The sequence below is a fragment of the Chiloscyllium punctatum genome, chromosome 19 (genome assembly GCF_047496795.1).
Source record: "Chiloscyllium punctatum isolate Juve2018m chromosome 19, sChiPun1.3, whole genome shotgun sequence".
NCBI lineage: Eukaryota > Metazoa > Chordata > Chondrichthyes > Orectolobiformes > Hemiscylliidae > Chiloscyllium > Chiloscyllium punctatum.
Window position 1 is genome coordinate 52,249,131 of NC_092757.1, and position 144,179 is coordinate 52,393,309.

The 144,179-nt window shown below is 43.2% G+C and overlaps 2 protein-coding genes across 4 annotated transcripts in view; both read left to right on the top strand.

Annotated features, from left to right (window-relative positions):
* alkbh4 (alkB homolog 4, lysine demthylase) overlaps positions 1-1,673 on the top strand; it is a 7,611-nt gene extending 5,938 nt beyond the window's left edge. For both annotated transcript variants that reach the window (XM_072589397.1, XM_072589399.1), the window contains one exon: positions 339-1,673. In XM_072589397.1, the coding sequence (XP_072445498.1) occupies positions 339-1,010 (672 nt within the window). In that variant the 3' untranslated portion in view covers positions 1,011-1,673. The remainder of the gene's footprint in view (positions 1-338) is intronic.
* A 16,541-nt stretch (positions 1,674-18,214) lies between these two features.
* Positions 18,215-101,527, top strand: dtx2 (deltex 2, E3 ubiquitin ligase). Of its 2 annotated transcripts, XM_072589400.1 has the most exons (9): positions 18,215-18,694; positions 45,923-46,505; positions 67,920-67,978; positions 76,319-76,474; positions 88,699-88,766; positions 92,271-92,429; positions 93,441-93,602; positions 95,484-95,573; positions 97,265-101,527. In XM_072589400.1, exons 1-9 carry the CDS (start codon positions 18,355-18,357, stop codon positions 97,487-97,489), a joined length of 1,842 nt encoding a protein of 613 aa, XP_072445501.1. In that variant the 5' UTR covers positions 18,215-18,354; the 3' UTR covers positions 97,490-101,527. The 2 variants fall into 2 exon arrangements, with proteins under 2 accessions (XP_072445501.1, XP_072445502.1); XM_072589401.1 differs by lacking the exon at positions 76,319-76,474.
* Positions 101,528-144,179: the final 42,652 nt, after the last annotated feature.

Genomic DNA, 144,179 nt, shown 5'->3' on the forward strand with positions numbered 1-144,179 from the left:
CTGAGAGAACAAATAGCAGTTTCCTGTCTCAACCGAAAGATTGTTTTTCCAACACTGCAGCACACCCTCTACATCAATTATTTACTCTACAATACTTTGTATATCCCCAAGTGGAAGATACAGTGCCTTATCTCAGAAAGTTAAGTAAACCTGCTTTGTATTGTTTCCTGTGATATTAAAACTTTCAAAATTGGCTTTGCTATTTTCTTTGCTCTTTCAAAACGTTTTCTAAAAAAAGTTTTCACATTTAGAAATACTTAGTAATTGCTAACAATGCATAGATAATTTTCTTAGGTCTTAGTATATTATTACGTATTTTTTCCTTTGTCAATATGCAGGACTATGGTCCAAAGGTGAATTTTAAAAAGCACAAGTTGAAAGTGGGAAGCTTCAGTGGCCTACCATGCTTCAGCCATTTCCTCCTAAACCGAATGATACAGTATCCTGTGTTGAAAAGCTTTCTGCCTGTGGAGCAATGTAACCTGGATTATAGACCGGAACGTGGCTCTTCCATTGACTCACACTTTGATGACTGGTGGTTATGGGGTGAGCGTTTGGTCAGCCTTAACCTGTTGTCTGAAACTATATTATCAATGTCTTGTGACTCAGAGGATCTCATCCAGCTACATCATAATATGGTGTGCAATGCACAGTCCTGTGATCCAGTAACTGATCATTCAGAGAGCCTTTGTAATTTCCATGATGATAATACTCAAGTTCTTCGCACGGATAACTGTAGTGTGAAAATCACTAGTGACACCTGTCAAAGCCATGTCCCTTACAAAGACGTAGAGGTAGCCATACATTTGCCAAGGAGATCTTTAATTGCTTTATATGGAGAAGCACGATATACATGGAAACATGGCATAAACAGGCAAGATATTAAATCAAGGCGGATCTGCAGTACCTTCAGAGAGCTATCCAAAGAGTTCAGCCATGGAGGGAATCAAGAGGCATTGGGAAGAGAACTCCTGGACCTTGCACTGAGCTTTCAAGGTGTTCCTGTATGAAATTACTGTTATAAAACATCAAGTACAAGCATTCTTCATTACAAACTCAGCTTTGGGATAGCTACAAAACAAAAAAGTCCCACCTTCCTAATGCTGTGGTCTGGATCACGTGTCCGAACCTTTGCAGCATTGTAAAGGTTTCATTAGGGTTATACAAGAGTAAAAAGAGATTTTTTGCATCGGATTTCGTTTTTTTCTGCTATTTCATTGAAAAACAGCTGTCCATTACTGATCTTGTCCCTTTTAAGCAAACAGCCTTTTGTCAGAAATTATGGCATCAGCGTCATGCTTTGGCACAGTTATCCACTAATGTACTGTGCACACTAGCCAAAACAAGGCTTTTATTAGTGAGGGAGATGATACATGAAGCATATGTAGAGAATCTATAATCTATTCAATCCACATTTAGTGGAAATAGTTGATGGTTTGAGTGTTGACTTGTTATGAAATTACTGTCTGTTTTTAATTAATGAACTAGGTATGCAGTTCAAATTATGCCAACCTGTCAAATGTTTCCTCAGAAACCACTCAAAACAGAGAGGTAGTGATCAATTTTACATTCAAATGTTTAGATTTTAATTTGAATAAATGCTAATATTGTAAATTAATTTTGTGCTCTAATTAAACTTTGTCATTAGTGTAATTAAAGTTAATATTTTAGAATTCTGTCCAAGCTTACATTAAGTAATTTTGAATTGAGAATTAGTTTGTTGATTAGATAATAGTTTCTAAAATATCAGTTCTTTTAGAATGGTTCAATTTGCTGTCATTTACATTTTTTGTGTTAACACCCTACCTAGCTAGCCAAGATCGGCAACGTCTTTGATTACCTATCCCTTCTGTGTCTCTTTCTGTGTGTCTGGGCCCCACTCTTTCTACTCTTGTCATTAGCACAAATGCCACCCTTTCCCAGCTATTTTCAATTCTGACTCAAAAATGTTAAATCTGTTTTTCTCCCTTTGAGTTTCTCCAACACCAGTTTTGTTTAAGCTTCACCTGCCTTCCTGATGTTAACCTCTAGTCTTCCACATATACATTTTCAATATCGATTCTGTCCACTGAGATGCACTATTGCATATAGCAAGTAAGATACATCTTAATTATGGGAGTAGGTGACACTCCATTAACTATGAGTAACTATGACTCTTCAGGATGGGTCTCTCATGGAAGCCTCACCTCACTGATTACCTGTGGTAGTTTTGCTGTGATTTTATCTACCACAATGACAGTCATGCATCCCCATTGGGGTTGCCAGAAACAGCAGTGAAACTAGCCGACCAAGAGACCTAGAAAAATCATGAGGCAATTGTGTGCACGTGGAGGAGGACACCAAGCAGTGTGAGTTGTCACTGTCAAAAGCACAGCATATGAAGGGTTTGAATAGCCCACGCATCCTGGTGGGATGTATCTGATTTTAAAAAAACCTTCCCATGGGTGTGAATGTGGTAGCGTGGTGTGAAAAATGCTGATGCCATACAAGTTCCAACAAGACTCAGTGCTGGCAAGAGGTCTGCCTCTACACAGACAGAAGAAATGGAATTGAGACCCATAAGACTGTGGTGCATTCCTATGCAGGCCTGATCCGGGAGTCAGGTCAGGAGGATCAGGAGTTCCAGTAGATACAGCCAAACACATGATGGTAAAATATGTTTAGGCAGCCCACAACAGAGATTAACAACACCATCAAAACACACATCTTCTATTTCAAGGAATTGGGAAGGGTAACTTCAATTGAAAGGGGTTGGCAATATTCTCAGCAATGAAACAGCCAATATGACCACCTACATGGAACCAGTCCTCATTGAACTGATATGAAAAAACTGCTATTAATAAAGCTAAGATACACTACGCTACTGATGGATTATTTTGACATTAGGCACTTCTCATGTCCATATGGATGAAAAACATCAGCTTAAGAACATTCAACAAAGTACTCCAAGTTATAGAGTCTAATCCTGTTTGCCAACATTTAGTCCATATCGTTGTCAATCCTTCCTATTAATATACGACTCGGGATGCCTTTTATATATCATAATTGTGGAGAAAGTGAGGACTGCAGATGCTGGAGATCAGAGCTGAAAATGTGTTGCTGGAAAAGCACAGCAGGTCAGGCACCATCCAAGGAACAGGAGAATCGACGTTTCGGGAATAAGCCCTTCTTCAGGAATTCTTGAAGAAGAGCTTATGCCTGAAACGTCGATTCTCCTGTTCCTTGGATGCTGCCTGACCTGCTGCGCTTTTCCAGCAACACATTTTCAACATATATCATAATTGTACCAGCCTCCATCACTTCCTGTAGTAACTAATACCATGCACGAACTGCATGAAAAGTCCCTTTTAGATCTTTCCCCTCTTATGTTAAACCTATGTTGTCTAGTTTTGGACACCCCTATGCTGGGTTAACGACCTTGGCTATTCACCCTATCAATATCCCTTATGACTTTATAAACTTACATAAGGTCACCCTTCAGCCTTCATTGCTGCAGGGAAAATAGCAACAGCCTATTCAGCCTCTTCCCCATAGCTCAAACCCTCCAAACCTGGCAACATCCTTGTAAATCTTCTCTGAATCCTTCCAAGGTTAACAACATCTTTCCTGTAGAAGGGATACCAGAATTGAACATTATTTCAAAAGAGGGCGAACCAATGTCTCGTACAGCCGGAACATGACCTTCCAACTCCAATACTCAATGCATTCACCGATAAAAGCAAGAGTATCAAACGCCACCTTCACCACCAAGTCAAGAGGGTGGTATTCTAAAAGCAAAGCAGGTCAGGCTGTATCCGATGAGCAGGAGAATCAACGTTTCGGGCAAGAGGCCTTCTTCAGGAATGAGGCTTGTGAGCAGAGGGGGTGAAGAGAAATGGAAGGGGGAGGGAGGTGGGGCTGGGGAAGGTAGTTGAAAATGTGATAGGTAGATGGAGGTGGGGTAATGGTGATGGGTCGGAGAGAAGGGTAGAGCAGACACATGGGAAAGAAGATGGACAGGTAGGACAGGTCATGAGGGCGGTGCCGAGTTGAAAGGTTGGATGTGGGATAAGGTGGGGGGAGGGGAAATGAGGAAACTGGTAAAGTCCTCATTGATGCTGCGTGGTTGGAGGGTCCCAAAAAGTGGAACCTTCACTGTATTCACTACCTTGTCTACTTGTGACTCCTCTTCCAAGGAAGTATCAACCTGCACCCCAAGGTCTCTGTTCAGCAACACTCCCCAATACCTCCTGATGAAGGGCTCCTGCCCGAAACATCGATTTTCCTGCACCTTGGATGCTGCCTGACCTGATGTGCATTTCCAGCACTACTCTAATCTTGACAATACTCCCTAGCACCCTACCGTTACCATCTGGAGGAATACCTAGCACAGCAGGAGGAATGTCAAGTGACAAATAGCCCATGTCACTAAGATGTGGTGACAAGAGTAGAAAATACCACATGCTAAGTGCAAAGATGGAGGACCTGCCAAACAAGTCAGGGCCTTCTCATGCTCCAAATGAGAGTTAATATTCTCGTTGAGAAACACATCTTCTCCATCAACTGGAACAGCAATATGCTGGATGCTCATTTATAAATAAAGAGATCGCCAGCTTCCTTACCACAAAAACACCCAAGCAAATTTCTGACAAATGCAGCGTGTTGCAGGGAATCAGCGTGGTAGCACAACTACCAACCCCCGACAAGACTGAAGACAACGCTATGGACATCGGTCCATTTGACTAAGCTGGAGAAGGTCACCCAATAAACGAAAAAGGATCATATGACATCTGGCCTGTAATCCCAAAAATTGTGATGATGACAATCAAACAATCCAGCATGAAGAAATATTAAATAAGCAGGGTGATCCCAAAGTCAGAGTGCAGGGGTTAAGTCTTATGGACCAGTCATTGACTTTCTAATGACTTAACACCAGGTTATAATCCAACAGGCATATTATGAGAGGGGGAAGGAATACCAACAAATTTATTAGCAGAATGGTAGCTCCCTAAAACTGGCTGCCCCCTATTGAATCTTTATTCCATTAGAAAAGAGACATCAGTTTCTATTGATTAAAATGCGAAGTCCAGATTTCTTTCAAGTCATTCATAAAACCTTCATCTTGGGACAATGTATTGTATACATTGTACTGGAATCAGGCTGGTTTTACTTTTTGAACAAGATTGAATATATCTGCAACTACACAATAAGTTTTATTGTTTTAAAAAAAACCTGTTTCCAGTTTAAAACACAGATGGAGTCTAAGCATGGCCTCACACCTAAGATGTATTGTCTGACCTGAGATATCAGCTTTGTATACACTGATAAAACTTTTAATTATCTCAGGACAGTGATTTGAAAAAAATTTGGATTTTGCATTTTAAATAATAGAAACTGGTGTCTCTTTTCTAACTGCTTCAAGATTCAACAGAAGGTTATCAGTTTTAGGGTAGCTACCTTTGCTGCTTATAAATTCTGTGTCAGTATTCCTTCTCTCTCTCATACTACGCCTGAGGAAGGAGCAGAGTTTTGAAAGCTCGTGTTTTCATAGAAGCCTGTCAGACTATAACCTGGTATGTGATTTCTTTTTGGACATTGTCCAACCCTGTCCACCACCAACATTTCCACAACATTTCTAGTGAATGGAGGTGAACAGCACAAAACTACTCCCAGGCCAATAGAACGTATCTCAAGATAGATTAAAACTATATGGACACAAAAAGAATATGGGTGTGAAGAAAGGATGGGCAAGTAAAAGGCACAGCTCAGAGAAGCTCAATTGCTTTATAAACATAATAGGCATCGACTAGCCCGCTAGACTATGGGGATGGCAGCCATAACATTATGTCCCCTTTCGAAGGAGGAGCTCAAGCACAATTTAAGTACAATCTGGTCAGTGGTGAACAACAAGGGAAATCTTGATAAATTTACAAAATACTCCAGTCAAAGGGATGACATCCAGTTGGTGTGTCCCATAGAGAACAAGAGGTCAACTCAGCCATCATGGAGATAGACCCAGAGTGCAACTGGTCCAGATGGATTGAAATTAGGGGATATTCAAAAATATTCACAATGGGAATGCCAGATGTTTGCCCCAACACTTTGCCCTGTGGTTAAAAACCAGCACCATCCTGAACTCCCTAAAAAAAGATTCAGGCTGGTCTGATTCAAAAAGCAGAAGATGCAAAAGGTCTGAGAAACATTGATAACTGGAGGAACATCACTGGTAACCCCAGGATGTAGTGACAACATCACAACACTGGAGAACATTGTTAAAGATACCAAACAGAATAGAAAGAACCTTGTATTTTTGTTGACCTTGTAAAGGCATTTGACTCAGAAGGACATAGACTCATTAGTGCCTTATTAGTAATTTGTCTCCCTAAAACATTCATACAATTAATGAATGACCTAGAAACACACATTGATTGTGACTGTAATTGAGGAAAACCAAAATCAAAACCAATAAAAATTGGGCATTTAAGCAGGGGGCCCTCCAGTTTCCAATATTCTTTAACATTGCCTTGAATCTGTTATTGTGCATCTTGGAGGAAGCCAATTCAGGAGTATCTATTGATATTGAACAGCAAAAGAGTGAATTGCTCCACCCTAGCTTTCAGACAATTTTGCAGTTTTTAATGACTTGCATGCTGGTATGATGAAGAACATTAAAACAGTCCAGGCATATTGTGATAACACGGTCTTACAATTAATACATTGAAGACCCAAAGTTGTCACTTCTGAAGAGAAGATCTTTCTATACAATTGTGAAAAAAAACTTGGATCACTGAAAAGAAATGTTATAGAAATTACTGCCCTGGGGTGATGCAGAGGTACCTTAGTGTCTGAATCGATTCATGGGCAGTGTTGCGGATGTAGATTGGGTGGAAAAAGTTTAAGAACTGAATAGCTAACTTGGAGTTAGCTGCTCTCTGACCAATTCAAAAGACTGAATGCATAAGAACTCATAACATCCTTAGGATGTATTATCGCTTGATCCTCAGGAAACGTCCCAGAATACACTTTACAAACTCAACTTAATTGTCCATAATGCAACCAAGAATTCCATCCATTGCCCGCCACATATGTCTGATGGCTTCTTATATATGAAAAGTAGATATGGTGGACAAGGAATGCCTAGGCTAGAGTTACAAATCCCAGCTGCTGCAATTCTGAAACAGGAGTGTCATTGGACGACAGCATAGTGGTTCAGTGGTTAGCACTGCTACCTCACAGTGCCATGAACCTGGGATCACCTCCAGCCTTGGACACCTGTCTGTGTGGAGTTTGCACATTTTCCACATGTCTGTATGGGTTTCCTCTGGGTGCTCCTGTTTCTTCCCACTGTCCAAAAATGTGCAGGTTAGGTGGATTAGAGGCAAAAAGTGTGCAATTGGAAAGGGTTGGAGAGCAAGAGAGCTGACATTTCAGGCATGAGCCCTTCATCAGGAATTCCTGACTCCTGATGAAGGGCTTATGCCTGAAATGTTGCCAGACTTGCTGTGCTTTTCCAGCACCGCACTTTTCGACTCTGAGGTCTGCAGATGCTGGAGATCACTTTCTCCTAGGTTAGGTGGATTGGCCATGCTATATTGCCCACAGTGTCTGGGGATGTGTAAGTTAGGTGGATTAGCCAGAGGGGTTGCAGGGATATGGTAAGGGGATGAGTCTGGGTGGGATGCTCTTCAGCGAGTTGATATGGACCTGTTGAGCCAAATGGTCTGTTTCAACACTATGGGGATTCTATTCTATTCTAACCAGGGGTTCTTAGATAGTGGGGAATTAGTCCTTCAGCCTTCTGATGTGACATTTCATCCCTGTTCTTAGTCAGCACCAGAGGTTCCTCCCCCTCCAAGAGATTCAACACATCGATGAGCAACATTAAGACTTATACTGGCACTCTTATGAGTGACCCCCCAAAATATTACATGGCATTCCATCGGGTAGCAAGTACAAAATAAAGCTATATCTGCTTGTAGTTGTGAACTATCACCTCCAGGTGTCTCTGGTGATTTTTATTTAGAACCAAAATGTCATAGAGATGTACAGTGTGGAAACAGACCCTTCAGTCCAACTAGTCTATACTGACCAGATATCCTAAACTAATCTAGTCCCATTTGCCAGTATTTGGCCCATATCCCTCTAAACCCTTCCTATTCATTGACCTGTCCAGCTGCTTTTAAAATGTAGTAATTGTACCAGTCTCCACCACTTCCTCTGTCAGCTCATTCCATACACACACCACCCATTGTGTGAAACAGCTGCCCCTCAGGTCCCTATTATATCTTTCCCCTCTCACCCTAAACCTATGCCCTCTCGTTCTGGACTCCCTCACCCCAGAGAAAGTACCTTGTTTATTTACCCTATCCATGTCCCTCATTTTTATAAACCTCTGGAAGGTCACCCCTCAGCCTCCGACACTCCAGGGAAAACAGCCCCAGCATATTCAGCCCTTCCCCATAGCTCAAATCCTCCAACCTTGGCCACATCCTTGCAAATCTTTTCTGAACCCTTTCAAGTTTCACAATATCTTTCCAATAGGAAGGAGACCAAAACTGCACGCAATATTCCAAATGTGGCCTAACCAATGTCCTGTACAGCTGCAACATGACCTCCCAACTCCTATACGCAATACTCTGACCAATAAAGGAAAGCATACCAAACGCCGCCTTCACTATTCTATCTACCTGCGACTCCACTTTCAAGGAGCTGTGAACCTGCAACACTCCCCAGGAGCATGTAAGTCCTGCTAAGATTTGATTTTCCAAAATGCACCAGCTTGCATTTATCCAAAATAAATTCTCTCTACCCTCCTCAGCCCATTTGCTCATCTGATCAAGATCCCTTTGTACAGTAACCTTCTTCACTGTCCACTAGACCTCCAATTTTGGTATCATCTGCAAACTTACTAACTATACATTTTATGTTCACTTCCAAATCATTTATATAAAGTGACAAAATGTAATGGATTCAGCGCTGATCCTAGTGGCACACCACTGGTCACAGGCCTCAAGTCTGAAAAGCAACCCACCACCACCACCTTGACTTCTACCTTTGGTCAGTTCTGTATCTAAATGGCTAGATATCCATGAATTCCATGAGATCTAACCAGTCTCCCATGAGGAACCTTGTCAAATGCCTTACTGAAGTCTATATCGATCAAGTCTACCACTCTGCACTCAATCCTCTTTGTTATTTCTTCAATCACGTTCGAGAGACATGATTTTTCCATGCACAAAGCCATGCTGACTATCCCTAATCAGTCCTTGCCTTTCCAAATAGGAGAGAATCCGGAGGGACAGGATTTACACAAACAACTTGCCACGCACCAATGTCAGGTTCATTGGTCTATAGTTCCCTGGCTTGTCCTTACCACCTTTCTGAAATAGTGGCACCACGTTAGCCAACCTCCAGTCTTCCAGCACCTCACCTGTGACAACAATGATACAAAAGGGCCCCAGCAATCACTTCCCTCGTTTCCCCTCAGAGTTCTAGGGTATACCTGATCAGATCCTGGGGATTTATCCACCTTTACGTGTTTCAAGACATCTAGCACCTTCTCCTTGGTAGTATGGTCGTTTTTCAAGATATCACCATCTTTTTCCCCACATTCCATATCTTCCATGTCCTTCTTCACATGAAACACTGGTGCAAAAATACTCGTTTAATATCGCCCCCATCACCTGCAGTTCCACACATTGTCTGCCTTGCCGATCTTTGAGGGGTCTTATTTTCTCTCTCTAGTTACCCTTCTGTCCTCAGGTGTATTTATAAAATCCTTTTGGATTCTTCTTAATCCTATTTTCCAAAATTCTCTCATGTCCCCTTTCTGCCCTCCTGGTTTCTCTTAAGTATACTCCTACTGCCTTCATAACTAAGCATTCAGTCAATCTCTGCTGTCGATACCGGACATATGTTTCCTTCTTTTCTTAACCAAAACCTCAAATTTCTCTAGTCATCCAGCATTCCCTACACCTACCAGACTTTTCCTTTCACCCTAACAGGAATATACTTTCTCTGGACTCTCGTTATCCCATTTCTGAAGACTTCCCATTTTCCAGCCATCCCTTTACCTGCCCCCAATCAGCTTTTGAAAGTTCTTGCCTAATACCATCAAAATTAGCCTTTCTCCAATTTAGAAGTTCAACTTTTAGATCTGGTCTATCCTTTTCCATCACTATTTTAAAACATAGAATTATGGTGGCTGGCCCCAAAGTGCTCCTTCACTAACACTTCAGTCACCTGCCCTGCCTTATTTCCCAAGAGTAGGTCAAGTTTAGCACCTTCTCTAGTAGGTACATACTGAATCAAAACATTTTCTTGTACACACTTAACACGATGACAGTTTCAGTCTATGTTTGGAAAGTTAAAATCCCCTACTATAACCTTGGTATTATTCTTACAGATAATCAAAATTTCCTTACAAGTTTGTTTCTCAATTTCCCACTGACTATTCGGGGGTCTATAATATAATCTCAGTAAGGTGATCACCCCTTTCTTATTCCTCAGTTCCACCCAAATAACTTGCTTGGATGTATTCCCAAGAATATCATCCCTAAGTACAGTAGTATCCCTTATCAAAAAGGCCACTCTCCCTCCTCTCTTGCCCCCTTTTCTATCCTTCCTATAGGATTTGTATCCTAGAACACTAAGCTGCCAGTCAGAGATGTACAGCACAGAAACAGTTCCTTCAGTCCAACCCATCTATGCTGACCAGATATCCCAACCCAATCTAGTCCCACCTACCAGCACTCGGCCCATATCCCTCCAAACCCTTCCTATTCATATACCCAGATAAATGCCTCTTAAATGTTGCAATTGTACCAGCATCCACCACATTCTCTGGCAGCTCATTCCATACACGTACCACCCTCTGCGTGAAAAAGTTGCCCCTTAGGTCTCTTTTATATCTTTCCCCTCTCACCCTAAACCTATGCCCTCTAGTTCTGGACTCCCCGACCCCAGGGAAAAGACTGTCTATTTATCCTATCCATGCCTCTCATTATTTTGTAAACCTCTTTAAGGTCACCCCTCAGCCTCCGACACTCCAGGGAAAACAGCCCCAGCCTGTTTTCAGCCTCTCCCTATAGCTCAAATCCTCCAACCCTGGCAACCTGTCCATCCCTGTGCTATGTTTCTATAATTACAGTAGTCTGGATGTCAGATGTAAGTTGAATCAGGAGCTGAAATTGGCCTGTCGCAAAGATGTTACTACAGTTGTTATGGGGGATTTCAACATGCAGGTAGACTGGGAGAATCAGGATGGTATTGGACCTCAAGAAAGAGACTTTGTGGAGTGCCCCAGAGATGGATTCTTAGAACAGCTGGTGCTGGAGCCTACCAGGGAGAAAGCAATTCTGGATCTGGTATTGTGCAATGAACCATAATTGATCAGGGACCTCGAAGTGAAGAAGCCATTAGGAGGTAGTGACCATAATACAATAAGCTTCAATCTGCAATTTGAGGGGGAGAGGGTACAATCGGAAGTGTCAATATTTCTGTTGAATAAAGGGAACTATGGAGCTATGAGGGAGGAGCTGGCCAAAGTACAATGATGCAATACCTTAGCAGGGATGACAGTGGAGGAACAATGGCAGATATTTCTGTGTATATTGAAGAAGATACAGGATCAGTTCATTCCAAAAAGGAAGAAAAATCCTAGGAGGAGGCATGGGTGGCCGTGGCTGACGAGGGAAGTTAAGAAACATATAAAGTTAAAAGAGAAAAAGTATAACATAGCAAAGATAAGTGGAAAAACGGAGGACTGGGAAGCTTTTAAAGAACAACAGAGGATTACTAAGAAGGAAATACGCAGAGAAAAAATGAGGTACGAAGGTAAACTGTCCAATAATATAAAGGAGGATAGTAAAAGCTTTTTTAGGTATGTGAAAGGCAAAAAAAAGGTTAAGACTAAAATTGGGCCCTTGAAGACAGAAACAGGAGAATATATTATGGGGAACAAAGAAATGGCAGAATAATTGAATTGGTACTTCAGATCTTTGTTCACTGGGGAAGACACAAGCAATCTCCCTGAGGTAACAGTGGCTGAAGGACCTGAACTGAAGGGAATTTGTATTTGCCAGGAATTGGTGTTGGAGAGACTGTTAGGTCTGAAGGTTGATAAGTCCCCAGGGCCTGATGGTCTACATCCCAGGGTACTGAAGGAGGTGGCTCGAGAAATCGTGGATGCGTTGGTGATTATTTTCCAGAGTTCAATAGATTTGGGATCAGTTCCTGCGGATTGGAGGGTGGCTAATGTTGTACCACTTTTTAAGAAAGGTGGGAGAGAGAAAGCAGGAAATTATAGACCAGTTAGTCCGACCTCAGTGGTGGGAAAGATGCTGGAGTCTATTATAAAGGATGAAATTACGGCACATCTGGATAGTAGTAACAGGATAGGTCAGAGTCAGCATTGAGTTATGAAGGGGAAATCATGCTTGACTAATCTTCTGGAATTTTTTGTGGATGTAACTCTGAAGATGGATGAGGGAGATCCAGTAGATGTAGTGTACCTGGACTTTCAGAAAGCTTTTGATAAAGTCCCACATAGGAGGTTAGTGAGCAAAATTAGGGCGCATGGTATTGGGGGCAAAGTACTAACTCGGAATGAAAGTTGGTTGGCTGACAGGAAACAAAGAGTAATGATAAATGGCTCCATTTCAGAATAGCAGGCAGTGACCAGTGGGGTACCGCAGGGATCAGTGCTGGGACTGCAGCTTTTTACAATATATATTAATGATATAGAAGATGGTATTAGTAATAACATTAGCAAATTTGCTGATGATACGAAGCTGGTTGGCAGAGTGAAATGTGAGGAGGATGTTAGGAGATTACAGGGTGACCTGGACAAGTTAGGTGAGTGGGCAGATGCATGGCAGATGCAGTTTAATGTGGATAAATGTATGGTTATCCATTTTGGTGGCAAGAACAGGAAGGCAGATTACTACTTAAATGGAATCAAGTTAGGTAAAAGGGGCAGTACAAAGAAATCTGGGTGTTCTTGTACACCACTCAATGAAGGCCAGCATGCAGGTACAGCAGGTAGTGAAGACTAATAGCATGCTGGTCTTCATAACAAGAGGGATTGAGTATAGAAGCAAAGAGGTTCTTCTGCAGCTGTACAGGGCCCTGGTGAGATCACACCTGGAATATTGTGTGCAGCTCTGGTCTCCAAATTTGAGGAAAGACATTCTGGCTATTGAGGGAGTGCAGCGTAGGTTCACGAGGTCAATTCCTGGAATGGCGGGACTACCTTACACTGAAAGACTGGAGCAACTGGGCTTGTATACCCTGGAGTTTAGAAGACTGAGAGGGGATCTGATTGAGACATATAAGATTATCAAAGGTTTGGACACTCTGGCGGCAGGAAACATGTTTCTGCTGATGGGTGAGTCCCAAACAAGAGGACACAGCTTAAAAATACGGGGTAGACCATTTAGGACAGAGATGAGGAGAAACTTCTTCACCCAGAAAGTGGTGGCTGTGTGGAATGCTCTGCCCCAGAGGGCAGTGGAGGCCCAGTCTCTGGATTCATTTAAGAAAGAGTTGGATAGAGTTCTCAAGGATAGTGGAATCAAGGGTTATGGAGATAAGGCAGGAACAGGATACAGATTAAGGATGATCAGCCATGATCATATTGAATGGTGGTACAGGCTCGAAGGGCAGAATGGCCTACTCCTGCACCTATTGTCTATTGTCTACTATGATATCCCAGTCCCATGTTTCTAACCTGAATTCATCTGCCTTCCCTGTTTGGCCTCTTGCATTGAAGTAAATGTGATTTAATTTATCAGTCCTACCTGGTCCTCGGTTCCTGCCTGCCCTGACCTGCTCCCTTTCCTGTTATATCTTGAAGCTCTATTAATTTAACTTTAAGTCAAGTCATTAATTTCCAGGTATTCTTTCTGCATTATTTTTGAAGTGGTTCTCGGTCTTTCCCCTTCATCTAACTTTACTACTGTACATTTCTTTGATCTCATCAGGTAGCTCAGCCGCGTCTCTGCCAGATCATTGCCAAAGCCATTACTTCCCAGTTCAGCACTCTTGCAGCCATTTCCTGGCCACCACAGCAAAACTACTGGAGTATAGTAAGATAGATACTGAAATATTTAGAGTGGAAAGGTTTATTTGCTTTCTGTTACATAAATCATCTCAACATGAAACTCAAACAGAATGTTACCTTGGCGAGGGGGGTGGGGGGGGGGGGGTGGTGGGAGCGGGTGGTGGGAGCGGGGAAGCATAGAAAAGGTCATTCTAGAATTTTTATCCACTTGTGGGACACTGATATCACTGGCTGGCCAGTTATGTATTGGCCTTCCCTCACTGCCCTTGAACTGAGTGGCTTGCTCAGCATTTTAGAGGGCAGTTAAGAGTCAACCACATTGTTGTGGGTTTGGAGTCATGTATAGTCCAGACCAGGTGACGATGACAGATTTCCTTCCTTAGAGGTCATTGGTGAGCCAGGTGCGTTTTTCCAACAATTGGCAATGGCTTCATCGTCATCAGTAGATCCTTAATTCCAGTTTTTTAAAAAAAATTGAATTCACATTCTTCCATCAGCTGTGGTGGGATTTGAACCCAGGTCCCCAGAACATTACCTGAGTTTCTGGAATAATAGTCTAGCATAATTACACCAGGCCATCATTTCCTTGCTTAGGCCTGTTCCCTTCCCTGTAACAGTATTTTTACACTCTGGCTTTTAAAAAAAATAATTATACTAATAAGAGAAGTACACCTGTCCAGTTATTAAATTCCACATGACATGTCAAAGTACTTTATAGCCAAATTATGCTGTGATACATCTTCAGGGCAGGTGGAATTTGAACCCAATCCAGCTGATGCACAGGTAGTAACACTACCTCTGCAATACAAGACCCTCACACTTTTGTAGGTAAATATGACACCAAAATGCACATAGCAAGATCTCAAATTGTACAATGAGATGAATAAAAATTCAATCTTTTTGAGGTGGATGGTGCTGCTATTTGAGAAGTAGATGTTGCAGACAATATTAAAACTTCCTTATGTACATATCATGCTGTGGAATCTCAATCTGCCTGTACGGGCTAAAAAGATTTAAGGTTAAATTTGCCTTGACTCAAACTAACGATTTCCTCATTAACTCAGAAGTTGTGGGCCTAAAGTCCACTCTAGATGATGTAATCTAAAATGACACATCAAGAATAGTACTGGAAGGCTTTTATTCCCCCCCCCAATCAGACTTTAAATTGAGGCCCTATCATCGTAAGTAAAAGTTCCCATTGTACCATACAAAGAACAGGAATGTTCTGTGTTTTGACTTTTTTTCTTTCAACATCTTTAACAATAGAGATCATCATTATGACATTTCTGTTTGTGGGAACCTCGTGTGTGGAAATGGCTGTTCATTTCCTACATTACTAAAATGACTATGCTTTTAAAAATACCTCATTAACTGTAAAGCATTTGGAATGCTGTGGTCATGAAAAGTTTACAAATGTAAATCTTATGTTATCCACCTACAAGACCACATTAGTTCTAAAGTATGGTACCAAACTGATAAGGAGGAGCACAGACATAAGTATTTTTTAAAAGACAACTTGGGAACTAGTGTAAGATTTTGAAATATATGTGTCAAACTCATTAATCAATTATTCCAGCATATGCTGCAACCTTGAATGTTTCTTCTGCCGCCTCCATGCCTACTTTTTTAACCAAGACACCCGCTCACACACTGAGGACCCCTTCTCTCACCTCCAACACACCCCATCCAGCTGAACACCCAGTGCTGGCCTGCTACCTGCCCTTGACCTCTTCATTTCAAATTGCCGCCGTGACATCGACCGCCTCAACCTGTCCAACCACCTCACCCACTCCAACCTCTCATCCTCAATGCTCAGCCCATCACTCCGTCTGCTCCAATCCCAATCTCACCATCAAACACACAGACAAAGGGGGGTGCAGTAGTAGTGTGGCTAACAGACCTCTACACCGCTGAAGCCAGACGCTAACTTGCAGACACCTCCTCCTCCTGCCCCCTTGATCACGACCTCACCTCCCATCACCAAAACATCATCTTCCCAGATCATCCACAACCTCATCACCTCTGGGGATCTCAGATCCACAGCCTCCAACCTCATTGTCCATGAGCCCCGCACTGCCTGATTCTACCTTCTTCCCAAGATTCACAAACCTGACTGCCCCGATCAACCCATTGTCTCAGCCTGCGCCTGTCCAACTGAACTCATCTCCTCCTACTTCGACACTGTCCTGTCCCCCTTAGTCCAGAAACTGCCCAACTACGTTTGTTACACCACCCATGCCCTTCACCTCCTTCAAGATTAGTTTCCCTGGCCCCCAACACCTCATCTTCACCATGGACATCCAGTCTCTGTACACATCGATCCACCATGATGAAGGTCTCCAAGCCCTCCGTTTCTTGGTCCTCACCTTCCACCCCACCAAACTCCATCATCCTCCACCACCTCCAAACGGACCCCACCAGAGATATATTTCCCTCCCCACACCTATCAGCATTCCGAAAAAGACCATTCCCTCTGCGACTCCCTTGTCAGGTCCACACACCCCACCAGCCCAAACCTGGCACCTTTCCTTGCCACCACAGAAAGTGCAAAACTGCACCCACACTACTCCCCTCACCTCCATCCAAGGCCCCAAGGGATCCTTCCACATCCATCAGAAAGTCACCTGCACCTCTCCCAATGTCATCTATTGTTTCTGTTGCACCCAGTGTGGTCTCCTCTAAATCGGGGAGACAGGACACCTTCTTGCAGATCATTTCAGAGAACATCTCTGGGGCACCTGCACCCACCAACCCCACCACCCAGTGGATGAATACTTCAACTCCTCCTCCCACTCTGTCAAGGACATGCAGGTCCTGGGCCTCCTCCACCGCCAAACCATTACCATCCGATGCCTGGAGGAAGAATGCCTCATATTCCACCTTGGGACCCTACAATCACACTGTGGATTTCAACAGCTTCCTCCTTTCCCCTCCCCCCACATTATCCCAGCCCCAAGCCTCCAACTCAGCACCGCCCTCCAGACCCTCATCCACCTATTGCTTTCCCAGCTACCTCCCCCCAACCCCACCCACTCCCATTTATCTCTCAGCCCCGACCCATAAACCTCATTCGGGCTTATGCCCGAAATATCATTCTCCTACTCCTTAGATGCTGCTGTGCTTTTCCAGCACCACACTCTCGTCTCTGATCTCCAGCATCTGCAGTCTTCACTTTCTCCTAGCTGGAATAATTGTGTAAATAATATAGCTGCTTAAGTGAACATTGTACCACTTCAGAAAAATAAGGTGGTGATTTACAAAACTGCAACGGAATACAATTAGATGAAACACTGGCACATTTCCAAGATAGGTTTACTTTTTTAAAATCCCAGCTGTCTCTTTGTGCCAGAATAGTGCTGTAGTGATTTCATCTCAGATTAAAAAATTTCTACCCCTACAGATTTATAACTCGCCTAATCCTTTTCACTGTCATAATCGTTTTGAAGAGAAATGTATTTGCACCTATTGATTGGATTTACCAGGATCCTACTGCTAACACTTGTACCAGTCTGTGCTGTATTCGTAAACGCAGCATTCATTCCAAGTGATAATTTGCATTAAAAATAATCTTCCGGACACGAATGTTCCCATCAGCCTTGCACAATTATTCGATTGTGCTATAGCATGACCCCGAACTGAGAGTGCATCTGCGAAACCAACATTGACAAGAGCATGAAATAAAGTAGACAAATGGGAACAGCGGCTCGCTTCATCATTCCTAAACGTGCCAAGTTGATTATGCACTCGAATAAAAATAGAAATACTGCGGATTCTGGAGATTTCGAAATAAAAAAATAGTGCTGGAGAGTTAATGTTTTCGAGTTTAGTATGAGTCTTGGGAGTTGCTGCCAGACTCTCGAATTTCTCCAGCACTGTTTTATAACTGATTATGCATTTTGTTTTTGTATGTGGTTACTGCTGAAACCTTGATATCTTTATAACTGCAGAGTTCACTTCACGTGGCCTGTGTAATTAAGTCTCCCCTGTTAGACTTACACAATAATTTCGATAAAGTTTATTACCAAGTTTCGTTTCTGGGCTCGCACCTGACACCAGTCGTCAAGAGAGGGTGCTAACGGCAGCGGGGCCTCATGGGATTTGGAGTTCACAGCGGGCGAAACAGCAGCTAGACTTCCGGTGACTGTGACCGGAAAGGACTGCAGTTCCCAGAAGGCGGTGCGGTCGTTGACACCCTGGAGACGAGGAAAACAGTGGGAGGGAGGAGTTTGGATCGGAAAGTTCTCGGTGTTTGTTGTCGCAGCCGATACGAAACTCTCGGACCCACACGGACATTGACTTCGGGGAGGACGAGGATGGCGACTCCGGGCTTCGGAAACGGAGGAGCTGCTGGAGGAGGCGGCGGCGGCGGCCTCGGTGCCAGTGGCTCGGCGTTCTCCGTCAGCCCCTTCCCTGTGTCGGGCTCCGGAGTTGGCCTGGCTCCGCTGGTCGCCGTGTGGGAGTGGGAAGACGAGGCGGGCCGTTGGAGGCCCTACAGCAGCCGTGTGAGCGAGCACATCGAGCGCAGCCTCCAGCATTTACAAGGAGCGGCTACGGCGAAAGGGATCAGCAGCATCTCCCTGGGCCAGGCCGAGCCGAGGCTGGCCCCCTACATCATCGATATCCCCACACTCACCCAGTTCCGACAGGACACAGGTAAGACCAGCCCCTCGCTCCCAAAACTCTCAGCAAGATCCGATCAGTAAAGCCTTCACTGCTGTCCAGAAACGTGCTGATCGTCGCCAGTCCTCAGCTTCACTTTTGGTTCATTCTATGGACCTAAATGTTCATTTAAAAAAAGGTGTAATGTCTGTATTTCTTCAGTAAATTGCATTCGATTTAAGTCTGAGGTGTTTTGACTGAAACGAGGTTCTGTTTTCGAACAACATGTATGTATTTGGAGCTCATTTCTCCCAAAATTATGAAGAAATCAAACATTAGTCATCTTAAAGATTAAAACTTTTCCATCGCACCATAGTTTGTCTGCACTATCAAAACTAGCGAATAGGTATGTTAATATTTAATTGCGAGACTAATTATTTCAATTAGTTTCCCTGGTAATAGTTACCATTGTGATTAGGCTATATATTTCAGCTTTTCCCCCTCCCGGTTTCAAAGAGATATTGAGGTCGTGGTAAATATCACTGGACTGTTTCACAGAAGCGCTTCACAGGAGGCTCCCAAGCACTGAGGATGTCACCTAGACAGGGGACGAAACGTTTGCAAGACAAATTCCCAGCTCGGCGAACACAACCACAACAACGAGCACCCGAGCTACAAATCTTCTCCCAAACTTTGATCACTGGACTGTTGGTCCAGAAGCGCTGACTGTTGCCCCAGAGAAATGGATTCTAATCCCAGGATTGGAAGTTTCAATTTAAATTCAGTTAAATAATTCAAAAGGGGATTGTGCCACAACACAACAAGATTATTTTAAAAACCTATCTGGTTTGTTAATGGCTTTTGATAAAGAAAATCTGCCACCTTAACCTGGCCTGCGTGTGACTCCATACTCTCAGCAGTGTGGTTTACTTTGAACTGTCCTGTGAAATGGCATAGCAAGCCACTCAATTAAAGGGTGATTAGGGATGGGCAACAAATACTAATTGTCATCGATACCGACAGCTCATGAAATTAAAAAAAGGGAACTTTCTTTGGTATCTTTCCATAGTTGCAACTAAGTTTGGAGAAATTGGGTTCTTAGCACTCTGACCTTAAGTTGACATTCTGCGATTCTGCAGTGCTATGGAAATCTATTAACTTGCAATAGTACATTATGATTCATTTTTCAGGGATTAAGTCTGAAATGAAGCAAGACAAATGTATACTTTCTCAAGTCAAACATAAGATTCCTTATTTGCATTTGTGATTTTAGATCTAGACTTAAACTGATATGAGTAATGATTCAAACACTGAATGTAAAGATGTGCATTCACAAAGCTGAATAGGTTGAGGCATGTTGTCAAGTACCTCCTCCACAAGGGAACTATTGCTTGTATATGACCAGAAAACTGAAGGTGTTTGCAACCTTAAAGCTGGCTGTCAAGAAAGTTAAATGCTCCCTACAGCGAACAGTCCCTACAGAAATCTTAATTCTCATGTCAAAACTACAGTTTTCACTGTTCAAATTTAGAATCTTTCTACACCTTCATCTTAATATTGAAATCTGGCCTGAGGGAATTTATTTGGCTTGACTATTCAACCACGAGACAAAAGGCACCTTCAGCCTTGCACAGCACAACACAAACAGGCTTTCTCTGGATGGATGAGAAGAGAACAAATAAAGCTGCCTTAGGTTTTTGACTTCCATTTTAAATTGAAATGCAATCTGTAGCTTAAAAATTGTTTTGATTTTTTAACATGAGTTGCCATGTACTTTATTAAATTCTAGTTGTTTGAGAGTTTTTCATAAGCTTGATTTAACAAAGACCAGTAATTTGACAGAAACAATCCCTACAGAATCCCTATAAGTGTGGAAACAGGCCCTTCATAGATGTTAAAGCATTGCTTTAACATTTGAGACCTGTTTTGCTGAGGCATTAGATTGCAAGAATGTTCATTTTTATAGTAACTTTCATATCATGTACATCCCAAAGTTGGCTGCATTACCTTTTGCTTGTAGGTGTTCTTACCAAACAGGCGAATGTGGGTACTGCAGGTGCTGGAGATTAGCGTCAAGGTTAGAGTGGTGCTGGAAAAGCACAGCAGGTCAGGCAGCATCCAAAGAACAGGAAAATTGATGTTTCAGGCAAAAGCCCTTCATCAGCAATGAGGCTGGGAGCCTCGGGGGTGGAGAGATAAATGAGAGGTGGGAGTGGCTGGGGGACGGTAGCTGGAGCACAGGAAGGTGGAAGGGAAGGTGATAGGGTGGGAAGGAAGATTGACAGGTCATGGGGACTGTGCTAACTGGAAGGTTGGAACTGGGGTAAGGTGGGGGGAGGGGAAATGAGGAAACTGGTGAAGTCCACTGATGCCGTGTGGTTGAAGGGTCCTGAGGCGGAAGCAAAAGCATTCTTCCTCCAAATGTTGGGTGGTGAGGGAATGGCGATGGAGGAGGCCCAGAACCTGTGTCTCTTTGGCAGAGTGGGAAGGGGAGTTGAAATGTTCAGCCAGGGGTGATGGGGTTGATTGGCGTGGTGTCCCGGAGATGTTCTCTGAAGCGCTCTGCAAGGAGATGGCTAATCTCCCCAATGTAGAGACCGCATCGTGAGCAACGGATACAGTAAATGACATGTGTGGAAGTGCAAGTGAAGCTTTGGATGTTGAAGGTTCCCTTGGGGAGTTGGACAGAAGTGAGGGAGGAGGTGTGGGCGCAGATTTTGCACGTACAGTGGTGGCAGGGGAAGGTGCCAGGAGAGGAGGGTGGGCTGTTGGGGGTTTGGACCAAACCAGGTAATCACGGATGGAACAATCTTTATGGAAAGCGGATAGGGATGGGGAGGGAAAGATACCTCTGGTGGTGAGGTCTGTTTGTAGGTGGCGAAAATGGTGGAGGATGATGCGATGTATACGGAGGTTGGTGGGTTGGAAGGTGAGGACCGGAGAGGTTCTGTCCCTATTGCAGTTGGAGGGGTGGAGTTCAATGACGGAGTTGCAGGATGTGGATGAGATGTGTTGGAGGGCATATTCAATCACGTGGGAGGGGAAATTGCGGTCTTTAAAGAAGGAGGCCATTTGTGTGTTCTATGGTGGAACTGGTCCTCCTGGGACCAGAATGTGGAGGAATTGGGAATAGGGGATGACATTTTTGCAGGAGGCAGGGTCGGAGGAGGTGTAATCCAGATAGCAGTGGGAGTCGGTGGGTTTGTAATGTTAAGTCAGTTACCATTGATGGAGATGGAGAGGTCCAGGAAAGAAGGCGAGGTGTCAGAGATGGGCCAGGTGGACCTAAGGTCAGGGTGGAATGTGTTGATGAACTGTTCAATCTCCTCGCGGGACCATGAGGTGGCGCCAATGCAGTCATCAATGTAGCGGAGGAAGAGGTGGGGAGTGTTGCCGGTGTAACTCTGGAAGATGAACTGTTCTATGTAGCCGACAAAGGGACAGGCATAGCTGGGGACCATGTGGGTGCCCATGGCTACCCCTATCGTCTGGAGGAAGTGGGAGGATTGGAAGAATAAATTGTTGAGGGTGAGGGACCAGTTCAGCCAAACAAATGAATGTGTCAGTGGCAGGGTACTGGTGGGGATGTTGGGAGAGGAAGAAATGGAGGGTTTGGAGGCTGGTCATGGTGGGTGGAGGTGTATAGGGACAGGATGTCTATAGTGAAGATGAGGCGTTGGGGGCCGGGGAAATGGAAGGCTTGGAGTTGGAGGGTGTGGGTGGTGTCACAAACGTATGTAGGGATCGGACAGTATCGAAGTAGGTGGAGATGAGTTCGACAGGGCAGGAACAGGCTGAGACAATGGGTTGGCTGGGGTGGTCAGGCTTGTGGATCTTGGGTAAGAGGTAGAATCAGGTAGTGCGGGGTTCCCAAACTGAGGTTGGAAGCTGTGGGTGGGAGATCTCCTGAGGTGATGAGGTTGTATGTGGTCTGGAAGATGTTGGTTTGGTGATGGGGGGGTGGGATCATGGTCAGGGGGGGTGGTAGGAGGAGGTGTCTTCGAGTTGGCGTCTGGCTTTAGCAGTGTAGAGGTCAGTGTGCCAAACTACCACTGCGCACCCCCCAATCCTCTACTTTGATGGTGAGGTTGTGGTTGAAGCCGAGGGAGTAGAGAGTTGCACGTTATGAGGATGAGAGAGTGAAGTGGGGGAGGGGGGTAGACAGGCTGAGGCGGTTGATGTCTTGGTGGCACTTGGAAATAGAGGTCAAGGGCAGGTTACAGACTGGCACGGGGTGTCCAGGTGGATGGACTGTGTTGGAGGCGGGCAAAGGGGTCCTTGGAAGGTGGGTAGGAGTCTTGATTGAAAAAGTAAGCTCGGAGGCGAGTTTACCAAACACAACAGTCAAAACTCACAAACAAAAACAGAAGTTGCTGAAGAAACTCAGCAACTCTGGCAGCATCTGTGAAGAGAAAAAGTTAATGTTTCGAGTCCATTGACTCTTGTGCAGACCTCAAATCAGTGGTCTTAACTTGTCATTTTATTATAATAAAATCCCACAAACAGAAATTTTACTGGAAACAAAGGATAAATATTGTCTCGATCCCAGGCATATTTCCTTGCTCTTCAAGAGGGGAGAGTCAAGACCTAAGTTAACATCTTAATCAAAAGACAACCTCTGCCAGTGAGACTTCTTCAGTATGCACCTAATTGTCAACCTAAATTACACACTCAACTCCTGCTTACTTAGAGTCATAGAGATGTACAGCATGGATAAACACAGGTTTTCTGATTTCAGAAGTGAACTTGCTACCAGTAAATCCAGGTTGACATAAGTAGGCTGCTGATTTTATAAAGATCCTATTTTTAAAAAAATATTTTCTTTAGGAATTGGTGGAACTTACTAGTTCCATAGTCACAGTTAGAAATTCAGACATGGTGTATTTGGCCTGCATAACTCCTCCACGGGAGTTTAGCGTGGCCTCAAACATTGATTGCTGTCGCTGGCATTGAGTAGATTATAGGAACTGTGGCTTGTATATTGGTTCCAACACACAATAACATTTTGTTCCCAAGATCGTTAAGGTCAAATCTTATACGAGACTTTCGTTTCACCTGTTTGTGCCATCTAATCTATCAATAATAAATTCACATGAGTCTTATTTGTAATTTTTGATTATTAAACACTGAGTAGTTTTTAACATAAACTGGAAGGATTGCTTTCAATCACTGTCATCCAATTTCTTGTAACCTATTACTGCTGAAATAAATTATTTTCTTAATCATTCATGGGATATAAACATTGTTGCCATGGCCAGCATTTGATCTACATCTCAGTTTGCTGCTGAGAAGGTGCTGGTGATATCCTTCTAAGTCAAGATGGTGTGTGGAGGAGAGTCTGCAGGTAGTGGTGTACCTGTGTGTTAGCTGCCCTTGTCCTATCAGCTAGCAAAGGCAATGATCCAGAACGTCATTTTATATTGGAATACATCCATCCAATGATAATCATATTGAAAAGTGCCCATTTACTTTTCTGTATATTTGATGGAAGACTTCTCAATCTGGCTTGTTCTGGATGCTTACATTGTGGGCTCCTGTCTAAGCCTGAATGTAGTGCTAGGGAGGCAAAGCCACCAACCATCATCACCCAAACACCAGATGACCTGGGTGTGAACACCCCTTAGTGGCAGTAGCAAATAGCATAGGGTTAACCACAAGACAAGCATAACGAAGCATTATTTAGATGTTATCTAGCTTTTTAATTATGTTTCCATTTCTTTTAAGCATTTAATGTTACCTAATTGTGAAATAATTTCTAAAACCACCTTAAAAGTTTAATGTCAAAACCTAGTTTGCTTTTGTTTAATTTTTTTTTAATGATTTCAAGTGAATGAATATGGGTGAGTGAAGTGTATGGATAAAAGGGTAGGTGGTAGATGAAGACAAGATGAGGTTAAAGTGTTTGGAAGAGAATCGGTTGGGGGTGTGGGTGGGGGGAGTGTTAGGCATGAGTATCAGGCTCAGTGGTTAGTATTGCTACCTTACAGCACCAAGAACCTGGGTTCAATTCCAGCCTCGACGACTGTCTATGTGGAATTTGCACATTCTCCCCATGTCTGCGTGGATTTCCTCTGGGTGCCCTGGTTTCCTCCCATAGTCTAAAGTTGTGTGGGTTAGTTGGATTAGATATGCTAAATTGTCCATAGTGTCCAGAGATGTGCAGGCTAGGTGGATAAGCCATGGGAAAATGGGGATAGGATAGATGGTGGGTCTTGATGGATGTTCTTCAAGGGTCGGTGTGGATTTGATGGGCCAAATGGCCTGTTTCTAAACTGTAGGTGTTCTGTAATATTTCTGTAATTGGAAGTGATTGGATAGGTGTTGGCTCGGGTTGAGGACAAATAGATTGAAATTCAGTCAGGTTAAGTCAAGAGGGGAGATGATGTCCAAAGTAATTGGGATTTGGGCGAATGAAATTGTTTTGTGGGGATGGTTAATCTTGAGTGGAGTTGGCGTTACGATATGGAGACAGGCTGATTTGGTTTGGCTGTCTTTCTCCCTTTATATTCGCAACATAGTAAAATTAAAGTTTGAGAAGATTTGTAGCTCGGGTGCTCGTTGTTGTGGTTCTGTTCGCCGAGCTGGGAATTTGTGTTGCAACCGTTTCATCCCCTGTCTAGGTGACATCCTCAGTGCTTGGGAGCCTCCTGTGAAGCGCTTCTGTGATGTTTCCTCCAGCATTTGTAGTGGTTTGTCTCTGCTGCTTCAGGTTGTCAGTTCCAGCTGTCCGTTGCAGTGGCCGGTATATTGGGTCCAGGTTGAACAGCATACAAACCAACAGCCACTCTCAGATAACAACTCACCAGAACGAAGGACCCAATATCCAACATGAGCAAAACCAATGTAGTGTACAAAATCCCATGCAAGGACTGCACAAAACACTACATCGGACAAACAGGAAGACAGCTAACGATCCACATCCATGAACACCAACTAGCCACGAAACGACACGACCAGCTATCCTTAGTAGCCACACACGCAGATGACAAGCAACATGAATTCGACTGGGACAACACTACTGTTATAGGACAAGCCAAACCGAGAACAGCCAGGGAATTCCTAGAGGCATGGCACTCATCCACAGATTCAATCAATAAGCACATCGATCTGGACCCAATATACCGACCACTGCAACGGACAGCTGGAACTGACAACCGGAAGCGGCAGATACAAATCACTATAAATGCCGGAGGAAACATCACAGAAGCACTTCACAGGAGACTCCCAAGCACTGAGGATGTTACCTAGACAGGGGACGAGGACAGCAGTTCAGGCAGCATCCAAGGAGCTTCGAAATCGACGTTTCGGGCAAAAGCCCTTCATCAGGAATAAAGGTAGTGAGCCTGAAGCGTGGAGAGACAAGCTAGAGGAGGGTGGGGGTGGGGAGAGAGTAGCATAGAGTACAGTGGGGGAGGGGATGAAGGTGATGGGTCAGGGACGAGAGAGTAGAATGGATAGGTGGAAAAGGACATAGGCAGGTCGGACAAGTCATGGGGACAGTGCTGAGCTGGAAGTTTAGAACTAGGATGAGGGTGGGGGAAGGGGAAATGAGGAAACTGTTGAAGTCCACATTGATGCCCTGGGGTTGAAGTGTTTCGAGGCGGAAGATGAGGCGTTCTTCCTCCAGGCGTCTGGTGGTGAGGGAGCAGTGGTGAAGAAGGCCTGGGACCTCCATGTCCTCGGTAGAGTTGGAGGGGGAGTTGAAATGTTAGGCCACAGGACGGTGTGGTTGATTGGTGCAGGATGATGTTGATAACAGGACGTTGATAGTGAGAGATTCAACTATGGCATTGCTGTTGATCATCAAGGGAGATTGTGATATTCTCTCATTATCTGGAACATGTAAAATTTATGCTGCCCTTGACCCTTAATAGCCCACACTAGAATGTTGTTTGGGTCTCACTGCATTTGGGTATCAACTACCTTCACATGAGGAGTTTCACTGTGCAGGCAACAAAATGCTAATCATTGTCCTCAGAAAAACCACAGCCCTCCTTTCTTCTAGAGATATGATTGTAGTAAGTTCAGAGTTGTCTTTCTCCCACAAACACCCTCACGAAAAAATGTTCACATTTGTAGTTTTGTTAGAGTTTTTTGATATATTTAGTCATCTGTTGGCTTGATCTCAACGGCAATCACTCTCAACCTTAGCTTACATTCAGTTTTTTTTTGTTGCGGTATTAATAACAGTATAACCCTCCATGTTTTACCTCTGCACAACTTCTTCTTTCAGCTTCTATACATTCTGGCAACTGGAAAGCTGTTATTATCAGATTTTATGGATTTGGTCCACAAAGCACCATGAATCATTTATTTGTGCATTTGTAAGGGAAGTGAACCATATTGGTTAATGGGGTGAATTTAAAGCCTGAAGTTGGCTGTAGTCCAACCTTTATGACCAAGCTGTTCCTAGTTGGGTGTTTCATGTCTTTACTAGCCATTTTTTTTCTTCAAAAAGTGAACATTTATAAATTCTTCTCCTGGCTCACCAGTGATAACAATACCTCTGTTATTATCTCAACTTGTCAGTTTTGAATCCTGTCAAAATTTCTTTTGACTTAATTTTATAGAATATTTGTAGCATAGAAGGAGGCCACATCACACACTAACTGGCCTGGTACCACTCCTCTTTCTTTTCTCTATTGCGTTGCACAATTTTCTTTTAAAAAAAAATAAACATTTCCCATTAGAAAGCAATAATTGAACCTGCCTCCACCATCCTGTCAGGCAATGCATTCCACCCAATGTATAATGTAATCATTCTTTCAGTTACTGTTGGTTCTTTGCTATTTACCTAAAATTATTGTCCTTTCATTCTCAACTCTGCTGATGGGAACATCTTCTTCTCCAAGCTGTCCAGATCTGGTGTGATACTGAATACCCCAAACAAATCTCCTCTCAGCCTTAATTGAAGTCTCCCACCATCTTGGAACAATTCTTGTAAATATTTCTGCACCCTTTGCAGTGGCTCCACATTATTCATAAACTATGATGCCCAGAATTGAATACAATGCTCCAGTTGAAGAAAGAGCAGTGTCTGAGAAAGGATTAGAATAACTCTTCGCCACTAATCTCTCTCTTGTCACTCAGCCAACTTTAAATCCATGCTGCTTTAGTTTCTTTAGGACTTTAGGCACAGTGGTTCACACTGCTGCCTCACAGCACCACTGAGGGTTTGATTCCAGCCTCAGATGGCTGTCTGTGTGGAGTTTGCACATTCTCCCTGTGTCTGCGTGGGTTTTCTCTGGGTGTTCCAGTTTCCTTCCACAGTCCAAAGATGTGCGGGTTAGGTAGATTGGCCATGCTGAAATTGCCCAGAGTGTCCAGGGATGTGCAAGTTAGGTCGATTAGCCATGGGAAATAGAGATTTGCAGGTATACGGTAAGGGGTGAGACTCCGTGGGATGCTCTTCAGCGGGTTGGTCTGGATTCAAATGGCCTGCTTCCACATTATAGGGATTCCACAATAACCATAGTTTCTAATTTTTATTATTACCTCAGCAATTGTTTTCTTTTGTATTTGTGTGTTGGAGCCTTCTTCCCACCCTAATATGGGTGATCCAGAGGAAGAAGTGATTTTGTTGCAGTTTATCTAATGATTTGTGAGAAGGAACCTGATCTCTTTGCTTTTTTTTAAATTGCATTATGTTTAAAATCCTCAGTCATCCTCTATAGACCGTACCCTAGGTGATCTTTATCCCTTCCTCTTCAGCTTGCTCCAGCTGTATAAGCCCCTTCTGATTCTCAGCTTCTATTTATATTCTATTTCTTCATTGGAGCAAGAGCCTTTAGCAGCTTTGGTTGCTGTCTACAGTTCCCTTTTTAAATATTTCTGCTTTTCCCCCTTTAAATGCTTTCAAAGTCCATCTCTGTAATTTACATTTTTTTACCCCTTCTAATCGCTTGCTCTTAGAATCCATTTTAGTTTCTTACCATCTGTAGAGTCTTGGAATGTTAGCCTACGTTGGATTTTCTGTGCTGTTTCATGTTCCTCTCTATTGCCCTTTTCACCAATTTTGTGAATGTAAATTTTCCAATTCCTTTTTATAACGGTTTGCTGACAGTATTATTTTCAAACTGTATTCCCAAAGCACTATTAAGTTTTGCCTAACGTGGTGAAAACCGACGTAAAGACAAAGTGCTGGTAAAACAACTTAAAAGAAACCTGGCTGCAATGTTCACCCTTTTTCAGGACTCTTAAATTATGTTTAGCCTGCAGTGATGACATTTCACTTGCAGCATTGCTGTTGTTACGGAGAAACTGTTAACCTCCTGCAGCTGCATGTCCACATAGTATCGATAAAATAATAGATGGCATTGTTCTATCTAAGTCTGAAATTATTTCTTCTGTGCAATTATTATAAACTATTACTTCAGGAATGTACTAATAAGTTAGTGCTGACTTGTAAGATTTTCTGCAGCTGAAATAATTTAAATTCCAAATGGAATAACACTGATACACTTTCAACACCAGATAGGAATGTGTCTTGTGGTCCAATTTGCTGCACAGCAAAACAAGTTTATTATGTTTTGATAGGATCTAATGTAAGTGGGTTAAAGTTATAAGGTTATGAATTTGAACCTCGCGTCAGGGCCTGAGCAAAATTTAAAGTTACGATGCTTCATAGACAGTGCCTTTCCCATTCATTAGGTGTACTCTTCTGATTGTTCAGATGGATATTAAAGGTTTGTGCTGCAACTGGAAGACTGGGGAGATCTTCTTCTAGCACCATTTAACCAAATGTGATGTCAAGGTGCCCAAGCAAAATTGAAGTTAGTGGGAATCTGTATAAAATTTTTAATGAGTGAAGTCAAGTTGGGCATAAAGGTACAAAAACAGAAACTGCTGGAGAAATTGAATAGGTCTGGTAGCATTTGTGGGGAGAAAGGAGTTAATGTTTCGATTCCGGTGACTCCTAGTCAACGGACTTAAAATGTTCACTCTGTTTTCTCCCCACAGATAATGCTAGACTTGCTGAATTTCTCCAACAATATCTGTTTTTGTTTCAGATCTCCAACATCTGCATTTCTTTGTATTATTTTTGGGTGTAAAGAAAGATGGATATAATTGTTGGGAGCTGCAGGACACTGGAGGAGTTCCTCAGGATGATACTGTAGGCCTGGTCATCTTAGCTGCTCCATCAATGACACTCATTGCATGATTGCTATTCCATTCGCATCTCCTCAGAAGCTGAAGCACTCTGTAATCATATACAGCAAACCTGGATAACATTCAAACTTCCCACTTATGCAGTGGGAATATCACTTCCCACCTAAGTGCCATGCAATGACCATTGTCCTTTGACATTCTAACAGCATTGCACCATCAATATGTTGGAGTTTACAAAAGACCAGAAACTAAACTGGATGAGCTCACAAAATTTTGCAGTGACTAGAACTGGTCAGCTGGGAATTTTACACTGAATAACTGAACCACCTGACATCCCCAAAGCTTATCCACTCTATGGTTCATAAGCCAGGGGTTTGGTGTAATATTTTTGAACTTAATACCAGTCAGGGCAAAGCACCCAATCCGTCACCCTAAATGTTCATTTCCTCTAACATCAATGCACAATGGTTGCCGTGTGTATCACATACAGAATGTGCTGAAGCAACTCACCAAGATTCCTTCTACAGCATTTTCCAAATCTATGATCTTTGCTGTCCTAGAAGGACGAGGGCAATAAACGCATGGGAACCTCATTGCAATTTTCCCCTCCAATCCATATAGCATCTTGACTTGGAAGTATGTCACCATTTCTTCACTGTTACTCAGCCAAGATCCAAGAATGCCCCCATTTCCTTATAGCATTGTAAACTACAGGAGTTAAAAAAGGCACCCATCATCACTTTCATGAGGACAATTAAGAATGGGTAATAAATTCTGACTTTGTCCACAGTGCTTAAATCAAAAAAAATCTGACTTGCATCACTTACTGAAGCACCATCAACAACAATACAATTCAATTCATTAGATTGCTTTGCTTTCTGCGGCATAGTTGTCTCGTGCACTGACACATCTGCCTACTTCACACCTGTCTGGATTTCAAAGTGTGACTGTATGCAGTTGAGACATATGCTTTATCAATATTAAAATCTCCTTCATGTTTACACATAATCAAGAACGCTTGAATTTTTGAGTTTGAGAGGTCAGAACATAGGGTATAATGAACTATATGTAGGAGATGGAAAGTAAGAGATGAAGAAGAGTGGGTAAATGAGGGAAGGGGCAATGAGATGGAGCGATGGCGGAGAAGATAGAAAGGAAAAAGCAGAGGGACAAGATGGTAGTGCATTGGCAATGTCACTGGACCAAGTAATCCAATCCCCAGCCAAACGTTCAGAGAAGGCTGGTTTAAAGCTCACTATGACAGATGGTGAAATTTGGACTCACTAACAATCTGAGGGGAAAAAGAACTAGCCTAATGGTGACCATTTACCTATTTTCAACTTGTCATACAAACCCAACTGGCTTGCTAATCTTCTTTCAGGAAGGAAATCTGATGTCTTACCTGGTCTGACCTTTGTGTAAGTGCTGACCCATAGCAATGTAGTTGACTCTTAACTGCCCTCTTGGCCATCGGGGAAAGCCAATAAATGCTGGCCTCACCAGTAATGTCCACAACACACTAATAAATAAAACTGAGGAAGCTACTATAAATTCAACTAATGAGGCAAGTAAACAGAGCTAGTAGAAGGCAAAAGTGGTTATGCTATGGATAGTTAGAGGAGACTATTTCCTGATTTCTATTTTCATTTAATTTTTAATTTTTCACTTGGCAAAATATCTTCAGTTAACCAGTTAGTTATGTGCAGTTTACAAGCTAGCAAAAGTAACAATGGTCTGCAGACAGGAATACTCAGTTGCAATTTTGAGACTGAGAAACCAAAACCCCAGTGTGCAATCACATTTTAAAAATACATAAACTTTACAAAATTATGAGCAGATTTATTTTGTACCTGAAAAATGGTTTTAATTGCATCCTGTTCAAATTTGAACATTTTTTGGAAAACAAATGCAAGCAGTGGTATCTGAATTGAAGGGCAAACATGAGAGAGTCAGGCTCAAGATTGGGATGCAGACGGACTCTGACCTCACACTTTTCATACATTGTCTGAGCTGAGATGTTATCTTTTGTTATAAAACCTTGTTATCTCTGGAATGTGACTTAAAAGAAGTTCTGAGATTTACATATTAATCAACTGAAACCTGCACTCTGAAAGATGAATGACTTAACAATCCAGGTTTGTTCAATATATCACTGGAAACACTAGTTTTTTGCTATAAACCCTGTGTTTTATGATCTTATACTCGACAACCACCTGATTAAGGAGCAGTGCTCTGAAAGCTAGTGCTTCCAAATAAACCTGTTGGACTATAACTAGGTGTTGTGTGATTTTTAACTTTGTCCAACACCGGCTCCTCTCTCAACTGTTAGAAACAGTTTAGATTAGATTAGATTAGATTCCCTACAATGTGGAAACAGGCCCTTCGGCCCAACAAGTCCATACTGACCTTCCGAAGAGTAACCCACCCAGTCCCATTTCCCTCTGACTAATACACCTAACACTATGGACAATTTAGCATGGCAATTCACTTGATCTGCACAGCTTTGAACTATGGGAGGAAACCTGCGCAGACTCTGGGAGAATGTGCAAACTTCACACACATACTCGCCTGAGGCTAGAGTTGAACCTGGGACCCTGGTGCTGTGAGGCAGCAGTGCTAACCACTGATCCACCATCTACACACAATGTGGCCGATGTTCACCAATGCTTGGGCAATGTTAAATTTAGGATTTACATCTTTTTTTAAACAAAAGATATTGCAGGATATGGAGATAAAGAGGATATTTAGGGTTAGGCTGTAGATTGAAAAGTAAATGAAGCTAGAGAGGCTAAATGGTCGTCTTGCATTCTTCAGGTGAAAATCAAATTTGCTGTAGTGTCCTACTGATTAGAAGATGATCCCGAATTTTGTGAAATAATTTGAATTGCCCATGGTGTGAAGAAACATCTAATGGAGCACTAACATTTTATTCTTAGTAAGAAATGCAATGTCGCTTTATAATAAACTAAATTGATTTTCAATTGATATCAACAGTATTATTCAAATTGTTCATATCAAGTAACCTTCAGTGAAATTGAGCTCAGTTTTTTTTATCTTTTAGATAATTTGACCCTTGAAATGATGGTTATACACATAAATCTGGTTTACTATTGATGTCTGTGTAAACGCCAACTGCAGAAACCACTCGTAGAAATACAACACCTGAAATTCAGCTATCCAAAAGCAGGGCTTGTTTTTTGAGTAAGCCACACAAAAATTTTAGGCATTATTTAAATGGGTGGAAAAACACTTGGCTTGTTCGGAGAGTTTCTGCATGCACTTGATAATCATATACTTTGCAACCCTGTCACTTCCTAAATTCCATGTGGCAAGAGTAACTCCAACTCACCTTAGAAAATTTGGGAGATTTGTACAACTTCTATGCTGAGTGTTTCTTGATTGTTCCCAATGACCTTGCATGAACAGTATTTTGTAAGTTGTAGCCTTCCCAAATCAATATCTAGTTTCACTTTTGCTGCCTCATGTCACAATCTATCTTTCCATAATTCCACCCTGGACACTAAATACTTTAGAACCTTTTTTTTGGGATGAACTCAGTCTGAGACACTGTATCTGTACAAGCTTCAAATAAATCAGTTGAGCACAAGTGCCTTTTTTTTAAATATTTGAAAGATTTCATGCAATGTCCATTTGGCCACCTTGGTTATTTTGAGTGAAACTACAATCACTGAATCCAAAACTACTCCTGTGTCAGGTTGTTGAAACTACATGACATTAGGAGATCTCTGACCACTTGGTTTTGTTGTGTTTGGGTATCATGTGGGTTCTGAAGTTTGAGTTACATAGCCACTACTGTGAGAATAGACATTTGAAAGCGAAGGTGTATACCCAGTTCTGAAGAAGGCTCACTGAACCTGAAACATTAATTCTGCTTTTTCTTCACAGATGCTGCCAGACCTGCTGAATTGTCCCAGAAATTTCTGTTTTTTTCTGTTTCTAATATCCAGCATTTGCAGGTTTCTTCCTCCCACAGTTTTAGCATTGAGTTCTGAAGATTCTCTGCAGTTGTTGATCATGTCAAAAACTTTTCTTAAAATTCACCACTCGTAAATATTGTTGAAACATTCTGCAAGTTTAATTTTGTTTTTCAATATATTTTTGATTTCATTCGAATTTACAAAGGAATTGGCATAGGCAATTAAATTATCAGTCTTAACATTCATTTAAATAATGGCTGATCTATATCTTAACTCCTCCAATGTGCTTTGTTTCTCACTCTGTTCAAGTTTCCTAATATGAAAATAAATCTTCCTGATATCTCCAATTTTGGTGTCATCCTAAGCAATCAAAAAGAGATCAGCTCCAGAACATTACCCTTCTCCAGAAACTTTCCTTTTTGAAAAGCACCACAACCCTGTCCTATTTCTCCCTTTTCAGAAAGCTTAAGGTGAGCTGCTTCTAATTTGGGGACTGCACCAATAGCTTGTATTTTTCATGATTTATGTGCTGCTTTTAAAACACAGCATTTTCCACGATACTGCACAACTAGATGAAAGAGAGATTTCAAATTTATCAGGACAGAGCTGGACAAACTTCTCGACATTGGTTACCATTGTTAAAGAAAGGAGTGTGTTTCCATATTAGCATGCAGTGTCAGGATCATCTGAGCAGAGGCGCTGTACGGTGATAATGTCCCTGGACTAATAATCCAGAATGCCTGGCCCATGTTCCACAGCATTGGTCCAAATCCCACTATGGCAGATGGTGAAAATTGAATTCAATTTAACAAAAGCTGGTCCAGGAGCAACCATATAACTACTGGTGATTGTCATGAAAGTATCTGGTTCATTGAACCCCTTTTAAGGGGAGGAAGTCTGCCTCTTTGCTTAGTGTGGCCTAAATGTGACTCCAGATCGACAGCAATCTGACTCTTGACTGCCTTCTGGGCAATTAGGGGTGGGTAATCCATGCTGGCCTAACCCTCATGACCCCCTCATCCCATGAATGAATATGTTTAACAAATCCTGTTCAGCTTTTGGGGGGGGTGGGGTCCTGAACTTTAGCCAAATAGCCTTTCCTTGTTAGCCATCCCTGCAATCTCTTTGAGAACTTATTCGACACTAACTTGTACTGAAATAATAGGGCAGATTGCCCTTTGAACTCCTTACAAGGGACTGGTTTGAGAGGTGTTTATAGCACAGTTGTCAAAAAGAAGACTTGTTTTCTATGTAATTCCAAGTCCTGGTGGTAGGGGCAGGATGCTAATCTAAAATTCATGACTTGATGAATTAGTCTTCCTATCATGTTTTCTGAATACAGTGAGAAATGTTCATCCTATTTCATGGGAATCATTGGTAAGGGAAAAAATGAATTTGAGCAGTTAGGACGTCTAGACAAATACTCCTTGATAGACATGTGGGCTGTATTGTGCAAAACAGTTTACCAGCTATCTGTACACTGACACAGTGGCCTTCACAGGAAACCAGAAAGAATAACAGGAAACCTGTTTATGCAGAGGTGGTTGTTGAAACTACAGAATGGTCCAGCTACATGTAGTTATTGTATGTTAGACAATTGGAAAATGAATTGCATAGATAAATGACAGGTGCTGCGTTTTGGTCGGGCAAGCCAGGGCAGGACTTGTACACCCTAATGTTAAGGTCCTGGGGAGTGTTGACGAACAGACACCTTGGGCTAGAGGTTCATAGTTCCTGGAAAGCAGAGTCCAGGTAGTGAGGAAGGTGTTTGGTACAGTTGCGTTAATTGGTCAGTGCATTGAGGATAGGAATTGGGAGGTCATGTTGCAGCTTTACAGGATATTGGTTTGGCTACTTTTAGAATATTGTTTGCCGCCTCACTATAAGTCAGAGGTTGTGACGCTTGAAAGGATTCAGAAAAGATGTACAAGGATGTTGCCAGGGTTGGACAGTTTAAGCTATAAGGAGAGGCTGAATAGGCTGGGGCTATTTTCCTGGAGTGTCGGAGGCTGAGGGGTGACCTTATAGAGGTTTATAAAATCATGAAGGTGAATGGCCAAGGTCTTTTATCCGGGGGTGGGGGGAATCCAAAACTAGAGAGCATAGATTTAATGTGAGAGGGGAAGGATACAAAAGATATAAAAGGAGCAGTTTTTTTTCACGCACAGGGTGGTGCACGTATGGAATGAGCTGCCAGAGGAAGTATCGGAGGCTGGTACAATTACAGCATTTAAAAGGCATCTGGATGGGTACTTGAATAGGAACGGTTTAAAGGGAAATGGACCACATGCCGGCAAATAGGACTAGATTAATTTTGGATATCTGGTTGGCATGGTCGAGTTGGACCGAAGAATCTTTTTCCGTGCTATACATCTCTCTGATCCTGTCCTGTCAGTGGAATTTGTGATGCATGTGGTTTTGTGCAACTGAAAGATAGGCTGAAGATTCAAGTGCTGTTGGGATTGGCCGGTAAAAGCCTGTAGGTTCCGAGTTGATCTGTTATGTCATTATTGCCAGGATGATCTACTGACTCTTAACTTACCTTCATCAGTGGCCTAGTAAGCGATTCAGTTGAGTCAAGCTATTACAAGTTTGAAACTAAACAGACCATCAGTCTGGGCACTAGACCCACAAGCGTATGCAGACCAGACAAATCTAATGTTATTTTCACCAATATGTGGCAGCTTATCTATAAGACTACACTTCAAATTTGATCATAAGTTCAGAACCTTTTGTTTTGAGAGACTGCAAAAACAAGACATGGATGAGAGAGGAATTGGTTGGGGGATCCTTTCATCGGAGCAGATCCATTTTTTTCTTTCACCCCTTCATTTACACCCTTTTTAATATCTTTCTCCTTTACTGCTATTACCACTGGCCTTTGGCCTTTGTCTTTTGCTTTAAGCAGCCTCACAAACCATTTCACTTGTTCCTTACCCTCTGTCAATAACATTGTAGAATGACACTTTTTCTCTCCACAGGTGCTGCCAGGCTGCTGAGTTTCCCCAGCAATTTGATTTTGTTCTTGAAGGGTAGCATTGAAGTTAAATCCATACTGATCTAACATTTTATTTAGAGTAAAACATGATAAGCATTTGCATCTTGGTTTCAGTGAGTTTTTCTTTACACCTGTTCAAGTGGTACTCAAATTAATGCCCTCCACTTGCATATAATTAAGGAGCAATGTTTGTAATTGAGGAGCACTGTTTACTTTCTGCTTTTGAGTAAATTCAGAACCGATCCATCTGCTCAAAACTAGGCATCCTGTGGTGCAGTAAAGTATCAGTGATGGAGTTCTATTCGATCACCATCTATAATTTCATGACCTAATATTCCTCATTCTATAATTACCATGAGGCCAGGAGATCAGTCTAGGCTCAGTGAAGATAATGTGCCAGCAGTAAAGGCAGGCATACTAAATAATGAGGTTTAGGATCATAGGAATTAGGAGCAGGAGAATTCAGACCATCAGGCCTGCTCTGCCATTTAACATGATCATGGCTGATCTTATGGAGTCTCAACTGCCTCCTGCCTCCTCCCCAAAGCCCTTTATCCAACTTTTCATCAGAAACTTATCTATTTCTTAATCTGTTGAGTGATTCTGCCTCCACATCACTCTGGGGAAGTGAATTCCACAGATTCACAACCATTTGAGAGATGTAATTTCTCCTCATGTCAGTTTGAATCTACCTCTTCTCAATCTATGTCCGTGTTTGAGACTGATGCACAAAAGGGAACATCTAATCAACATCCACTTGTCAATCCCCTCATTTTATACACCTCAATCAGATCTCCCCTCATTTTTGTGAACTCCAGCAAGTACAAGCCCAAGCTATTCAACCACTGCTCAAATAGCAGCTGTTTCATCCCTGGAATCAATCTGGTGACTCCTCTGAACTTCCTCCAGTGCTACCACATCCTTCCTCAAGTAAGGAGACCAAAACTGGACACAATACTCCAGGTGTGGTCTCACCAACGCCTTACATAATTGTAATAACAATTCTTTACCTTTGTAATCCAGTCCTTTTGCAAGAAGTGTCAGGATTCCACTTGCCTTTCTTATCATGTGCATATGCTGCACCTGCATACCCCTTTCAGCAATTCATGCACAAAGATGCTCAGATCCCTCTGCACTGACATGCTTTGAATCTGCTTCCCATTTAAATAGTAATTTGCCCTTTTATTTTCTGGCCAAAGTGGACAACCTTGAGCGTGTTCACATTAAACTCAATCTGCCACATCCTGGCCCATTCTCATTGCCTAATAATATCCATCTGTTAACTCTTGTAACCCCTTATTATAGCCTGCTTTCCCACCTATTTTTGTATCATCTGCAAATTTAGCTATGTGACACTTTGTTCCTGCTTGCAGATCGTTTACATAGCTTGTAAATAGTTAAGATCCAAGAACTGAACTCTGCGGTACCCCACACTTCACCATCCAGAGAAGGACCTATTTGTCCTGACCTTCTGCTTTCTGTTATTCAGCCAATCCTCTATTTCCAACCAATAGTGTACCCTTAACACCCTGGGATCTAACCTTCTGGATCAGTCTTTCATGTGGCACCTTAACGAATGCCTTTTGGAAATCTAAAGATACCATATCCACTGGTCCTCTTTATCCATCTTTGCTGGGTATATCCTCAAAGAACTCCCAGGTTTGTCAAGCACAGCTTCCCTTTTGTGAAACCATGCTGGCATTAGTGAATTGAGCTTTATTATTTTGAAAGGTTTAGTTAACTCCTTTATGATTAACTGCAGGGGTCAAACTAACTGATCTACAGAATCATAGCGTTGTAGACCATGGAAGCAGACCCTCCGTCCAATTTGTCCATGCCAACCATATATCATAAATTAATCTAGTCCCATTTGCCAGCATTTGACCCATATTGCTCTCTCAACCCTTCCTATTCATATATCCATCCAGAGACCTTTTAAATGTTTTTAGTGTATCATCATCTACCACTTCCTCTGGCAGCTCATTCCATACATACGCCATTTCTGTGTAAAAGGTTGTTCCTCAGGTCCCTTTTAAATTTTTTTCCCTCTGGCCTTAAATCTATGGCCTCTAGTTTTGTCCCCCCCCCCCCCCCCCCCCCCCCCCCAATCCTGGGGCAAAGACCTTGACTATTCAACCTATCCATGCCCTTCATGATTTTATAAACCTCTGTAATGTCACCCTCAGCCTCTGATCTTCCAAGGAAAATAGCCCAAGCCTATTCAGCCTCTTCCTATAGCACAAACATGGCAACATGCTTGTAAATATTTTTTGAACACTTTAAAGTTTCACAACTTCTTTCCTATACCAGGGAGGCCAGATTTGTATGCAGAATTCCAAAAGTGGCCTAACCAATGTCCTGTGTAGCCTCAACATGACCTCCCAACTCCTATACTCAATGCATTGACCAATAAAGGCAAGCATACCAAACACCACCTTCACTATCTAGTTGTCTGTAACTCCACTTGCACAGAACTATGAACTTGCACTCAAGGTCTCTTTGTTTAGCAACACTCCCCAGGACCTTACCTGCATAAGTCCTGCCCTGGTATACCTTTCCAAAATACAGCACCTCACATTTATCCAAATAGAACTCCATCTGCTACTCCTCAGTCCATTGGCCTGATCAACTCTGTTTGTGGGCGGCACGGTGGCACAGTGGTTAGCACTGCTGCCTCACAGCGCCAGAGACCCGGGTTCAATTCCCGCCTCAGGCGACTGACTGTGTGGAGTTTGCACGTTCTCCCCGTGCCTGCGTGGGTTTCCTCCCACACTCCAAAGATGTGCAGGTCAGGTGAATTGGCCATGCTAAATTGCCCGTAGTGTTAGGTAAGGGGTAGATGTAGATGTAGATGTAGGGGTATGGGTGGGTTACGCTTCGGCGGGGCGGTGTGGACTTGTTGGGCCGAAGGGCCTGTTTCCACACTGTAAGTAATCTAATCTAATCTAATCTAATCTACTCTGAGGTAACCACCTACGCTGTCCACTACAACTCCATTTTGGGGTCATCTGCAAACTTACTAATCATACCTTCTATGTTCACATCCAAATAATTTGTATAAATGATAAAAATCGGCAGACCTAATACTCATAGTTGTGGCACACCACTGGTTACCGGCCTCCAGTCTGAAAAATAACCCTCCACCACCACCCTCTGTCTTCTACCTTTGAGCAAGTTCTGTATCCATGTGGCTCCTCCTCCCTGTGTTCCATGTGCTGTAACTTTGATCAAGGCTCCTTGTGGTAGACTGGTTAGCAAACACTTTACTGAAGTCCACATAGATCGCATCCCAGTCCGCCCTCAATCTTTTTCATTACTACTTCAAAAACTTCAATCAAGTTAGTGAGACATGGTTTCCCACGCACAAAGCCATGTTGACTATCCCTAATCATTCCTTGCCTTTCTAAACACATGTAAATTCTATCCCTCAGCATTCCTTCCAACAACCTGCCTGCCATGATGTCATGCTCACAGGTCTATAGTTCCCTGGCTTTTCCTTACCACCTTATAAGTGGCACCATTTTAGCTAGCCTCCAGTATTCTGCTACCTTACCTGTGGCTATTGATGATCTAAATATCTCAGCAAGGGGCCCAGTAAACACTTCCCTAGTGTCTCTCAGAGTTAGAGGGTACACCTGATCAGGTCTTGGGGATTTATCCACCTTCGTATTTTAAGACGTCCAGCACCACCACCTCTGTAATATGGACATTTTTCAAGATGCTGCTATTTATTTCCCCACATTCTATATCTTCTATATCCTTGTCTACAGTAAACACTGCAAAATATTTGTTTAGTATCTCCTCCATCTCCTGTGGTTCCACACATAGGTGGCCTTGCTGATCTTCACGGGGCCCTATTTTCTCCTTAGTTACCATTTTGTCCTTGATGCATTTGTAGAACCCCTTTGGATTCTCCTTAAACCTATTTACCAAAGCTATCTCACGTCCTCTTTTTTTTGCCCTCCTGATTTCCTCCTTATGTGTATTCCTACTGCCTTTATACTCTTTCAGTCAATTCAGTCAATCTCTGCTGTCTATACCTAACACATGCTTCCTTCTTTTTCTTAACCAAAACCTCAATTTGTCTAGTCATCCGGCCTTTCCCTTCACTCTAACAGGAATATACTGTCTAGACTCTCGGCATATTTTTGAAGGCTGTCCCTTTATCTACAAACATCCACCTCCAATCAACTTTTGAAAGTTCTTACCTAATACTAGCAAAACTGGCCTTCCTCCAGTTTAGAATTTTGACATTTAAATCCGGTCTATCCTTCTCCATCACTATATTAATACTAATAGAATTATAGACATTGACTCCAAAATGCTCCCTCATTCCCAATGAAGGGCTTTTGTCTGAAACGTCGATTCTCCTGCTCTTCAAGTGCTGCCCGACCTTCTGTGCTTTTACTGCACCACACTCTTGACTCCGGAATGCTCTCCCAGTGACAACTCAGTCACCTGCCCTGCCTTATTTCCCAAGAGTAGGTCAAGTTTTGCAGCTTCTCTCGTGGGTACATCCACATATGGAAACCATCTCTTTTGCCTATCTCTGATTTTGACTTAAGACTATCACATTAGCATGTTTCCAATCCAATGGTACCTTTCCAGAATCCAGGGAATTTTGGAATATGGTAACTCGTGCATCCACTATCTCTGCTGCCAGCTCCTTTAATACCCCAGGGTGTACGTCAACAGGCCGTCATTAATCCCATCCATTTTCTTATACCTTTTCCCTAGTTATAGTAATTTCACCAAGTTCCCCTGTACTAAGTGCAGTTTTTGATAAGAAATTATTCTTTTACCGTGAAAGCAGACAAAATTTTGACTAAGTGCCTCTGCGATTTGATTTCCTATTATTACATAGAACAATGCAGTGCAGTACAGGCCCTTTGAACCTCGATGGTTCCACAGGTCGGCACAACAATCTGAAGCCTATCCATTCTACACTATTCTATTTTCATCCATATGTTTATCAATGCCCATTTAAGTGTCCTTAAATTTGTAGCGTCTACTACAGTTGCAGGCAGGGTGTTCCACACCTCTACTGCTCTGTGTAAAGAAATTATCTTTGGCATCTGTCCGATATCTATCACCCCTCAATTTAAAGCTATATCCTCTCGTGCTAGCCATCACCATCTGAGGAAAAAGGCTTTCACTGTCCATCCTGTCTAGCCCTCTGATTATCTTATACGTCTCAATTAAGTAACCGCTCAATTTTCTCTAACAAAAACGTACTCCAGTCCCTCAGCCTTCCCTCTTTACCAGGTAACATCCTGGTAAATCACCTCTGAACCCTTTCCAGAGCTTCCACATCCTTCCTATAATATAGTCACCAGAACTGTATGCAATACTCCAAGTGCAGCCACACCAGAGTTTTGTACAGCTGCAACATGGCCTCAAGGCTCCGAAACCCGATCCCTCTACCAATAAAAGCCAACATGCTGTATGCCGCCTTACCAACCTGGGTGGCAACTTTCAGGGATCTATGTACATGAGCACAGAGATCTCTCTGTTCATCTACACTGACAAGAGTCTTGCCATTCGCCCAGTACTCTGCATTCCTGTTACTCCTTCCAAAGTGAATCACCTCACACCTTTCTGCATTAAGCCCCATTTGCAACCTCTCAGTCCAGTTCTGCAGTTTATCTCTGTGCATCTGTAACCTGCAACTTCCTTCAGCATTATGCACAACCCCACTGACCTTTAGTGTCGTCTGCAAATTTACAAACCCTTATCTATGCCCTTATCCAGATCATTTATAAAAATGACCAACAGCAGTGGCCCCAAAACAGATCCTTGTGGTATGCCACTAATAACTGAACTCCAGGATGAACATTTCCCATCAACCACCATCCTTTGTCTTCTTTCAGCTAGCCAATTTCTGATCCAAATCGCTGAATCACCCTCAATCCCATGCCTCCATATTTTGTCCAAAAGCCTACTGTAGGGAACTTTATCAAATACTTTACTGAAATCCATATACAACACATCAACCGCTTTACCCTCATCCACCTGTTTGGTCACCTTCTCAAAGAACTCAATAAGGTTTGTCAAGCACGATATACCCTTCACAACCGTGTTGACGACACCTAATCAATTTATTCCTTTCGAGATGATTATAAATCCTATCTCTTATAACCTTTTCCATCATTTTACGCACAATCAAAGTAAGGCTCACTGGTCTATAATTACCAGGGTTGCTTCTGCTCCCCTTCTTGAACAAGGGGACAACATTTGCTATTCTCTAGTCTTCTGGCACTATTCCTGGAGGCGATGATGATTACCTTGATATTTTTGTCTTCTAAAGGGCCAACATTTATTTTCACTATTCTCTTCCTCTTTATGTTGGGTCTTGGGTTGTCTCGCGCTCGCTTATGCTGACACATACACACCCACACATGCGTCCTCTCACAGACTTATACCCCCCCCCCCCCCCCCCCCCCAAACCTTCCAACCATCCATGTACACGCATGCAAGTTTGTGGGGGCGAATTCATACTTGCAGAATTACATTTTATTTTGCTCAAAAACTGCATGAACTCATATAAGATTCTGTAAGTCCCCTTTTTAGAAATAGAATCAGTCTGAACATTGGGGTGCAGACAGCCTCACACAGGGCACCTCACACCTTCAATGAATTATCTGGTCCAACATGGTACCTATTGTTAAAGTTCACTTGAGAATGTAACTTTTCTAAAAAAAACAGTTCTGGGATTTACATATGAAAGAACTGAAGCCAACATGGTCATTCTAAAAGATGAGACACTTAACAAACAATCCAGGTCTTTTTCAAAATATAATTTCATCTGCATCACACTGTAAACGTTTGCTATAAATTCTGTCTTATGATCTTATATTCCACAACCACCTGATGGAGCAGTGCTCTGAAAGCTAGTGCTTCCAAATAAACCTGTTGGACTATAACCTGGTGTTGTGATTTTCTTTTTACTTTGTACACCCCAGTCCAACACCGGCATCTCCAAATCATGACTTCCTTTTTATATACTTGGAGAAGCTTTTGGTATTAATGCTAGTTTCCCCTTGTAGTTCATCTTGGCTGTTTCAATTTTGTATTGACTGAGGCTTTGGCGTACATGTTTTCCCAATCCTCCAGAGTGCCACGAATGTTTGCAGTATGATCTGCCCTAGAATTTGACAATGTGATCCTTGACTTCCTTGTTAAGCCATCGATGATTTTTCACCTTTTTACAATTCCTCTTCCTCTCAGGAAGATACTACAATTGAAAGGTATTTAGATTCTCCCTAAGAATTTGCTACTATTCTTTAACTTACCTACCCTTTAACATTTTTGCCCAGTCCACTCAGGCCAACTCCTTCCTCAGGTCTGTATAATTATCTTCTCCGACACAAAAACTCTTGTATGAAAGTGTTTTCACTCTTCCAAACAAAATTTGAAACTCTTAGCATGTTGTGGTAACTCCTTCCAAGAGGATGCTTAACTACAAGACCATTTATCAATCCTTCCTTGTTACGTAATACAAAATCTAATATAGACAGTTCCATGATATATTGGTGCAAGAAACAATTGCTGTTACATTGTGTGAATCTTTCTTTGAGTAAGCTGTTGTCAACTTTATTAGTCCAATCAATATGCACGTTCAATCACCCATAATTACTGTTATGCCCTTCTCACAAGTTCTCATTTCTCTCTGGTTTATACTATTCCCTACTTCCGAAGTACTCTTTGGGGCCCTGTAAATTACTCCTAAGGGGTTTCGTCCCTTTTATTTCCACCCAGACTGATTCAACATTTTCATCCCTAGCACCAATATCATTTCTTAATACAGCCTTGATGTCATCCTTAACCAGTAAAGCAACTCAATCTCTTGCTCCTTCTTGTCTGTTCTTTCAGAACACCGAGTACCCTTAGTCATTTAACTCCCAGACCTGATCTTCCTGTAACCATGTTTCAATAATCCCCACCAGGTCGTACCCATTTGTCTTAATTTGTGTTGTCACAATGTTTTTTTTTCTCCTAATACTGTGTGCATTTCGTTACAAGATTTTTAAATACATTCTACTGATTTTGTCTTTTACTTTTAACATTGCCTTGTGCACTATGCTTTCCACGCTCTCCATTCTTGTCTGTTGATTCCATATTTATCCTGAACACTGAGCGTTATCACTACTATTTACTCCAACTTTCAATGCACATTTTGATCTTTTATGATTTCTTCCCTCTCCATGGAATAAGTCTTGAGGCAACAATACAGCATGATTACTAAGCAACAAAAGAAGCCTGCTTGAGTAGACAGACTGAAATGAATCCTTAAAGAGCCCTTGCCCCATCCCAATGGTAGAGAATTAAAGAACTAACGAGGGGAGGAGGTGCAATTAATTTTTCCATCCGCAGTAGAGGAATCCAGAAAGTGACTGCACATGTTGAGACTGAAACACTTTGTAAGTACGAGCAGCCAGAAGTACTAAAGATATGATCCTTCTCTTGAGATCCCCAGAATTTTGTGTTAGTTTGCAGCCAATTCAATTTACTATATTAACTTGTATTTCACAACTTTTCAGATTCAGGCAATCTGTTCGAATTGCGTACATTTGGTGGTTGGGCTGAACACAAAAGTATGCAGGTTAAGCAACTTTTCCCCCAAGAAGTGTCACTTGTTACTGGGCAATCAGTTCATTAATTTGTGTGATGAATAAGTAATGCCAGACATTTTTCTGCCTGTTCAATGTGGCATTCCCTGTGCCTACACATTCACTCCCCAGCTAACAGGACAGACCAATTGAATTATTCCAGATTTGTTCTTCCTGTTACTAACACCAAGTCAACACACAAGTTGGGGCTGACAGTGGATTCTTTTGAGAAAACGGTCTTAGCATTCATTATACGCAGAAGTTAGAAACAACAGAAATGAACCAGACTTAATTTTTACCACAAAGTCGTTCTCTGTTCAAAGTTTCATTTCAAAAAGGTTACCAGTGAAGCACATTATTTCATGATGAAATCTAAGTTGAAAGGCAGAGAGATGAGCATTCTGAGGAGGTCTGGGATAGTGATGCCGAGGGATTCTTTATTTATTGTTCACCTCACTTTCAAGTATTGTGGGAAAGGAGAAGGTGCACTTCTAGAAGATGAAACGCTTAAGTTACTGCCCAGTGTATTTTAATGAAAAGTGTTGATTATGTATGGTCATGAATACACTATTGTGCTTTCCTATGTGTTCTGTCTCGATCCTAATTTTGTTTCACAATATTCTTACAGGGAGAATGAGACGAGTTAGGAGGCAACGATATGCTCAGTCATCTGCACCAGGACAAGGATTATTATGGCAGTGGGAAAATGATGAAGGTGGCTGGACAGCCTATGAAACGCCCATCTCCATTTTCATAGAGGATTGTCTTATTGCAAACCAGCAGACAGCTGATTTGGGACACTTCGGTTACAACTACATAGTGAATTTCACCAACTCATGTCAAATAAATAAAACCACTGGGTTCAGAAGACGAGTTCAAAGACTTTCTGATGCACCCTATCCATCAGCTGTTTCTGGCTCGACGCATGGAAGTCAAATCTGCTCTTGCAACCAATGTTTAGCTTATACTGGCTCTGGGCCTATTTCAAATCGTAGTCGATACACTGTATCCAACTTGGCAGGCCCTTCTACTCAGCTAACTTCTAATAGATCATCTCTAATAATGCCTCATAACCATGGATACTCCCCTTATAACAAGAGACCAGCATCAGGGGGCCCTATGCCTTTTGTAAATCCCAGTCGGCCGGTTAATGCAGCAGGTATTCCAGGTCAATCTACAACCGCTGGCTCTCAGTTCACCAATGGTTCAAGGTATAGTAATAAATCTTAATGCAGTTGCTTCATTTGCAATCTAAAAGGCACTGAATACTCAGTGATACAGAACCTGTCAGCTAAATCAAGGCCTTGTATACGGAAATATTGAGGATGAATTAGTAGCTCTGGTGATGTTGATGTAAAGGGTAATTTTAAAAAAAAGTATAGTTACATAAAGGGAAAGCAACTGGTTAAGATTACAGTTAGTGTACTGTAGGCTGAGTGTGGGTATATTGTTAATGACCACAAGGAAATGGCAGAGCAATTATTTTACTTTAGTATTCACAGCAATAAAGTTTAATCAAAACCGCAAGAACTGCAGATGCTGTAAATCAAACAAAAACAGAAGTCCTTGGAAAGGCTCAGCAGGCCTGGCAGCATCTGTGAGAGTTAACGTTTCGGGTCCAATGACCCTTCCTTAGAACTGAGTTAAGAAGTTAAGAGGATCATGGACAGGGTGTAAATGAAATTAGTTTATGGGGAAATTAATGGAACTGATGAGTGCCAAGTTGCCAGGACCTTAACAGTTTTAATCCATGGGTGTGAAAGGAGGTAGCGGAGCACCGTGTCGATGCCGTAAACACCATCTTTGAGTTCCCTGTGTTCAGGAGCTGTACCTTTTGGATTGGAAATTTGCTCATGTTATTGTGCCATTTTAAGAATGGTTTATAGATGGAAACCAGGGAATTACAGACCAGTTGGCCACATACATCTGGTGGGGAAATTGTTGGAGCCTGTAATCAAGGATAGGGTAACTTAGCACCTTGAAAAACTTTGCTTATTCAAAGAGAGTCGTCATGGATTCATAAGGTAGGTCATGCTTGACAAACTTCAAATTTTTTTTTTGAAGAGATGACAAAAGTAGTAGACAGAAGTAAGTTGATGGATGTTTATGTGGACTTCCAGAAGATTTTTGACAGCCCCACACAAGATACTGTTAACTAATGTAGGAAAGGGACCTCAATTCTTTACAATATTCATTTAACAATTGTAATGGAACTACAAATCAACTACCCATATTTTCTGATGGCACAAATTGTAGACCGTGATGACAGCGTAAAATTACAACAGGATGTTGATTAGGTGAATGGGCAAAGCTGCGGCAGATAGATCTTAATCAAGTGTGGAGTTATCCATTTCGGACTGAGAAAGGATAGATCGGGGTACTTTATTTTAAAGAAGGCACAAAGTGAAGTACAGTGGATACCCAATAAGATTTGGGGGTTCAGGTGCATAGCTCTATAAAATTGTCAAACAGGTACAGAAAGTAGTCACTAAGGCAAATGGAATGCTGCCCTTCGTTTCTAAATGGCTGGAGTATAGGGGTGCAGATGTTATGCTGCAGTTGACAAAATCTTAATTAGACTGTAGTTAGAGTATTGTGAGCAGATCTGGACATCACACGTTAGGAAGGATTTTTGGCCCTGGAGGGATGATACCTGGTCTTTGAGGGGGTAAGTTATTAGACAAATTAGGCCTTTATTTTTGAGAATTTAGAAGGGGACAGGGTGATCTATGAGTTAGATTTATTGTCACATGTAGTTGCATACAGTTAAAAAGTTTATAAGTCATACTTATAGTGCCATCTTAGGTATAAACGTAAGATTCTTGAGTACAAATTCTTGGGGGGGATGAATTAGAAAAATTAAAAAAATAAAAAGTCCACATTATTGAACTTCAAAAGTACAAGATCATAGTAATAAATTAGAAAGATGAAGAAATAAGAAGTTGTTAATAATAATCTTTCCATGATAATACAATAAAATAAAGAATTTAAGACAAAGTCCACTTAATCCATTTCATGGCTCTAGGCTTGAGAACCTGACCCTCAGGTTTTTAGGTTAATAGCAGGGGCAGACAGGGTAGATTAAAATAAACTATTTCCACTGATTCAAGATTTAAGAAACAGGGCATAGTGTAAGAATTAGGGACAGGCCATTCAGAGAGGTGTTAGAAATTACTTCGACACACAATATTGGGTGATTTGGAACTCTCTTTCTCAAACGGTGGTCGTTCAATCGTTAAATTTAAATCTGAGATATGGGTGCAAGGCAGGCATTTTAGAGTTAGGTCACCGATCAGCCATGATCGTACTGAACGGTGGAATAAACACAAGGAGCTGATTGGCCTACTCTTTTTTTCCTATATTCCTATTGAAGAAAGTCAGTGAAATAATGACAAAACTGTTAGTGCTGCTTTTCCCTAAATCTTTGTCTTCTCTGACAAAATATCTTTTTCTATATTCTGACTGTGGGAGCACATAGAACAGTTGTGCGTTGTAGCAAGTGTAAGATGCTATGGGAAGCTACATAATGATGTGTCCAAATGGTGTAACACTTAGGTTTAAACCAGATTTATCTCCATGTGTATGATAGCACCTTTACATAATTTAAAAGTCCAAAGTTTTCGACAAATTGTAAAAAAGAATTCGAATTTTAACTCAAACACATGGTGGTCTGTGTGTTAGTGTCTGACTTAAGTTTCATGGAATGTTGGGACATGCCAGAGTTCATGTAACGTTGTATGGGTTCGACTAGGGCAATGCAGCAAATACAACAGGTGCAGCAGGATTCTGTGTTACTGTGAGCTTGGGAAAATTTGAGGCCAGTATTCTGCTTTCCAGTTGTCAGATTTTAGTTGTCATCCTTGGCAAGTGTCATCCTCCAATTGTTATTGTTGGGAAGATGTAAGTGTTCTACAGTGACTGGGATACCCTGCTCTTGACTTGTTTTGTCCTGAGCTGCTGAACAAATACCAGAAAAACAAATTCATTGGTCACTTACTCTGAAAGGTACAAGAACAGCCCCAATGCTCTCTCTTATAGCTATTTCTCAAAGCTGTCAGATTTCCCTCTGCTGTCTTGTGCTCAACTAAGGGAATCAATTGAAATAAGTATTGTTTTGTACTCTTCTCTGTCCTTTGCTGGAACAATACCAGAACTTCATGTAAATATTTAAAACTTTAAGATACCTTTCTTCTTTGAAACAATGAAATAATTATCAACATCCCTTGAATCTAGCCAGGATAACTGTTGCTAATACATTATGAACATCAGTACGTAAGAGACAGCTTGGCAAAAGGAAAAAGTTACCAAACAGATAAACTACTCATCAAGTTGAAAGCTTTAACCCAAACCAGAACCTTTGTGCAATTCATCAGATTATTTTCCATATCTACAAATCATTACCTATCCAGTAATGACTGGAGCTTTTGGGAGTGAGTGTCTGATAACAACTGAGTGGAGGATGGTATTGACTGTAACATCGTCTAGAAGTACTGCAGAAGTTAGAGCCACTGGTTAAACTTCAATTTGAAAACTGATTAGGTAGTAAAATAACTTAAAGGTAATTTCACATTTAGGTTAGACTTTGCAAGTTCACAATTTGCAAATAATAAAAGTTACATCTCTATGTTTGGTAAATTCTTGGCCTCTTTACTGCCAATGGGTTAAATAACTCTTATTATGCCTACTGGTACACTTGTATGTTTTATGCAACACAACTTCATTTAATTCTATACTAACTCACTAACAAACAAATTCTCATCTTTTTCTCCTTCTATTGCCAGTAAACTTTTTCTTATCTATTTTTGCTTTATACATACCTGTTATCACCATGAAAGCTGGCTAAAAGCTGATATGATTTGGAGGTGCCAGTGTTGGACTGGAGTGTACACAGTAAAAAGTCTCACAACACCAGGTTATAGTCCAACAGGTTTAATTGGAAGCACACTAGCTTTCGGAGCACTGCTCCTTCAGGTGGTTGTGACTACCACCTGATGAAGGAGCGGTGCTCCGAAAGCTGGTGTGTTTCCAATTAGGCCTGTTGGATTATAACCTGGTGTTGTGATTTTTAACTAAAAGCTGATAAGTTGTCATCTGTCTTTATCTCCATAGTCATCTTTAAACTGCTGCATGTCTTTTCAAACTCTCTCCCAACTGTCCTGTTGCCTCAAATATAACCAAATTCAGAATAAGACCAGAAACTATCTCAGTGCGAAACACAGGAGATGCTGCACATCTGAAACTGAAATAGAGGTGGGTAGAATCAGCTTGTGAAGCAACATCTGTGGAGAAATGGATGTCAGTCAGTTAATGGTTTTAGTGAAAGACAATTTCCTCCAAACCCTTAGATCCAAAATATTAATTTGCTGTCATTCGTTTTCCCCAGAGTTGCTGCATGTTTCTTTTCTGACGTTTGATTTTATTCTTGCCTCAGTTCACACATTTCAGGCTAAAGTACTCTGTTTCTACCACACCACCATACTTCCTGCTTGGCCTACAGCAAGTACCTGATCATCCAGATAAGAATCTCATGTTGTCAACAGCAGAGTGGGTGCAAAAGTTCTTTGGATATGTCCCGCAATCAGCGAGTACTTTGAGATTGCTGAGAGGATATTTTACTGTTTTTACTTTAATTGCAGTAGGTGGTGAAGTCCTCTGTGTCTCTCTTACTCTCTCTCAGGCTGGATGGCAAAAGGGGCGAGTATTGCATGTATAAAGCCACTTTTATTTTTGAACAGTGGACTGAAAATGGGGTTGATATGTTTTAAGCCACGTAAGATGTTTGCAGTTTCAAAATCAAGTTACTGGAGCCCATTTTATATACAGTTTACAATGTTGCCTTATTCAAGCAGTGAAGGAGACGTTGAGCCAAATCAGCACCAATTGTGTATTCAAGGCAATTCTGCTCAAAGGTAGTCTTTTGATTTGTCTTTCCTGAGAAAGTGATGGATGTGGGTATAATTACAATGTTTAAAAGACTTTTGGATAGATACATAAATAGGAAAGGTTTGGAGGGATATGGGCCAGGAGGTGGGACTAGTTTAGTTTGGGATTATGTTTGGCATAAACTGGTTGGACTGAAGGGTCTGTTTCTGTGCTGTATGACTCTTAAGTGGTACCTGTTGTCGGTTCAAAAGACCTCAGCATTGTAACAACTTCTTAACTGGTTCCTGGGCAAGTAGCTGTAGCCTTGTGTGTGTACAATACAGCATCCATTTCTCTTTTTCCTTTGTGTGTGAAGTGAAAGAAAGTTTTTAGTAATTAGGTACTCTCCCTCACTTTTCCCCGATAAGCTGATCTTTGCAAATCCCCTGTTGAAATCAGAAAGCGAAAGGGTGAAATGTCAAACCAAGGAATAAAAGGCTGAGATTCACTGTACCTACCACTCAGTCAATGGCAAAGAGTCAGAAAGGTCAGAAAGAAAACTACCTCTCCATGGCTTTAGTTTGAACTGGTGCTGAATGTCTGGAAGTGTGAATAGGAATTTTTAAAAGAGTAAAGTTTAACTTGTACAGTTATAAATGAAGTTAAAAATTGCACAACACCAGGTTATAGTCCAGCCGGTTTATTTGAAAGTACAAGCTTTCAGAGCACTGCTCCTTCATCAAAGAGCTAAAGGATGAAGGAGCAGCACTCCGAAAGCTAGTACCTTCTAATAAACCTGTTGGACTATGACCTGATGTTGTGATTTTTAACTTTATCCGCCCTAGTCTAACACCGGCATCTCCACATCATGGCCAGTATCAACACCAGTATAAATGAGCAATTCAACTTGACTACTTTTTTGCCATTGGCTAAAAACAGTTTGATTATAGCAGTTATTTGTTAATGGGAAAATATCTGTTGTGCAGTTTTAAGATCATGTGGGGTTGGGGTAATTTGTTAGCATGGAGGATTGGCTAACCATCAGCAGAGAGTGGGAATCAATGGGTCTTTTTCTGATTGGCAAAGTCTATCTATTTTGGTACCACAGGTGTTGGTCCTTGGTGCTCCAACTATTTGCAATCTGTTAATGACTTCAGTGCAGGGATAAAAAGTGCTATTGTCAGTACTATATTTGCAGATGACACTAAAATATTTCGAAAAGTAAGTTGCACTGAAGAAATAGGAAATTTGCAAATGGATGGGCTAGGTGAATGGGCCAAACTATGGCCAGTGAAGTCAAATGAAAATAAGTGTGAGGTTACCTGTTTTGGTTGGAGGAATAGAAAGGCAATTTATTATCCAAATGGAGTGAAACTGCTGAGTGCTTTGGTGCAAAGGGATTTGGTGCATGAATAACAGAGAACTAGTTTGCAGGTAATAAAGCAGACAGCTGGAATTGTAGCATTTCTTGCAAAAGGGATATAATACAAATAGGGAAGTATTACTACAACTGTACAAGGCATCATGAGATTCCACCTGGAATGCTGCATACAATTTTGGTTCCCTTATTTGAGGGATGTCGTTGTATTGGAGGGCGGTTCAGAGGAGGTTCACGAGATAGACTCCAGAGATAAGAGCTTTGTCTTATGAAGAGTGAATGAGCAGCTTAGAACTTTACTGTCTACAGTTAGAAGAATCAGAGGAGATCTATTTGAGGTACTTGCAGAGAATGTTTCCTCAGGCCATAATTTTTGGGTAAAGTGTTAACAGATTTGAAACCGATTAGGAGAAATTGCCTTTCTCAAATGGTCGTGAAATGGTGGAATTCACTACCCCAGGGTGTGACCGATACCAGGATATTGAATGAATTTAAAGAGGAGAGAGATTTTTCCATTAGTAATGAGCAGGCAGGAAAGTAGAATCGATGTTGAGATGTGACCATTCATGATCGTATTAGATGGTAGAGTGGGTCTGAGGGGCTGAATTGTCTACTTCTGCTTCAAGTTCTTGTGTTCTTATGTACCACCTTTTAACTTGAATTAGTCAGTGAGGTAAAATTGAGAAATTTGGTGGTTTTATCAAATGTTCATATTTTTGATGACTCTGGGAGTGGTAGGGTTTGATTTGTGGTACACGTGCCCCAGTGAGTCATAATGCATCAACTGTTTTTTTGGTATTTGTTCATTTAACTAGTTAATGATACCAGTCAGGGATCAGTCTTGAATCAAGGTTACAAGAGATCCAATTAAATGCTTCTCACAAAAACCGAAAACTGTACTGAAAATGTTATAAATCTGAAATAAAAACGAAATGATGAAATGCTCTAAGTCTGGAGTGACAGAAAAAGTCAACATTTCAGGTCTGTAACTGTTTTTAGTGAACAGGATTTCCACATTGTCTATAGACAATAAAAGTGAAGATGAGAATAGCAGCTGTCCCACACACTTCCTGTAGTTGTTTGGACGTGTGCATCACTAACCACAGTAAATGTTTTGTTATCTGGCATGCTGAAGGAATGGGTGGTGCCAGTTAGTCTTAACAGGGAATTAGATTACTCTGGACTCAAATACTTTCTGTTCTGTCTTTGACTCATTAAGGGTGAGGGGAAGCAGTTTGGGAAGTGAATGCCCCAACACAGCAGGACATCGCAATAAAACCATTAGAACTGAACACCAGGCTGAATGAAACCACCTCCCTCAGGCCCCCTCTTTTTTGAAAATGCCATTCAACTTTACTGACAGTTGCTTGAACAGTATGTCACTTTTTTTCAAGGCACAATAACTGAAAATAACACACTGACTTAATTTCACTATAAATCCTAAAAACCTGTACAGATTTATAATTTTTTTATTATTAGCTGTTTTAAAAGAATGCATATCTCAACACTGGAAGTTGCAGGCCCTTTGATTATTTAAATGTGCTGTTAGAAATTCTGGCTTGTTTGATAGTGTGTTGGTTAATACAGTGTACTGTGTTTCGTGTATCATTCAGTCAAGGCTACTGCTGTTTTCGATTTTAGTGTTTCACATAACTGTGATTCTACATTGACTAAACGTATTAGGCCTCCCTTTGAATGCTAGAGTATCAGACTGAAATATTTCTTGCCATCTCTCCAGGTTGTTTTTTTTATTCCATGCTAACTGTGGTTCAGTCAACAGCAACAGTACCCAATACTGTGGCTGATCTTAGTGTGTCATCCTTTGTTTGATTTGGAGATGCTGGTGTTGGACTGGGGTGTAGAAAGTTAAAAATCACACAACACCAGGTTATAGTTCAACAGGTTTAATTGGAAGCGCTAGCTTTCGGAGCGACGCTCCTTCATCAGGTGGTAGCCAATATCACCTGATGAAGGAGCGATGGTCCAAAATCTTGTGCGCTTCCAATTAAAACTGTTGGACTATAACCTGGTGTTGTGATTTTTATCCTTTGTTTGAGGTTTCGTAGTTGAACATAATTCTATCTTCACTGGATACCTATAATCTACACAACATCCTAGCTGTATGAAGCATATTGTGACACTCTTCTGTGGCAGAACATTTGTCATTATCTACCATTTTGACTAGTTTGCAACAAAGTTGCCATTTTCTTACAAGCGTGGATACTGAATAGGATTATCCATGCGTAATGTAGCTTGGAGATAAAACAGTCTGTCGATTTGCTGTGTCTTCACTTGTTATGAAAATCAATGTTAGAAAGGTTACTTGGGTGAGGGGCTGGAAATGTTGCATTGTATCAAAATTAGGCCTTTGAAATAGGAGGGAGGCAGATCAAGAGGAAAAATCGAAGATGTAAATGTAACATGTAAGCTGACAGTGGTTGTAACTTTCCAAAAAAAGATGTAAACAATAAATTCAGTTCCCCTAATGTATGTGAAAATATCAGACTTTGTAATAATAGTGCACAAGGCCCAGAAGGTCAATTTGCCACTCCCTTTATTACCTTCATGGCCTCCTTGGTAACTACTGCAAGCTCATGAACCATTGGAAATCTGTTCCACTTCTCAGCTTCTGCAGAAGAAAGGAAAAATTGGGCAGAGGACGTCTTCGGATGTATTTTGAGTTTTAAAACAATATATCTGTTGCAACATGAAGTTCCTGACTTTAATAATCTGTCAATCTCTAAATGACCCAAACAAATCCCTGCAGCAACAACTAATCTTTCTACACACTGATGTCGTGCTTGGCGGGCTCAGTCAAGCTATATGCACCATAACCCTCCTCAATAATGCCAGCAATTTTTTATCTCTACACGCTGACAGGAATGCTTTATCAAGTCTTGAAGGTGTTTGGTAATTTTGCACCATTATACATCGAAAGTATATTGATTGTTGCTGTTCAGGTTGGAGTTGGAAGCTGTCTGTTCTTGCAGTACCCACTGCCATTATCCTGTTTCTGCTGCAGTTTAGTTGGGACTAATTCACCATTCCTCATGTGTAAGCCTTGATGGCAAATGTTGTAGAATATTTCTTCATACGTATCATAACATGTTAGGACCTTTAGAGGTAGGGTTGCTATGAATTTGAGCACTCGATGAGAATAATGAATTTGAGGCTGGATTTGAAGACTTCCTTAATCAGGCAGCAGTAAATGGGAGATGACCAGGACTTTGTGAAAGCTGAAATACAGATAGCAGATGTTTGAGTGAACTTTTATAGAGCTTGTACAGTGAGAAGCCATTCAAGAGAGCAATGGAATAATGGTATCTAGTTTGTTTAAAAAAAAGGCATGGATGAGGAGTTCCTCAACTGGTTGATAAAGTTTGATAAGACTATAGACCAGAAAACGTAGGAACAGAAGTAAGCTATTAGGTCCATTGACCATTCACTGAGATCATTGCTGATAATCCTCCAATTTCCTGTCTTTTTCTCAGACCTCTTGATTTACTTGCTGATTAAAAAAAATCTGTCTATCTCCATCTTGAGTAGTTTTTATCCAATTCGACAGTCCTCTGTGGTAAAGAATTCCACAGATTCACTACTTTCCCTCAGAGAAGAAATTCCTCCTCGTCACTGTCTTAAATGGACAAGTCGTTTCCCTGAAACTATGCTCTCTGCTCCTAGATTCACCCACAAGGGGAAACAACTTTGCCATTTCTACTCTGTCAAGCTCTCTCAGAACCTTTTGTTTCATAAAGTTTGCTCATGATGCTATGCAGGTGGGAATAAGGGTTATTAATCGGAGCACATGCAGTCAGAAGCTCTGTGCCTGGGTTAAGTCCAGTCTGCTATTGTGAACTGTTGTTTAGCTAAAGGTGGTATGTAAGAGAAAACATCTGCCATTGTTGAGACTGAATTTTGCATGAACAGCACATAGGTCAATGATAGGGTTGAAAGAGCTGTCCATGAGATCGTCTTCAGTCTTTATCAGCATGTCTGTTGGGTCGACTTTTACAGAATAGTTTGACACAACTGGCCAGCTTGGGACTTTTGGTCAAAATGTACAACTCATTTTGCGTGTATGCTGACTTGTGTCAGCCCTGTTCCGTCATCATCCCTGTCAGTGCTGACCCATGTAGGCTCCCGGTCTTATTAGATTATTTAAATATCCAATTTTAGTTATGTTGAATCAACCTGTTCAGACATGTTATAATACAATCCTATAGTGAAACCTGAACCTAGGTCTTCTAGCCCACACGACTACAGTACCACAAGAGCACTTAAATGTCCAAATCTATACTTTTGGTTTCCTTAGTCTGGGACATTCAGTAATCCGAGGTAGTTGATTTCCAGTATGATTAAGAGGAAAATGTCCACTTGCAACTAGCCATTGACATTTATCTTGTGTTTTTGGGTGAAGAACTGAAAGCATTTTAAAAAACCAATCATAGCTTTGCTTTTCTTGATGTGAATGTGTTTTCCATAACACCTTGTTGACAACCCTTATACTTGTTTTTAATAGCGAGAAGAATTAATTTCTTAATTTATTGAAACAAGTGATTCAGTAGTTTTGATCATTGTGTCTGAAATATAGTTGTCTTTAACTCCTGAGCATTTGCACAGATGTAATCTGTGGAGCTGTGTTTAAGTGGGTCAGTCAGTGTTTTACACCTGTGTTGGTGAGGAAAGTCTGTCAGGGCTTGCAAAGGTTTGGTTACATGCTTGAATTAAACTCTGGCACCTTTTTTATTTGTTCCTAATTTATGTTTGTGCTTTTGACTCTTAACTGTGATGTCTGAAGTGTGCAAGCTTCTCCAAAACTTCTGTTTAGGTACTTATCTTCATCTGACACAAGAATGTGTTACTGCTACATGGTTCCCAGTGTAGGAAATGGCTATTCATGGAGTCTTGTGTTTCTCAGACATCTGAAATGAATGTTTCAAGGGATGTAGACCATCCTCATTTAGATACAACCACAGTGTTATCGGGAAAGGAGTTCCAGAAGTTTGATCCAACGAAAGTTCCAAGTCAGGATGATGTATGGCTTAGAGGGAAACTTGTATTCGGTGACATTCCCAAGAACTTGCTGCCCTTGTCCTTCTAGGTGGTAGAGGTTGCGGTTGAAAGAGCTTTGATTTATTATAGTGCATCTTGTAGAGTGCATACTGTTGCTAATCTGCACTGGTAGTGGAGTTGTGATTGTTTAAGGAGATGGATGGGATGTCCATAAGAGTGATGTTAAGCTTCTGTGGTGTTGTTAAAGCTTCATTCTTGCAGGCAAGTGGAGAGTATTCCAACACAATTCTGATTTGAGCCTTATTGCTGATGGATAGGCATTGGGAAGTGTGACTCTCCCCATTATTTATCTGACTGGCCCCATGCATATGAACATAAGTTGGAAATAGGAGTAAACCACATTCCCTCAAGTGGTTCCATCATTCATTAATAACATGGCCACAACTCTACATTTTGACCTATCGATCCATGATAATCTGGCATTCTAGACAAATAAAGGAGTCAAATCAATTTATGCCTTAAAAATATTCAGTGAGCGTGCCTCCACCTTCTGAGAGAGAATATTCCTAGTCTGTCTTGAATGGGTAAACCGTATTTTCTAACTGTACCCACTAGTTCTAGTCCCTATCATAAAAAAACAACATTCTTTGAGCATTCACCCTGTCACACCACTTTACCTCAGGATCTTGTATGATTGAATAAGGTCACCTCTTATTTTTCTAAACATCAATGAATATAGGCCAGTCTATCCAATGTTTCTGATGGTGTAATATCTATCAAAGGAATTAATTGAGTGTACTGCTTCTCTGACCTGCTTCTGATGCACTAATATTCATTTTTTTTTAATAAACAGAGCAAAGCAATTCACAATACCTCAGTTGTAGTCTCACCAACGCCCTGTCAAGTTTAGCAAAATATATTTAACTTTATACTTCATTCTACTTGCATGACGGAACTGCATTCCATTTGCCTCTTAATCACTTGCTGTACCTGTACATGAACTGTTTGTGATTCATGCACCAGAACATTCCGATCCCAATGTACCTCAGAGTTTTATAATCCTCTCTATTTTAATAATCTACTGTTCTGCAATTGTTCCTGCCAAAGTGGTCAGGTTCACATTTTTTTTTTCTCACATCATAGTCCATCTGCCTAATTTTTACACTCTCACTCAAGTTTGCAAAGGAAAATAGATAGGTCACGTCATGGTCACAGAGTCCTACAGCACGAAAACATGTCGTCTTTCACTTTTCCTGTCTTTTTGCCATCAGCAAATTTAGCAACCATGTTATGTTGATTTTTAGCACATTTGGTGTCTCCATCCAAATTATTGAGAAATTGCAAATACTGAAGGCCCTGCACTGATTCTTGTGGTACCCCATTTGTCACCCCTTTCCAAACCAAAAATGACTCATTTATGCTTACTGTCTTTCTCCTGTTAGGACTGATAGAGTATCTGTTAACTAACAAGTTGTACCCTATGCCATGACCTTTTATTTTGTGTAATAATCTTTAATATAACACACCTTGTCACGTGTCTTTTTAAAATATTCTCTTTATCCACATTTGCTGTTACATCCTCAGAATTTCCCTCTACAAAGCCATTTTGATTCTGTTTGATTGCATTGCTTTTCTGTTCAGTGGCACTATGTGGGATGCTGCTAGTGGGGGATTTGGTAGTGGGAGGAGCATGTTGAATTTTGTTGATATATTCGTTGCTTGGCACAAGTGTATCTTGATTGACCCTTGTCTCATACATAACAATACTTGGACAATGTCAGAATTAACTGTGGACTGCTTCAGTATTTAAGCAGTCCTAAATGGTGCTGACCATTACTCAATCATCAACAAGCATTTCCCTACTGAACTTACAATGAAGAGAAGATCATTCATGAAGCAGCTGAAGGTGGTCGAGACCTTGGACACAACACCTAAGGACTTCCTGCAGTGAAATCCTGGAGCGGAGATGACTGACATCCAACAACAAACGTTTTCCTTTGTGTTAAATATGATTTTGTGGAGACTTTTTTCCCCCAGTTTCATTAACTCCTTTACTAAGGCACACTCAGTCAAGTGGACCTTGATGTTAAGAGCAGTTGCTTTCAACTCCCCTCTGGAGTTAAGTTCTTGTATCCATATTTGGACCAAAGATTAAGTGGGTTCAGATTTGCCTCTGGCCGTACCTGAGTGTTTATCATTGAGCAGATTATTGCTGAGTAAGTTCCACTGGATACCACTGTCAACAATACCTTCATCACTTTGCTGATGATTGAGATATGGCAATGATTTGTTGAGTTGGGTTTGTCCTGTATTTTGCAATTAGGACATAGCTGGGCAATTTTCCACATTGTTGTGTAGATGCCACTGTTGTAGCTGCACCTAGCCTGGAGCCTTCTGGAGCCTTCAGTGTTATTGCCAGACTGTACTGTTGTCAGGAACCCAAAGCCTTGGCAGTATCGAATGCCTTCAGCCATTTCTTGATAACCCATTAAGTGAATTGAATTGTGGAATTGAATCTGTGGTGCTAGAAACCTCAGGAAGAAGTCAAACTAGATCATCTACTTGATACTTCTGGCTGCAAGTGGTTATAAATGCTCAACTATGCATTGAATATGGAGGAAGAGCAACCACTGCCTCTGGTTAGCTATTAATTGTCTGCCCTTATGTAGGACTGTAGAATTTTCGATGTGATCTGCTGGATGTAGGTTTGCATGGCCAAGACTGTTGCATGCTACTTGTGCTGTTAGGTCTACTTGTGTGCCACTGTCACTTCAACATGTTAATGCCTCATTTTTTGGTATGCTCCTTGTATGCCCTCCATGCTTCATTTGAAGCACAATTGATGCCCAGCTTGATATTAATGGTGGAGTGGGAGATATGCCAAGGCAAGTGATTGCAGATTCTAGTTAAATACAGTTCTTTTGGCTACTGGTAGATGCTATGTTTTAAGATGTTTGAGTTCACTCAGATCTATGACATTTAGCACTATGGTAGGGCTGCACAACATGATTGAGGGTGTTGTCCATGTGAAAGTGAAATTCTGTCTCCTTTTCTGGACTGCTGCATCTACAGCAGATAGATTGGTGAGGATGAAGTTAAGTACGTCTTGTCTTTTTGTTGGTTTCCACATCACCTGTCACCGACCCAGTGTAGCAGCTATATCCTTTGAGCAGACCGTGTCCTAATCAGTAGTGGTGATACCAAACTACTTTTGATGAAGTCCCTCATCCAGAATGTGTTCTGTCCCCTTGCCACAGTCCATTGTTGCTTCCAAGTGCCGTTGAACATGGAGGAATGTTGATTTATCAGCTGAGGTTCCAGGGGGTGGTACCAGGAGACTGGAGAGTGGCGAATGTTGTGCCCCAGTTCAAAAAAGGGAATAGGGATAACCCCAGGAATGACAGGCCAGTTAGTCTGTCTTCATGGTAGGCAAAGTAATGGAAAGGGTACTGAGGGATAGGATTTATGAGTATCTGGAAAGACACTGCTTGATTAGGGACAGCCAGCATGGATTTGTGAAGGGTAGGTCTTGCCTTACAAGTCTTATTGAATTCTTTGAGAAGGTGACCAAGCATGTGGATGAGGGTAGAGCAGTGGATGTAGTGTACATGGATTTTAGTAAGGCATGTGATAAGGTAGGCTTATGCGGAAAGTCAGGAGGCATGGGATAGTGGGAAATTGGGCCAATTGGATAGAGAACTGGCTAACCAGCCGAAGTCAGAGAGTGGTAGTAGATGGTAAATATTCAGCCTGGAGCCCAGTTACAAGTGGAGTTCCGCAGGGATCAATTCTGGGTCCTCTGCTGTTTGTAATTTTTATTAATGACTTGGAAGAGGGAGTCTAAGGGTGGATCAGTAAATTTGCAGACGATACGAAGATTGGTGGAGTTGTGGATAGTGAGGAGGGCTGTTGTCGGCTGCAAAGGGACTTTGATATTTGATGCAGAGCTGGGCTGAGGAGTGGCAGATGGTGTTCAACCCTGTCAAGTGTGAGGTTGTCCATTTTGGAAGGACAAATAAGAATGCAGAATACAGGGTTAATGGTAGGGTTCTTAGTAAGGTAGAGGAGTGGAGGGATCTTGGGGTCTATGTTCATAGATCTTTGAAAGTTGCCACTCAGGTGGATAGAGCTTGTAAGAAGGCCTATGGTGTATTGGCCTATGGTGTATTCAATCCCTCATTAGCAGAGGGATTGAATTCAAGAGTCGTGAAGTGATGTTGCAGCTGTACAGGACCTTGGCTAGGCCACATTTGGAGTACTGTGTGCAGTTCTGGTCGCCTCATTTTCGGAAAGATGTGGAAGCTTTGGAGAGGGTGCAGAGGAGATTTACAAGGATTTTGCCTGGAATGGAGAATAGGTTGTAGGAGGATAGGTTGAGAGTGCTAGGCCTTTTCTCATTGGAATGGCGAAGGATGAGGGGTGACTTGATAGAGGTTTATAAGATGATCGGGGGAATAAATAGAGTAGACAGTCAGAGATTTTTTTCCCCGGGTATAACAGAGTGTTACAAGGGGACATAAATTTAAGGTGAAGGGTGGAAGGTATAGGGGGGATGTCAGGGGTAGGTTCTTTACCCAGAGAGTGGTGGGAGCATGGAATGCGTTGCCTGTGGGAGTGGCAGAGTCAGAATCATTGGCGACCTTTAAGCGGCATTTGGATAGGTACATGGATAGGTGCTTAAGCTTGGACAAATGTTTGGCACAACATCGTGGGCCGAAGGGCCTGTTCTGTGCCGAATTGTTCTATGTTCTATGATGATGAGCAGCATATTTTTATGCCCATATTTGATCTGATACCATGAGACCTAATGGGCTGTGGAGTCAATGTTGAGGACTTGGGGAATTCCTCCTATCACGTACAACTGTGCTGTCACCTCTAGTGGGTACTTTCTGGTATGCCATATAAACAGGCATGGAGCAGCTGTTGTGTTAAGCATTATGATAATGCTTAACACAAGATTAACATAAGAGACCTGACCATGACTATCAAGTCATTGCTTGACTAGTGTTTTTTCCTCTCCAGATCCAAGCCCTCCGTTTTTTCCTCTCCAGATCCAAGCCCTCCGTTTTTTCCTCTCCAGATCCAAGCCCTCCGTTTTTTCCTCTCCAGAAATATCCAATCCCTCTACACCTCCATTCGCCATGACCAGGGCCTCCAAGCCCTCCGTTTTTTCCTCTCCAGACGTCCCCAACAGTACCCTTCCACTGACACACTCATTCGTTTGGCCGAACTGGTCCTCACCCTTAACAATTTCTCCTTTGAATCCTCCCACTTCCTCCAGACCAAAGGCGTAGCCATGGGCACACGTATGGGCCCCAGCTATGCCTGTCTCTTTGTTGGCTATGTAGAACAGTTGATCTTCCGTAATTACACCGGCACCAGTCCCCACCTCTTCCTCCGCTACATTGATGACTTCATTGGCGCCACCTCGTGCTCCCGCGAGGAGGTTGAGCAATTCATCAACTTCACCAACACATTCCACCCTGACCTTAAATTTACCTGGACTATCTCTGACACCTCGCTCCCCTTCCTGGACCTCTCCATCTCCATTAGTGACGACCGACTTGACACTGACATTTTTTACAAACCCACTGACTCCCATAGCTACCTGGATTACACCTCTTTCCACCCTATCTCTTGCAAAAATGCCATCCCATATTTCTCCGCCTCCGCCGTATCTGCTCCCAGGAGGACCAGTTCCACCATAGGACACACCAGATGGCCTCCTTCTTTAGAGACCGCAATTTCCCTTCCCACGTGGTTAAAGATGCCCTCCAATGCATCTCGTCCACATCCCGCACCTCCGCCCTCAGACCCCACCCCTCCAACCGTAACAAGGGCAGAACGCCCCTGGTGCTCACCTTCCACCCTACAAACTTCGCATCAACCAAATCATCCACCGACATTTCCGCCACCTCCAAAAAGACCCCACCACCAGGGATATATTTCCCTCCCCACCCCTTTCCGCCTTCCGCAAAGACCGTTCCCTCCGTGACTACCTGGTCAGGTCCACACCCCCCTACGACCCACCCTCCCATTCTGGCACTTCCCCTGCCACCGCAGGAGCTGTAAAACCTGTGCCCACACCTCCTCCCTCACCTCTATCCAAGGCCCTAAAGGAGCCTTCCACATCCATCAAAGTTTCACCTGCACATCCACCAATATCATTTATTGTATCCGTTGCTCCCGATGTGGTCTCCTCTACATTAGGGAGACTGGGCGCCTCCTAGCAGAGCGCTTTAGGGAACATCTCCGAGACACCCGCACCAATCAACCAAACCGCCCCATGGCCCAACATTTCAACTCCCCCTCCCACTCTGCCGAGGACATGGAGGTCCTGGGCCTCCTTCACCGCCGCTCCCTCACCACCAGACGCTTGGAGGAAGAACGCCTCATCTTCCGCCTCGGAACACTTCAACCCCAGGGCATCAATGTGGACTTCAACAGCTTCCTCACTTCCCCTTCCCCCACCTCATCCTAGTTTCAAACTTCCAGCTCAGTTACTGTCTCCTTGACTTGTCCGACCTACCTAGCTCCTTTTCCACCTATCCACTCCACCCTCTCCTCCTTGACCTATCACCTTCATCTCCTCCCCCACTCACCCATTGTACTCTATGCTGCTCTCTCCCCACCCCCACCCTCCTCTAGCTTATCTCTCCACGCTTCAGGCTCACTGCCTTTATTCCTGATGAAGGGCTTTTGCCCGAAACGTTGATTTCGCTGCTCGTTGGATGCTGCCTGAACTGCTGTGCTCTTCCAGCACCACTAATCCAGTATTTGAGACAGCTCTACCAATTCTGGCACAAGCCCCCAGATATTAGCAAGGAAGACTGCAACTCCACATGGCTAGATTTACCCATGTGTCTGCTCCATGGAAAGCAGAGTCATGGGTTTTGACTTTCTTTTAAATTACAAAAGAAAAGCACAAATGGGTAGAGTCAGGCACTCCAACACAAGATTTTAGTTATTGCTTTTAGTTGTTGGAGTTTGGGCGTTGAAGCTGCTGGATACAACACTCTGCTGCTGTGAAAAGTTTGAGTTCTCTCTCTGCTGCTAGATTCATGCTTTGTTTTTCCTTTCTTCTGGACAAAGAAAATCACAAGTGAGAGAGACTTGTTTGGTGGAATTTTCCTTTGCCAAGGGTGTTTTAGGAAACAAAAGCAAGTTGCTGGAAAGGTTGAGGAGGTCTGGCAGTATTGTGGAGAGAAAGGAGTTAAGGTTTCGGGTCGAGTGTTCCTTCCTCAGTTTAGTAGAACAGAGTTGCTTGCTGACCAGTACCAAGGGCATTTAAGAACCAACATCATGGCTATGAGACATGTCCAGTAAAGGTGGCAGATTTCCTTCATTAAACAACATTAGTAAGCCAGAAAGGTTTCTGACAGTCATTTGATAGCCACCATTATTGATACAAGCTTTTAATTCCAGATTATTAAACTGAATTTAAATTCCACCAACTGGCATGATCTGTACTCTCCGTGCCTCTGGATTGCTAGTCAAATGAAGTTACCATAACACCACTGTCTCCCCTGATCTAGCTGAAGCACTTATTTGGAAAGTGCAAAGTTCACCTGATGAGTGTAACACTAAAACAGAAAGATCTTGATGGGAACAGAAATTGCTGGGTGAACTCTGGTCTGGCAGCATCTGTGGAAAGAAAGCTGAGTTAACGTTTCAAGAACTTTCTTCAGAACTGGTGGTAACTAGAAAACAACAGTATTTATGCTAAAGAACAGGAGAAGGGGTGCAAAGAGTGAGAGGATAGGCAGAGATGGAGCCCAAAGAGAGTGAAAAACAGTTGGCAGGTAAAAGGGATGGATAACAATATGCTCAGGAGAAAGAGGAAAAACTAATAATGTGGACCATAAGTCAGTGGAAATGGCTGTGCTAAAAACAGCCCATGGCATTATGGGGCCTGGGCTGTGAGGTGGGTAAAGGAGGTTAATGGGGCCCTTGGCTATGTCTGACACACAGGTGATGAGTCTGTAAAATTATTGAACTCTATATTGAGTCCTGCAAGCTGCAGGACCCTTGAAGAAAATGAAGTGCTGCTCTTCCACTTTGCACTGAGCTTTCTGGGCCATTGCAGCAGTCCCAAGGCAGAAATGTTGCCAGCGAATATGGTGGTGTGTTTGAAGTAACACCTAGAAGGTTACCATTATTACAAACAGAACGCAGGTGTTCAACAAAGCATCACTCAGTTTGTGTTTCATCTCCCCTGTATAGAGAAGGTTGCGTTGTGAGCAGCGATTTATTGTAGATGAAGTGAAATGTGGGTAAATCGCTGCTTCACCCTGAAAGTGTGTGTGGAGTCTTGGATGGTGAGGATGCAGGACATAAATGGGCAGGTGTTGCATCATCTGAGATTACATGAGAAGGTATAGTGGGAACGTAAGGTACAGATGAGGAATGGACCAGGGTGTCTAGGAGAAAATGTTCCCTGCAAAATGCTGACAAGGGAGTGGAGGGAATGGAATTGGAATATGCATCTGGTGATGGCATCCTGCTGGAGCTGGTGGAAATGATGGCTTGTGAACCTTTTGGATGCAGATGCTGGTTGGTTGGAAAATGAGGACTGGGGGATCTTATTAGCTTTGTGGGAGGGGTGAGAAGGGGTAAGGGCAGAAGTATAGGAAATGGGTGGGCACAACTAAGGGCCTCGTCAATCGGGCAGGAGTAATTTCCTTATTTCAGGAAAATGGTAGATATTTCTGAGGCCCCCCTGCAGAAGATGACATCATCATCAGAACAGATTTTCGTGGTGTTGGCTCACCTTTCTTGGAGGGAGGGTTGGTCTCTGAGCTAGGGTGATCAAAATCAGCCGGGTTTCCCAATCTTGATTGTTGTCCAATGATTTCTTTAGCAATTTTATATGAAGATCTTTCGACTGACCTTATTATAAATATGCAATATACAAGTCAGACCCAATGTTTTCCCTTTGACAAAGAGTCAGTTAGACTCAAAACGTCAGCTCTTTTCTCTCCTTACAGATGCTGCCAGACCTGCTGAGATTTTCCAGCATTTTCTCTTTTGGTTTCAGATTCCAGCATCTGCAGTAATTTCCTTTTTCCCAACGTTTTCCCTTCTGTTCTGCCAGTAACTACTCAAAATGTATATGTCTTTGTCATAGTGTGATTTTTTTTCTCACTTTGAAACAATATGAAGTTCAAAGCTTCACAATTTCAATTTATAATCTATTTTTATGAAAAATGATAGTGACTAAATAGCTACTAAAATTAGTTCTTCCTCCAGATTGTCATATTGGGACCTTTTTGAGCTGTTACTTTGCACTGCATCTAACAATTCTAACCATTCTTGTGCAGTCAGTGTTTCCTGTTTGGAGGTTTCTGAAAATAACTGTTCCGTAGAGAGAACACTTCCTTTGGTGTCACTGTCAAAACAGTAATGCAGATGAATTGTTTATGGGGTTTCTTTCCTTGCCCTGATAACACAGGACAATACTGAACCTCACATGTCAGCCTGACTTGGTACTAGGATGTCTGGAATTAAGAGAGGGAGTGGGGAAAGTGTCTTAATGCTAGGAGTTGTGAGGGAGTGGAATGCCCAGAATCAGTGATTTAATCAGAAATTATTAACAGTGCTTGCATTTATATAGTCAAAAGGTGTGGTGCTGGAAAAGCTCAGCAGGTATGGCAGCATCTGTGGCACAGGGGAGTTGATGTTTCAGGCATAAGCCCTTCATCAGGATTGTGGAGGGAGAAGGCAGCTGTGGGATAAATGAGGGGGGTGGGGTGGGGCTGGGACAAGGTAGATGGGATGGTGATAGGTGGATGCATGTAGAAGGTAATTGTGATAGGTCAGCTCAGAGTGCAGAGCGGATGGGTGAAAAGGAAGATGGACAGGTCAAGAGGGTGTGCCAAGTTGGAGATTGGATCTGGGATGAGTTTGGGGGAGGTGAGATCTGGAAACTAGTTAAATCAATGTTGAAGCCATGTGGTTGTCTGGTCCCGAGGTGGAAGATGAAGCATTCTTCCTCCAATTGGTAGGTAGCTTTGATTTGGTGGTGGAAGAGGCTGAGGATTTGCATGTCCTTGTGGGAGGGTGAGTTAAAGTGGTTGGTCTTAGCAGGGTGGAGTTGTTTGGTGTGTGCAGACCAGAGATGATCCCTGAACTGCTCTGCGTGTTGGCATCCTATCTTCCCAATGTTGAGGAGGCCACATTGAGAGCTACAGATGCAGTAGATGAGGTGGGTGGAGTAGTGCCTATAACAAAAAATATACCAAGATCCTTTATAGGATAAATATCAAATGTCAACAGTCCCATTATTCTGCTTGTGTTTAGTATGATAAGTGGTTATTATTTATCTTGTTCAATCCCAATAACTTGCACTGCATTTGTGTTTTGTTTTTGCCAGCATTCAAACGTTGCCAGTACAGCTGAATGGTCCAAACAATGTATTCCCAGCATTTGCAGGTAATCAGTTGACTTATTAATGATATGCAAGTGATCAGTAAAATGACCCCAGAAGCTCTAGATCCTGTGAAAATACAAAGGGAATCTGTCATTGTTTGCATCTTCTAAAGTAGTAATGTCTTCTCAATATTAAAGTTGTCTAGATGGATTTCTGATTTATAGGGCAGTATACTTTCAGTCTTTGAAACTTGTACAGTTGGTTCTGCTATAATGGTGGCTCCAGTGGTTAGCACTGCTGCCTCACAGCACCAGGGACCTGGGTTTGATTCTAGCTTTGGGCGACTGTCTGCATAGGTTTTCTCTGGGTGCTCTGGTTTCCTCCCTCAGGCAAAAGATGTGCAGGTTAGGTGAATTGGTCATGCTAAATTGCCCATAGTATTCACGGATGTGTAGGCTAGATGCATTAGTCAGGGGAAATGTATGGTAGGTGAATGGGTCTGAGTGGGATACCCTTCAGAGGGTCGGTGTGGACGTTTTGGGTCAAATGTCTTATTTCCACACTGTAGAGATTCTATGATCACATGGTAGTTCCATTCTTGTGCAATCCATGTTATAAGAAAATTGTGTAATAGCAGTGCCACTGAAACTAATGGGGCCAGAACCACATTATACCCAATACATGTTTTAAAAGTTTGCACTTTAGAAACTGTACCCCCATTTCATCAATTTGTTATCGAGAATTTGCATTAACGAAATGCATGTCATAGCAGAAAGACCTGTATCCAAAAAGTAACCTGACATGGTGCAAAAACATCATGTTCCACTGAGTACATGTTAATATTCTGTCAAACAAGACACATGAGAATGGTTCCTTCTCCATCACCCCAGTTACTGCTGAACCAGCTGATCTCTTGTCAGTTCTGTGGCAGAGCTAATATAGTTGCCTTCAGTAAATCAAGATTAGAAAATGTAAACAAGGATTACTTTTGAGCTCTTAATCCCTTTAAGTAAATCGCTGTTAGCTGCCCCTCAGTTCAACAAAGATGTCTTCTCGGGATTGAGGGTTTCAGCTGTGGATCTTCATATGACTGAACAGGCCAGTTCTCAAATAAATACACATGTTTTGAGCAAGTCACAATTGTCATGGAGTAATGATGTACAACATGGAAACAGATCTTTCGGTCCAACTCGTCCATGCCGACCAGATATCCCAACTCCAATCTGGTCCCACCTGGCTCATATCCCTCCAAACCCTTCCTATTCACATACCCATTCAGATGCCTTTTAAATGTTGCAATTGTACCAGCCTCCTCCACTTCCTGTGGTAGCCCATTCCACACATGCCCTTTGCACGAAAAAGTTGCCCCTTAGGTCTCTTTTATATCTTTCCACTCTCACCCTAAAAGTATGCCGTCTAGTTCTGGACTCCCCTACCCAGGGAAAATATCTTCTCTTTTTGCGCTATCCATGTTCCTCATGATTTTATAAACCTCTGTAAGGTCACCCCTCCGCCTCTGATGCTCCAGGGAAAACAGCCCCAGCCTGTTCAGCCTCTCCCTGTAGCTCAAATCCTCCAACCCTGGCATCATCCTTGTAAATCTTTTCTGAACCCTTTCAAGTTTCACGACATCTTTCCGATAGGCCGAAGACCAGAATTGCACGCAATATTCCAACAGTGGTCTAACCAATGTCCTGTACAGCCACAACATGACCTCCCAACTCCTGTACTCAATACTCTGACCAATAAAGGAAAGCATACCAAATGCCACCTTCACTATCCTAATAATCTGCAACTTTACTTCCAAGGAGTTATGAACCTGCAGTCGAAGGTCTCTTTGTTCACCAACACTCCCTAAGATCTAACCACTACGTGTATAAGTCCTGCTTAGGTTTGCTTTCCCAAAATGCAGCACCTCACATTTATCTAAATTAAACTCCATCTGCCACTCCTCAGCTCATTGGCCCATCTGATCAAGATCCCATTGTAATCCGAGGTAACCTTCTTCACTGACCACTACGCCTCCGATTTTTAGTATCATCTGCAAACTTACTAACTATACCTCCAATGCTCACATCCAAATCATTTATATAAATGATGAAAAGTAGTGGACCCAGCACCGATCCTTGTGGCACTCCACTGGTCACAGGGCTCCAGAGAGAAAAATAACCCTCCACCACCACCACCACCACCTTCTGTCTTCTACCTTTGAGCCACTTCTGCGTCCAGATGGCTAGTTCTCCCTGTATTCCATGAGATCTAACCTTGCTAACCAGTCTACCATGGGGAACCTTGTCGAATGCCTTACTGAAGTCCATGTAGAACATGTCTACTGCTCTGCCCTCATCAATCCTCTTTGTTACTTCTTCAAAAAACTCAATCAAGTTTGTGAGATATGATTTTTTTTTAAAATTTAGATTCTCTACAGTGTGGAAACAGGCCCTTCGGCCCAACAAGTCCACACCAACCCTCCGAAGAGTAACCCACCCAGACCCATTTCCCTCTGACTAATGCACCTAACACTTTGGGCAATTTAACATGGCCAATTTACCTGACCTGCATATCTTTGGACTGTGGCAGGAAACCGGAACACCTGGAGGAAACCCACGCAGACCGTGGAAAATGTGCAAACTCCATACAGACAATCGCCCAAGGCTGGAATCGAACCTTGGACCCTGGTGCTGTGAGGCAGCAGTGCTAACCACTGTTGACTATCCCTAATCAGCCCTTGCCTTTCCAAATACATGTACATCCTGTCCCTCAGGATTCCTTCCAACAACTTGTCCACCACTGACGTCAGGCTCACTGGTCTATAGTTCCCTGGCTTGTCCTTACCACCTTTCTTAAACAGTGGCACCATGTTAGCCAACCTCCAGTTTTCCGGCACCTCACCTGTAACTATCGATGATACAAATATCTCATCAAGAGGCCCAGCAATCACTTCTCTAGCTTCCCACAGAGTTCTCAGGTACACCTGATCAGGTCCTGGGGATTTATCCACTTGTATGCGTTTCAAGACATCCAGCACTTCCTCTGCAATATGGATGTTTTTCAAGATGTCACCATCTATTTCCCTACATTCTATATCTTCGACGTCCTTTTCCACAGTAAACACTGATGCAAAATACTTGTTTAGTATTTCCCCCATTTTCTGCGGCTCCACACAAAGGCCGCCTTGCTGATCTTTGAGGGGCCCTATTGTCTCCCTCGTACTCTTTTGTCCTTAATGTATTTGTAAAAGCCCTTTGGATTTTCCTTAACTCTATTTGCCAAAGCTATCTCATGTCTCCTTTTTGCCCTCCTGTTTTCTCTCTTAAGTATACTCCTACTTCCTTTATACTCTTCTAAGGATTCACTCAATCTATCCTGTCTATACCTGACATAAGTTTCCTTCTTTTTCTTAACCAAGCCCTCAATTTCTTTAGTCATCCAGCATTCCCTTTACCTACCAGCCTTTCCTTTCACCCTGACAGGAGAGTATACTGTCTCTACACTCTCGTTATCTCATTTCTGTAGGCTTCCCATTTTCCAGCCGTCCCATTACCTGCGAACATCCGTCTGCAGTCAGCTTTTAAAAGTCCTTCCCAAATACCGTCAAAATTGGCCTTCCTCCAATGGAGAACTTCAACTTTTAGATGCAGTCTATCCTTTTCCCTCACTATTTTAAAACTAACAGAATTATGGTGGCTGGCCCCAAAGTGCTCCCCCACTGACACCTCAGTCACCTGTCCTGCCTTATTTCCCAAGAGTAGGTCAAGTTTTGCACCTTCTCTAGTAGCTGACCTCCATATACTGAATCGAGGACAATACTGTGAACCACTGTTGACTATCCCTAATCAGCCCTTGCCTTTCCAAATACATATACTGAAAATTTTCTTGTACGCACTAAACAAATTCCTCTTCATTCAAACCCTTAACACTATGGCAGTCCTAGTCTGTGTTTGGAAAGTTAAAATCCCCTTCCGTAACCACCCTATTATTCTTACAGATCTCCTTATAAATTTGTTTCTCAATTTCCCTCTGACTATTAGGGTGTCTATAATATAATCCCAATAAGGTGATCATCCCTTTCTTATTTCTCAGTTCCACCCAAATAACTTCCCTGGATGTATTTCAGGAATATTCTCCCTCAGTACAAAATTCACCACTCCCCCTCCTCTCTTGCCTCCCTTTCTGTCCTTCCTGTAGCATTTGTATCCTGGAACATTAGCTGCCAGTCCTGTCCATCCCTGAGCCATGTTTCTATAATTGCTATGATATCCCAGTCCCATGTTCCTAACCATGCCCTGAGTTCATCTGCCTTGCCTGTTAGGCCCCTTGCATTGAAATAAATGCAGTTTATCAGTCCTATCTTGTTCTCTGCTTTGTCCCTGACTGTTTGACTTGCTTCTTTTCTCAACTTGTACCAGTCTCAGATTGATTTCTTTCCCCACTATCTCCCTGAACCCCACCTCCTCACCTTACTAGTTTAAATCCATCCCAGCAGATCTCCCTGCCAGTATATTAGTCCCCTTCCAATTTAGTTGCAATCTATCCTCCTTGTACAGGTCACTTCTACCCCAAAAAAGATTCCAGTGATCAAGAAGCCTGTCAACATTCATATGATGAATGTTCGATTGTATAAGTTGGCCTTTGTGATTTATTATCATACTTTGTGGCTTAGTGAACCTTTTGGGGGAGATCCAGGAAAGTAATACTTTGTTTAAGAGCACTGGGTCATGCACTAATATGGGTTTCAAGAAGTAAAAGTAAAGTACTCTTTATAAAAAGGATAAGGGAGACCCAAGGGGCAACCTTTTCACACAGGGTGGTACGTGTATGGAATGAGCTGCCAGAGGAAGTGGTAGAGGCTGGTACAATTGCAACATTTAAGAGGCATTTGGATGGGTATATAAATAGGAAGGGTTTGGAGGGATATGGGCCGGGTGCTGGCAGGTGGGACTAGATTGGGTTGGGATATCTGGTCGGCATGGATGGGTTGGACCAAAGGGTCTGTTTCCATGTTATACATCTCTATGACTCTATGATTCTGTAACTCAGTGGTGGTCCATTTCTCTGATACCGTATGAGTTGTATTTGTATGAATCTATACTGTCAAAAGCAAAACTAGTACTAGGGTGGAGAGGAAAAAGAGCATAGTCAGATATGACAGCAGTAAGAGTCCAGAAGAAAATGAGGACTGCAGATGCTGAACAGTCAGAGTCGAAGTGTGTGGCGCTGGAAAAGCACAGCAGGTCAGGCAGCATCCGAGGAGCAGGAAAGTCAACATTTCAGGAGTAAGCCCTTCATCAGCAAGGGTGTAGGTGATCTCCATCTAGTTTCCAATTAGGCAAAACCACAGAACAATACTATCCATTAGATGGCTCAGAGAAGACTGGAGATGCAAAGAACATGGGAAATAAATATTGTGACGCAATAGAGTCTGTTATTTTGAAAGTGGGAGAGAATACATTTTAAAGCATTATTGGAGGTGTCCTGCAATACCTTTTGTCTGTGTTTATACATTATTTTCAGAATGGTTGGTTAGTATTATTAATTCCTAAAAAGATAAGTGTTCTGTTTTCTACAACTTCATTATATCAATGTATAAAATATTTTTTTCATAGATTTCATCATTGAATACTTTTCATTCAGGAGATGTGGGTGCCACTGGCTAGGCCAGCACATATTGCCTGTCCCTGATTGTCCTTGAGAAGTTGATTGAGAGTCATTGTCCTGAATTGCTACAATCTGTGAAATGTAAATACACCCATAAAGCTGTTAGGTATGAAATTCCAGGAATTTACCTCCGTGATAACTGAGGAACAGGGATATAATTCCAAGACTAGATGGCGTGAGATTTGAAGGAGGTAGTGTTTCCAAGAACATGCTACCCTTTCCAGAAAGTACAGGTCACTCATTTAGAAGGAATTATCAAAGAAGCTGTGCAGCACTGCTGCAGTTCAGGCATGATACTCAGACGGTCGATTGAGGTGCCAGTCAAATAGGCTGATATGTTCTGGATGGTGTAGGGCTGCTTGTGTCACTGGGGCTGTACTCCTCCAGACAGATGAAAAATACTCCTCTTACATTCTTTACCTGTATCTTGTGGATGACTGCAGACTCTGGGAGCTGGGAGAGGTGTCATGCACAGTTCATATTTAGTGTAGCTCACTTTCTGAAAACCTGCCTGAAATTAAGTCTGAAAAATTTTCATTAGCTATTCTTCATGATTGGACCACTTACTTAGTTTGCCTGGTGTACAATATTTCCTTTTTTAGAATGCTATAAATCCACTATTTATTTGTAAAGCCATGCTCAAAACTTGCACAAGGGATACCAAAACATGAAGCCTTAATATGCTCATCTGTACTGCCTCTGCCAACATAGAAGAATTAATCAGCTGATTGTATTAATGTCTGTCAAAGTAGTCAAAAAATGTGCTGAACATTCATTTGTCAGTACGATATAATTTCACAGCCCAAGTTATTTTATTCTTTCATAGCATAGTTACCTGATCATGGCTCCTCATAAATGACTATAAAGGAGACGGTTTCAGGCAAACACTGGATATTTAGCAGATGTTCACGTCAATGGCAGAACTGTCTCTCCTTAGCAAAGGAAGGATTAGACTGAGTTTTCACTTCAACATTTGCGTTCCAAGAAGTTTTCCGCAGCAATATAGATTTTACCTTGCTCTTCAAATATATTCAACTTTTTTAAAGTAAACTGTGTAAAAGTAATGAGTGAAAACAATGATCTGAGGTAAACCTTTGGAGCATTAATGTGTTGCTTAATTTCAAGGCTATAAATTTTTACCTGAAAATGAAATGGAATGTTTAGTTAACATAAATGCAGTATCAAGAGTGGATTCATAACACATGGTTCAGAGCTCCGGTTTCCGTTGCTGCCTAATTAGTCGAAAAGCATCATCCTCTGGAATCTTGAAGTTTTTCAAGGAGCCAGTGAAGAATCAATTTACACTGATAGGAAAATCTAGTCACTATACTTAGTTCCAAGCATCTGATCTTCCCTTCTAATTTATGATCTTTTATATTGGTATTTGTTGCTGTATCATTCCAGCTTATCTCATGCCTAGATCTCCCTTTTCAAAGCACAGTATCTAAACCATTCTCAGTCCACTGTGTGGTTTGATCTGCCCAGTGCATTATAAATATTAGCACAGTTATATCATCTGACTGTGTGCTCTGACATTCATATTTGCTGCTTAGATGCCCTTACACACGATCTAAACATTGAAAGTGATGCACTTTGACAAATAGTATTACAGTTCATTGAAGGAGACAATCATTGGTGCATTGTCATATACTTTTCTACTAAACCTTCGAACTTCCAAGCTTTTGTTTTTAACTAAACAGCTTTTGATTGCATTCAAATTTCTTGTTGATTCTTTCAAATTGACCTGATCTGCTTGCATCATCCCTTAAACACCCACGGCATCCTTTCGAAATTTGACAAGTGACTTTCAAAGTAAGCCGAGTGTTTTGTTTGTTATTACTATATTTCAATTCCCAAATTTTTTGCATGAATAGAGTTTGGATTGAGACTGTATAGACTACAAATGCTGTGCCCCAATGAAACACTGACTTCATTAACAATACCACACTCAGGGTAGTTGGATCATAGCAGCAGTTTGATTTCTCTTATCAGAAGAGTGAGAAATTCCTCTCCAGCATGCATTACTATTTAGAGGAATTTCTGCCTTTTCATTGGAAACATTTTCCATCCAGTTGAGAAAAATCAGAAGAGTTTGCCGAGGAAGTTGCTCAATATACTGCTTTAATTCCACAATTCTGATCAAATGAACAATTGGAAATTAGCTTATCTGATAGGAAAGTGGATTGGGGCAGTCCTATAGAGAGCACCTGCACCTAATATCGAAGTTGAAATGCTTTTTCAAAAAGAATCTGGTTGTTCACCCTTTCTCATGAAAACAAATGCAAACCACAGGATGATGATCACAATCGGAGTACCAGTGTCAGAACCTCCTAGGTATTGATGTTTTCATTGGATTTTCAATAGACAATGTGGTTATTTCATGTTAGAACTCTTTTCTGTGCTGCAGGAAAACATTATCTGAATGGAGATGTTCTCTGATTCAACTGTTTCAGAAGATTCTGCTGTTGCCATAGTATTTGCACAGCTTTGCTGCCCTTATTGCTTGTTCTGTGGGATTTTTTCACTTGGTCTCTTTCAAATCACTGGTGAAGCCTACAATGTTTAAACTAATTGCACTTTTTTTGCCTAATGAAATCATTTGTCACTTGGTGATTTGAATTTTATTTAGTTCTGTTGACTTTCCTTTATTTTCTCTGGTTCCTTTTTAAATTTATTTTGTGTGCTTTATTTTGTTTTTTTTACCATTACCCTTGTGCATGCTGATGACCACTGAACCTCTGTAGGCATGACTGCAATTCTGATGTGTGCTGCTGGACTGCCTGTGTGCTTCACCCGCGCAACTAAACCCGTACACAAACCTGACTCAAGAAAAAGCGGTAAAAAACTCAGCACTGCCCAAGATAAATCATTTAGGAGATCGAAGAAAGTATCCAGAAAAGGTAGTTAAATAAAGACCTTTCCTATCTACATCTAGTTTTAATCTGTTTTCTGTTGCTCAGTGGGGAGAAGTCTCAAATTTGGTTGTAATGGCATTTTTTTTTTTCTTTTCATGTGTGGTACTCCAACCAATCCCAGAAATTTTGCTGAATTTGAATATTTTTGACTGATATACTTTTGGGACCGAGCATGGATTGTAGGTGTCAAGTGTGGTCCTGCACTAACTTCAGTGTAACCTTAAAAAGTAGGTTTATGATCCAGCAGTGTTTGATGTTTCAGCCATGCCCCAATCCAGGAGTATGCCAGAAATGTTAACCCATCCCTCTCTTTCAAGTGCATTTCTGGCATTTTCTATTTCCGGAATATTTTGGGTTCAGGCAAAGGTACCAAAACTTCATCTTTGTCTCTTGGTCACTATATTCTTTTGTACAGGTAAGTAATATGAATTCTTGCATGTTGACTTAAATGTTGAAGATCAACATTTATTTTATGTTTCCATATGTGTCTCGTAATGTGATGTTTATCAACCAGTGACCAATCATGTCAGATTTTATCCTGAGAGGTGCTAATCCTTAACGAACCCCATTCTCAAGTTGAAGACAGAGTACAGTCTAGTATATTAGTTACAGCAAAATGCATGCTCCCATCGTTTTGAATGAAAAGCCATCAGGTTTTTGTTTGAAACAACTGTGTATTTGTTGGAATTTTTGCCAATGCAATTTTATAATTCATGCAATTCTCTGTACAAGCTATATCGGATTTTTGTTTTAATCTAAGTACGTCATATTTAGTTTTCCCGTTATACCTGTGCAATCATAAAATGGTTATGCGAATAGCACAGGAGGAGGTCATCTGGTGTTGTATTCATATGGCTGTCTGCAAGAGCAACTCACCTAGTCACTGCTGTTTGTTTTTTCCTTGTAGCCTTTTAATTTCTTTCTCCTTAAATAATTCTTCAATTCTCTTTTGAAGATCTGGATTGAATTGGTCTTCATCATGCTTTTGGGCAGAGAATTTCAGATTCTAATTGCCATTGCACCTTTTGCAAATCCCCTTTGAAATGATGTCCCTTGATTTTTTTTGATTCTTCCTTCCTTAATTTTAGCAGATCTTCTCTCTGAGGAGAACAGATCTAGTTTCTCCAGTCGAGCTACACAACTGAATTTCTTCATTCTTGGAATAATTCTTGTCTTTTCTTTTTACATCATCTTTAATGCCTTCACATCTTTTACTAAAGTGTGATACCCAGAACTGGATTATGTTTATCCTGCAAACTTCATGTGGCCTTTAAATATTTTACATTTATCAGACATTGTCATTATAGTTATTTGATAAATGTACCGTGCAAACAAGGTATGTCAGGAAGATTATAATTTGCCGTGCACCAATTTTCACATGCAAGGGAAGAGAAGTGAGAGATTTTTCTGAAAGTATAAAAGGACTGACAGCATAATAATTTATATTGTACTTTACTGACCCAATCTGACAGTGCCACCTTAGCTGGTGCAGTATTGCTGGAGTGCAGTAGTGAAAATCCTGCGCATCTTTATCTCCTCCTGGTGCAGGCAAGTAGGGGTAAATCCATGGAGAATTGCATCAATTTCATAAGTGTCCATCCTAGTGGCTTTAGTGGCAGCACTCTGGGAACTAACTGACCGGGATTTTTTAATCTCAAAAATATAATTTATTCATAAAAATATTTTTATATGCATAAATAGTCACTGAAGTTTGCGGTTCCGTATAGCAATGTGAAGAAGCAAATAAACACTGGATTTGAATATCCAACAAACAAAGGCATTTCTCATTTGTACAAGATTATATTTACATATGTTTGAGGCATCGGGAGGATCTGACAACTGAATGGACCCCTCCTTTAATTTCAGCAGAAAGACTTTAGATGTTGGCTTTTCCCCACTGCGCCTTGGCGGTGGCCTCCCAAGCTTTAGTGTGTCCCTCAGCACTTAGTCCTGGAACTTAAAATGTGCCAGTCTGTAACACTCGGTCAAGGTCAACTCCTTGCTTTGGAAGACCAACAAGTTTTGGGCAGACCAAAGAGTGCCTTTCACTGAGTTGATGGTCCTCCTGGTGCAGTCAATTTTTGTCTCTCTGCGTCCTGGGGAGCCGGCCATAGAGCAGAGTCCTGCTTCATGGAGCTGAGCTGCTCAGGATGAACCTCAACAAACACTGCTACATCTCTTTCGACACTTCTTTTACAAAGGCACATAACAGCAGTTTGTGTGACAGTGTCTGCACACCCCCCCCCCCCCCCCCCCCAAACAACTTGGCAGCCACTTCAAGGGAAGCATGTGATGGGATAGTGCGTCCAGGTGTACATGAAGCATCTCAGAGGTGGTGCCCTTCTCACCGCTGGCCAAGCGATGTCTTGGTTCTTGTTGGGAAGTTCTGGTGATGAGGCATTCTGCCAAGTGATTTTGTCAGTCTGCCCAGGGAACAACCCGACAGGGTCCACACACTCCTTTTCCTGCAGGGTCTCAAGGAGGTGCTGACCACTTCCTGATGGGCTGGTGGTCAAAGATGATTTCCTTTGCAGACTTCTCCACAGAGGACCAGTGACACGAATGGTCCAACTGCTTGGGCTTGGTTACAAAGCCTGACCCATCCTTCGCAACCCCAGGGATAGTTAGAACCTGCCTGACTGGGATATAGTGCATGTCAGGAGGGTATCCAAATTGGATTGTTTTCCAAATAAATTGTTGTCTTCTGTTATAAACTATCCCATTGCAGTGATGGTCACCTTACTGAATAAAAGTGTGAATATGCTGTCTGATGCCTTGGCAAGATGCACAAGCCTTTGTCTTGAACCACACAAGATTCCCAAATTGATCCACAGTTTATGCCAGTTTATCTAATATTAGCAAGACAGCAATCAGCATTAACCTTATCTCTGTGCTAAAGAGTAATTAATCAGTCCTTTGGGCCCTTGCTAGAAAGTCCATTTTTATGGATATGCAGAGAGAACAGGATTAGAGTGTGCTGTGGTTTTCTGTCATTGAGTTTCTTGCAAGCATCTGCTCTTCAGGATCCCATAACAATGGCCTCTTCTAGAAACCGAAGCTCAATCCTACTCCTGAGGTTCTTTTGTTTTATTTAATTCAGATTTGTAGTTTGGTCACCTGTGTGTGTACAAATTATGAGCAGTTTAAATGATTCTCAGACAATTTTTTTTTCCTGTTCTTATTCAAATCTAATATATAATTAAATAAGATTGATTACTAAATGGTAACACTTGCTTGTATGCATCTCATTTTATTTCACAGCAAGTTGCTGGTTCGACCCTGTAGCTCCTTTTGTAGGATTCTAGTACTATTTCTATACAACTTGCATTCTGCACTTTGTGGTTTAGAGTCTCTGAATTCTTCATTCAGCTTAGTCTTATGTTCTCTTAGACTTCCATTATTCTGATCTTTAAATTGGAACAAGACACAAGACAGATAATTTGAAATCAATCTCCAAATTAATTGTGCTTTTATGACACTCATAAACTTGCACTATTTAACATGAGAGTCTTATTTGGACTTCCATTCAATATCATCCCTTTAACTCTTAAGATTCATTGTTATTTCAACTTCGGTAATGAAGCGTACACAACCTCTGGAGCATTTGCTTTATCAAAAGATCATAACTCAATGCATCCACTCTTGTCACAAAAATGTAGCCCAGTCTTCGCATCAACATGATAACTGTAAACTACTCAACCATGTCATTAATCCATGGATTATTTATTATACATTTCAATTACACAGAGAAAAAAAACATGGTTTTTCTAGACAGTAATGAAAATGATCCAGCAGTGCAAGAGTGCTAAGAGCTTTTCATTTTCAGACTTGAATGCTCATCAGTAACAATGACTGTGAGACCATCATCAATTCGTTGTGAAAACCCATTGGAACACTACTGTCCTTTGTAGGGAAGGAAATCTACCACCTTTACCTGGTTTGGACTGTCTGATTCCAGACCCACAGCAATGTGGGTAACTCTTAGCTACCCTCAGAAGTGACAGGTGGGAAAGCAAATCAGAGCAGGACTTATACACTTAATGGTAAGGTCCTAGGGAGTGTTGCTGAACAAAGAGACCTTGGAGTGCAGGTTCATAGCTCCTTGAAAGTGGAGTCGCAGGTAGATAGGATAGTGAAGAAGGCGTTAGTTATGCTTCCCTTTATTGGTCAGAGTACTGAGTACAGGAGTTGGGAGGTCATGTTGCGGCTGTACAGGACATTGGTTAGGCCACTGTTGGAATATTGCATGCAATTCTGGTCTCCTTCCTACCAGAAAGATGTTGTGAAACTTGAAAGGGTTCAGAAAAGATTTACAAGGATGTTGCCAGGGTTGGAGGATCTGAGCTACATGGAGAGGCTGAACAGGCTGGGGCTGTTTTCTCTGGAGCGTCGGAGGCTGAGGGGTGACCTTATAGAGGTTTACAAAATTGAGGGGCATGGATAGGGTAAATAGACAAGGTCTTTTCCCTGGGGTGGGGGAGTCCAGACCTAGAGGGCATAGGTTTAGGGTGAGAGGAGAAAGATATAAAAGAGACCTCAGGGGCAACCTTTTCACGCAGAGGGTGGTACGTGTATGGAATGAGCTGCCAGAGGAAGTGGTGGAAGCTGGTACAATTGCAACATTTAACAGGCATTTGGATGGGTTTATGAATAGGAAGGGTTTGGAGGGATATGGGCTGGGTGCTGGCAGGTGGGACTAGATTAGTTTGGGATATCTGGTCGGCATGGACGGGTTGGACCGAAGGGTCTGTTTCCATGTTGTACCTCTCTATGACTCTGAAATGACTTAATGAACCACTCCGTTATCACCACCAACCCCTCAATGCCAATTAGGGATCGGCAGCAAATTTTGGTCTTCCCAGTGACACACTCATCCTCTTTAAAAAAAAATGTAAAGAATTTTCTTTAAATGTTAATGTAAATGTGTCGAGGTCAATGGTTGTCACGATGAAATTCCATCAGGGTGTGGTTTGGAGTCAGCAGTGTATAATGTGAAGATATTGCTTAGCTGGTGTAGTAGACTCCACTCAGAAGCTGTTGAGTTAAAGAGCAAGAGGGAGTATAAGAGCAAGCTGACCACAAAACATCCATCATGAAGCAGGAGTTAAAACTACTTACTCTGGTTGTCGAAAAAGATGGGAAGCCATGTTACACAGGGTGTGCTGCTAGTGTCTGTGTGTTCATGTCTGTGAACTCGGGAATCAGTATCAAATTTCACTAAATTGTTGGATATAGTTAATAATGGAGGATGGTGACAATAGAAGAAGACATTAACTAATAAACTTGAAGAATGGGTACACAAACTACAATGTAGATAGGTGTGCATTAGTAGGTTTGTGTAATGAAGACTAAGGAGGCCACATACTCCCTGGAAGACCAATGTTTAAATAGAGCTGTTAAACCTAGAGATCTAGGGGTACTAACTTGAAAATCACTTAAAGTAGTGCCATAGGTAAATAAGTAGACAAGCAGAAGGCTGGAAGAGCCCAGCTAGCCAGGCAGCATCAGGAGGTGGAAAAAAGGGAGCGGGGAGGGGAGGGGTGGGGGAAGGGATGGATAGGTGCAATGGAGGAGACCACGGATGGTCATGTCGGACAACGAGTGGAAGGGGACTTGAAATGAGACGTGACTAGGAGGTTAGACTTGCCCATATAGGCCTGGTTGAGATGCTGTGCGAAACGTGCCCTTATTTTATGTTTAGTCTCACCAATGTAGAGAAGACCACATGGGGAGCACCTGTTACAATAAACTAGGTTGGAGGAGAGGCAGGTGAACCTCTGTCTCACCTGAAAAGACTGTTTGGGTCCCTGGATGGAGGTGAGGGAGGTGGAATGCTGGCAGGGTTCGCATCTTTGATGTTTCGGGGGATGGTGGTTGGTGGGGGGGGGGTGCGCGGGGGTGGTGTTCGGGGGAGTTGCTGAGGAGGGTGGCGTGAACAAAGGAGTAGCAAAGGGAATGGTCCTTGCGGAATGCAGAGAGGGATGAGGAGGCGAAGACTTTCTTGGTGGTGGGGTCTAGTTGAAGTTGGTAGAAGTGTTTAAGAATGATCTGTTGGATGCGTAGACTGGTGGTGTGGAAAGTGAGGACAAGGAAGGCCCTTTATTATGTTTGGATGGGGCAGGGTTTAGAGCTGTGGAGTGGGGAATGAGGAGATATGGTGGAGGGCTGTCTGGATAACGGGGTTGGGGGGGTGGGGGGAAGGTTGTTCAAAATAGGTGGACACCTGGGATGCTAATGAGTGGAGCGTCTCCTCGTCAGAGCAGATGCAACCAAGAGAGAGAAATTGGGAAAATGGGGATGGAGTTTTTGCAGGATACTGGGCGGGAGGAGGTGTAGTCCAGGTAGTCGTGGGAGTCTGTGGGTTTGTAGTAAATATCAATCCATAAACTGTTGCCAGAGATGGAAACAGATTAGATTCCCTACAGTGTGGAAACAGGCCCTTCGGCCTAACCAGTCCACACCAACCCTCTGAAGAGTAACCCACCCATTCCCCTACTCCCTACTAATGCACCTATCACTATGGGCAATTTAGCATGGTCAATTCACCAGACCTGCACATCTTTGGACTGTGTGAGGAAACCGGAGCACCCGGAGGAAACCCACGCAGACACGGGGAGAATGTGCAAATTCCACACAGACAGTCACCCAAGGCTGGATTCAAATCCAGGTCCCTGGCACTGTGAGGCAGCAGTGCTAACCACTGAGATCAAGTAATGGGAGGGAGGTGTCCTAGATAGACCAAGTGAATTTAAAAATAGGATGGAAACTGTGAACAAAGTTGATGAACTGCAGCCTGGATGCAGGATGCAGCACTGATGCAGTCATTGATGTAATGGCAGAAGAGTTGGGGAACTGTACCTTTCTATGAAGAGGGACTGTTCGGCATGGCTGTCAGAGAGACAGGCATAGCTGGTGTCTATTTGAGTACCCATGGCTAACCCCTAGATTTGGAGGAAATGGGAAGAGTTGAAGGAAAGTTGATGAGGGTGAGGACTAATTTGGCAAGGCAGAGGAGGGTGTTGGTGGAGGGAGACTGGATGGGCTTGTCGGAGAGGGCTTGCAGGCAATCCTTGTGGGGGATGGATGTGTATAGGGATTACACTTTCATAGTGAAGATAAAGCGCTGGGGTCTGGGTAAATGGAAGTTTCTGAAGAGATGGAGAGAGTAATTTTGTTCCAGATATAGGTGGCAAGTGCCTGGACCAAAGGGGAGAGAATGGAGACGAGATAGAAAGAAATGAATTTGGTGGGGCAGGAGCATTTGGAGACGATGGGTCAACTGGTGTAGTTGGGCTTGTGGATCTCTGGAAGCAGGTACAAGTGGGCAATGTGGGGCTGGGGGACATTTGAGGTTGGAGGTAGTGGAGGGGAGAATTACATTTGGTCTCACCGATGTAAAGAAGACCACATCGGGAACATGGACATCGTAAACTAGTTGGGAGGAGAGGCAGGTGAACAACTTCTGTCTCACCTGGAAAACCAGGGCAAGCCTGACCACCTGGTCATTGCCCATTTCAATTCCCCTTCCATTGTTCACCCCCTTCAATGTTCTCCAATTTCAAATAACTTTCCCACCTATCCTTTTGACTCCCTTTCCAGCCCCGCCTCCTCTCTACCATCCTTCCAACCAACCCTTCCTTCCAGCTACTGACAGGATTCATTCCTCTTCTCAACCTACCATGTCATACCTACTAACTCAATTCACCTTGCACCACCTCACCACTCCTGCCCCCTCCCCACCATAACCCTCTTCCCCCCCCCCCCCAAACCCCCTTATCTACAACCACCCCTACTCCCACCTCCATTCCTGAAGAAAGGCTGTACCTGAAACATTTGACTTCTCCACCTCCTGATGCTGCCTGGGTTCTTCCAGCCTCCTGCTTGTCTACTTTGGATTCCAGTATCCAGTTTTATTTGTCTCCATGTGTTAATAAGGCCATAAAAATGCCACCTAAGTTAAATATTTAGTAATCTACCTTTGCTGTTGTTCAAAATTTTTAATAAGGCTAGTTCAAGCATGACCTTCCCTTCTGGAATCCTTGTGTTCTTTATTATTTTCAGATTCTATATATTTTTCCAGATCATCTTTGAGTACAGTATAAACTCTCTTATACAGTTGGCTTGCAGTTAATTGGCCACCAGTCCTTGAAGTGTCCTACCTACTACTTGACTACTATATGTTAGAAGACCACATTGCAGTCCTTGTCTTAATTATGACTTGCTCAGTTACCCTGAAATTTATTATGTCGTCTTTATTTCCTAGATGCTGAACTATACTTGACCATTTTAGTTAATATTTCCCATTGTTGAATTCAGCAGTGCTTCCTTCCTTGTTTGGATTTTTATATCCAGTAAAAGTTCTGTGATGTGGCGTATTGCAAGCTGGAATGTTCCATCAATTGGTATATCTGATTTCACTGAAATCCATTGTTCACCCCCTGCCCCCATAAGAGTGTGTTGACTATGATTTGATGGGTGGATTTGACAGTTCATAAGTTATAGAATCTTGGATCAAACAACATGGAAACAGACACATCGGTCCATTCAGTCCATACCAACCAATGCCACAATCCCAAACTAAATTTCTTCCACCTCTGCATTTGTCCCATATCCCTCCAAACATCTCTTATTCATGTACTTATCTTTAATGTCTTTTAAATGTTTTAACTGTACCTACATCTGGAAGTTGTTTACGCACACAAACCACTCTCTCTCTTTTTATATAAAAAGAAATGATCCGTCATGTCATAGTGATAGAGATGTACAGCCTGGAACAGACCCTTCGGTCTAACTCATTCATGCTGACCAGATATCCTAGATAAATCTAAGTCCCATTTGTCAGCATTTAGCCCATAGTCCTCTAAACACTTCCTATTCATAAACTGATCCAGATGCCTTTTTAAATGTTTTACCAGCCTCTACTACTTCCTCTGGCAACCTCTTTCATAAACACACCATCCTATGAATGAAAACATTGCCCCTTAGGTGCCTTTTAATTTTTTTCCCCTTTTCCCTCTAGTTTTGGACTTCAGGGGAGAAACCCTGTCTATTCACCCTATCTGTGCACGTCATGATTTTATAAACCTCTATAAGGTCACCCCGGAGCCTCTGACACTCCAGGGAAAATAGCCCCAGCCTATTCAGCTCCCTGGCAACATCCTTATAAATCTTTTCTGAACGTTTTCAAGTTTCACAGTATCCTCCCCATAGCAGCGAGATCAGAACTCCTGCATTATTCCAAAGGTGGCCTAAACAATCTCGATAATGCCGCAACATGACCTTCCAATTCATATACTCAATGCACTGACCAACAAAGGCAAGCATACCAAACGCAGCCTTCACTACCCTGTTTACCTGGGACTCCACTTTCGAGAAACTATGAACCTGCACTCCAAGGTCTCTTTGTTGAGCAACACTCCTGAGGACCTTACCATTAAGGGTATGGGTCCTGCACTGATTTGCCTTTCCAAAATGCAGCATCTCACATTTATCTAAATTAAACTCCATCTGCTTATCGGCCCATTTAGCCCATCTGCTGTCCACTACACCTCTAATTTTGTCATATAAATCTTTCTCTTCTCACTTTAAAAAAAAATTGCCTGTAGTCTTAAAATTCTAATCAGAAAAAACTTTCAAGATGTTTTGAAAATAATGCATTTTCACCCATATCCGTGTCCACATTAAAAAATGCACTTTCAGCATTTACAACTTACTAATCATGCCTGAGTTATTAAAGTAGCTCTGCATTATCATTATGCCTGTTAGTGTTTGTCTACTGCACTTGTGACCATAAAACAATAATCCTGTTTTGAAGATCGGCAGTTATTAAGTAAGTGCATCAGGTGTCAAAGTAAATGTATAAAATTCAAGTGCTGTCAACTGGACTGTAAAAGAGCTGGTTGTATTTGGGCCCTCAAAACTAACTGCTGGGTTAGCTTGCATTTTTGATTTGCTGGCACCAGCTAAACCCAGTATATGAAGGAAAACGTGGATCTTGCTGTCTAGGTAAGAAATGAGTTCAGTACACATTCTTAAGAACTCAAATACCTGCACATGGGCAACAAAAGACTTTCAGACATTACAAAAATGTTTTACTGTCAATCTAGAATTTAGAACAAATGTCTGTTTCCACCTATTTCCCTGTCCAGAAGCTAATGTCCAACTTGGGGAAGAACTCCAGCTTTTTAAAATTTAATACCAATCACCCTATGTTTTAAAAAAAAAACACTGTCCACAATAACAAAAAAGGGCCAGATAATAAGGGAGGGGATTAAATCAAAATAGTATCAGAGGGAAATAATGCACTACAGGCCTTGTAGTGCACGTTTCTCTCTGAAAGCTTCAAGAATTCAGCCTTTATTTTTTAAATACCTAATGTCAAATTAACCAAATAACCAATTAACAAATAACAGACACTGCCCAACTGTCACACTAACAAACAAAAAGACGGGGAAATGAGGGAGGGAATCAAATCAATATATTGTTGATGGGAGAGATCATGCACTCCATCCTAAGTGGTAGCTATATATTTCTAAAAGTTTTAAAAGCTTCACTGTTAGGTATTTTTAATAAGTTGCTTAGATGTGTTATGACTCACCTACCAGTCCATCACAAAAACCTTACAGAGCTCAGCTCTTTTTTTTCATCCCCACACCAAATCACCTACTTGAGAATTCGACTCTTTTTTTTATAATCAACCTGCTCAGTGTTATGACACACCTCTGGAATGGTTGGGAATTGAACCTGAGCCTTTTGCCTCTAAAGTAGGGACACTACCAGTATATCACATGAGCCCAAGACCTCAGCCCTTTTAATTTTGAAACAATATTTTAATCCTCCTTTCAGAGCTGTATTGCATACTTTGGAATAGGTCAAATTTGAATCCAGGACTCCTGGTACAAAGTCCAAAGTGGATCACAGCTCCTAATCTGTTTGAGCCTCAAAGGAAACCTGCATCTCTAACTCTGATTTTGTTTTTTGCCATTTTATTTAATAATGGTTAAATTCCCCATGATTATTCATCTCTGTCTTAGACTTTGCCGATTAAGCAATGAACTGATGAATGCGAAGTTGCTGATTACAGAAAAATGCCGATCTGAAAATATACTTTCTGCTTCAGGAATTTCTTCCTAGATCTATGTTGTTTTTACATAACAAACATGGTAAAAGCTGCAATCTATTATGTTTTCCCCTCAATGCATGTGCACATTAACCTTTCCTGTTCCAAGGTCTGGTCTTTTGGGTTTGGCAGTATATGAGGTTCACTCATCTACCCATCCTGAATGAGTTCACCATTTCCCACTTGGATATTTAAAGTAATCTTTTGCTTGAATAAAGATTTAAATTATTCAGCATTTTGAATTGAAATTAGTTTAATAAGAACACAACAGATATTTAAACACCGTTGAATTAACTTAATTCAAATAAGCTCATCAAGTTAAATGACTTCACATTATAAATAGACTATACTTAAAACACTAAGACAATTATAACAGGACTAGTATTGCTCCATTATCCTCTTTGCTAAGTACCTCTGGAATATTCCTGCATTGTCCGTGGCACATGCCATTTTATCGTCTGAATTAGGTACTTGTGAAGTATTAATATAAAAACAAGGGCAGAAGTCAGAGTAGAAATGAGGTTATCTGAGGAAATAGATGAGATTGGAGAATAATTACTGTCTGGTTGTCTAATTGAACATTGTTAATACAATGTTTGGAAAGTTTGTTGAGAAATCTGTGAATCCTACGAAAGACTGAATTAATACAAGAGGATCAGTTAGTCAAACTGTTTTAGATAATCATCCTCACTTCAGCTTTGAATGTTGCTATCAGTTGCTTGCCTCACATCCTGCAGGGATTTAAACTTGTCTAATGGTGATATTATTTGTCGTCTTTTTTTTTTGCAAATAATTTTTAACCCTAGGGTATTATATGGCACAAAGGTATCGGGTGTTGAAATCTCAACATGATTCATCCAAATTTGTAAAAATGAGCATCGTTGCAGAGATGCAGCCTTAATCATTCATCTTTACTCAGTGATTCTGTCCGTTACCACTTACTGATTATATTTCACTGTTGTTTCACAGCTTATCACTTGTAAAGTTCAGAATGAAGGAAATTTGTTTGGGCTGGATGTTAAGCAGTACTGGGTACTTATCAGTCAGCTCAATGTGTAACTGTTGCCTTTCCATTTATTTCCCATTGTAGAAATGGTAAAGGATCCGGAGGAGGTGGTAAACAAGTATATGATGAGAATAGAAGAAATTCCAGATGAGGTGATGTCAAAATTTTATTGCTGACTATGTGCGATTTTCATGACTTAAACATGAAGATATTCAAATGCATATAATTCCAAAGCAGAAGTGTCCTTTTTGCAATTGCATATCATGGCTGTCCTAAAAAGGTTAAACTCGCTATTTTATTCCTGCACCATCACCCCGCACCTGCAGAAGTTGCAGGAATTCCATTCTTTGTGAATCATCTACATCTGTTGTTTTACTTTTTAAAATAACTATAAAACATAAGAACTAGGAGCAGGAGTAGGCCGTCTGGCCCCTCGAGCCTGCTCTGCCATTCAATAAGATCATGGCTGATCTTTTTGTGGCCTCAACTCGACATACCTGCCCTTTCGCCATAACATTTAATCCCTTTTACGTTTCAAACAATTATCGATCTTAGCTTTAAAAACACTTGCTGATGGTGTCTCAAATACTTCACTGGGTAGGAAATTCCATAGAACCACAACCCTCTGGGTGAAGACATTCCTTCGTTCACTCCTAAATCTGCTCCCCCTACTTTTGAGGTTATGCTCTCTTGTCCTAGTTTCACCCACCAGTAGAAGCATCCTCTCTACTTCTGTCTGTCCTCTTCATAATTTTATGTTTCTGTAAGATCCTCCCTCATTGTTCTAAATTCCAAGGACTATAATCCCAGTGTCCTCAGTCTCTCCTCAAGCCAAACCTCCCGCCCCCCCCTCCCCCCACAACCACCAGCTCCAGAATCAAGTTAGTGAACCTTTTCTGCATCCTTTCTCAAGTAAGGAGACCAAAACTGCCCACAGTACTCCAGGTATGGCCTCACCAGCATCCTATATAGCTGCAACATAACCTCTCTGTTTTTGAACTCAATCCCTTCAGCAATGAAGAACAAAATTCCTGTTGCACCTGTAGACTAATCTTCTGTGATTCATGCAAAAGGGCATCCAGATCCCTCTGCACAGTAGTGTGCTACAATTTTATACCATCCAAATAATAGTCCTTTTTACTATTATTCTGACCAAAATGGATGCCTTCTCATTTATTAACATTGTATTCCATCTGCCAGATTGTTGCTCACTCTCTTAAACTATCTGTGTCCCTTCACAAAGGTTTTCCTCTGCACACTTCGCTCTATCACTCATATTTGTGTCATTCGCAAACTTTGACACACTACACATGGTCCTCAACTCCAAAGTTCTTTTGTTCACTGCACTGCTTTCGGTTCAGGAATATATTGGGTGGGGATTGATATTTGGTACAGTTAGCAGAGCTCCAGAGTTAAATCAAATGCCCAACCACTTTACTAAGTGAACCAGGAAGACTTGATGAAGATCATGCAAGAATAGCTTTTCTAAATGGGATCAGCCCTGAGAACAACATATGGGTTTATTTCTTTAGCCCTAACAGCAACTGTATGACCACACAATTGGAATGTCAGTGCACATCTGTATCACAGACTGTTCTCCACTAACTAGCTAGTTTCTTCTAATGAAGGTATTTTATTACTGTTTTGTACAAAATCTTTTGTACAGGTCATGCATTGAGGGCATGCAGATATGTGTTTGAGACTTTGTACAATTTAAAGTTGGATCATATCTAGTCACAAATTGTGACTATATTGAAAATGCAGCAGTCCTCTAGAAGACCTATCTTGAAAGCATGTTCACGCTCATCTTGTAGATGCGACCTATTGGGTATGTTTACAGGATAGGTGGATGTGTATTCTAGGAATCTAGTACGATCCAGCTTAGAAGTATATTACCATTCCTTCACTGTCTTCGGTCAAGAAAGCCTGGAATCCCCAATGGCATCATGGGTCAAGCCACAGCAGGTGGGCTACAGTAGTCCAAGAAGGCAGTTCACCACCACCTTAAGGGCAACTAGGGGCTGCCAATAAATGCTGGTCAGTCAGTGACACCCATGTTCCTCATGATTTTTTTTTAAACTGGGCCAGAAGAGCAGGGTGCTTAAAGTTCTACATCAAAGATTTTTGAAAACAGCATGTGAAGGCCCTAAACACACAATTACACACCTAGTGACAGTAATCAGGAGCAGAGGGAAATATTGATATTGCCTATGGGTCAGCATGTACCACCATAACAATAAGTGGCTACCGCAGCTTGGCAATAGATACCGATATTGTAAGTAACAAACCACAACAGCATTAGAAAACCACCTTCTGTGATGAATTGTGGCAGAAACTGCCTGTCAGGATTTGGTTTCTTCAGTCACTAGCAGAAGTACATCATGTAAAGCTTCCTCATCCCCAGTGAATTTGCTGCATGTCAGTTGCTTTGGGTAGATTTAAGGGTGAAGCTTGGGCAAGGGTAGGGAAAGACTCTAGACTGAGACAAAGCCGAATGTAGGAGAAAGTGAGGATTGCAGGTCCTGGAGATCATAGTGGAAAATCACAGCAGGTCAGGCAGCATCCGAGGAGCAGGAGAATTGACGTTTCATGAATAAGCCCTTCATCAGGAATTCTTTGAATTTGTAGTAGGTATGGTTGTCCTGTTCAGATCTAAATTGTGTTCATCTGAATTTAGTCTGGACTCCATGTGGGATCAGTTGGTTCTTTAGGCAGGTACTGAGGAAGGAGATGTGGCTGTGGTAGCAAGTCTGCTTCAGGGCATAGGAGATGGCCTGGGAGGTGCAGTGAGACAGAGACTCACTAAGATCGTTGGTTTAGATTAGAGTGGTGCTAGAGAGGCACAGCAGGTCGGGCAGCATCCAAGGAACAGGAAAGTCAACGTTTCAGGCAAAAACCCTTCATCAGGAATAGAGGCAGGGAGCCTCCAGGGTGGAGAGATAAATGGGGATGGGGTGGGGCTGGGGAAGAAGGTACCAAAGAGTATAACAGGTGAATGGGGGTGGGGATGGAGGTGATTGGTCACAGGGAAGGGTAAAGCAGATAGGTGAGAAGGGAGATTGGCAGGTAGGACAGGTCATGAGGACAGTGCTGAGCTGGAAGGTTGGTAGGTTTGTGGGCTACCATGATGCCAAGGGGTCTGAGTAGTCTGGCAGTCATTCCCGAGATGTCATTGCTGTAGGGGACAGTTGCTAGGGGAGGGTTTCAAAACACATCCAGAAACTACAAATCTTCTCAAAATTCACTAAGTATGCTAGACTATATGCTGAAGTTTGGAGCAGGATTAGAAAGCGAAACCTGTAGAGTGAACCATATAATAACATGTCTTAACACTGTATGCTACTAACTAAGCCAAGCTGACACTGTACATGTCATCTGCATCTTCTTGGAAAATGAGGATCTGTGAATCAATCTGAGACCATGGGTTGAATGTTTCAACTAACTTGTTGCTACTCCATTTTTTGGTACACAAATTGAATCAATCCTTCTACTTAATTAAGGTGACTGCCCATTCCTAAGAATTCCAAAGTAGTGTGCACCAGGAAAGTGGTGTGATTACGTTGCAAGCCTGAACTGGATATCTGTATAGTGTCCTCAAATCTAATGAATGTTGAAATTTTAAAACTAAGTATTGATCTTTCTTGCATGTATTTTAGGACTGTATAATCTGCATGGAGAAGCTGAGTGCCTTGTCTGGCTATGATGAAATGTCCAGGACAAGAACCATTCGGCCAGATACAGTGGGGAAGTTCACAAGATGCGGCCATGTCTTCCACTTATTGTGTATGATGGCCATGTATGAAAATGGAAACAAGGTACAGAAAATTCTTGTGCAACTAGCAATAGTGCAGCAGTGTTCTTTCAAAGGGGTGGTGGTGCTGTACTCGGATACTTCCAGGTTACTAATCCAGAACGCCGAGCTGATGTTTTGACCATGTGGATTTGAATCTCTCCATTTCAGATGGTGAAGTTTGAACCCAACAAAACTCTGGAATTTTAAAATAAATCTAGCCTAATGGCAATCACTATCGGTTGTCATAAAATCTAACTGTGACAGAAAGCAATCTATTGTCTTAACTTTGTCTGTGTCTCTAGGCCTATAGTAGTATTGTTGACTCTTAATTACCCTGTGGACAGTAAGGGATAGTTAATAAACAGCCAGTAATATCACAATGACAAAAATGTCATTATAATCTTCCATGAAGCATTGAATCAAAAGAAAAGATATTGAGTGGTAAGCATTGATTTTGTACTGGATCTACAGCAATTTTTAGGTTGTTAATTCCTTTCTAAAGTGATCCTATTTGTTTCTGTTTTGTCCCCCCCACTTTGTTTTTGATTAAGTTTAAAAAAAATCACTCAACACCAGGTTGTAGTCCAGCAGGTTTGTTTGGAAGTACTACATTTCGGAGTGATCAGACAGCTACCTGATGAAGGATCAATGCTCCAAAAGCTAGTACTTCCAGATAAACCTGGTGGACTATAGCCTGGTGTGGTGCGATTTTTAACTTTGTTCACCCCAATCCAATAGCAGCAGCTCCACATCATTGTTTTTGATGGTTAACATCAGTGATTGTGATATGTTGCTAAAAGAACTGTTGTGAAGTCAGGCATAACTCTCTCATAAGTACCCCAGCTGAGAGATGTTAACTCCACTCGGATCTTATCAGGGGCCTTGCTTATCCACGTAATTCTCTGTCGGAGGATCACGTGAATGTTAAACATGATGCACTAGTGCATTGCGATAGAAAAATTTGTTATTCCAGAATAGAGTCCTTATTTCAGATTAAAGAACTCTGCTAAGCAATGGAATTAATTCATTTCAGGATGGCAGTTTACAGTGTCCTTCATGTAAGACCATCTATGGTGAAAAGACTGGAACACAGCCAAAAGGAAAGATGGATATTTATTTATTACCACAGTCACTGCCTGGATATGCAGACTCTGGATCTATACAAATTGTCTACAATATCCCACCTGGTATTCAGGTAACCACTTCTTCTGAGTCACTTGTGATAGTAGAAATTATGCTTCCCGAAGATTCAGATTGACTACCTCACACACAGGTTGTGGGAAAGCTAGATTTTCTTATTATTGTTCATGTTTTGTGTATTCAAAGCAATCTGGGCTTATTGCAATAATTTGAACACAATAAGTAGATATTTTACTGTTTAAATTAATTCCTCACTGCTTATCAATTGGCAATTAATGTTTCAGGTCTATTCTTACTTGCATTGTACCAATCTATTAGCTTTAGTCATAAATCTGAGGTACCGTGTCTGCAGTTTGTGTAATGGAAGTTTTGAGTTTATAACTGTCAGAAGGGAGATTGATGCTCAAGTTAAAATCATTCATTATCAAAAATTCACTGCAGCCAAGTTTCAAACAATATCTAAACCTAGATGTTGATTCATTCTTTAATTATTTACAATGTACCTTGGTGCAAATCAACAAAATTTGTGTCAGAATATTTTATTGCAATGAGGATAGTTCTACTATCTATGTTGCATCAATTTCCACCTACATCTGTTACATAGAATGTCCTGTGATGGGAGAGGCGAAGGCCGGTATCACTTGTTAGGAATTGTTCCTAAATCTTAGCATTTTCATAGAAATTTTGAAGCTGTAACGTTAGTTGCTGTTGTTCTTGGAATTAGGATGCCAATATTATTGCTAGCGTTGGGAATGCATTAGGTGCTGTCCTATTACAAGGCTGGTAGACTTGTAGCGAAGGGCATTGTTTTCATGCATGGAGTTTTTATGGGAGTCCTATGAGGAGAGATTGGTTCGACTGACCCTGTATTCATTAGAGTTTAGAAGACAGAGAAGATCCATTTGAAACATAAAAAATTCTGACAGGGCTGGACGTAGTAGATGCTGAGAGGATGTTTTACCTGGCTGGGAGAGTTACAACTTGGGACATAGTCTCAGGATATGGGGTAGACCATTTAGGACCAAGATGAGGAAAGATTTTCTCACTCAATAGTTAGCGCACCCGTGTAATTCCCTACCACAGAAGGCTATGGGGACCATCTCATTGAATATATTCAATCAGGAGATAAATTTTTAGATTATGAAGGCATCAATAGTATGGGGGGGAAATGGGAATATGACATTGAGATGGATGATCAGCTATGATCGTATTGAATGGGAAACCAGGCTCAGAGGGCTGAATGGTCTACTCCTGCTCCCAATTTCATTATATCAGTAATGTTGTAAAAGAAAACTCTATTTTGAAATAGATGCCCAAGCTTCTCTGCTTGAGAGCAGCCCACCAGCACAACCTTAGGTATAGATAAGAAATGTTAGCCCAACCACAGATGCCCACATTCCATGAATTAATTTTAAAAATGTTTATCAACAAATTACAGCCATGGAGTGTATCCCAGGTAAGCCCAGTCCAGTTTTCACCTGAAAATCGTCGTCACGCTTTTTCATTCAGTAATCATGTAGTTGACTCTCAACTGCCGTCTCTGAATAAATGCTGGCCTGGCCAGTGATGCCCATATCCTGTCAATGAATTTCTTTTTTTTTAAATTAAGAGGAGCTGTCACTCCCACTTTACACTCCACCTTCGCTTAACTCCATTATATGAAAGTCTATTATGCCAACAACAGCCACCACAAACGAGACCAGAGAACATAGCATACACTGGCAGTTAGAGTTAAGAACTGGCTGAGCTGTAGGATTCTTGAACCAGGCAGTCTTAAGAGAGTGCATCTTCTGTTTATCACTTTACTGCAAATATTGCCTTATTAAAGATAAACACTTATGAAAATCGAATCACTGGTTGATGTTCTAATAGGAAACTGCAACTGGAATTCATCTTTTTATTTACTAAACTTAACCAACTTGTCTTTTTTTGACAGGGTCCAGAGCACCCTAACCCAGGCAAACCATATACTGCCCGTGGCTTCCCCCGGCACTGTTACCTGCCTTACAGTGAAAAGGGCAGACAGGTAAGATACAGGCTAACTGATTGGATTAAACTGCTTTAATGATTAAAGAACACATCAATTGAGTATTCCTGAAGCTTTATATTTTATGCTGATCTGAGAAATTCACAAGAAATACCAGTGTAAAAGGCAATTACCATTTATACTATACGAGAGCAGAATTGGCAGGCTGGTGAAGGTGTTGCTGTGGAGAATAGAATAGAATCCCTCCAGTGTGGAATCAGGCCCTTCAGCCCAACAAGTCCACACTGACTCTCCGAAGAGTAACCAACCCAGACCCATCCCCCTATCCTGTTATCCTGTATTTATCCATGACTAATGCACCTAACCTACACATCCCTGAACACTATGGGCAATTTAGCCAGTTCACCTAACCTGCACATCTTTGGATTGTGGTAGCACCTGGAGGAAACCAACACAGACATTGGGAGAATGTGCAAACTCCACACAGACAATCGCCCGAGGTTGGAATCGAATCATGGTCCCTGGTGCTGTGAAGCAGCAGTGCTAACCACTGAACCATTGTGCCGAATGTAGCAGTTAATAATGACTGTCAGTTCAATTGTTGAGCTAGATTCTGGGTAATGATTTACCAGAGAATGGCTGCCATTTTGTTGAATTGATACAGGTAAGCTGTATGTACATATTCTTTGTTTGCAAAGGTGATGCTAGTTATAAAGGCTATAAATCCCCAAACTAGATAACATCAATGCATATCCCTTAGACTTTCCAGATAAACTCAATACCTCACTTGTTGAAATCAACCTAAGAACCACACAACAGTGTCCAATGTTTGATGCAGTTCCACAGTTGGGCAGTATTTGCTCAATAATTCTGAGTGTGTGAGCAATTATGCTGGTGACCAGTTAAGGATTGTCAGTTGGACTTGCAGTGTGACTGGCGCATTTGTGTTTTGGAAGCTACCTTAATGCAAAAGTTTTTTTTTGTTGCGCAATATTCTCATGAGCGGAAGAAGAAATGCTTCAGCAAAATTTCCTTTCTCGTCAGCAGTACTCAAATTCTGTATTACCAACAAACTTTCTGTAATCCATAAAGCACATAATTGTAACTGCCTCCTGTTCTGACTTTGGTATTGGATAGATTTTCCGTTTTATAGTTGAGAAATTTGAATTAATTCCAAGAATGCCTCACAGCGCCAGAGACGCGGGTTCAAATCCCGCCTCAGGCAACTCTCTGTGTGGAGTTTGCACATTCTCCCCATGTCTGTGTGGGTTTCCTCCGGGTGCTCTGGTTTCCTCCCACAGTCTAAAGATGTGCAGGTCAGGGTGAATTGGCCATGCTAAATTGCCCGTAGTGTTAGGTGAAGGGATAAATGTAGGGGAATGGGTCTGGGTGGGTTGCTCTTCAGAGGGTCAGTGTGGACTTGTTGGGCTGAAGGCCTGTTTCCACACTGTAGGGAATCTAATCTAATCTAATCTTAACAGGAGAACGTAGAGTTTCGTTTTTTAGAGAAAGAAATTGATAATTTACTCCATGAGGGTGAACTGGTTATGCACTTTGGGTTCTGCAGACAGTGCTGGTAAAGGTCTCCTAAAGTTCAGGTAGAAGTCTGAAATGGGCTCAATCCTAGGGTACCCTGATTAATTTCCAATTTATCAGCAATCAGACTGAAAATCTATATATGTACTTCCACCAGGGAATGAATGCAAACTGAATTGAATCTCCTATTTCAGGTCCTGGAGCTTCTCAAAGTAGCATGGAACAGACGGCTGATTTTTACTGTGGGGACGTCGAGCACAACTGGGGAAACGGACACAGTGGTTTGGAATGAAATTCACCATAAAACAGAGATGGGGTCCAATGTATCGGGGCACGGATACCCTGACCCCAACTACCTAGACAATGTCATTGCAGAGCTGGCTGCTCAAGGCGTCACAGAGGACTGTCTTCGGCAATAATTGTTCATGTTTTCTCCAATCCAGGGGAGAGCCTGTAAAAGGGTTTGGACTTCTGCACTTTTCTTTAGAAAAGCTGTGTTTTCATTTTCCTTGTTCCTGCTTGTTTTGTAAAATGCAGAATCAATTTTCATAGCTGTGCATGGTGAAGCAAGGGTGCACGGGTTGCATCTTCCCAAGGCCAGATGTCTCTTTTCACCACACCAGTGATTTTTCATTCAAAGCCAGACCGAGCTGAGCTGGACTCACAAGTTTCCCCTTCTCTTTCCCCTCCTTCTCCCCATCTCCTCCTGGCACCTTGCAACATGTTTACATAGCGTTGGCCAACAAAAGCTTCAACAAATTGGATGGAGTTAGTTTCTTGTGCATTGTCTGAGATGTTGCATTTTACCATAGCAGCCACGTTAGAAACTGTAGCATCTGAAGTTCTGCTGTGTATCCTTCTGTTGATCAAGTTTTAGCCATAAGCATTAAAGTAGAACAGACTCTGATCCACAGTGGAATTTCTGTTATCTGTGCGCCACTGGCTGCTCAAAGTGGGGCTAGCAGGGGAACCTTTATAACATGCACTATTATCTGATTCTCATAGTTTTAGGCAGTGGAGCATTATAAGAGAATCTATTTTTTTTCATCCTAGGACAGTCAGGCAGTGAAATTTTGAAGCATGTGAAATACTATTTTATCCTTGTAGCATGAGGCTGTAAAATCTTGTGTGTTACTATTTGGTAGCAAATTGTGTAGTTTTGTGCCCAATTCTACTGCTCGTTTCATACCTGGGGCAAAGCATGGTAACCTGCAATCAGTAAACTCCTCACTTTTCTACTGGTTTCTACTGCACTCAGGGAAGCCTCGTAATTAAGTGATGAAGTAATAAATTTTTTTTCACTCGCAAAATGGTTGCGACAAATTGTGTACCATTTAAATTGCAACGTTACAGAATATTTTGGTTTTACCTTTCATTGCCAGTCATGGCTGATGGAATAGAAATCTTCTCTGTGGCAAAACTACACTGATTAGTGCATCATTTTTCCCTTGTATTTAGAGCAGTTGCCTATAATATAGGAACTGAATTTCACCCTGAACCCCAAACCCTGTTACAATAATGATCTGCCAGTTGACGATAAAATCACTAGGATATGGAAGTCCTGAGACAGATATTCCCATTATTAAAGCTTGGAGGGGGTGAATATACAAACTTAATAGAGAAAATAGGTAGGCAAAGACTAGAAAGAGAAATTGCTACAGTTCTCATAAATGGTATGAGGGATAGGGACCAAGTGCAAGTTAATGGGACTAGTTTAATTGTGAAGACTGGACAGCATGGGCAAGTTGGGCCAAAAAGTCTGTTTCCATGCTATAGAACTCCATGATTCTAAATATGTGCAGTTTTCTCTCACTATTCTTTTTCTTCCTGCTGTAGCTTTGGGATATTGATTGACATTCATTCAGTTGGGGTACACTGTAATGCCAAATAGAATAAGTGTACATATTTCTTAATTTAGAGATGATGTTCATATTACTTTGAATTATGCAGAGAATCCTCTGTAAAATTTTCTTAAAGACAGCATGTTGAAAGGGAAGAAAATGTGCAGTTTCCACAGGAGTGCCACTGATCTCCTCAAACTGCTTTCATGGAGTTTATTGTTACCACTCATTTGATATGATTAGATTCCCTAGAGTATGGAAACAGGCCATTCGGCTCATCAAGTCCACATCAACCCTCCAAAGAGCAACCCACCCAGACCCTACCCTATTTTTACCTCTGACTAATGCACCTAACACTACGGTCAATTTAGCATGGCCAATTCACCTGATCTGCACATCTTTGGATTGTGGGACGAAACCGGAGCACCTGGAGGAAATCCAAGCAGACACTAGGAGAATGTGCAAACTCCACATAGACCGTAGCCCAAGGCTGGAATCGAACCCAGGTGCCTGGTGCTGTGAGGTAGCAGTGCTAACCACTGTGCCACCCACCCATGGGCACTGTTATGACATCTTTTTACAAATGAGTGAATTTAACGTTTTCTTGTAATGTGTTAAAATCATGTTGGCATTCAGGTATTGAAGTGCTGGGGAAATGCAGTGGGTACAGCTGATTGTTTGTGTTACTCAACATACCACAAATCCTGTTTGACATGGAGACCAGGTCTTTGGCCAACCCCTCCAAGCGGCCTGAACTTCATAGGCCCAAAAGGAAAATATGAGACACTGGGGCAATCAGTGCCTGGGCACAAATTTGCATGTTCCTGAAACGCATGCTTCGGCCTGTCCCCCAGTTTTATACAATGTTGAACTTTGCCATAGTTTCTGAGCTTAGCTTGACCAAGGCAACAAACAGTTTGTTAGTTCCTCAATTAATCTACAATGTCTGTTGACTTTCAATGACTCATTCTGTAAAATCTAAATTAAGCATTAAAATTAATTCTAGAGTGATTGGGATAGGCTGTCAAAACTGAGTCAACCGCCTTAATTAGACTCTCTGAAACCACCATCAGTCTAAATCTTCCTCCATAGTGTTTACTTTTCAACCCAAATACAATGCAATATGAAAAGCCTTACTGTGGTTGAATGCTTAAAGTCATGGGATGAAATCTCTTGATTGTGGGAAGAATGGAAAGGAATATCAAAGCAAACATTCTCAACAACCAACACCAGCATCTCCAGATTAGCAAATTCCCCTCCAGGTACTGCCGCAGTACACTTGCAGGCCTGTAAATGGTCTAATTTAACCAAATCTCGAGGCGCAAGTCATCCCACCAGTGTGCTGTTTCTAAGATAATGTGAAATTTTAAAGCATATGCACTGTTACCTGATTGTTATAGTATAAGGTACTATGTGTGTTACTATATGATTCATCTTTGGGCACAGTTGTGTGCAGTTTTGTATCTAAGTCCTGTTCTACAATTCTACAGAGGTCAAGGAAATGTAACCTGCAAATCATCTTTTGCTAGATATTATGTTCAGGGAGGCATCATGTGACTAACTGCAAACTTAAAATAGCTGTTTTGTTTTGTTTGTTTTTTAAGACTTCGGAAAGCAAATTCACATTCTCCCTCTCCTAAACATAACCATGATGTATCTCACACTTTCTTTCTTACATTTATTTGGTAAAGTAATTATGATTTTTTTTAGGCACTAAACTAGAGATAGAAAAACACTGCTATTCAAAATAATTATCCTATGTTTTCTGTCTTTTATCAATGATAAGCTTTATTACTGTTTTATAGAGTTTGGTTATCATTTAACAAGGATGTCAAAATTGTCAAAGACAATACTTATACCTTTTCATTTTTTCATGGGATGTATGTATAATTGGCACATTACATTGCCTTTGAACTAAATGGCTTCTTTGACCCTTTCAGAGGACAATTGAGCATCAGTTGAATTGCTGTAGACCTGGAGTATGTGACTAGATCAAGTAAGGATGACTGGTTTCATTCTATAAATGACGTGAGAATTAGATTATTACAATGATTGATGATTGTCTCATGGTCACCATTACTGAAACTAGCTTTCAGTATTGGAATTTTATTAATGGAAACAAAGTCCCCGAGAGCATTAAACTCAGCCTTTGGTTAACTAGTCCAGTGACATCACTACTGTCTCTCTCACAATCCACTCCGCCCATTTCACTTTGCATCCAAATGCCCATTTGTTTCTGCTTCACTTATTATTTACTCAGTTTCTAATTTTTTAACCAACTTTAAGTAGAACGTAGCAAAATATTGGAGAATGGTATAAACCTTAACACTTGAGAACTATGTTGTTGAGCAAATTAAAGATTTGTTCCCAACCAGCCGGGGATTAAGCTTGTATTTGTGCTGATATCCTGATGGCATATTAGTAACATTTTTAATTTATGTAATCATCTTTCAAATTCCTAGCAAAGTTTGTGACCTGATGTCTCAGTATTTTGGTTTTTTTAGTTGTGCTGTTGCTTCAGAATTTCTTAATTCTGGAACAATTTTCCTTTGTCATTTTATTAAATAACCTTACTGTGTACAGTTGCATTATTAAATTTCTGCTAAGGGTTACTAACCAAGTATGAAATAGTCTCTCTAATTTTTCATAACTTGACCTATACAGCTGTTGTCCGGACATATACTTTATTGATGTCCACAACAAGGTAAAGTAGAATTTTCATAAGATATAGGTAAAGTAGCCCCATTCCTGAAACATCGACTCCCCTGCTTCTCGGATACTGCCTGACCTGCTGTGCTTTTCCAGCACCAAACTTGTTGCTTCTGACTCTCCCACATCTGCAGCCCTACTTTCTCGAAGTAGGCCATTTGGCCCATCAAGTCTGCCGGGCCAATCAATGATATCATAGCTGATTTGATTATCCTCCGTTCCACTTACTTTTCTTTTCTTGATAACCCTTGATTCCCTTTTAATGATCAAAAATCTCTCAGCCCTTCAATATACTTAACAACCCAGTCTCAACAGCTATCTGCAGTAAACATTTCCACAGATTCACTATCCTCAAATTCCTCCTCATCCCTGTCCTAATTGGGTGGGCCCCTTATTAGAGATTATGCCCTCAGGTCCTAGACACACTCATGAGAGGAAACAACCTTTTATGCATCTGTCCTGTCAAGTCTACTTTGAATCTTCTATGTTTCAATAACGTCACTTTTCATTCTTCCAAACTCCAATGAGTACAGGTCCAACATACTCGAACAAAAATGAAAATTGCTTGAAAAATTTAGGTCAGACAGCATCTGTGGAGACAGAGTTAATGTTTTGGGTCCAATGACCCCCCCTCCTTCAGACTTGATTCAAAACATTAATTCTGCTATGTCTGCACAGATACTGAGTTAGAGTCTTACAACATGGAAATAGATCCTTTGATCGAACTCGTCTGTGCCAACCAGGTTTCTTAAACTGAACTAGTCCCATTTGCCTGCATTTGGCCCATATCCCTCTAAACTTTTACTATTCTTGTACTTCTCCAAATGTCTTTTGAAACGTTATAATTGTACTGACCTCTCGTTCTTTCTGTGGCACCTCATTCTATATATGCAGCATGCTCTGTGTGAAATGATTGTCCCTTAGCTCCTTTCCCTGAATCTTTCCCCCTCACCTTAAACCTATGCTGTCTGGTTTTTGGACTACCCTACCTTAGAAAAAAGACCTTGGCTATTCACCTTGTTTATGGCCTTCATGATTTTAAAAAAAAGTTTATAAGCCTCTGCCTCCCATGCTCCAGGGAAAAAGTGTCAGCCTGTCCTTATAACTTAAACCTCCCATTCTCAGTAACATCCTTGTACATCCTCTTTGCATTCTTTCCAGTTTAATAATGTTTTTCTTATAGCAGGGTGACCAAAATTGTATGCAGCATTCCAGATATGGCCTTACTAATGGAGAGGTTTTTTTTCCAAAAGTTTCTGATTTCCAGCATTCACAGTTCTTTGACTACTTTGTTTAGTGTCTGACCTACTCGGTTTATCCTCAAGTTTATCCTCCTAACCTGTGATCAGCTGTATGAACGTTTTCTGGGCTGCCGACAGTGCCAGAGTAGTTCACCTTAGGTAATAGGACCAAAATTATTTGCAGTATTCTAGGTATGCTCCAACTAATACTTTGTATAGTTTAGCAAGACCTAATAAACTTGTCTGCTAGATTTTTGTCAGTTATACACACAGATTCTCAAATCCCTCAGCAGTTGAAAGCTCAGTGATATTGTATGTTTAATTACTTGTGTCTTAAGATTATTTGTCCAACCCAGACTTGACTTGGTAAATGAAGGCTAGCTTTTCCATGATTGACCAGTTTTGGCTCTGCTGTTTGCCTCCGACTGTGATACGGTTGTAAATGGAAGGGAGGTAGAGGACCATTGCAAACTTCTACAGGGTACAGTCAATTGTTTGCTACTAACCATGCTCCAATGTCATGCACTGTAGTTTGGAGTGTATGGGTGATGTTTAATGACAGTTATTTTATTTCTTTCCCTCCAGCCTTCTACCTTCATCTCTTCAAAATATTACTTTGTCTTTCTGAAAGCTCATTCATGGGATGTGGGTTTTGCTGGCAGGGCCAGCATTCATTGACCCTTGAGAAAGGTGGATTGTACTGCATGCTTGAACTGTTGCAGTCCATGTGGTGCAGCTACACCCACAGTATGATTAGGGAGGGAGTTCCAGAATTTTGTCCTGGCAACAGTGAAGGAGTAGTGATTATAGTTCCAAGTCAGGACAGTGTGTGGTCTGGGTGAGGCACAAGCCTGTGTTAAAGTGTATTGATGTGATGCTCTCTGTTACCATTTCAAGGCGGGTTCCATCGGGAAGTATTAAAGCCAAGCCTGGTCCTGATGCAACTCATGTCCACATATCTTCTACTTCCCAGTAGGAATCAACAAATACATATTGAGCTTCAGGATGTTGACTGACTTTCCCCATCACTTTCCCTGTCTGTCTGAACCCTTCCACTATCAGCTAGAATTGCTGTCCCTTGTGATATCGCTCAATTTTGTATCACTGCAGTTATGTCTGGGATCTTGCTGATCACCCATAACTACCAACAATCAAGCCATTGTGCAATACACAATGCTGCTAATTGTAATCTAAATAGGATGTTGGTCGACATGTTTTATGAAGGTTGCATTAAATTCCTTGCGCCTGAACAATTTAAAATAATTTTTAGAGAAAGTCGCAAAAGCAGCTTCACCAGCACCAAGCTGTCATCCCAAGATAGTATTGTGGCTTGCAGTTCTTGCTCACTCACTAAATCACACAACTGGTATGCCAAATCCAAAGAAAAATCGCCCCCAATATCTTTGCTAAACTGACAGCAAGAACAGAATGAGGGCACAGCCTAAGAGTGCCTCTGTTTGCCAGGAGCCATTAGTTGGTTGGGGAAATCAAGTGAGATGTGCAAATGAGGCAACTGAAGCACTTTTCCACTTGAGACCCCCAAGTCCAAGTTGTCCTCTCCTCTTCCCCCTCCTTTCCCCACCTGATCGCTCTGGTTTCCAAAGGGAGATAGGGTGGATGATAGCCCTTAACTGGCCATTCCTTCTATGTGGAATAGACAATTGAACAAGCTTTTATGTCTGCAAGGATTTAAATATATTCCTGGAAGACACAAAATCTCCAGTGAAATTCGACCCTTTGTCTTTCTTTTTAATGGCTAGCAATTCGAATTCTATTTCCACTTACCTCTTTACATTTAGTCGGGCTTCTTTTTCTTAGTATTTTATCTACATTCCATCAGTATTGGAACAGTGTAAGCAAAATTAGTTTGTTTTCCTGAGTGAGCCTTTCTTCCCTGTTGAGGTGCAAATACATTCTGCTTGCTGAGCTATTCCTCATGGCTTGTCCTTGTAGGTGGATTGTGTTTAGATATTTTAAATCAACCTGTTCAGAGATGCAAGTACACACCTCTGGAGCAAGTGGGACTTGAACCAAGGCCTCTTTGTTCAGAGGTGGAGGCACTACCACTGCATCACCAGAGCTGTAGTAGATTTTTGAACTGTAGATCACTCTGCTCATTCTAAAACAAATCACTTCTTCCCATGTGTTCTGAATTAAAAGGAATGGACAGAGCAATTTGCAACCAACCCCAGTCAATGCACCTTGTAAGATGGGTCAAAGTTGTTAAAATGGCCCCTAGATGGCACACTTAACTTAGAGATTAATTCAGTTCTTACAATAGGATCTGTACAATCTTGCTGCTATAACTTAAAATGCTGCCATTAAAGTGCTTATCCAAACTGAAAACCAGTGAAAATATCCATATTAGATCAATTGTTGTCTTGCCATCTAAGACACTTTTTGCAATTGGTTTTCGTTTGTGCTTTTTGTTTTGTACTTATTGATACCACTGGCCCAAGTAATTTAACTCCCCAAAGCTGTGCTCTTGAATTCATTGTGGAAATTGAAAAGACCTGTCTGCTGTGGCATTCAAACCACAGTTCAAATTTGAGCTCTCACTCAGTATGGTTTCCAAAATCAGTCATGAGATAAAAGTGTGAAGCAAAATTAATTGGCATTGAAAAATAGTATAAGTTATTTAATTAAAGCACAGTGAATATCAACAAGTTCTTTGAAATAACAGAAATATTAGATGAGAATCCAAAACGTTGTTTGACAAAATATCATACTAAGGTGTGTAAAGTCTATAGCATTAAAGAAACAATGGCAACCCAGTTTTTTTTTTAATTGGCAAAGGGATAGAAAACAGTGTAGTGGTAAGCAGTTCTTTTACAACTGGGCAGTATATATTGGTGTTCCCTTAGTAATAGCATTACAACAGTTGTTCTTAACATGTTCTAGTAACTTAAAATTGGGCATTTGGACATAATTTCAAAATATACAGTTGATATGGAACTCAGAAATGTAGTAATCAATGAGGAAAATGATACATTTCAAGAGAACAAGAGCATATTGGTGAAATGGATAGTCATGATGGATGAACATAACTGTAAGAAGTGTTACATTTTGGTAGAACAGAGATGCAACTTGAATTAAGTAGGATAAGCTAGGATTAGCAGAAACAAGGAAATGCGGGCGGGGGGGGTGGGATTCATGTGCACAGATCTTTGGAAGTTGGTTGATTTTAAAAATGGGGTCCATAATTTTATTAATACAAAAATAGTACACAAAAGCAAAGAAGTTATGCTAAACACTTAAAAAGCACTGGCTGTGCTAAAGTGTTCTGTTCAGTTCTGGGTACCATGCTTTAAGAAAACTGACAAGGCTTTGAAGAGAGCATGGAAGAGGTTTACTAAGATGGTACGGGGGTGAAGGACTTCAACTGCATGGAAACTTGGGAAGCACGGAGTACTCCATTTGAGTAGGAAGATTTGAATAAGATGTTCAAAATAACAAAGGGTTTCAATAGAGTTAATAAGGGCAAACTTTCTTCAGTGGCAGAGGTCAGAGATTCGTTCCTGCCAATCTCAGGACATACCATTTAGTTCAATTTGCATCTTTTCACTCCTTGTACTAAAATGCAACACTTCTAACTTGACAAAGAAATAAAGACGACCTGAGAAATCTTTTATTTTTACATCGCAAGTTCTGATCTGAAAGGATGATGGAATTGGATTTAGTTCTGACTTTTTAAAAAAGATAAAAATCACACAACACCAGGTTATCGTCCAACAGGTTTATTTGGAGGCACTAGCTTTCAAAGCGCTGCTGCTTCATTGGGTGGTTCATCCAAGGAACATCTTGATAAAGGGCCTCTACCCGAAATGTTGTGGGCCATTTCCACACTGTAGGGAATCTGATCTAATCTAGTCTAATCTAATCATATGCCCAATTACCTTCTATCTCCAGTCACACCCTCCAGGTGAAGCAATGATTTTAGTTTATTTCACATTTTAGTTTATTGTTATCACGTTCCGAGATACAGTGAAACATATTTTTTGTGTGCTAACCAGAGAAATCATACCTTACATAACTACATCAGGGTAATTGAACAGAATGCAGAATATTGTGTTCCAGCAACAGTGAAGGTGCAGCAAAAAATCAATTCTAATGGATGTGGTCAGTTTATAAGTCTGATAACAGCAGAGAAGAAGCTGTTCTTGAATCTTTTGGTATTTCAAACTTCTGTATCTGTTGCCCAATAGAAGAGAATATAACCAGGGTTGGAGGGGGTCTTTGATTATGTTGGCTGTTTTCCCAGGTAGTGGAAAGTGTAGACTGGATCAATAGAAGAAAGGCTGGTTTACGTGATGAATTGGACTGCATTCATGACTCTCTGTAATTCCTTAGGGTCTTGGGAACAGCAGCTGTCAAACTACACTTTGATGCATCCAGATAAGATGCTTTCTATGGTGCACCTACAAAAGAATTTGTAAGAGTCATTGTGGATGTGCCAAATTTCAATAGTCTTCTCAGGAAATTGAGGCACTGGTGTGCTTTCTTGACTGTAGCATCGATGTGTGTGGACCAGGACAGATTGGCGATATTTCCACCTGGGAACTTAAAGCTCTTGACCATCTCCACCTCAGCACCATTGATACAGATAGAGGTGTGTCCTCCACTTTGCTTTCTGAAGTCAATGACCATTCCTTTGTTTTGCTGACATTGAGGGAGAGATTGTTGTCTTTAGACCATGCCAATAAGCTTGCAGTCTCTTTCCTGTATGCTGCCTAGTCGTCGTTTGAGATTCAACCCACTATAGTTCCCATCAGCAAGCTTGTAAATGGTATTGGAGCTGAATTTGTTCACACAGTTGTGACTGTGCAGGGAGTGCAACGAGGGGCTGAGTACGCAGCCTTAATGGGCACTTGTGTTGAGGATTATTGTGGAGGAATTGATGTCACCTATCCTTGCTGATTGTGGTCTGCGGGTCAGGAAATCAAGGATCCAGTTGCAGAGGGAGGAGCCGATACCTAGGTTTCTGAGTTCAGAGGATTTTGGCGGCGGAGCTAAGTCAATGAACAGGAATCTGGCATAGGTGTCCTTGTTATCCAGATGTTCCAGGGCTGAGCGTAGCCCCAGGAAGATGGCATCTGCTGTGGACCTATTCCCTCAGTAGGCAAATTTTATTGGATCAAGGCAATCTGGGAGGCTGGTGTTGATATGTGTCATTCATCGAAGAGTGTGGTGCTGGAAAAGCACAACCGGTCAGACAGCTTTTCATCAGGAAGAGCTTATGGTCAATGTCGATTCTCCTGCTTGTCGGATGCTGCCTGACTGGCTGTACTTTTCTAGCACCACACTCTGACTCTGATCTCCAGCATCTACAGTGCTACTTTCGGCACAGCCAACCATTCTCATTCATTCACTCACTCAGTCTCCATTCATCACCTATCTAGCTTATCATCTTCCATGGTATACTGTCAACAATTGCATTATCCCTCTCTCTCGCATGCGCGCACTCTCTCTCCATAACTGTTGACTCCTCCCTTCCCCTTCCCACCCCTGTCATTCACAGAAATGCTATCTTTTCGTAGCTGCTTCAAGTTCTCCAGAAGGGTGACTGGACTTAGAACATAGAACACAGAAAAGTACAGCACAGAGCAGGGCGTTAGGCCCACGATGTGCCGAGATTTAATCCTAATGTAAAATATAGTTACTTAACCTATGCACCCCTCAACTCACAGCTATCCATGTGCATGTCCACCAGTCACTTAAATGTCCCCAATTACTTCACTTCCACCACCACCGCTGGCAACGCATTCCATGCATTCATAACTCTCTGCATAAAGAACCTACCTCTGATGTCTCCTTTATACTTTCCTCCTAATATCTTCAGTCTATGACTTCTCCTACTAGTCAATCCTGCCCTGGGGAAAAGTCTCTGGCTAGTGACTCTATCTATCCCTCTTATTACTTTGTACACCTTGATCAGGTCTCATCTCTTCCTCCTTCTCTCCAGAGAGAAAAGTCCGAGCTTATTCAACCTTTCTTCATAAGTTGGAGATGCTGGTGTTGGACTGGGGTGTACAAAGTTAAAAATCACACAACACCAGGTTATAGTCCAACAGGTTTAATTGGAAGCACACTAGCTTTCAGAACGAGGCTCCTTCATCAGGTGATAGTGATGAAGGTCACCTGATGAAGGAGCGTTGCTCCGAAAGCTAGTGTGCTTCCAATTAAACCTGTTGGACTATAACCTGGTGTTGTGTGATTTTTAACTTTCTTCATAAGGCAAGCCCTCCAGTCCAGGCAGCGTCCTGGTAAACCTCCTTTGCACTCTCTCCTAAGCCTCTGTATCTTTCCTATAGTAGGGCGACCAGAACTGGACACAATATTCCAAGTGTGGTCTCACCAGGGACTTGTAGAGCTGCAGCAAAACCTCGTGGCTCTTACACTCAATCCCCCAGTTAATGAAAGCCAAAACGCCATATGCTTTCTTAACAATCATATCCACATGGGTGGCAACTTTGAGGGATCTATGTACTTGCACACTCGGATCCCTCTGTTCCTCCATACTGGCGAGAATAACTGCCTTGAAAAGTTAAGGATTTAACGGGCCCCGTGCCCCCCCCCCCCCCCCCCCCCCACCACCAAACTTGTGGACAGATCTTGTTCTTAGTCAAATTTTCCTACTTGATTTCTCATACCTTCCTGAAAGTGACTCTTGGCCGAATGGCGATTGGTGGACATCCAGGTGGCCACAAATTGGCTGCATATCTGTACCTCCATCCTGCTCCCCTGGAGAATGTAGGGATGGCTCTTTGTCAGCATTGGTTATTGCATACTGCCCAGAAGACAAAACACACTGAAGTTGTCCCTCCCTAGCCTCAAATACTTTAGGTCAAATGTCAGAACAACTCTGACATTCCCCCACTCATCATCCATAACTGTGCTAAAATCAGCTAACTCCATTTCATACTCAACATGTGGCAATGTTTTGGTGGTGTATTTATACTTATGTTTGTACTTTGTTCTTAAAAGTGCCTTTGGACATTTTCTAGCTAAACATGTTATTTAAAAATCTTGTTTTTTTTCAGGAGAGCAGTCAAATTGAGAAACCACCTACATTAACTGGGTGGGGCTTTGCTGTTATATAGGCAAATGAAGGACAAGGGATCAACTTCCCAAGCCTACATTAATTAACTTTGCTCCTTTATCTTGAGTCCACCTTTTGCTAAATGTCGAAGGCACCTATTCTTGGTAAAGACTGCAACTGGCTGCAGTATATTTGGAATTTTTAGGCATTGCTACACCGGGTCTAGTTAACAATTGGAATGTTTTTACAGAAAGCTGGATAAATAATAATGAGAACAGCACCAGAACTGGTTTCAGACACAGTGAATGATCCACTCCTCCCAAAATTGCAGTTTTTGTTTCTTTAGGAACATGTAAAAACATGCACTCAGAGAGAGAAGTTAACCCTGGCCAGTGATCAACCATGTGAATGAACAGCTTATTATATACCAGCACCTTCTGACTCATGCCTTGCCAAAGATCTGCTACAGTAATAATCATCAGGATCCATGTGCTTCTACCCTGTCTGCTTTGTTGTCATGAAAAGCATATTCAGTTTTCTAGATAATATGCAGGTAACAAGCATTAGAACTGGAAGACCTGTGACCAAGGTACATGTGTTCAAGAGTGTGTTGCTGGAAAAGCACAGCAGGTCAGGTAGTATCTGAGGAGCAGAAGAATCAACGTTTCGGGCATAAGCCCTTCCTCAGGAATGTTATTCCTGAGGAAGGGCTTCTGCCCAAAACGTCAATTCTTCTGCTCCTCGGATACTGCCTGACCTGCTGTGCTTTTCCAGCGGCACACTCTCAACTCTGATCTCCAGCATTTGCAGTCCTCACTTTTTCCCCACTTTAAAAAGCATGGGCTCTTCAACCAGCCTGAACTGTTATATGAGCTTTGTTGAATAAAAAGCCTTGAGGATCTTTTGAGGTTATTGACGGTGGTATTAGCTTTGACATTTCAATTCTCTAATTTTGGGCTAGATGCCAGCTCGTTCCATAGAGTAATAGACGATAGAAGCAGGAGTATGTCTGCTTGTTCCACCACTCGATGTGGTCATGGTTTTTGCTCTATCGCAATGCCATACTCTCGCCCTCTCCACATACTCCCGATACTTTTTAGGGTTTAACAAATTATTTCTTTCTCAAATATATTCCATGACTTGGCCTTCACAACCTTATGTGGAGAGAATACCAACTTAGTTCAGTTTATGTAACAGCACTTGAACACCAAATTCCTTTCCATGGTGAGGTGGAGTGACACAAGTACTCAATAGGAACAGGGCAACACAATGGTCTGACTCAGTCACACTACAAAAGCTACTGGGAGAAAGAGATGACTGCAGATGCTGGAGATTAGAGTCAAAGGTGTGGTGCTGGAAAAGCACAGCCAGTCAGAAATATTTACATTCCCTGATGACGAGCTTGCGTTCGAAACATCAACTCTCCTGCTCCTCGGGTGCTGCCTTAACAGCACCAGTCTACAAACACCACTGATGAGATTTGCCTTCTGTCCAAGAAACTAGGAGTAATAGTTATGATTTGACATTATTGAACTTTGTGTTGAGGTCAGTAGGTTGTAAAGTGATTAGTTGAATGATAAGATGTACCTCAAGCTTCCACTGAGCTTATTTATAGGGGTGTGGAGACCAAGAATAGAGGACAGAATGGGAGTGATGGAGAATTAAAATGATCAGTGATCTGAGCTCAGAGGCATGCTTACAGACTGGAGAGAGAAGGTCTGTGGTTGGTTTCTCCAAAGTAGACTAATGGAATTCTTCAGTACAAGAAGAATTAAGCATAAAAGCAAGAATGTCTAGCTTCCTCCCAAGTTATGCAGGGCATTGTGTGACCCACACCTTGAATACTGTGTGCAGATTTTGTCCTTTTTAAAAAGAATGGAAATACATCCGAGGTGTTTCAGAGGAGGTTTTCTAGTTTGACACCTGGAAGGTTATGAGGCTAGATTGGGCACAGTGCGCTTATTTCCACTGGGAGTATTAGAAGAGCAAAGGGTGACTTGATTGAAGTTCATAAGATCCTGTATGGTCTTCACAACCAGGTGAATGTGGAAAGTCTATGTGCTCTTGTGTGTGTCTGAATTGGGGGGCACTGTAAAAATTAAGGATCGCCCTATTATAACAGAGATAAGGAAAACTGATTTCTCTCACTTGTGAGACTTAAGAAACACTGTGCCTCAGAAAGCCATGGTGGTGGGGTCATTGAATGTGTTTAAGACAGAAGTTTATAAATTCTTGTTAATCAAGGTTTTTGGGATTAGATTTGGATTTGTAATTCAAAACAGAAACAGTTCAACCATCATCTTATTGAGTGACGGAGCAACCTGAAGACTTGTATCTGCTGCTAATTCATTTGTTTGTCTGTCTGCTTGTATGTGTTCCATCGTGAGCAATGAATACAGAATACTAACAAATAGAGGTGGGTGTTACAGCAAGCAACAGAATATAAGGATGTCTCAAGGTGGAGTAGCCTCAGACGATATATGAAATTACTGAAACTTATCGGTGGTCACAGCTGCAAGGCCATTATCGTGGATTCAATTCCACAGAACGGCCTATGGCTGCAACATTGATCCTGTGGCAGACAAGGCTTTGCATCAAAGACAGCAGGGAGGATAAGCAGGATTTAAATAATGGAGACTCTGCCCTTCCTCTTGCCCCAGTCTGTCACCAGGACACTGCCATCGATGACCTGCTGGATTTTGCTCACGACCTGGGCCCATCTACCACCAATGGGATTCCTGGCATAAAAGCTCGAGAGGCCAGTGAATTGGCAACACTGATGGGCAAGTGGCACTAATATACAGGTAGTGCTGACAGGGAGGTGGCGCTGACATATAGGTAGTGCTGACAGGGAGGTGGCACCTGCATTACTCACCTGGCTGTAGCAAGATTGCCCAGAGATACTGCCCATTGCTCAACCAATACAGGTCAGACTGCACGAGGGTGACTTGTTTCCTCCTGTAAACTGAATAAAGCAACTGGTACTTTACAACAATCCTTTTATTTCCAGATTATTTTTGCAAATTGAATCCAAATTCACAACCTGGCCCAGTGAGGTTTGAATTCCCCTTTGTTCAGCTTATCAACCCAGACACCTTGTTTCACATAATCAGTAATCATAATCACATAACCTGGGTCACATAACTTCTACACCAGCTGCCCTGATACCAACCAGTAAGACGACGACTACTGAGAGTGCCACACTTAGCACTTAAGTAGAATTTACTTGCTATTTTCTGATTCCAAATAGTTTCTGTGGCTACACATAAACCACCCTTTTTAAAGTAATGCTGAGGTACTGTATTTTGGATGACATGTGAAACTGAGGCCCTACCTTTATTTTGCATGTGTGACCAATCCCATCTGCTATTCTTAAAAAAAGCAGGGAGGTAACATTCTGGCCTGCAACCAACATTAGCAATGCTGCTCATCCATCCTTATCTCATTAATGTTTTCGCATTCTTATTGTGTTTGGCTGCTGTGTATCCTGACCAAATGATAAATGCAGTACTGAAATGAAAAACCTCTTTCATGATGTGCATTGGGACAATTTGTAAAATGGAAAATGATTTAAGCATGTTGAATATAGTGTAAGGTTGGGCGGGGCACAGCGGCCTTGGTCGTCATTAAACAGTAGAAGCCCACCTTTGTGAGCTTGAACAAGTTTCTCAGGCAGTTAGCTGAACTGCCCTGAAGGCCCATGGTGGGCTTGGGATCTCCGTTAGGATGGCTTTAAGGGCACTGTAAGTTGTCCTGAGCATCCCAGTGTAACCTGAGGGCTCAGGTTCTGGCAGGTAATCACTGTCCAATGATCACCCCTTGATAAGAGAATGAGTCATCGACATGTCCAGCACGGAAACAGATCCTTCGGTCCAACGTCCAGGCCGACCAGATATCCCAACCCAATCTAGTCCCACCTACCAGCACCCGGCCCAAATCCCTCCAAACTCTTCCTATTCATATACCCTTCCAAATTCCTCTTAAATGTCGCAATTGTACCAGCCTCCTCCATATCCTCTGGCAGTTCATTCCATACATGTATCACCCTCTGCGTGAAAAAGTTGCCCCTTAGGTCTCTTTTATATCTTTCCCCTCTCACCCTAAACCTATGCCCTCTAGTTCTGGACTCCCCAACCCCAGGGAAAAGACTTTGTCTATTTATCCTATCCATGCCCCTCATAATTTTATAAACCTCTGCAAGGTCACCCCTCAGCCTCTGACACTCCAGGGAAAACAGCCCCAGTCTGTTCAGCCTCTCCCTGTAGCTCAAACCCTCCAACCCTGGCACCATCCTTGTAAATCTTTTCTGAACCCTTTCAAGTTTCACAACATCTTTGCGATAGGAAGGAGACCAGAAGTGCACCCAATATTCCAACAGTGGCCTAACCAATGTCCTGTACAGCTGCAACATGACCTCCCAACTCCTGTACTCAATACTCTGACCAATAAAGGAAAGCATACCAAATGCCTTCTTCACTATCCTATCTACCTGCGACTCCACTTTCAAGGAGCTATGAACCTGCACTTCAAGGTCTCTTTGTTCAGCAACACTCTCTAGGACCTTACCATTAAGTGTATAAGTCCTGCTAAAATTTGCTTTCCCAAAATGCAGCACCTCGCATTTATCTGAATTAAACTACATCTGCCACTTCTCAGCCCATTGGCCCATCTGATCCAGATCCTGTTGTAATCATCGCTGTCCACTAAACCTCCAACTTTGGTGTCATTTGCGCACTTACTAACTATACATCTTATGCTTGCATCCAAATCATTTATGTAAATGACAAAAAATAGAGGACCCAGCACCGTTCCTTGCTCATCAGTCTCCTATGGGGAAGCTTGTCGATCACCTTACTGAAGTCCATATAGATCACATCTACTGCTCTGCCCTCATCAATCTTCTTTGTTACTTCTTCAAAAACCTCAATCAAGTTTGAGAGACATGATTTCCCACGCACAAAGCCATGTTGACAATCCCGAATCAATCCTTGCCTTTCCAAATACATGTACATCCTGTCTCTCGGGATTCCCTCCAACAACTTGCCCACCACTGAGGTCAGGCTCACTGGTCTATAGTTCCCTGGCTTGTCTTTACTGCCCTTCTTAAACAGTGGCACCACGTTTGCCAACCTCCAGTCTTCCGGCATCTCACCTGTGACTATCGATGATACAAATATCTCAGCAAGAGGCCCAGCAATCACTTCTCTAGCTTCCCACAGAGTTCTCTGGTACACCTGATCAGGTCCTGAGGATTTATCCACCTTTAACCATTTCAAGATATCCAGCATTTCCTCCTCTGTAATCTGGACATTTTGCAAGATGTCACCATCTATTTCCCTACAGTCTATATCTTCCATATCCTTTTCCACAGTAAATACTGATGCAAAATATTCATTTAGTATCTCCCCCATTTTCTGTGGCTCCACACAAAGGCTGCCTTGCTGATCTGTGAGGGGCCCTATTCTCTCCCTAGTTACCCTTTTGTCCTTAATGTATTTGTAAAAGCCCTTTGGATTCTCCTTAATTCTATTTGCCAAAGCTATCTCATGTCCCTTTTTGCCCTCCTGATTTCTCTCTTAAGTATACTCCTACTTCCTTTATACTCTTCTCAGGATTCACTCGATCTATCCTGTCTATACCTGACATATATTTCCTTCTTTTTCTTAATCAAACCCTCAATTTCTTTAGTCATCTAGCATTCCTATACCTACCAGCCTTCCCTTTCACCCTAACAGGAATATACTTTCTTTGGATTCTCATTTCTGAAGGCTTACCATTTTCCAGCTGTGCCTTTACCTGAGAACATCTGCCTCCAATCAGCTTTCGCAAGTTCTTGCCTAATACCATCAAAATTAGCCTTTCTGCAATTTAGAACTTCAACTTTTAGATCTGGTCTATCCTTTTCCATCACTATTTTAAAACGAATAGAATTATGGTGACTGGCCCCAAAGTGCTCCCCTACTGACACCTCAGTCACCTGCCCTGCCTTATTTCCCAAGAGTAGGTCAAGTTTTGCACCTTCTCTAGTAGGTACATTCACATACTGAATCAGAAATTTTTCTTGTACACACTTATCAAATTCCTCCCCATCTAAACCTTTAACACTATGGCAGTCCCAGTCGATGTTTGGAAAGCTAAAATCCCCTACCATAACCACCCTATTATCCTTACAGATAGCGGAGATCTCCTTACAAGTTTGTTTCTCAATTTTCCTCTGACTATTAGGGGGACTATAATACAATCCCAATAAGGTGATCATCCCTTTCTTATTTCTCAGTTCCACCCAAATAACTTCCCTGGATGTATTTCCGGGAATATCCTCCCTCAGCACAGCTGTAATGTAATGAGAACATTAGTAAATAAATTGAAAAGCAGTTGAAGTGGCTAATACTCATCTTGTATCCTTCAAAATAGAGGCCTAGTACAACCTGTCCAAATATTGCTGCTTTATTCCCCACTGGGGATAGGATCAGGCAAACTGCATTTCAAGTTCATGATCGAGTATGAGTGAAAGTCTTAACCAGTCTGTTAAAAGCACAATGCAAGAATGATTTACAAACCTACGCTACAGAAGACCCTCTTAACTCAGACAGGTAGCTTTGAAATGATCTTCTCAGAGAAAGCAAGTTCAGAGCAAATGCAGCTCTTATACAAGCAAGATACCAGAGGAGTTGCATAACTGCTGGGAAAGAGTCAACACCTTCGGGGATTTGAGGGGAACAGGATGGAAGAGAAGTGGGGTACTATCAGCAGCAGAGAGACTGTGTGTGAACACTGAGGGCATAGCGCCGTTTACACTCCTCCACGCCCACCCTGACCCAGGCAAGTGATTCATTCAGCACTAAGAAAGGAATAAATGCTATTGTTTCATACAAACCAGTTGTGTCACAATGGTGGTTATGAATCATTTATGCCCTGAGCTTTAAATTTAATAAGCAGCAAGTGTTTGTCAGACCCAGCAGGCAATGCATCACGTCAGGCAATCCAACACTAGCCCAACCTGCACCAGCCCCAGCCCCAGTCCCAGTAGGTGCAGCCAGACTGTGTCACAGGAAGCTGAACTGTTAGTTACGATGTGGAGGAGCCGGCGTTGGACTGGGGTGGACAAAGTTAAAAATCACACAACACCAGATTATAGTCTAACAGGTTCATTTGGAAGCACTAGCTTTCAGAGCACTGCTCCTTCAGTTGTTATTTTGATGCACCTAACCAACCTGGAAATGAGTGAAGAGTGAGTCCTGTCTCTGTAGATGGCCAGCACAATCCTTGATTCCAAGCCTCTGAAGAGTGACTTTGGAGACATGTGCGCAGCTCACTCCAGGGTAATAGGCTGTTGTTGCAGTCCCAGCAATGGGCACAATTTTGGGTGTGTGTGTATATACACCTTGTCACAAGCTGTTCTCAGTTCTTCCGAACGCTGCTCTAATAAGCTGTAAAACCTGTGGAGAAAAAGATCTTTGGCAAGGGAAGTGGTCTGACAGCCAAGGCTATAATGGAGTTTGTCCTGAATTACCTGGGGCTACACTTAGTCCCCATGTTGTGGCATTCTATTTGTATTTAATACCCAATGACCTCTCCCTTTCTCCTGGATATACCCTGGCCCCAAATCCCCCCCTGGCCAATACCCAGATAGGTGGTGGAACTGGGATTGTGATTTGTCTATGAATGGTGGCATAAGGACGTGGCTCCTGAGTTCCGAAAATCAGGTCCGAGCTTTCTTGAAGAAGTGAATTTTGAAGCTACCTGTCTGAGTTAAGAGGAACTTCTGTATCTTAGGTTTGTAAATCATTCTTGCTTCACGCTTTCTGATATTAGGTCAATAGTTCAGCTGACCTCAACTGGTTCCCCTATTGACTTTGTGACAGACTCAATGTCAGAACACGAGGTTGGAATGAGCATCTGAGCCTGTGTTGAAACTCCTCTCCAATTTGCCGAGCTGTGAGCAATGGTTCAGGGTGTGTGTTGAGCCAGACTGGTTCAGTAAGTTTGACTCAGTAAGGCAGGGCTGGATGTTTCTGAGTTTTGCATAGACTATCGATTCAGAAGGAAGATATGAAAATGATGGGCAGGAAAGGATTGCCTGATCTATCAAGTATGCTGCTTACTCGTGATGCCTCAAGCAAGATGACAAGACTCTTCTTACCCACACAAATGTAATTGCTGGGGTGATGTACAAAGCTAGAAAATTGTGATAGAATACTGCAGCACAAAGATGCTGCAAGATGCAGTGTAACAATCTTCCCAATGAGACTCCTTGAACAGTTCCTTCCAAACTCGTGACCTCCTCCATCTTGAAAGACAAAGATAATAGACTCATCCAAGCACTGTCATCTACAAACTCTCTTCCAAGTTACACAACATTCGGAATTCTTCACTGTTTCTGTGTTAAAACCTGGAACTCTCTCTTCCTAATAGCACTGAGAGTGTACTGTACTGCATGGGCTGTGAAGGCATCTCACACGACTAGGGATGGGCAACAAATGCTGGCTCAGCCATAAGTGCCCATATATCACAAAAATGAATAGAATACAGAAGGCCATTCAGCCCATTGTGGGCTTCTGCATCTATCTGAAAGTGCTCCATAATCAGATCTACAGCCCTGTGTTTCCATAACCATGCAAATTTTTCATACATAAACCTAATGACTAGACTTTTACAACTGGAGAGTTTCACTCTGACTAGAACCATCTTTAGGATAAGAGGCTCATGTTTTGTCACTCAGAGAATTCATTGCGATGTATTTTTTTTATTGACTGTCTTTTGAGTCATACCACACATGATATTAAATTCTTTTTCACTTACATAGTGAGAGAGAAGCACTGCCCTAGTGCAACAGAAGTGAATAAACGCTGCAAAACCCATTCAACTGTCCTCGTAAGGACTCCCTTGTTCCACTCTCCCCTCCCACGACTGCTGCTGCTGCACTTGGATGCAGCTGCATTTAAGCTGCTGCATTTGGATAACTCTCTGTCTCTGTACTCAACTTCTCTCAACCTGACAAGACTCAGACTAACAATGAAACTTCACAGTAACTAAAATTGTGGTTTGCCAAGGGCACTCTTGGAATAGGACATAGGCCTCTCTGCTGCAAGATCCACAGCCACCGCAACATCTGCATTAATCACTGATGTCACAGCAGAGAGAAACTATGGACTACAGATCGAGTGGGTCGGTTGGAGAGACAGATAGAAACAATGAGGAATTTGCAACAGCAACAGTATGTGATGGATGGCAGTTATAGGAAGGGGGGAAAGTCTCAGATACAGTCACATAGATGGGTTAACTCCAGGAAGGGTAAGAGGCTAGTGCAGGAGTCTTTTGTGGATATACCCATTTCAAACAGGCATGGTGTTTTGGAAAATGTAGGGGGTGATGGATTCTCAGGGGAATGTAGCACAAACAGCCAAGTTTCTGGTATTGAGACTGGCTCGAATGCACCGAGGGGAATGTCGGCTCCCAAGAGATCAATTGTGTTAGGGGATTCTGTAGTCAGAGGTACAGGCAGACGTTTCTGTGGCCAGCAGAGAAAAAGCAGAATGGTGTGTGTTTCCCTGGTGCCAGGATCAAGGATGTCTCAGAGAGGGTGCAGAATGTTCTCACGGGGGAGAGGGGCCAGCAGGGGGTCATTGTCCACATTGGAACCAATGACATTGGAAGGGAAAAGGTTGAGATTCTGAAGGGCGATTACAGAGAGTTAGGCAGAAATTTAAAAAGGAGGTCCTCAAGGGTAGTAATAACTGGATTACTCCCAGTGCTACGAGCTAGTGAGGGCAGGAATAAGAGGATAGAGCAGATGAATGCATGGCTGAGGAGCTGGTGTATGGGAGAAGGATTCACATTTTTGGATCATTGGAATTTCTTTTGGGGTAGAAGTGGCCTGTACAAGAAGGACGGATTGCACCTAAATTGGAAGGGGACTAATATACTGGCAGGGAGATTTGGTAGAACTGCTTGGGAGGATTTAAACTAGTAAGGTGGGGGGGGGAGGGGGTGGGACCCAGGGAGATAGTGAGGAAAGAGATCGATCTGAGAACAGAATTGACTCAAACAGTCAGGGCAGGCAGGGACAAGGTAGGACTAATAAATTAAATTGCATTTATTTCAATGCAAGGGGCCTAACAGGGAAGGCAGATGAACTCAGGGCCTGGTTAGGAACATGGGACTGGGATATCATAGCAATTACAAAAACATGGCTCAGGGATAGGCAGGACTGGCAGCTTAATGTTCCAGGATACAAATGCTACAGGAAGGACAGAAAGGGAGACAAAAGAGGAGGGGAACTGGCATTTTTGATAAGGAATAGCATTAAACCTGTGCTCAGGGAGGATGTTCCCGGAAATACATCCAGGGAAGTTATTTGGGTGGAACTGAGAAATAAGAAAGGATAATCACTTTATTGGGATTGTATTATAGACCCCCCCAATAGTCAGAGGGAAATTGGGAAACAAACTTGTAAGGAGATCTCCGCTATCTGTAAGAATAATAGGGTAGTTATGGTCAGGGATTTTAACTTTCCAAACATCAACTGGGACTACCATAATGTTAAGGGTTTAGATTGAGAGGAATTTGTTAAGTGTGTACAAGACAATTTTCTGATTCAGTATGTGGATGTACCTACTAGAGAAGGTGCAAAACTTGACCTACTCTTGGGAAATAAGGCAGGGCAGGTGACTGAGGTGTCAGTGGGGGAGCACTTTGGGGTCAGCGACCATAATTCTAATCGTTTTAAAATAGTGATGGAAAAGAATAGACCAGATCTAAAAGTTGAAGTTCTAAATTGGAGAATGGCCAATTTTGATGGTATTTCGAAAGCTGATTGGAGGTAGATGTTCTCAGGTAAAGGCACAGCTGGAAAATGGGAAGCCTTCATAAATGAGATAACAAGAGTTCAGAGAAAGTATATTCCTGTCAGGGTGAAAGGGAAGGCTAGTAGGTATAGGGAATGCTGGATGACTCAAGAAATTTAAGGTTTGGTTAAGAAAAAGAAGGAAATAAATGTCAAGTGCTGGATGTCTTGAAACGGTTAAGGGTGGATAAATCCCCAGGACCTGATCAGGTGTACCCGAGAACTCTGTGGGAAGCTGGAGAAGTGATTGCTGGGCCTTTTGCTGAGATATTTGTATCATCGATAGTCACAGGTGAGGTGTCGGAAGACTGGAGGTTGGCTAACGTGATGCCACTGTTTAAGAAGGGCAGTAAAGACAAGCCAGGGAACTATAGATCAGTGAGCCTGACCTCGGTGGTGGGCAAGTTGTTGGAGGGAATCCTCAGGGACAGGATGTACATGTATTTGGAAAGACAAGGACTGATTTGGGATAGTCAACATGGCTTTGTGTGTGGAAAATCATGTCTCACAAACTTGACTGAGTTTTTTGAAGAAGTAACAAAGAAGGTTGATGAGGGCAGAGTAGTAGATGTGATCTATATGGACTTCAGTAAGGTGTTCGACAAGGTTCCCCATGGGAGACTGATTAGCAAGGTTAGATCTCACGGAATACAAGGAGAACTAGCCATTTGGATACAGAACTGGCTCAAAGGTAGAAGAGAGAGGGTGGTGGTGGAGGGTTGTTTTTCAGGCTGGAGGCCTGTGACCAATGGAGTGCCACAAGGATCGGTGCTGGGTCCTCTACTTTTTATCATTTACATAAATGATTTGGATGTGAGCATAAGAGGTACAGTTAGTAAGTGTGCAGATGACACCAAAATTGGAGGTGTAGTGGACAGTAAAGAGGGTTACCTCAGAGTACAACAGGATCTGGACCAGATGGGCCAATGGGCTGAGAAGTGGCAGATGGAGTTTAATTTAGATAAATGCGAGGTGCTACATTTTGGGAAAGCAAATCTTAGTAGGACTTATACACTTAATGGTAAGGTCCTAGGGAGTGTTGCTGAACAAAGAGACCTTGGAGTGCAGGTTCATAGCTCCTTGAAAATGGAGTTGCAGGTAGATAGGATAGTGAAGAAGGCATTTGGTATGCTTTCCTTTATTGGTCAGAGTATTGATTACAGGAGTTGGGAGGTCATGTTGCGGGTGTACAGGACATTGGTTAGGCCATTGTTGGAATATTGCATGCAATTCTGGTCTCCTTCCTATCAGAAAGATGTTGTGAAACTTGAAAGGGCTCAGAAAAGATTTACAAGGATGTTGCCAGGGTTGGAGGGTTTGAGCTACAGGGAGATGCTGAACAGGCTGGGGCTGTTTTCCCTGGAGCGTCGGAGGCTGAGGGGTGACCTTATAGAGATTTACAAAATTATGACGGGCATGGATAGGATAAATAGACAAAGTCTTTTCCCTGGGGTCAGGGAGTCCAGAACTAGAGGGCATAGGTTTAGGGTGAGAGGGGAAAGATATAAAAGAGACCTAAGGGGCAACATTTTCACGCAGATGGTGATACGTGTATGGAATCCTCCACCAGAGGATATGGTGGAGGCTGGTACAATTGCGACATTTAAGAGGAATTTGGATGGGTACATGAATAGGAAGGGTTTGGAGGGATATGGGCCGGGTGCTGGTAGGTGGGACTAGATTGGGTTGGGGCAGGTTGGACCAAAAGGTCTGTTTCCATGCTGTACATCTCTATGTCTTCACCTCCTAGCCCCATCAGCATTGCAGTGTGAGGCTAGGGAACAAGGGAAGGGAAGACGATTGGACTCCCAGAAGGCACTGAGAAAGTCCTTCCCATCTATGAATCAAATTTTAAACTTGTGTACGAATACAAATTATTGGCCAAGAGGAAGGTGACAGAGAGAAACTATGAAGAACAAGTATTCTCATTGGCAGGAAGTGGCAAACAGTGATTCCTGATGAAGGGCTTATGCCTGAAGCATCAATTCTCCTGCCCTTCGGATGCTGCTTGACCTGCTGTTCTTTTCCAGCACCACACTTTCGACTCTGATCTCCAGCATCTGCAGCCCTCACTTTCTCCCAGAGGGATCGATATGACAGACTCAACCATTCATTATATTTATCGATGAATTTGATCAGACAGAAAGCCCCATCCCCAAATTAGCTGATCACAGAGAGCCAGACAAGCATTTCTGCGTAGATGAAAGCATAACGTTACAGAAGATATTGATAGATTAAGTGAATTTAGGACAAATTGATTCCAATATGAGCAAATGTGGACATTATCCAATTTGGAGAAAGTGATGACTGTGCCTGCCTCTTTGTTGGGGGCATGGAATAGTCCATCTTCCGCAGTTATACTGGCACCACCCCCCACCTGTTCCTCCACTATATCAATGACTGGATTGGCGCCACCTTTTGCTTCCACAAAGAGGTTGAACAGTTCATCAACTTTACCAACACCCTCTATCCCAACCTCAAGTTCACCTGGACCATCTCAGACACCTCCCTCCCCTTTCTGGACCTCTCCATCACCGTCTCCGGCAACCAACTAACCATGGACATCTACCTCAAGCCCACCGACTCCCACCCCACCTCCTGTAAAAGCGCCATCCCTTACTCCCAATTCCTCTGCCTCTGCTGCATCTGTTCCCAGGATGCCCAATTCCACCTTAGAAAATCCCAGGTGGCCTCCTTCTTCCACGATCACAATTTCCCTTCCCATGTGGTTGATGATGCCCTCCAGCGCATCTCCTCCACTTCACGTCCCACTGCCCTTGAACTCCACCCCTCCCAAAGCAACAAGGACAGAACATCCCTGGTCCTCACCTTCCACCCACCAACCTCCACGTGTTGCATCATCCTCCGCCACTTCCAGCCCTTCCAAACGGACCCCAGCACCAGAGATATATTTCCTTCCCAACCCCATCAGCATTCTGAAGAGACCATTCCCTCTGCGAGTCCCTCGGCAGGTCCAACCCACCCCCCCCCCCCCCCCCCCCCCACCGCCCTCCACCACCACCCCACTTCTCCGCAGGAAGTGCAAAGCGCCCACACCACTCCCCTCACCTCCGTCTAAGGCCCCAAAGGATCTTTCTACATCCATTGGAAACTCACCTGCACCTCTACCAATGTCATCCACTGCATCCATTGCATCCAGTGGGGTCTCCTCTACATCAGGGAGACAGGATGCCTTCATGTGGATCGTTTCAGATAACATCCTTGGGACACCCACACTCACCGACCCCACCACACCCCTGGCTGAACACTTCAACTCCCCCTCCTTCTGTCAATGACATGCAGGTCCTGGGCCTCCATCACCGCCAAACAAATACCACTCCAAGCCTGGAGGAAGAACGCCTCATATTCCACCTTGGAACCCTGCAACCACATGGGATAAATGTGGATTTCTACAGTTTCCCCATTTCTCGTCCCCTGACATTATCCCAGTCCCAAGCCTCCAACTTGGCACGCCCTCCTGACCTGTCCATCACCTTTCTCATCTATCTGCTCCAACAAACCCTCCCGACATATCGCTTTCTCCATCACCTTCATCTACCTATCGCTTTCTCAGCTATCTTACCCCCCAGCCCCACCCCCCCTCCTATTTATCTCTCGGCCTACTGGCCCACAAGCCTCATTCCTGATGAAGCGCTTATGCCCGAAATGTCAATTCTCCTGCTCCTCGGATGCTGCCTGACCTGCTGTGCTTTTCCAGCACCACAATCTCAACATTATCCACTTTGGTCCTAACATAAAGAAACAAAGTAGTTTCTAAATGCTAGACTTCGATGTGGTGTCCAGATTCAGAAAACATTAAAATGTCAGGTCTAGAAAATAATTTAAAAGACAAATTCACTTTAAGAATAGAATAGAAAGGGATACCAATCATGCTTCAGTTATACAAAGCCTTGTTTTGACAACACATAGCAAATCTTAGGAAGGGTAAAGGATAAAATCTGCAGCATAAATTCACCAGAATGATAGAACACCAAACGTGAAGCTACAAGGAAACATTACACAAATCAGGTCATAGTTCTTAGAATTTACAAGGTTAAGGGTGACTTGATCAAATGTTTCACTGATTGGGAAATCTAGGAAAGGATATGATAGGGTGTGGATAGTTTAAAAATTCCAGCTAGATCTTTCAGAAGTGAAATTCAGAAACACAAAGGTTGATAGAATTGAGATGTATTGGCCACAAACTGCAATTGATACGATATCAATGATTAATTTTCAATTTATATTCAGTACTTGTTCTCTGAATGTATTAATGACTATTAGGCAAAGATAAGGATGGAATTGAATTGCAAATTAGCCAGGATCCCACTGAATGGAGAAATAGGTTCGAGGAACAAAATTGTCTCCTGTTGTGATGTTCCTACAAGTTCAGAAGTGAAGGGAAATTTGATCATGGGATGAAGAGGACATTGGATGGGTGGCGGTGGGGAAGGAAGGAGGATCAAGGAATGGGGATTTCCGAGAGAAAAAAACAGTAGTTTTAAAGGTAGAGTGGCAGTGTGATGAAATCTATGAATTGATTTGGACTTGCGTGGGGGGAGGGAGTGAGGGAGTCTGGGCTATGAACTGGGACTGGCCAATAGAAATCACACTAAGAATGGAGCAAGATAGGGTGTGACGAGGCAGTAATTAGCTGAGTTGAATTCATCTTGTACTTTGTGGGCAAGACATATAAGGGCAATTTTCCTAGTTGCCCAGCAGACCCCAGTATTGTGGTTATACAGGAACAACTTGGCAGGAAATAGTCACTCAAATCATGATCACTATCAGTGAGTTGTAGAATTACTGCTGAATATGTCAAAATCATTACATCTATTGCATTACTGTTGTCATTTGGAGAATTTTAGCATTAGTGTCCATTGTCATGAAAATTTCATTGTGCTTCTGATAGATTTTTGGTGGAATTAGAATTTTGCTGTTTTCATGTGGGTTTGTCTATTCACCAGACCTGAAGGTATTTCATTAAAACTGTATTAGGAGTATCCACAAGATAATAGTGCAGCAGAGCTCTCTGCTATAAACTGCTCTAGTTCCATCCTCTAGCAGAGTAAGCTATGGCTATGACATAACTGCGACCTCATCTGTTACATAACAGGTGAGGTCGCAGTTACATCATAGCCACAGCTTACCTCAGAGTCTCACCCACATGTTCATTAAACCCCATGATTGTACTTACTGTTGTGTCAGAACTCTAGGAGCAACCTTGTGATGATGCCACGGTGCTACTCCACAATGGGCATAAATACCACAGTGTGGGAGAAGTTAGACACTTCTCGGTTGAAGTCTAACTGTGTGGTTGAATGCGAGAGACAAAAACACGTTCTGAGAAGCATGCGAAGTTGGCTGTCTATTATTAGGCAGTACAGCTAACAAACAGATGTTCAGTAATGTAACAGTAAGATTGTGACATGGTATATCAGGGAGAGCCTGAATAGGCTGGGGCTGCTTTCCCTGGAGCCCCAGGGAAAACAGCCTGAGGGCTATGGGGTAACCTTATAGAGGTAACCTTGAACGAGGGAATAACATTTCCCACCCTCCAATCAACTGATATGACTCCTGCAAAGATCATTGCCAAATACACAGCAATCTCTTCCCTCGCTTCCTGTAGTAACCTTGGGTATGCAATTTAGTTATTTTTCTGCTTGACATTACCTGTCTGTTCACCTCTATCCAGCTGTTCCTCCCCCTGTATCCGTCCATTTCTACTATCACTGTCTCTCCCTGTGTGTCCATTTCTCCCTGTGTCCTTCTCCATCTTTGTTGTGGTGCTGGAAACACAGAGCTGGTCAGGCAGCACCTGAGGAGCAGAAGAGTCGATGTTTCCAGCACGAGTTCTTCATTCTTCTCCATCTTTGTCTGTTAATCTCTAACTGTATCCACCTCAATCAGTGCACAGTCACATTTACTTGTCTCTATTTCTACCTCTGCCTGTCTCTTACCAAAACCTATTCTTCTGCTGTTTTTAATCTGTTGAGATTTCACAAGGTTTCACATTGTTTTACAATGCAACATTGTTCATTCTCACAGACAAGCAAATCAGTGTGCCACAATAATGTTTTGTACTGCTATAGTATGTAGGGTGTGCTAGCTTGAGTTTTTTACTATGTATCTGTCATTGGAGAATATACATTAAAAGTGTATAATTCTACATATACATATAAATATATTTGGGATTGTACCAGTGATACAGTATAGATGAATAGCATAAGGTAGGAAAAATGTATAAATAATTTTAATATTGTACAGATACTATAAATAACATATTAAAAAATTATAAATTGCACATTCTAAGGCAGCAATCTGACAACCAGAATAGGAATCCAGAGATAGACCTGTGTTATCGCTGACAGAAATTCATCAGGCATACTAGTCTGGGCTGGGAATAGGCTTTATTGGGAAATTTCCATTAGCTGTAACAGTAAAACAATGTACACGTGAACAAATGCATCAAGTATGACCACACCCCAGAATGTTATGACGAACTTGTAGGATGGGCGCTTGCCTGATGTATAAACTACCATGAGATTGTGGACATCATCCGGACTGACTTCCTGGAAAGGGTGTTCCTACCTTGATATAATGATTAAAATACTATGGTAAAGGCCAAGTGTGACGTGGCAGGATTACACCAGCACCTCTTAGCGCCTGAGTGCTGTGGTGCTAAAGTACATAGACCTGCAACTTGGTGATGAGGCTACAATCAATGTCAGGACTCTCGGATTAGAGGGTGAGAGAAATTCTGAATGACTCCTGCAGCAGGGCTGGCACATCTGGAAGACTGGAGTGAAATCAAAGTGTCATACAGCCATGACGCAGCCCGAGTTCAGTCCCCACCCCCACTCCCAGACTCCCATTTAATCTCCTGATTTGATGGAGTACCAGAAAGTGGCTAGAAGTGAGCTTGGTACTGGGGACAGGGAAGACCTGCTGAGGTCTTTATCCCAACCACATAAACATATACTGTTTATAACAGTGGCTGCTGTTCAAAATGTTATCCACTGCGATATCTTGATTGAAGTAATAAGGGGCTAAATAAACACAAATCCTGACTTTTTAATAAAGGACTAGTAGCTTAATGTTGCAGGATCCAAATGCTGAAGGAAGGATGGAAAGGGGGGGAGGGAAGGGTGCAAGAGAGGAGGGGGAGTGACGTTTTGATAATGATCTGGATGAAGGGACTGGGGGCATTCTAGCAAAGTTTGCCGATGATACGAAGTTAGGTGGACAGGCAGATAGTACTGAGGAAGTGGGGAGGCTGCAGAAGGATCTAGACAGTTTGGGAGAGTGGTCCAGGAAATGGCTGATGGAATTCAACGTGAACAAATGCGAGGTCTTGCACTTTGGAAAAAAGAATAAAAGCACAGACTACTTTCTAAATGGTGAGAAAATTCGTAAAGCCAAAGTACAAAGGGATCTGGGAGTGCTAGTCGAGGATTTACTAAAGGTCAACATGCAGGTTGAGTCTGTGATTAAGAAAGCGAATGCGATGTTGTCACTTATCTCAAGAGGGTTGGAATATAAAAGCACCGTTGTGCTACTGAGACTTTATAAAGCTCTGGTTAGGCCCCATTTGGAGTACTGTGTCCAGTTTTGGTCCCCACACCTCAGGAGGGACATACTGGCACTGGAACATGTCCAGCGGAGATTCACACGGATGATCCCTGGAATGGTAGGCCTAATATATGAGGAACGGCTGAGGATCTTGGGATTGTATTCATTGGAGTTTAGAAGATTAAGGGGAGACTTAATAGAGACGTACAAGATAATACATGGCTTGGAAAGGGTGGATGCTAGGAAATTGTTTCCGTTAGGTGAGGAGACTAGGACCCGTGGACACAGCCTTAGAATTAGAGGGGGTAAATTCAGAACAGAAATGCGGAGACATTTCTTCAGCCAGAGAGTGGTGGGCCTGTGGAATTCATTGCCGCAGAGTGCAGTGGAGGCCGGGACGCTAAATATCTTCAAGACAAAGATTGATAGATTCTTGTTGTCTCGGGGAATTAAGGGCTACGGGGAGAATGCGGGTAAGTGGAGTTGAAATGCCCAGCAGCCATGATTGAATGGCGGAGTGGACTCGATGGGCCAAATGGCCTTACTTCCACTCCTATGTCTTATGGTCTTATGGTCTTAAGGGAGAGCATTACTGCTGTACTTAGGATGGGTATCGCCGGGAATCCATCCTGTGAATACAATATTTCTGGAAAGTTATTTGGGTGGAACTGAGAAATAAGAAAGGGATGATCACCTTATTGGGATTGTATTATAGACCCCCTAATTGCCAGTGGGAAATTGAGAAACAAATTTGTAAGGAGATCTCAGTTATCCCTAAGAACACTAGGATTTTAACTTTCCAAACATAGACTGGGACTGCCATAGTGTTAAGGGTTTAGATAGAGAGGAATTTGTTAAATGTGTACAAGAAAAATTTCTGATTCAGTACGTGGATGTATCTACTAGAGAAGGTGCAAAACTTGACCTACTCTCGGGAAATAAGGCAGGGTAGGTGACTGAGGTGTCAGTGGGGGAGCACTTTGGGGCCAGCGACCATAAATCTATTGGTCGGTGTAGGAAAAGCTGGATGGCTAGAGAAATTGAGTTTTTGGTTAAGAAAAAGAAGGAAGCGTATGTCAGATATAGGCAGGACAGATCAAGTGAATCCTTAGAAGTGTGTAAAGGCAGTAGGAGTATACTTAAGAGGGAAATCAGGAGGGCAAAAAGGGGACATGAGATAGTTTTGGCAATGGGGTTAAGGAGAATCCAAAGGGATTTTATAAATACACCAAGGACAAAACTAGGGGGAGAATAGGACCCCTCAAAAATCAGCAAGGAGGCCTTTGAGTGGAGCTGCAGGAGATGGGGAAATTCTAAATGAATATTTTGTATTGGTGTTTACTGGGAAGAACAAAATGGAAGATATCGAATGTGGGGAAGTAAATGATGACATGTTGAAAAATGTCCATATTACAGAGGAGGTTGTGCTGGATGTCTTGAAACGTGGATTAATCCCCAGGAGTTGATCAGGTGTACCCTCAAACTCTGTGGGAAACTAGGGAAGTGATTGCTAAACCCCTTGCTGGTATAATTGTATTGTCAATAGTTACAGGTGAGGTGCCAGAAGGCTGGAGGTTGGCTAACGTGGTGCCACTGTTTCAAAAAAGGTTGTAAGGAAAAGTCAGGGAACTATAGACTGGTGAGCCTGACATCGATGGTGGGTAAGTTGTTGGAGGGAATCCTGAGGGACAGGATGTACATGTATTTGGAAAGGCAAGGACTGATTAGGGATCGGCAGCATGGCTTTCTGCATGCCTAACAAACTTGATTGAGTTTTTTGAAGAAGTAGCAAAGAGAGTTGATGAGGGCAGAGTGGTGGAAGTGATCTATATGGACTTCAGTAAGGCGTTCGACAAGGTTCCTCATGGGAGACTGATTAGCAAGGTTAGATCTCATGGAATACAGGGAGAACTAGCCGTTTGATAGATGACACCAAAATTGAAGGTGTAGTGGGCAGTGAAGAGGGTTATCTCAGAGTACAACTGGATTTTGATCAGATGGGCCAATGGGCTGAGGAGTGGCAGATGGTGTTTAGTTTAGATAAATGTGAGGTGCTGCATTTTGGGAAAGCAAGTTTTAGCAGGACTTATACACTTAATGGTGAGGTACTAGGGGGTGTTGCTGAACAAAGAGACCTTGGCGTGCAAATTCATAGATCCTTGAATGTGGAGTCACAGGTAGATAGGATAGTGAAGATGGCATTTGGTATGCTTTCCTTTATTGGTCAGAGCATCGACTTTTGGAGTTGGGGGGTCAAGTTGCGGCTGTACAGGACATTATATTGGCTACTTTTGGAATATTGTGTGCAATTCTGGTCTCCCTCCTATCAGAAGGATGTTGTGAAACTTGAAAGGGGTTTAGAAAAGATTTACAAGGATGTTGCCAGGGTTGGAGGAGTTGAGCTATGAATACCATTTATTTAGTCTTCCAATGTACTAAACAATGTTATAAAGGTATCAAATCTTGACGTTTCTTGACGTTGCCTTCTCCTCAAACAAACTGTCTTGAACCTAAATGTATAGTTGTCGGTATAAAACCACATGACAAAAGACTTGCCATGTCCTCTCTGGCAATCATACACCACTTTTGGCTTCCCTTCTTCCATTTCGGATCTGAAGAGGATAGAACAGAGTAATAACTAAATGGTACATATCTAGAATCAGTGGAAATCCAAAACTTAGGGAGAGGTCCGGGAACATAGATCATTAAGATTTCATGAACAGGTAAACAAGATTCTCCGTAAGTAAAGTGGAATGCTTGCTTTCAGCTATACCAAACGCAGGTTAGACCGCAGTTGGGGTCACTGTGATTCCTTGGAGGGGGAGGTTTGCCAGAAAGATACCTGCATTCTGGGGGTTCAATTACAAGAAGAAATTGAACAAATCTAGCCTATTTCTGTTTTGAAATTTAGAAAGTTGATGTGTGTTTTATTGAAACTGTGAAGGTATCAAGGTAAATGAATAAAGCAGGTCATGGAAAGCTACTGTAGATCATGGCATGTGAGTCAATCGTTGAAACTTTGAGGAAAGCACCTTTTGAAAACACAGGCCAGTCAGTACAAAACGTGAACCACCAATGTTGGTTAAGTGGTGTTTTAGGATCAGGGAAACAAAATCATTGATAATTCAAATGAAATTGATGTGTCACATTTTATTCAAGGAAATGAATAGATGATCTGAACCACAACCTAATGATTTTAAAATTGTCAAACTCCTCGTTAGCTGCACAGAGTTCATCATTCTGGTGGTTTTTGATGACCCTTCTGTATCTGCTCCTCAAGCTCAGTCCCCACTGGCTGCTCCCTGTTCTCATGGTGCATTCAGTCTTGGGAATCTGTTTCAGGGTGTTCCATAGAATCCCTAGAGTGCAGGAAGAGTCCATTCAGCCCATCCAATGCCAACTGTCCAAAGAGCATCCCTATCCTCATAACCCTGCATTTCCCGTGGCCAATCCATCTAACCTGCACATCTTTGACGGTGGGAGGAAACCGGAGTAACCCGGAGGAAACCCACGCAGACACGGGGAGAACGCGCAAACTCCACACAGACAGTCGCCTGAGGCGGGAATTGAACCCAGGTCCCTTGCACTGTGAAGCAGCAGTGCCTTTGCCTTCCATTCTCTCAGCATTCTCTGCAATAACACTGAGTTCTGCAGCAGTTGTTTGATGGGGTAGAAAATATTATGACTTTTAACTTGAAGTAAACTTTATACATATGAAAAGCTTTGTACGTGTGAAACTACATGTCAGGAGCAGGAATAGGCCTCTTGAACATCCTCCAGGTTCAATAAGGTTGTAAACGCAACATGCCCACATACTGTCAATAACCTTCCAGCTGCTCCCTAATCAAGGATCTGCTTTAAAACTATTCAAAGATTCTGCCTTTTGAGGGAGAGATATTCAAACGCTCTCAATCTCTAAGGGAAAAAGGATTGCCTCGTTTCTATTTGAAATCGGCAACCCTTTATTTGAGAGGAATAGCTCCCACAATTCTCCCACAAGATTGAGCCTGTTTGGAGACTTTCGAGATCCCTCAGGATGTTACAACTAGAAAATATTTGCAGGTATAATTCAAGTCAGTGTCAGAACCTGTGGGGGAGGGGGACGGGGTGCCAGTATCAGTCCCAGTGGGGAAGGGGGGATTCGGTGTCAGTCCCGGTGGGATGGGGAGGGGTCAGTGTGAGTCGCTATGGGGGAGGGGGACGGGGTGCCAGTGTCAGTCCCAGTGGGGAAGGGGGGATTCGGTGTCAGTCCCGGTGGGATGGGGAGGAGTCAGTGTGAGTCGCTATGGGGGAGGGGGACGGGGTGCCAGTGTCAGTCCCAGTGGGGAAGGGGGGATTCGGTGTCAGTCCCGGTGGGATGGGGAGGAGTCAGTGTGAGTCGCTATGGGGGAAGGGGGAGGGGAGTCAGTGTCAGTCCCTGTGGGGGAGGGGGAAGGGGTGCCAGTGTCAGTCCCAGTGGGGGAGGGGGGATTCGGTGTCAGTCCCGGTGGGATAGGGAGGGGTCAGTGTGAGTCGCTATGGGGGAGAGGGAGGGGAGTCAGTGTCAGTCCCTGTGGGGGACGGGGAAGGGGTGCCAGTGTGAGTCCCTGTTGGGGAGGGGGAGTAACTGTCTGTCCCTGTGGGGGGGGGGAGGGGGGTTCAGTGTCAGTCCCTGTAGGGGAGGGGGGGTCAGTCTCAGTCCCTGTGGGGGAGGCGGGAGGGGGAGTCAGTGTCTGTCCCTGTTGGGGGGGGGGGAGGTGTTAGCATCCATCCCTGTGGGGGAGGGGGAGTAACTGTCTGTCCCTATGGGGGAGAGGGAGGGGGGTTCAGTGTCGGTCCCTGTGGGAGAGGGTGGGACGGTCAGTGTCAGTTCCTGTGGTGGAAGGGGAGGTGGGTCAGTGTCAGTCCCTGTAGGGGAGGGGGGTTAGTGTCTGTCTCTGTGGGGAGGGGGGTCAGAGTCTGTCTCTGTGGTGGGGGGGTGGGGTGTCAATGTCTGTCCCTGTGGGGAAGGGAGGTCAGTGCCTGTCCCTGTGTGGGAGGGGGGAGGGTTAGTGTCCGTTCCTGTGAGGGAGAGGGTCAGTGCCTGTCCCTGTGTGGGAGGGGGGAGGGTCAGTGTCCGTCCCTGGGGGGAGGGGAGGGGGGGTCAGTGTCTGTCACTGTGGGGTACGGGGGTCAGTGTCTGTTTCTGTGGGGGGGGGGAATGGGATGTCAGTGTCTGTCCCTGTGGGGGAAGGGGCGGGGGGGTCAGTGTCAGTCCCTGTGGGGGAGGGGGGTCAGTGTCCGTCCCTGTGGGGGAGGGGGGGTCAGTGTCCGTCCCTGTGGGGGAGGGGGCGGGTCAGTGCCTGTCCGTGTGGGGGAGGGGGGGTCAGTGTCTGTCACTGTGGGGGAGGGTCAGTGTCTGTCCCTGTGGGGGAGGGGGTCAGTGTCTGTCCCTGTTGGGGAGGGGGGTCAGTGTCTGTCCCTGTTGGGGAGGGGGGGTCAGTGTCCGTCCCTGTGGGGGAGGGGGCGGGTCAGTGCCTGTCCGTGTGGGGGAGGGGGGGTCAGTGTCTGTCACTGTGGGGGAGGGTCAGTGTCTGTCCCTGTGGGGGAGGGGGTCAGTGTCTGTCCCTGTTGGGGAGGGGGGTCAGTGTCTGTCCCTGTTGGGGAGGGGGCGGGTCAGTGCCTGTCCGTGTGGGGGAGGGGGGGTCAGTGTCTGTCCCTGTGGGGGAGGGGGATCAGTGTCTGTCCCTGTTGGGGAGGGGGTGGGTCAGTGTCCGTCCCTGTGGGGGAGGGGGCGGGTCAGTGCCTGTCCGTGTGGGGGAGGGGGGGTCAGTGTCTGTCACTGTGGGGGAGGGTCAGTGTCTGTCCCTGTGGGGGAGGGGGGTCAGTGTCTGTCCCTGTTGGGGAGGGGGCGGGTCAGTGCCTGTCCGTGTGGGGGAGGGGGGGTCAGTGTCTGTCACTGTGGGGGAGGGTCAGTGTCTGTCCCTGTGGGGGAGGGGGGTCAGTGTCTGTCCCTGTTGGGGAGGGGGCGGGTCAGTGCCTGCCCGTGTGGGGGAGGTGGGTCATTGTCAGTCCATGTGGAGGAGGGGGGAGGGTCAGTGTCCGTCCCTGTGGGGGAGGTGGGTCAGTGTCAGTCCGTGTGGAGGAGGGGGGAGGGTCAGTGTCCGTCCCTGTGGGGGAAGGGTGTCAGTGTCTGTCTCTGTGGGGGAGGGGGGTTAGTGTCTGTCCCTGTGGGGGAGGGGTGTCAGTGTCTGTCTCTGTGGGGGAGGGGGGTTAGTGTCTGTCCCTGTGGGGGAGGGGGGTGGGTCTGTGTCAGTCCCTATTGGGGAGGGGGAGGGGGGGGGGGTCAGTTTCAGTCCCTGTGGGGGAGGGGGGTCAGTGCCTGTCCCTAGGGGGGAGAGGGGTCAGTGTCTGTCACTGTGGGAGAGGTGGGGTCAGTGTCTGTCCCTGTGGGGGAGGGGGAAGGGGGATCAGTGTCAGTCCCTGTGGGGGAGGGGGGGGGGGGTCAGTGTCTGTCCCTGTAGGGGAGGGGGAGGGGGTCAGTGTCTGTCCCTGTAGGGGAGGGGGAGGGGGGTCAGTGTCAGTCCCTGTAGGGGAGGGGGAGGGGGGTCAGTGTCTGTCCCTGTAGGGGAGGGGGAGGGGGGTCAGTGTCTGTCCCTGTGGGGGAGGGGGGGGGGTCAGTGTCTGTCCCTGTAGGGGAGGGGGAGGGGGGTCAGTGTCAGTCCCTGTAGGGGAGGGGGATCAGTGTCTGTTCCTGTGGGGGAGGGGGAGAAGGGTCAGTGTCTGTCCCTGTGGGGGAAGGGGGTCTGTGTCTGTACCTGTGGGGGTGTCCGTGTCTGTCCCTGTGAGGGTGAGGGAGGGGGTCCGTGTCTGTCCCTGTGGGGGGGAGGGGGGGTCAGTGTCAGCCCCTGTGGGGGAGGGGGGGTCAGTGTCTGTCCCTGTGGGGGAGGGGGGTCTGTGTCTGTACCTGTGGGGGTGTCCGTGTCTGTCCCTGTGGGGGTGGGGAGGGGGGGTGGGGGTCCGTGTCTGTCCCTGTGGGGGTGGGGGTCCGTGTCTGTCCCTGTGGGGGAGGGGGGTTCAGTGTATGTCCCTGTGGGGGTGGGGGGGGTCATGTCTGTCCCTGTGGGGGAGGGGGGTTCAGTGTCTGTCCCTGTGGGGAGGGGGGGTTCAGTGTCTGTCCCTGTGGGGGGGGAGGGGGGGGTCCGTATCTGTCCCTGTGGGGGCGGGGGGTTCAGTGTCTGTCCCTATGGGGGAGGAGGGGGGGGGGGGTCCGTGTCTGTCCCTGTGGGGGAGGGGGGTTAGTGTCTGTCCCTGTGGGGGAGGAGGGGGGGGGGGGTCCGTGTCTGTCCCTGTGGGGGAGGGGGGTTAGTGTCTGTCCCTATGGGGGAGGGGGTTCAGTGTCTGTCCCTGTGGGGGAGGAGGGGGGGGGGGGTCCGTGTCTGTCCCTGTGGGGGAGGGGGGTTAGTGTCTGTCCCTGTGGGGGAGGGGGGTGGGTCAGTGTCAGTCCCTATGGGGGGGGGGGGGTGCGTGTCTGTCCCTGTGGGGGAGGAGTGGGGGGGGTCCGTGTCTGTCCCTGTGGGGGAGGGGGGTTAGTGTCTGTCCCTGTGGGGGAGGGGGGTGGGTCAGTGTCAGTCCCTGTGGGGGAGGGGGAGGGGGGGTGGGGGTCCGTGTCTGTCCCTGTGGGGGAGGGGGGTTCAGTGTATGTCCCTGTGGGGGTGGGGGGGGGTCCGTGTCTGTCCCTGTGGGGGAGGGGTGGTGGTATTAGAGAATAACAGAAGGAGACTTTAACCCTCCAACTCCCTTCCCACTCTCCTTCCCCCTCACTCTCTTTTGATGGTTTGTATTGCCCTTAATGGGGGTTTCTTGTAAATATCCAATTGACTGTGAGGGAATTTTACTGATGGCAATTAATGAAAAATAAAAATGTCACGGTGAGGGAGAAAAAAAAACATTCAGTTGTGTGTAATAACAGTTCTGAATGTAAAAGAGAAGGAGACCAAAGGCAAAGTAAACCCCATTAAGGGCAATACAAACCATCAAAAGTGAGGGAAGGGTAAGGAGAGTAAGGGAGTAGTTTATAGTGCTGACAGTTTTTCCAGTCTTGTTTTAATTTTAATGGATAGGTGTTTGAAGGGGGTGCGCGTTTTAGTGACAGCAACCATAACATCACCCGATTTAAATTGGTTATGCAAATGGGAAAGGATGGTCTGCAAACAAAAGGTTTTTATATTGGGGACAGGCAGATTTTATTAAAGCAAGACAGGATCTAGCTAAAGTAGACTGCAGGAACAGTTACCCCTGGGTATATTAACAGCAGAACAGTGGGAAGAGACATTCAAAATGTGAGAGTACGGGACCAACATGTTCCCTGTAGGAGCAACCAGCCCAGAGAACCCTGGATATCTAGGAATATTCAGGGTTGTATAAGGAGGAAAAAGAGAAGCTTTTAACAGTTACAAAGGGAGCAAATCAACAGAAACCAATAGAAAATGGAGGAGAGATCTGAAGAAAGCAACTAGGAAAGCAAAGAAGGGATATGAGAAAAAAACACATTTGCATTAAAGTGAATGAATTAGTCAAGCAAATAGATGTAAATGATCTACGATAAATAGTCTGCAAACTCTGAATTCTCAGATTACAGAGCTAAAAATCATACAAGACCAGGTTATAGTCCAACAGATTTACTTGCGGCATATTAGCTTAGTGGTTAGCACTGCTGCCTCACAGTGCCAAAGAGCTGGGTTCAATTCTACCCTCGGGCAACTGTCTTTATGGAGGTTGCACATCTCCCTGTGTCTGCATGGGTTTCCTCCAAGTGCTCTGGTTCCCACCCAAAGATGTGCAGGTCATGTGAATTGGAGCTGAAAATGTGTTGCTGGAAAAGCGCAGCAGGTCAGGCAGCATCCAAGGAACAGGAGAATCGACGTTTCGGGCATCAGCCCTTCTTCAGGAATGAGGAAAGTGTGTCCAGCAGACTAAGATAAAAGATAGGGAGGAGGGACTTGGGGGAGGGGCGTTGGAAATGCGATAGGTGGAAGGAGGTCAAGGTGAGGGTGATCGGTCGGAGTGGGGTGGGGGCGGAGAGGTCAGGAAGAAGATTGCAGGTTAGGAAGGCGGTGCTGAGTTCGAGGGATTTGACTGAGACAAGGTGGGGGGAGGGGAAATGAGGAAACTGGAGAAATCTGAGTTCATGGACAACACTCTCACAGACCTGTAAAGGACCTCTACTACCCCGGCTCAGGTGAATTGGCCATGCTAAGTTCCCCATAGAGTTAGGTGTATTAGTCAGAGGTAAATATGGGGAATAGGTCTGGGGGAGTTACTCTTCAGAGGGTCGGTGTGGACTTGTTGGGCCGAAGGGTCTGTTTCCATACTGTGGGGAATCTAATCTAGCTAGTGGTTCCAATTAAACCTGTTGGACTCTAACCTGGTGTTGTGTGATTTTTAACTTTGTCCATCCCAGTCCAACACCGGCATCTCCAAATCAGATTACAGAGTTACTTGGGGTTTATAGAAGGCTGCAGCGGGACCAGGAAACTGAACTGAATAGTTTTTCAGTTTTTAGAAGGATAGACAAAAAGGAATGGAGGTGGGATAACTCTGCTGATTAAAAAGTGAATTAATACCATTGTGAGGAAGGATGTTGATTTTGGTGAGGTGTCATCCGTATGGGTTGAGTTTAGAAACACCAAGGGGCAGAAAAAGATAGTAGGGGTTTTACATAGACCCCTAAACCTTAGTAGTTATCTTGCAAAAGGTATTGAGAAGTAAATTAGAAATACAAGTCATAAGGTTATGGCTGCAATTATGGATGACTTCAATCCACATAAGAGATTGTACAAATCAGCAGCAATATATTAGAATAGGAATTGTTAGAAGAATATATGTTAGCTTTATAAACAAATGCATTGAGGAAATAACTGGCAAAAGGTCATCTTGATTGGGTATAGTGTAACGAGTAAAGAATAATTGACAATGGAGTTTTAGATTAGTTACAGTGTGGAAACGAGCCCTTTGCCCCCACAAGTCCACATTGACCCTCCAAAGAGTAACCCATCCAGACCCAGTCCCCTACCCTGTATTTACCCTGACTAATGCACCTAACACTACGGGCCATGGCCAGTTCACCTGACCTGCACATCTTTGGGAGGAAACCAGAGCACCCAGAAGAAACCCGTGCAGACACAAGGAGAACAGACAGTTACCCGAGGCTGGAATTGAACCCGGCTCCCTGGCACCGTGAGGCAACAGTATTAACCACTGAACCACCGTGCCATCCTGAACTACTGAGCTGCCCTGTGTGGGGCCCCTTTCCCAGCACTAACATTGTTACTCGGCCTTTTGGCTCGGAATGTGCTTGAGTGCTGCAGGTTCGACGCAGCCGACTGGCGGTGGAGAAACCATGGGGATCGTGTTGCGAGTCGTCGGAGCTGCTGGAGACCATTGCTGGATCGTGATTGGACATTGGAGGATCGTTTGGTTGTGCTGACCTGCTCTTGGTGGATCTTCATGCTGGCTTTGGCCTAACGCCAATTCAGGGACCAGCCAACCTCAGAGCTATGGCCTCGACAGCCACTCGCCGCCCGGGCCAGGGCATTCGGAACACAGTCAGGGTGACTGTGAAGAAGATTGAGGATCATACACCTCTCAACCGCATCCTGTTTATTAAGAAGGTACTGTTGGGATGCTGCTGAGAATAAAACTCCCGGAAGCGACGGCTTACCGGTCGAGGTTTATTCCGCTCTTTGGGACTTGATCGGCCAGGACCTGCTAGAGGTGTATGTCAGTATGCTCCGGGCAGGTACCATGAGTGAATCCATGAGGAAAGGCATCATCACCCTCGTCTACAAGCGGAAGGGGGAGAGGGAGGAAATTAGAAATTGGAGACCGATCTCACTGTTAAATGCAGACTACAAAATCCTGTCAAAGGTCATCGCCAACTGGGTCAGGTCTGCTCTGGGATCGGTGATCCACCCGGACCAAACCTGTGCTGTACCGGGCAGGAAGATCTCTGAGAGTCTCGCACTCCTCAGGGATACGATCGCCTACGTGCAGGACAGGGGGGTGGACACCTGCCTCATCAGCCTGGACCAGGAGAAAGCCTTTGACAGGATATCGCATACATATATGAGGGATGTCCTCTCCAAAATGGGCTTTGGGGAGGGAATCGGAAATTGGATCAGACTGCTCTACACCAACATTGTCAGTGCAGTCTCAATCAATGGGTGGGAATCAGATAGCTTCCCTGTAAGATCTGGAGTCAGGCAGGGATGCCCCCTCTCACCCGCCTTGTTTGTGTGTTGCATAGAGCCATTTGCCGAATCCATCAGGAAGGATGCGAGCCTGAGAGGGGTGACTATTCCTGGCAGCGGGGGCCTGCAGGTTAAGGCCTCCCTGTACATGGATGACGTCGCTGTCTTCTGCTCGGATCCGCTGTCCGTGCACAGACTCGTGCGCATCTGCGACCAGTTCGAACGGGCCTCGGGGGCCAAGGTAAACCGAGGCAAGAGCGAGGCCATGCTCTTCGGGAACTGGGCCGACCAATCCTCTATCCCCTTCACCGTCAGGACTGACCACCTGAAGGTGCTGGGTATTTGGTTCGGGGGGGCTGGGGCGTGCGCCAAGACCTGGGAGGAGCGGATCAGGAAGATGAGACAGAAACTAGGCAGATGGGAGCAACGGTCGCTCTCCATCACGGGAAAAAACCTGGTCATCAGGTGTGAGGTACTCTCAGTATTGCTATATGTGGCACAGGTCTGGCCTATCCCCAGGACCTGTGCCGCCGCAGTCACCCGGGCCATCTTCCAATTCATTTGGAGATCAAAGATGGACCGGGTCCGAAGAGACTCAATGTACAAAGACCGGTGCAATGGGGGAAAAAACACGCCCAATGCCACCCTCACCCTGATGGCCACCTTTGTATGTGGCTGCATCAAGCTGTACGTGGATCCCCGGTACGCAAACACCAAGTGTCACTACGTACTGAGGTTCTACCTGTCCCCGGTGTTGCGAAGGATGGGCCTGGCCTCGCTGCCGCGGAACGCTCCGAGTAGTTGGACCGTTCCGTATCACCTGTCCTTCGTGGAGAAATTTATGAGGAAAAACACCTTTGACCACAAGTCCATCAGGAAGTGGTCAGCACGTAGCGTCCTTGAGACCCTTCGGGAAAAGGAGAGGGCGGATCCTGTCGAGCGGTTCCCTGAGCAGACTGTCAAAGCCATTTGGCAGAATGCCTCATTGCCAGAACTTTCCAACAAGCACCAAGACGTGGCTTGGCTGGTGGTGAGAAGGGCTCTGCCTGTGAGATCCTTTATGCACGCCCGGACTCTCTGCCGCACCGCACGCTGCCCTCGAAGTGGCTGCGGGGGGGACGAGACTGTCACACACCTCCTTCTGGAATGTGCCTATGCAGAGGAAGTCTGGAGAGGAATGCAGTGGTGCTTGTCGAGGTTCGTCCCGAGCAGCGCCGTGACGCGGGACTCCGTGCTCTACGGCCTGTTCCCTGGGACTCACACCGAGACGAACATTAACTGCGCCTGGAGGATCATCAACTCGGTGAAGGACGCTCTCTGGGCGGTCCGAAACCTGTTGATCTTCCAGCTGAAGGAGTTGACCCCGACCGAGTGTTGCAGACTGGCACATTCCAAGGTCCAAGACTACGTGTTGAGGGACGCGCTGAAGCTTGGGGCAGCTGCCGCCAAGGCGCGGTGGGGAAAGACCACCGTGTAAGATCGGCCTGCCGAAAGAAGAACAGGGGGCCCATACAGACGTTTTTTTTGGGCTCTGCTGATGCCTCAGCCAAATATATGTATATATACAAGATTGAAAAAATGCACAGGATTGTAAAGGACAAGAATAAAGTCGAATCTGTGTTTGTAAATATGGACATATGTATGGCATGATCCAATGTACAGACCATCAAATCATTTATGAATAAAGTATATTTTTGAAATAAAAAAAAAAGACCGAAGAGACTCTATGTACAAAGACCGGTGCAATGGGGGAAAAAACACGCCCAATGCCACCCTCACCCTGATGGCCACCTTTGTGTGTGGCTGCATCAAGCTGTGTGTGGATCCCCAGTACGCAAACACCAAGTGTCACTACGTACTGAGGTTCTACCTGTCCCCGGTGTTGCGAAGGATGGGCCTGGCCTCGCTGCCACGGAACGCTCCGAGTAGTTGGACCGTTCCGTATCACCTGTCCTTCGTGGAGAAATTTATGAGGAAAAACACCTTTGACCACAAGTCCATCAGGAAGTGGTCAGCACGTAGCGTCCTTGAGACCCTTCGGGAAAAGGAGAGGGCGGATCCTGTCGAGCGGTTCCCTGAGCAGACTGTCAAAGCCATTTGGCAGAATGCCTCATCGCCAGAACTTTCCAACAAGCACCAAGACGTGGCTTGGCTGGTGGTGAGAAGGGCTCTGCCTGTGAGATCCTTTATGCACGCCCGGACTCTCTGCCGAACCGCACGCTGCCCTCGAAGTGGCTGCGGGGGGGGACGAGACTGTCACACACCTCCTTCTGGAATGTGCCTATGCAGAGGAAGTCTGGAGAGGAATGCAGTGGTGCTTGTCGAGGTTCGTCCCGAGCAGCGCCGTGACGCGGGACTCCGTGCTCTACGGCCTGTTCCCCGGGACTCACACCGAGACGGACATTAACTGCGCCTGGAGGATCATCAACTCGGTGAAGGACGCTCTCTGGGCGGTCCGAAACCTGTTGATCTTCCAGCTGAAGGAGTTGACCCCGACCGAGTGTTGCAGACTGGCACATTCCAAAGTCCAAGACTACGTGCTGAGGGACGTGCTGAAGCTTGGGGCAGCTGCCGCCAAGGCGCGGTGGGGAAAGACCACCATGTAAGATTGGCCTGCCTAAAGAAGAATAGGGGGCCCATGCGGACGTTTTTTTGGGCTCTGCTGATGCCTCAGCCAAATATATGTATATGTACAAGATTGAAAAATGCACAGGATTGTAAATGACAAGGATAAAGTCGAATCTGTGTTTGTAAATATGGACATATGTATGGCATGATCCAATGTACAGACCATCAAATCATTTTATGAATAAAGTATATTTTTGAAATATAAAAAAAAGGATGTGTACTGCCTCAAGCAGCGAGGCCAGGCCCATCCTTCGCAACACCGGGGACAGGTAGAACCTCAGTACGTAGTGACACTTGGTGTTTGCGTACCGGGGATCCACGCACAGCTTGATGCAGCCACACACAAAGGTGGCCATCAGGGTGAGGGTGGCATTGGGCGTGTTTTTTCCCCCATTGCACCGGTCTTTGTACATAGAGTCTCTTCGGACCCGGTCCATCTTTGATCTCCAAATGAATTGGAAGATGGCCCGGGTGACTGCGGCGGCACAGGTCCTGGGGATAGGCCAGACCTGTGCCACATATAGCAATACTGAGATGACCTCACACCTGATGACCAGGTTTTTTCCCGCGATGGAGAGCGACCGTTGCCCCCATCTGCCTAGTTTCTGTCTCATCTTCCTGATCCGCTCCTCCCAGGTCTTGGTGCACGCCCCAGCCCCCCCGAACCAAATACCCAGCACCTTCATGTGGTCAGTCCTGACGGTGAAGGGGATAGAGGATTGGTCGGCCCAGTTCCCGAAGAGCATGGCCTCGCTCTTGCCTCGGTTTACCTTGGCCCCCGAGGCCCGTTCGAACTGGTCACAGATGCACACGAGTCTGTGTACGGACAGCGGATCCGAGCAGAAAACAGCGACGTCATCCATGTACAGGGAGGCCCGCTCCGAGTAGTTGGACCATTCCGTATCACCTGTCCTTCGTGGAGAAATTTATGAGAAAAAACACCTTTGACCACAAGTCCATCAGGAAGTGGTCAGCACGTAGCGTCCTTGAGACCCTTTGGGAAAAGGAGAGGGCGGATCCTGTCGAGCGGTTCCCTGAGCAGACTGTCAAAGCCATTTGGCAGAATGCCTCATCGCCAGAACTTTCCAACAAGCACCAAGACGTGGCTTGGCTGGTGGTGAGAAGGGCTCTGCCTGTGAGATCCCTCGTGCACGCCCGGACTCTCTGCCGCACCGCACGCTGCCCTCGAAGTGGCTGCGGGGGGACGAGACTGTCACACACCTCCTTCTGGAATGTGCCTATGCAGAGGAAGTCTGGAGAGGAATGCAGTGGTGTTTGTCGAGGTTCGTCCCGAGCAGTGCTGTGACGCGGGACTCCGTGCTCTACGGCCTGTTCCCTGGGACTCACACCGAGACGAACATTAACTGCGCCTGGAGGATCATCAACTCGGTGAAGGACGCTCTCTGGGTGGTCCGAAACCTGTTGATCTTCCAGCTGAAGGAGTTGACCCCGACCGAGTGTTGCAGACTGGCACATTCCAAGGTCCAGGACTACGTGTTGAGGGACGTGCTGAAGCTTGGGGCAGCTGCCGCCAAGGCGCGGTGGGGAAAGACCACCGTGTAACATCTGCCTGCCTAAAGAAGAACAGGGGGCCCACCCAGTCATTTGGGCTCTGCTGACGCCTCAGCTAAAAATGTAATCGTACAGACCTGTAAATAGGAAGGATTACTCTGTTTCGGTATGCAAAGAAATGGAATGTTACATATGTATGGCATGTCCAAGTGTACAGACCATCAAAGTATTTTATGAATAAAGTATATTTTTGAAATTAAAAAAAGGTTATGGCCCACCCCCACTATCCATTCCACTCACTCATCCTCCCACTCTGTCGTCAGTTGAGGTAGTATCCCTCCCTCTGGGCAAGGAGCCTCACCTACTTCAAAGGTGTTTTGTAACGTGTCTACGAGGTTTGTTTTTAAGTATTTAGAAACCTTAGCCCCTTTCAGTTCTGATATAAAAGTCATATCAGGTTTGAAATAAAGTCATATCAGGTTTGAAATGTGAACTCGGATTCTGCTTCTGC

Bases quoted from the DNA above. Each gene is read 5' to 3' on its own strand.
- dtx2 (XM_072589400.1), top strand. From the start codon at position 18,355: ATGGCGACTCCGGGCTTCGGAAACGGAGGAGCTGCTGGAGGAGGCGGC. The intron at 46,506-67,919 runs GTATAGTAATAA...TGTTTTTGCCAG, and splicing joins CAGTTCACCAATGGTTCAAG to CATTCAAACGTTGCCAGTAC. The intron at 67,979-76,318 runs GTAATCAGTTGA...GAACCTCTGTAG, and splicing joins TGTATTCCCAGCATTTGCAG to GCATGACTGCAATTCTGATG.